The sequence below is a fragment of the Girardinichthys multiradiatus genome, chromosome 2 (assembly GCF_021462225.1).
Source record: "Girardinichthys multiradiatus isolate DD_20200921_A chromosome 2, DD_fGirMul_XY1, whole genome shotgun sequence".
Lineage (NCBI taxonomy): Eukaryota > Metazoa > Chordata > Actinopteri > Cyprinodontiformes > Goodeidae > Girardinichthys > Girardinichthys multiradiatus.
In genome coordinates, this window is record NC_061795.1 from 43,152,201 (window position 1) to 43,290,159 (window position 137,959).

The following is a 137,959-nucleotide window of genomic DNA, read 5'->3' on the forward strand; positions in this document are numbered from 1 at the left end:
TATTGCTTATTGTAGATCCTATTGATCCAACAATATAATTATTTTTGTTATATATATTTATATATATATGCACTTTGTGAAGTGCCTTGAGACGACATGTATTGTGAGTTGGCGCTATATAAATAAACTGAATATATTTTCCACAGTTTTTATTTTGATGATCACAAACATTTATTTATTTAATTTTATAATTTTGGGTATTCTGTCACTGTGAATTTGGTCGGCTATGAGCAGCACTTCCAGGATTCTGGGGAAACGTACTTTATTTGGTCCAAATATCCGTTTGAAGACATTTAAATATGTGTTACAAACATTTTTTTTAACATATTTAAATGGTAAACCCTTTTCCTGTCATCCTGGTATACCCTCCTAAAGCCAATACAACACACAATTTAACGGCCACACGTTTCTTTCTATGCTTTTTTTAGATAACAGCCTCATAAACCTGTCACAAACAGCTTATATGGAGGAGGATCAGGTATGAAGAAATTCAGATGAATGTCCTCAGGGAGGAGCAGGGCCAGGCTCTTGTTTTTAGGTCAATCTATGTTTAAACTGACAGCAGGAGTGACATTTTCTGTGTAAACCCTGTGAGGCGAGAGCTCTGAGCTGAAACTCTGCTGATTCATGGTTGGAGGAGGCGTCGAGAGGTGTTTTAGCAGCTCAGCTGGAATATTTTCCAGGTAGGGAAGAGATGATGGGACAGATTCATGTCACACTGAAGGGATTAACTCTCCTTTCTGATCTGGAAACACCTCAGGATCACACAGGAAAAACAAGACTATTGCTTTGTAGCTGATACCCTGCATATCTTTATACATTGCCATCAATCTGATACATTAACACATGAGCAGCAAACACTAGTTCAGTGTGGTTCATCTCTCAGTCACCATTCAGTCAAATTCAATGTTTTAATCCAAAAGACTACAATTCAATACCATAAATTAGGGTAAATAAAAGTAATGAGGCTTTGTGCCTTAATGAGAATATTTATTAAATTAAAAACTGCTCAAACTTGCAATGATAGTATAAAGATATATATCACATGTTGGAAGGCAGTTAGAGTCCATCCAACTGGCTAAAATATATTATCAATATGCGGAGCATAACTATAGTATGTCTTGCACACAGTGATATTAAGATGACGATCGTGCTATAACACAATTTGCAGCACTAATTCCTGTACACTTTAAACATTCCTGCTGCAAAATAAACAATGAGCCTCAGTGTGATATGAAAAATCTGCTATTAATCAAATAAATCCATGAGCTATGCAGTAACTCAACAGAACTTGATATTTTCTCAATTATAAATAGTACAAATAAGTAAACCTTTCTTTGAAAAATAAATGATAAAAACGTTAACTTACTGACAATAACATGAACCCAAAACTAGCTTTACTGTAAAATACAGTTCCTTGCAAAAGCATTCATGCCCCTTTAACTTTCTCACATTTTGTCACATGACAACCACAAACGTCAGTGTGTTTTATTGGGATTTTATGTAACAGACCAACTTTAAGATGTGCATAATCGGAAGGTGAAAGGAAAAGGACATATCATTTCCAAAGTTTTTTTCTTAAAATTGTCACTTGAAGTAGCTGTTTTTGGTATGAGCCATATGGGCTGTTGCCCAGGGCTGCATAAGATGTGCAGTTTATGGATTTGCAGTAGATAGGGATCTGGGCTCCCCTGCTTGCAGCTGAGAAAAGGTGGAGTAGTTTATGTGCTTTTTGCATGTCTGCGGTGCATTTTATTCTGCCGAAAAATTTTCTGCTTGGTTACGAGACAACAGAAGGAGGGGCATCCATGAAACCCTTTGAGTGACTGGTGTTGAAGCACCTGAAGGACATCACAGTCCCCCTGTTGAACCCCTGCAGTTACCAGGCAAACAAGTCAGCAGACGATGCAATCAACTTGGGTCTACACCACATCCTGCACCACCTCAGACATCTTCCACCAGAAGCTCACCCAGCTCACACTGCCGGCTTCCACCTGTCAGCGGATCACCATCTTCCTGACTGACCGGCAGCAGCAGGTGAAGCTGGAAGGTATCTTCTCCTGCTTAAGAACGATCAACACGCGTGCACCCCAGGGGAGTGTTCTCTTCCCACTCCTTTCTCTCTGTACACAAACAGCTGCACATCAGCTGACCTGTCTGTGGAACAGGACAGTGAAGAGTCTGCATACAGACAAGAGGTAGGTTTGCTGGTCCACTAGCGCGCACAGAAACACCTGCAGCTAAACCCGGTAAAGTCAGTGGACTTCCGGAGAACACCCCCTACATTGCCTCCCCTCACTATCCTCAACAACACTGTGTCTACTGGGGACCACTTTCGGTTCCTGGGAACCACCCTTTCTCGAGACTTGAGGTGGTCCTCACACATAGACACTGTTCAGAAGAAGGTCCAGCAGAGACTGCACTCCCTATGGCAACTCAAGAAGTATAACCTTCCACCGGAGCTGCTGGTCATCTTCTATACTGCCATCATTCAGTCTGTTTTGAGCTCATCCATCACAGTGTGGTTTGGCTCATCTAAAAAGCAGGACATGTCCAAACAATTAGATCTGCAAAGAGAAACATCAGGGCTGTCCTTCCCTCCATCCAGAATTTGTACAGGTCTAGGATCAGGAAAAGGCTGACTAACATCTATGCAGACCCCACACACCCTGCACACAAGCTATTTTGACTATTGCCTTGCGGTCGAAGCTACAGAGCGCTATTTGCACAAACCAACCGCATAAACACAACCCGCCTTCCATCTTATATATATACATTGAAAAGAAAAGGAAAAAAACACACAACACTTGTACATACTTTACTGTACTACTTATTATATTTATTTGATTTTGATTGGACTGATGTTGACATAAGATGTGAGCAACGGAAACTAAAGTCAAATTCTTTTTTGTGCACACAGACTTGGCCAGTAAAGTTGATTATGATTCTGATAGGAGACACAACAAACATGTGGATTAAGGTGCACAGCTTCAGTTAATACAGCTAGAAATCACCAGTCAGGTTCGAAACCTCTGTGTAGTGATGGACTCAGACCTGAACCTTCAGAGGCACATAAAGGTAGTAACTAGGTCGGCCTTCTATTACCTAAAGAACATCTCCAGGACCTTAAAAAACTAATTCATGCGTTCATCTTTAGTAGAATTGATTACTGCAACGGTGTCTTCACAGGTCTGCCTAAAAAGTTGATCAGACAGCTGCAGTTGATCCAGAACGCTGCTGCCCGCGTCTTCACTAGAACTAAGAAAGTGGAGCGCATCACCCCGGTTCTAAAGTCCCTACACTGGCTCCCTGTAGCTCAGAGAATAGACTTTAAAATACTTCTGTTAGTCTATAAATCATTGAATGGCTTAGCCCCAAAATACATTACAGACTTGTTGTCAGTGTATCAACCACCCAGACCTGTCAGGTCTTCTGGCTCAAATCTACTCTGCATACCCAGAACCAGAACCAAACATGGAGAAGCAGCTTTTAGTTCTTATGCTCCACTAATCTGGAATAAACTCCCAGAAAACTATAAAAGCGCTGAAACCCTAAATTGCTTTAAATCAAGATTAAAAACTTATTTGTTTAGAGTGGCCTTTGACAGTACCATCTAAGCATTATAAAATAAGTTTTCAGTCCAACTTTCCTTTCATTTTTTAATCAATATTTTTATCATCAATTTTTTATTTATTATCTTTTTTATTATTATCTTATCTTAATTTTTATTATTTGTGTTCATTAATTATTTAATTACTTTTATGCCAATGTACTTTTCCTATTATGCCTCTTTTTCTTCATTTTTTGTACAGAACTTTGAATTGAACTTTGAATTGAACTTGCCTACATGCAAAACACTGTGTGTCAGAACACTAACACTGGATGCACTCTGAACACACCATCCCCATAGTGAAACATGGTGGTGGCGGCATCATGCTGAGGGGATTCTTTTCTTCAGCAGGGACAGGGAAGCTGGTGAGAGTAAATTGGAAGATGCACGGGGCTAAATCAGGACAATCCTGGCAGGACACGTATGAGAGACTCTAAAGAAGCTGAGATGGAGGTTCACATTCCAGGAGGACGACAACCCTTACAGCCAGAACTACAGCGGGATGGTTTACATCAAACCATACTGATGCTGTAAATGTGAAAACCTTTAAGGGTTATGAATACTTTTGCAAGGTACTGTAAGCAGCTGGAACTCAGCTAATTTCTACAGTGATGTGCTTTTCTTTCAGCCTAATCAGCCTGCCCCTGCTGTCATCCGTTGACTCTCTGTCACTCTATCTGAACCACAGCTGCCTTAAATAAGAGAGCACCCCTCCCCCACAACTCACCGGTACTCTGTCCGGGTATTTGTTGCGTATTTTGGCTGACTCCACACATCGGTGCTCTGAGGGAGAGACAGCAAACAAACAGGAAGTCAGAGATTAAATGGATAAGTGAGGCCTCCTGGGATTCTTCATCTGCCGCCTTGCAGCCTGGCCCGGTTCGATACAGAACTCAACTACAAAGCACAACATAAGCAGAGAGAAAAGCTAATGCTTGTCATGCATAATGCACATAAATCAATAAGTTTAGGGACCTATATTTCTAATATGAATCTATCAGGCTTTGTCAAGTATATCTTAACATATTCAAGGTGTCATAGAGACCAGAAGCTGCTACAGAAGGCAAAGATCAAGGAGGGGAAGGTGATAAAATGTGGAGGATCCATTTAGGTGCAGGCCTTCATTAGCCTAGATAGAAGGCCTAATTTTGGATGTTTCTCTAAAAAGGGAGCCTGTAAGTTATCTGAGGAGAGTTTCCAAATAAAGCTGAGTTAAGAAACAATATTATTAATATGTGGGAGTTGTACATTTTATTGTAGATGCCAGAGTATAAGAAGGAGTTTATGCAAAACCTAAATTCCTGCAAGCCAATTTTGCATCTGGGTACAGGTAAATGTAATTTTGCTAAATAACCTTGCAGCTCAAGACCCTACAGCAGTGCAAAGAAGTTCAATCCTAACATCTGTTCTCAGTAGTTAAACCAGATAATATGAATTAAATGCACCTATGAACATGAGAGCCACGTTTCAAGGTGCAATCGGCTGACTAAGTTGTTTTCTAAGCATAGTTAAAGCCCCTATATAGCAGAAATATTATTAGAGGTTGCTACAGCCATGAAGCGTCAGCCATTATTGATTTCACAGCATTCATCTGCAGGTTGCAAAGAAAAAACAAACGTGCATTAATGCGCCTATGACGGGAGGCAGGCAAAAAAATCAATGCGGGGACTGCAAAACAGAAAGGAAAGAAGGAATGAAGATGCCTGACACGACAGGAATCATCTCCTGTTTCATAACATTCCAACCCCTTTTTTTTACCGAGGGAATGGTCCTCTTTAAACATCCATTTCATCTTTGCTGGATCCCCGCACGGATGCGTGACGGCACAAGCTTCTGGATCCGCTGGGAATGTTGGTGAAACGTCAAAAAATCCAAACAAACGCGATCAAAACAAAGCGTCAACAAGAAGCCTCTGCCTTTCAGCTGTCCGTCTAACCGAAGGTGACGTCATCGTCTGACAGGGCGCTGCTGCCTTCAGGTTCACCATCAGACAGTTGGTATATCCGCAATAAACGTTCATCTCAGAAAATTAGAACATCGTTGAAAACTGTTTATTTTAACTTTAAACTCATACATTATATAGATCCTTTACACACATAGTGACATTTTTCGGTTAATTTCAATCCTCATTGATTAAATTTAACAAACATCCAAAATCCAGTCTCTCAGAAAACCTACATAGGATAAAACAAAGAATTACATAATGTCAGAAGAATCTAAGAGGAAAAAGGACTGGACTGTTGCTCAGTGGTCCTGAACCGTTTTGTTAGATTAAAGTAAATGTTGGATATTTGGGGGGAAATTAAGCTCCCAGAGTCTGGAGGACTTGGCACCAGCCCACACTGCAAAGGTTGAATACCTACTTTAGTGACCACAGTATTTCTTTACTGCCCTGACAGTAGCTCTTGAGGACTGGAGTTGCATAACCCTTATCTATGGAGTATTATCAAGAGGAAGATGAGAGACCCCAGAGCCAACAATTTAGGTAAGCTGAAGGATGCTATTAAAGCAAACTGAGCTTCCTGAACACCTCACCACAGGCTGATCGCTTCACTGCCACCCTGCGTTAATTAAGTCAGTCATGCAAAAGGAGCCCCAACAAAGACTGGAGTACACATACTGTTCAATATATGGAGATTGTCTTAAGCAGGTCTATATAACATGACTTTCTGTTTTTTGAATGGTATTAGCAAAATATATCAGTTCTCCCAGTTTTGTAAGCAAATCTGCCCTGATAATGAAAGGCAATGAAAAACAGAAGCAGAAATATCTCAAAAAAGCTGAAATCTGTAGACTTTAAGAAAACAAGAATAAAGAACAATTAATTTTTTTTACATATTATGTCTCCAAAACGTCTGCATAGAGACAAAAACATACTACAAGTATTCCCCGATGCAAAGTTTGATCTATTTCAACTAATGACGTGCAGATGATTTTAAATTTAGCTCCAACAGGACCTGAACGCACCCTGACTGCTAACACTGGCAGCCATGGAAACCGTTGGACGCCAAACATGGCGCGGTGGATGCTAATGCGCTAGAAGAAGCTACCACAGCTAGCATCTCTAAACGCTACATCTGGTCCTAAATACACGTAAAGGCGATATTAGAGACAGATAGAAGGATATTGCTTTAACGAAGCCTGGTTTTATTTGCCTTTTATTTGTGAATTTATTTGTGAATGTTTTCTCAGTTTAGACCACTCGGTTAGCATCTGCGCTAGCTTTAGCATCCCTCTACACCGATGGCTTTCTATGAAGTGTACTCTCACCCGGTTCTGGTTCGGTACAGATCCAGCGTGTGTACCAAAGCCACCCTGTTCCTGGTGGTGGTTCTGTGCCTCACATACATCGCACCTCTGTTGGTCGCTTACAGAAGCCAAGGTAAAGTAATGTTTTACTGCAAACTACTGCAGGGATTTAAGATAAAATATGACAAAAGTACATATTATTTTGTCCCTTTTTGATATTATACTGATTAAATAGAGATCAAAGTTGACTGTTTATTAGATATTAGGTTAATTCTCTGGGTTTAGGTTGCAAGTTAAAGCTTTAACAGTCATAGTTATAAGTAAGTACACCTGGCTTTATTCCAGGGTTCTATGTATCAGGAAATGACATAGAGTCATATTCAATAAATTAGACTATTATTGAAAAGTTCATTTATTTCAGTAACTCAATGACTGCATAAAGATTTATTATACGCAGACAGTGATGTTTTCAAGCCTTTTTCTGTTAATTATGGTGATTTTTCACCTACAGCTAACTAAAATATGTCATTTAAGATTAGAAGATTACATTGGACCAATAAAATACATTTTTAATACAGACATGTGGGGTTAATGAAAAGTATGTTTAGTTTTTGGTTAAAGGTTGTTATGTTCAAAAGGTAATTTTAATCTGACAAATGAGCCTCATCAGAACATATATTCTAATTAATTAAATATGATTATTCCACACTGTCAACGTAGGGAACAAAAAGTTGCTGCTCCTGAGTTTGGGAAGAGTTATCAGGCTATTTTCAAACAATTTGAAGTTTATCACGAAAAATAATCACAAGTAGAAAACATTTAAGAAAGCTGCCCAATCACCCCAGCAGTGGACATTAAGGATGGGCAACATAGACTGTTGTTTTGTGATAATAATTGTGATTACAATAAAAGAGACAATAAAACGTATTTAAGCACATTGTGTCTGTCACTGCCTGAAGTCAGAGCACTATAAACACAAATGCCACCGCAAAAATAAAACTTACCTATTGTCAAATGTGCAACTTCAGTACTCCATTCACATTAATTAGTGTGACTGTACAGCTAAGCAACACGCAATTATTATTATTATTTTCAAATATTCTTACATCGATTGATTATCAAATGTAACAAGTGGAACAGAAAAGTTCAAACTGTAAAAGCGACGATCCCAACCATGCGGTCAGTTTTTGGTATTTGGCAGACATCATCATTACAGTTTGTTATTTTCATAATAAGTCACAACTCCAGAGATAAATAATTTAATTATAGAATCTCTAATGGACATCCCAGTAAATCCATCCCAAAATGAGACTGTGCAATGCTAAGAGAAAAAAACAACAAACCTAAAAGCTCCATCTCAGACTCTGCCTCAGTTAGCATGTTAAATGCTGATGTTTATGATAGTACTGATAGATAGACAGATAGTTACATACTTACATCATTAATACTGAAATAAAGTTAGGATTAGAGGATTATTAAAAGACTGAACATGTTCTGCTTGTTTGGAAGGGTAGCAAGCTGAAATCCCGGTGTACTCAGATGAAACCAATGTAGAGATGTTAAAAAAAACAAAAACAAGCACAGCGTAACAGCACAGGCGTCTCATATCAAGTGTCATGCACGGTGGTGGAGGGGTGATGATTTGGGCTTGTTTTGCAGCTACAGGACCTGGTCATCTTGCAGTCATTGAGTGGATCTTAACTCATTTGTATAACCAAGTATTTTAGAGTCAAATACTGAAGCTTGGTCCAAACTGGGTCGTCAGTAGAACAATAATCCCAAAGACGGGAGAAAACTACAACAAAATGGCTGAACAAGAAAACAATAACGCTGTTAAAGCGGCTCAGTCAAAGTCCAGACCTCAACCTAACTGAAGTTATGTGGTAGTCCTTAAGAGAGCTGTGTAGAAAAGAAATGTCTGCAAACTTCAATGAATTGAAGCAAAGATTAATAAGAGTGGGCCAAAATTGGCTGTGGATGTAGCTGCTGAATCATGAGATGCACTCAGGTGTTTTTCACTGTTTGTCCATTTTGGTTTAACATTTGTTAATAAATGATGACAATGTGGAATCTGTTGTGTTTTTTATGTAAGATTTAATTGTTTTTGAGTTACTGTGAAACAGCTTATGAATGCCTTTTAAATGCAGGCTGTATCTGCTGATTGAAAATTCTTAAATGTGACGGTAAACCTTGCAGAGACATAAAATAGAACTCATCTTCTGTGATCGATGTTTCCAGTAGCAATTTAAATAGAAACAATAATACCCAGAAAGCTTTGACCCAGTGTTATTGATGACTTGAGAGAAACTGTTTGCCCTCTATTTTTATTGCAATTTGCCCTCTAAAGTAGAATAAGTGTTTACTTTTATAGATTAATGACTTCTTTTAGAGTGTAAAATCTCAGGAAAGATAATGAGATGTTATCATGACCACAAGTAAATAAATGTTTAGATCATACATCTGGTCCAATGGAATGAACAAGCAGACATGCATCTTCAGTTCTAAACTGTTGTTGTTTCAGGTTTCTGGATTAAAAGAAACATTTATGAAGAACAGCCTGTGGTCAGATTCCAGTACCAAACGCTGCTGGTGGCAGCAACCAGTTTACAAGGAGACTATGTTGCCTGGAGCACGTTCCCTCATCTCAACAACATGCTTGGGTCTAACCTAAGGATTCCTGCTGTCTCTGTAAGAACAGAATAATTCACCTTTATTTCAAACTAAATTGGTCCATATCATCAAAAAACATGTAGACACACATCAACGGTCATGCAGATCAAATGGATGCAAAGCTGCTTAAAACCATAAAGTTATTTGACTATTGAAATCTAACCAACAGGAAATTGACTGGGATCCGTCCATCTTCAGATCCATTAAGAGGTTTAATAATGATAATCATTTATTAACTTTAGCAGCCTTTCATGGGGAAATGCATCAAGTATATGCAAAGCATCAACAATTAGTCTCTGCCTTTCTTTTTCTATGCTTCTGCAATTCACTCTTGCATATGTGATAAATCCCCAGTCTTGCTCCATCACTGCTTAATTGGTCACAACGTTTATTTTTTATTTTTCCACTTTCTTTTTTAGTACCCACCATAGATGGAGATCAAAGTCTGAGGAGTTCACAGGATTGAATCGAATCATTGACCGAAGTTGCTCTTGCCGAATGTTTTCTTTATTCATAATGGTGCTTGTACACTGAGTTAGTCTGCTCTCTTGGACGAGAGGCGACCTCATGCAGGAGTGGCCTTCATTATCGGCATGACAGACCTCCACACAGTTTTAGTCAGAGGAAATAACTCGATATCAGTCGTCTGCAGTCTAGTCCTGCGCAGAATATCAATCTGTGCTTTATTATCATTTTTTCAAGTGGCTTATTAACTCCCCTTTTTGAAACCAGGCCAGCGTGTAAAGTCTTCAGCTCGCTGCACGTGCAGAAATAGACATACCTGCTGCCATTTCTAAGCAATCTGCACTGGTGGTGTCGTGATTTCTTTAGTTAAATTCTCTTCAGTCTCTAAATTTCTAGCCGTGACTGTACCTTTTAATCCTGTTTCTTTTTTGGCAAGCTGCAGAAAATTTCAGCAAACAAACTTAATTTAATTTTTGTATGTACCTACATCATAGGTGAGAGAAGAGGACCAGAACCAAGATGGGAAGTTGGACCTTTTGACATTTCAGCTGCAGCTTCCTCTGAAAGCTGATGAACAAGTCTACAGTGTTCAGCTGCTGCTCACCTTCAGCTACCAGCTCTTTGTACGTATTCTGCTCTCTTCCATGAGCGGGTCCGGTCACTGTGAAAGTCTCATCCTGTTGTTGTGATTCTTCGCTCACTTCCTGTTCGGTTTGGTCTTGTAGTATGAATTTAAAAACACAGCCCCTCCTTTTCTGTTGAAACTGTGGGCTGTTTATTCACACATGGCATTTTTCATGTACTTTGTGATCAAGAAGCTGACATCCTCATCCAAAAAACGTTACGGATGCTGCAGACATTATTCCAATTAAAAAGACAGCTATCCCTTCTCTTCCCCAGCGGATGTCCACGGTGGTGATGCAAAGCCTGGCGTTTGTGCAGCACTCCTCTCCTGTGCCTGGAGCAAAGCTGTTCATCAGCGGAGACCTGAGGCTGCAGCAGAGGACACCCCTACCTCACTGGGGGCTCTACAACATTTACAACGTAAGAGAGGACACACTTCTGGACAAAAATCACTTGAAACTCAGCTGTCAGAGTGTTTTATAGACAAACTTTCAGATTATACAGGTCACACATAAACCAAACATAACAAAGCAAACACCGTTCACAGGACCTTTATGACCAGGAGGAGAGAACTAGATGAATGTCTGAGAACATAGGAAAATCTACAGTAAATATAGAAAAATAAGCTTTAACTTTTCACTGAAACTGACATCTGGGCTGAGTGAACTTAATATTTACATGTTGGATACTGGGGTAAGTAAAACTTTTGTTTTGTCTTTGTTGTTGATTTATCGCTAAACAACAAAATTTATGTGTCCTGACAAGAACAATAAAGAACCAAGTTAAGGTTAGAGAAGGCCTGATCCAGGGTGAATGTAAGTTGATACACATGCAGACCAGTGATGGGTATGTAAACAATGCATTTAAAGATTGGGTTTGAGTGATGAAACTTCAAACTGTGCTTAAAGTTCAGCAAACACAAAGAACGCCCCTCATACTCATCACCAGCTCCTATCAGACTTTGATGGGAGATGCGTTGTAGATTTGCATGATTCTGGAGGGGGGGGGGGGAATGAGATATTATTGGCTTGCATGTGTGATTTCACATCACTCTGTCTCACCTGGGTGCTTAAATGTTTTTTCACAGAATATAATAGAAGTTACATAAACATTAATATACAGTGTTATTCTGTGTGCGCTGTTGCACATCCTCACCCTGACCCTCAGAATCATCATCGAACCTGTTTATATTTACAGTGTATTAAACACATGCTGCAGAATCAGACATTCAGGTATTCCATCTCCTTCTCTGGTTTGATGCAAAGGTGTCGGTGATCGACGGCTCCAGCCCTTTTGCGAGTGCGTACGACCTGACCAACGTTATGAGAAGCTACCAGGAGAGAAACTGTAAGTAATGAAGGGACTTATTTTATTTGCTTGCCTTCTGTCTGTACTGGAACTGAAAAAATATTCTTTTCTTCTCTGCGTTCTCTAAACCATAGTAACGACGGTGTTGTCCAGCCCAACACCAGTCTGGACTGTGGGACGAGCTGCTGGCTCCCCCTTTGAGCTTCATACTGAAATCCGGTATCCCTTGGAGATCATCAGATATCCTTTTAACAAGAACAATGAAGGGGTTGAGTCTGTATGTTAATATGAGGTGGTTTCTTTAAATATTAACTATCTAGGTATAAACCTGATAGTCATTCATGGAGGTACACCAAGAAATCCGCTGTTGACAAGAATCAGCTGATTTTGAACTTATGATTGACCCTGATGGGGGATTAGCTGGTCAAAACCTTAAAAATTCTATGTTTTTCCAATCAGTGAATGCACCATACTAAAGGCGACCAGGTCCACTGACTACAGAGGGAAGAGGACTCAAAGGTGGCTCTTTTAATTATCACTGAGGTGTTGAAAATGAAGTCAGAGGAAGCACATGGATTGAAGGAGCTTTATAAAAGGACATTCCAAAGACATTCCCAGTTTATTTCCATTTAGAGCAATGAAGAAACTCCAGCTAAAATCATTTGAAATCCCATTAAATAGAACGTTGAGTATTAAATAAAAAGATAAAACACAATCAAAAAACTCTGACTTCAGATGAACATATTTCATGTATTTGTCTTTTTTGTTAATTACATTATAGAACATGTTATGATGGTTTAAACACAGAAAATAATAGAATGTTTCTGTTCTTACTAAATATCTTCTTTTTAATACTATATTTATGGGGGGCTGAAAAGCAGCAAATTTTAAACAGAAGAAATCCTTAAAAAAGTTTCCATCTAAGACCATCTTGACTGAATGTGGAAATGAAACAATCTGTCGGCTTAGACATTTGGATGTGTTCTCTCGCATATTTGTCTTAGAATGATAGGCAGTGAAATACTGAGTGTGTTTGTGTGAAATTATACTTTTTCCATTTGTGAAGATATTTCTCAGTCGACTGCATCACATGAGGAACAATCTTAAGAGTCTCCTTCTCATTTATATTCGGTAAGAAAGCTGGTAAATACGAACTGTTCTGACCATCTAGTTCAGACCAAGTGAGTCACAAACACTGAGACCACTCAGGAATGAAGAACGTATCAAAAGCTTTACAAGATTTTGAAACATTTCTGCCTTAACCGCCCCCATCCACTTATCGTCCCGGCTTCTGGGAAACCATCAAGTTGGCCTGGATCCAGTACGTCAGCATCCTCCTCGTCTTCCTTTGGGTCTTTGAACGCATCCAGAAATTTGTTTTCCAGAACCAGGTTATCAGAACTGTACCTATACCTGTGGGAAAACCTCACCTTTCCTGAAATAGGGATAATACATTTTCTATAGGATTAGACTGAAATTTGAAATCTACACGTTTTCTCATATAACTCCATATCTTTGACATTAGTTTTTTAACTTCATGTTTGTGTTACTAGCGCTATGGTAAAAGTGAAAGAGTTGACCCTTTCAGCTTGAGACATTTTATCACATTGTTACAAAAAGTCTGCACATCTTCATCAGTGATGATGAGTTTGACACCACGAATAACATCTGGTGAGACCAGAACTGCAAAGAAGAAGTAATAGAACATGTTTGTGTTTCTCAAACTGCTGTGTCCGGCCAACACTCATCCATGCATTATAAATCTGCTCTGATATTACACAAACTGATGACAGCATGCAGGTTTTATCTCAAGACACAGCTGTTATACAAGGAGGAGGTAAAAATATAAAACAATGAGTTGGTTGCATTTTCCTGCACCTGTGAGGTCAGTATAGACATCCTAAAAGGCCTTTTCTTCCTGCAGCAACTGGATTGCAAGGGCACAGCCTCAGTTTTGGGGGTTTGTCTTTTTTGTTATCACATTACAAGATTAAACTCACCAGCTGTGTCTGGTAGATAACCCTAGAAAACAAACACCTACATTTCAGTATCTAAAATGTCTGGACTTGTTGCAGTAGGTACAGTCTGTTTCTGGCTACTTTTTGCTAATTAATCAGAAGACTGATAAGACTTTTCTCTGTAACAAAAACTTGACAAGAAAAGCAAATTTATTCTCTTTCACGTTTCTATTGTTTTTCTTTGTAATAACTTAATGAACCTCCGTTGTCTTAAAAATTAATTATTCTTCTATTACTGTTGTATTATATCATTTAAAAGGCATCGATTTTGTGAATAAATGTTCTATGTTTATGCATTTCATTTGTTTATTACATGTTTTAAAACAGTTTATGATAAAATAAAAAAATGGTTTTGTACTGTATATAGATTGCTGGACCAATAGCTTTCCTTCAGTTTTTGTTCTCTGTAATTCAAACACTTTTTTTTTATTTGTATGCAGTAATCATATTTTAACAGTCAATCAGTTTTTTGTAACTCCCGGTTTGTAATTTACAGTTATTTCCTAATTTCTGCAAAACGTATTGTCAATTCAAATACAATGGCTATTTTTCCCCATAATTCTTCAAACAAGCATTTAATAACAAGTTAACATTTTGATTTTTTTTAAAATATAGTAAGTTTAAAATTTTGTGTCAGCAAGTCTTCTTAACTTCTGTATCAGTTCAGTTTACGCCTCAAACTTTCTTGCGTCCATCCATCCTTCCTCCCGTTGTCTTTTGCTTTTCTAATACCGGGTTGTAGCCCCAGGAGGAACATCCCTCTTCCCACTGACACTCACCAACTTATGCTGGGGGGTCCCAGGGCATTCCCCCTGGGTAGAAGGGAGATAAAATCATTGTCTAAATTCAGAGGATGCATCCTTGACCAAGAGGAGGACCTCTTGGTCAAGGATGCATCGAAGGCCATCGAAGGACCTGGCCTACGTAGGCCGGTCCTTCGATGGCCGCAAAACCCGTGAAGGCTGCGGTTGGCAGTGAATTTGGACGGTCTAGCCTTCACCGTCACACTGAAAGGACGCATCACCCAGCGCTCTGATAATGTGTCCTGACGATTTGAAATATAAGTGACTTATTTAAAAAATAAAGATAAGCCAGCGCAAGACCCCTAACCGCCCAAAAGCAATCTTTCAAAGTGTTCAGAGCAGTAGGTCAAGTGACTCTGAGCACAGCTACGCTATGTCAATGGATGTTGCTAGTAATAGCAAACGAGAAAGACCAGGTACCACGTCAACAAACGCTCCGGTAAATGTCAAGTAGGAAAGAAAGTCAAAGGCATGTGTGACGAGGATGTTCCTAGTGAAGCAGTGGAAACTGTATTTGGCACTATAAATGCTCTGGGAATGTGGGTGGAAAGTAAAAGGAAAGGTAAATAAACCAAGATAGACATAAAAGAAGGTGGTTCCTGCGTCTTAAAAGTAAAAGAGAAAAATTCAATGAAAACCTCAGGGCTGAAATTGGGGAGTTGCTATGCAGAATTGGCCCGGACCTGGTTGGAAAAATGAAGGAGGCCGCTGATGTTGTTCACCGAGTGGGAAGACTTGCGGAAGGCAAACATGGGCGCATAATAATGCTCTTTGCCAAAAGAAGGGTGAGAGATAAAATATGGAAGCAAACCACGTCATGTCAGATCTTTTAGGAAGAAGAAATCTGGTTTGCAGAAGACCTGACCCCGGAGGACTGGATGTCCAGACAAGCACTATGCCTCAGGATCGAGCAGGTGAGGAAGGAGGGGGAGGCAGCAGGTTTCAGGGGACCCCTCGACTTTATCGAAGGAAAACGCATCACTTTGTAGGTTTTGTGTTCTACGATGAACCGAACATGTACAGTGGAGTAGCTGTGACTATAGGACTGTTCATGGGACTCTCTTATTAAGGATGTTTTACTCCTACAAGTTCAGGAAATTTTCCATTTCTTTTAGGAAAGGAATTCTAGAAGAGGGAAAAAAAAGGGAAGAGTTAGAACTGACAAAAGTATTAATTTCATATTGCCATTAAATAAATTGGTGTGACGAAGATAAGTGCAGCATTAATGATTTACAGTCTAAACTGGATGAGCATTATCAAAATAAAGCTCGTGGAGCATTTAAACGATCTAGAGCCAGGTGGCTAGAGGAGGGTGAGACAAATACTTCATATTTCTTCAAAATTAAAAAACAAAGGAAGGAAACAGAATAGTCACATAATTAATGGAGTGGAATGTAAAGAGACAAAATGTATTTCCAAAGAAGTTCATGAATTTTATAGTAATTTATATACATATACATTTTCAAAAGCAAGACTATGAAAAAATAAAAATGCTATTCCAGTTATAGATGAAATATTTGTGAGGAGGAGTTTTGCATTGAAGAGTTTGATGTTGGCTCGGATGGTATATCTGCTCACTTTCTGGAAAGAAAGAAAAATGTAGTTGGATGCGATTATGGAACATGGCAGCAATGAAACAAGGAATAATCAGTTTAATTTTGAAGCCAGGCAAGGATAAAAGAAACTTAACTAACTTAAGACCAATAACACATCTCAATACAGATTATAAAATATTTACTTCAGTTATTGCTGCTAGATTAAAAGAAGGTTTATCAAATATTATCAGCAATACTCAATGTAGATTTCCTAAAAGTAGATCAATTCATAACATTCGCATGTTTCTGGATTTATTTGATTATCCCCACAAAATTAATCATGATGGTTTTATTTTATTTCTGGATTTTCGAAAAGCATTTAACCTGATTTTATTTTGTAAACTTTTAAATGGGCAGATGATACAACTTTATTCTAAAAATTAAAGATCAGAGTCCTCTGGCTATTCAAACAGTTGACATATTTTTCAAAGCTTCTGGTTTAAATCTAAACTTAAACCGGTTAAACCGGAGGTCCAATACTTGGGAATATGGATCACAAAATCGGCTAACAGTAGTGTCAATTGTTGAAAACAATATGGATAATATTAAATAACTTGTTACAGAGAGATCTAACCATCTTTGGAAGAACACTACTCACCACAATGGAAGCTCTATCCAGAATCATTTACTCTGTGTACTCCCTCCGCATATAAAAAAATATTAAGCAAATAAAAAAATTTACTTTAATTTTATCTGGAGAAATAAACATCATTACATAAAAAAATGTGATACAATAAAAGTTATGAAGACAGAAGCATAAAAGCAATAGATGTTGAAATAATGAATGGTGTGTTAAAAATGAATAGCTCCAAATGTTCGTGAAAATGGTCATGAGGTTTGGTTTGCTCTACCCACTCTGATATTCCAAAGTTTTTATTCAAATGTGACTTTGATATTTCTAAATCACCTGTCAAACTGTCTGCTTTTCACCAACAGGTTTTGATGAATTGGAAAATTGCTTATGAACACAATTTCAGTCCTTATAACGTTCCTTTTTGGAACAACCAAGTTGTTTTACACAGAAGGAAGTCTATGTTAATAGAAAACTGTATGGAGAAGCAAATTGGGTCAATCACACATGTCATGGATGATAATGGTAACCAGTATGAACATGAGGAATCTATTAGCAAACATCAATCAATATGCACAGTAAATTAATATCACAGAGTAAGCAATAATATCCCTGTTCCATTTATACTGTGGTGTGAGTCCAGCTTTACTCTGCTTCGTTCTGGGTTTCTAACTGAAGACTGGGCCCCCCTCAGCCAATCCTGGGCTCCCATCCCTGCCCTATGCCCAGAACAACAGACCAGTTTGTCCCCTCCTTGTCTGCGGGCCTGAGTATACCTTTCAAGACAGAGCAATTAACCAGTGTAACACTAAATCAACATGGCTTTCATCAGTTTGTTGTTGCTGCCCGTCTTAATGTCAAATAAAACTGAATGTTTTATTGCTGCCAGGAAACCAGTTAGAATAAAAAGACTTTCTGTCCCTTTTCTCCATTGTAGGAAGTTCTTGCACAAACCATGTTGCAGAAGCTTCATATTCAAATTCACCATGTTGTCAATCAGCAGCCACTTAACCTGGATTACCTCGAGTTTGTGTTCCCGGGAGTTGTTCTTTTTAGTGCTGATCAGGTCTGATCCGGTTCACATCCCTGAGGCTCTATTAAATGCCCCCACAGATGTACACATCGTAGTTGTTGAAGAAAGACAAAATAAGGTCCTTACAGTGTCTGTTCAGATTACCCATGGAGTAACTGGGTGTCCAAGATTTGATAAATCTTCCGATACCCTCTTACATCTTCTAAACAAAGGTCTGTGTCCAGCCGTACTATGTACAGGAAAATGGGAGAGTCTGCCTTCTCTGTCAGAGCACATTATAACACCTGTTCAGGCGTAGAGATGGACATAAAAAACAGACACGCCTCATGCTTGGGATCGCTTGGTTAAGGAAACCTTGCAGGCCAGAAGGTTTTGAGTTAAGTGGGAGAGGGTGCGGGCCTCCATTCACCGTGTAGATACTGTTGGCATCCTTTGTCAGATGACCCAGTTTGGATGTTTTGTGCGGAACACCTACTCAGTTCCTGGTCCAAAATCTCTGATGCACATAGACACCAACCACAAACTTGTTGGGTGTGCATAGTTTGTTACAAAGAGTTCAATTAGAGTATAGTTTTACATTCTCTGTACAAAATGACATGACTTCTGTTGTGGCACTATGTAAATGAGACTGATTTGCACTATTTTCTATCTGTGCCCTATTATACAGTGTTTTGTCTACACAGGTAGAACACTGTCTTTTTTAGTGGCACTGCTGGCTTTTTCAAGAAAGGTATGAGGAATGGAAAACAGAAATAATTTTACAGGACACTTTGAGAAATGAAACTGTACTTTCTCTTTATATTTTCTCTAGATAATGTACCTTTTTTATGCTGCAAACAGCAATTTGTCTTCTTCCAGCAGTCAGTGGACACATTTGGATTTCCTATAAGCTAACTGATACAATCATGTATCATTATCTTGATATTTGTTTTGGCACACACATCTTACATTGTTTGATGGTTTTTTCCTACAGTCACACTTTTATGTGTAATTTATTTATAGAATATTTTAAGATTGCAAAATAATAAAACTAAAATAACATAATCTACACATTTCTCCCCAAACCTAAGAAATGCACAAATAAAACACAACAAAATTGAAATTTTAGAAACTTGGGGTCACAACTTTGTGGTAACTAGATAATAAAACAAGGATTGGAGTAAATTAGTGCAATTGGAAGGGAAAAAAAATACCAAAACCATAACACTAAATATCTAAATAGCTTTAGATCATTCACAGATCAACCAATTCAACCAGCAATATCGATCTTTTCATTACTAATCAAAATAACATTAAAATTATCTTACTTTCTTTAACTTTCTTACACTTATTGTTGTGAATGCTGCAAACAAAAGATACATCCTGATCCTCTTGGTCAAGTTTTTTTCAGCGTCCTCTTCGGTTTCCTGTTTTAAAAACAGAAAACTTTTAAGTCAGGTGCATTAGCAGGTAGTGGCTCTGTGTTGCTTACCTGCTGCCATGTAAAACAGCCATCCACCAGCCAAGGTCTCCAGTTTAGGGTATTCAGCTAGAAGTACCATTATTACTTTTATTGTCACTTTTAGAGTTATCGACTGGTTTTATGAACTAATTCTGTCCCAGGACTGGAATCGGGTTTCGGTTTCTGGTGCATTTTTGATTAAAACGTGTTTGGTCTTCATTTAGTGAAGTGACTCACAGCCAGGGTCAAACTGGCATATGGGCCAACCGGGGAAATCCCCGGTGGACCGCTGGCTTAGGCATTTCTTATTTTGTGAATGTTTGGTTTTTAATAACCTTTTAATAACCGCCTTTCACAGACGCAGGGCGCTGGGCTGGTGATTCAGCTCGTGGGCTGGTGGTTCTGCCCGTGAACCACCGGCCCACCACCCTGCAAAGACGCAGGGCGAGCACGACATCAAGTACGGAAGAGGCGACAGTTTCTGGGGGGCTGATATTTTGCTGGACCATTGTGCCCTAAACTATGCCATATCAACCTGTTAAGGATAACCTTTATTTATATGACTCATAGCAGTTTTTCCCATTTATATCATAATGATATAAAGTTCTAATGTTTCCTTTTTGTTAGAATAGGACAAGAATGCTCATCGACACACATTACAAGGAACAACCTGTGGCTGGGGCACTGGGTTTGATGGTGGAACAGGCTGTAACTGGTTTGATTAGAATGCAGCACACTTAGATTAAGGATGGACACCAGCTACTACACAACCTACCAGATAGACACCACAATGGTGACACATAGTCTACTGATAAACACTGAGGGAGGGAACATCCATTGCATTGGAGTGCCAGATATAAAACTACATGTGACCTTCTATCGAGACTCTTGTCATCCTTTTACAGACGGCGATGGTCCGAGACGAGCCTTGGCGCTGATCTCTGTAATCATTCCTCTGCCTAATTTAGATTAATGGAGCTGAAAGTTAGAAACTGTTTGAGAGTCGTTCCTTCAAGAGTCAGTGTTGGAGTCTGATCGCCTCTGGGGACCAAGGATCAGAGAAACTTCGAGAGATCTGACCGCCAACAGGGTACGGTAGCTCGGACAAACCTCTCCTCTGCTCCAGTCAGGCAGATTAGCTCTGCTGTGCGTTGGCGAACAGCTGATCTGTAACACATGAACATGCGCTGCAGGACGGCCAGCTGAACTGACAATGAAGAGAGGAGATCAGAAAAAAAGCCTGGGTAACTAAAACAAACGTGGCACTCATTAAAAACTATGTATTGTCAAAATAAGGTGAGATCTTTCCATGTAATCCATGCAACATTTAGTAACTGCTCACAGTTAACTCCATAAAAGTTACAATAAATATCCTTATATCCTTATGAGTAATCCATGCAATAATTATTAAAAACACACAATTGAAGCAGAGGGGAGTGAAACAAGCATGTTCTCATATTCTGGAGCTGAGAGACTGGAGAGGCCTGTGTGGAGCCACATATTATCTGCCACATGTTATCTGTCTTATCTTTTGCAAAAATATAAACAAGTATATCCAAAGAAATGATGTATGATGATTTTATATTCTTTCACGTGTATTAAATAAAATTAGTAGTCTTTGATTAACAAGTTAAAAGATGTATGATTGAAATGTGGTTAAGAACTGAGAATTAGAGGAAAAAACATTAAGGTTTGACATTCTCAATCAGCTATATATGAAATAAATATAACGTTAATCATTTGTAAAGCATGAATAAAAAGAATGAAGTGATGGTTTTGCAATGGTGTTTTAAAGTGAATGCTGAAAGCTGAAGAATGAAATGTGTAATACTGTGTAAAGTTTAAAAGTGAGCAGATTAGGGAAAGAACTGGAGGATGACAAGGAGTGACGAGAGCCAGCTGCATGCTAACGGGAGGAAGGGCGGATGCAACTACAGACCAGCGTAGCTATTATCGGCATCTCCAAGGCTGAGAAGCAGAATCAGTGGGTCACAATGACCATGACTAAAGTATTGAGCAATAACCAAGAAGCTGAGCTGAATAGGTTGCGCAATAACTAAGAAGCCTAATAAGGGGCTGACTGGTGAAGGCATCAAGCGCTATAAAAACAATGCTAAGAGCAGAAACGGGGTTGTTTCCTCGCAGAAGACCAGCGAACAAGTTCGGACAGAGAAAATAAGCTTGGATGGAAAAGGAACAGAGACACAGCCCCACTGATCGACTGCATTAACAAAGAGGATCAACCCGTGAGCCCAGAAAGGACTGTGCCTCAAAATTAAGAATCTCATTTCATCTAAAGCCTTTTTATCCAAACAACAGAAGTGAACTTGATCGGTGAACAGCTGATTGCTCTAAGTTTCAAACTTCATTTATGTCCCCGGGTTTCCTTCAACTCTTCAGCCTCTGGAAACTACTGTCTTCGGAGACATATAGCAACAAAGATCCTGTTTAACCATCAAAGCCTGGAGCATCAGTGCCTGCCACTTAAAGGAAGAAAACTGAAGATTAAGTCGTATTCCCTTCAAGAAACCACTCGTTGTTACCAGAAGAATCTTCTCCATCAGGTGCATGGATGAGCCTTTGTCTTCAAAGCCTCTTCAAACCCACTAGTTTCAGCATCAGTGAAAGACAGTTTGAGTTGATTGATTCATTTCCATTAGTGAAATTATTTTGTGTTGCCGAATTTAAGCTGTTACTGACCTCTGCAAAAGCATTACTAATTAAAGAAAGCATATAAATTCTAGTTAAATCGTGGACATTCAATTATTTGAGTCACTGTATTGTTGGTTTTTCATTGGTGGTAAAAAGTCTTGTTGCCTGGTTCTAAGATATTTTAGGAGGTTTTTATAGGTTACACTTTGTCATCTGTAGAGAAGAAATCCCCCAAGAAGAAAAAGAGTTAGCAGTGCTTGCTAGATACTGGAGCACCTTAAAAGACCTAGCACAAGGACAACAGATTAAAGTAATCACTCAGAGCCAAGTCCACAAGTATCTCAGAAAAGGAACGGTGGAAAGCACAAAAGCAACAAATACAAGGTGGGGAAGATGGGAAGACATCCTGCTGGACCCCGACAAGAAAACACCCTTAGAGCCGTCTGTGACAGAAAGGCCGCCAGAGTGGGTCCTATACACTGATGGGTCGAAGAAAGGACTGGATCAGATGGCCTACTGGGGGTTTATTCTCAAACAGCACAGTCAAGAGAGGTGCCGCCAGAAAGGTAAAACTCCCAGTAGTGCACAGACGGGAGAAGTGACAGCAGTGCTGGAAGGAATGTTAGAGTTGATGAAGAGAAGAATCAAGACAGCAAAGATAATCACAGACAGCCACTACTGTACACAAGCTTTGAACGAATACTTATCCATCTGGGAAGAGAATGGATTTGAAAGCGCCAAAGGAAAGTTAGTGGCCCATCACGATCTGTGGAAGAAGATCGCCGAGTTGAGAATGAGCCTGGAACTTGAAGTGGAGCACCAGAAGGCTCATACCTGAGAAGGGGCTCACTGGCATGGAAACGATGAGGTGAATCGCTATGTTCAACAGAGAAAAGTTGTCTTTGTCAAGAAGTGGGACAGAACGCCCCAAGGACGGGCGGTCCCTGAAGAGTACGTGGATGAGGTGGTACAGAGCATGCACGAGACCTTAGGACATGCAGGCGTGCTGCCTACCCGTAAAGAATTGGAAGAGCAGGAGCTCTGGATCCCTACGAAACACATCCGCCGCGTACTACGGGATTGTGAAGTATGTGGTCAATACAACGCAGGACACCATGGACAGTGGCTGGAAGGTCTGACCATCAAGAGCACCATCCCCTGGGGCTCAGTGTGCATGGATGTCGCGGGCCCCATGGGAATAACAGGGAAGAAAGGTGAAAAATACCTCCTGGTGCTAGTAGACTCAATGTCAGGTTATGTAACTGTAAGAGCAGCAAGGACAGCCAACGGCAGCAGTGTCGTTGCCATGCTGGAGCAAGTCTGTAGTTACCTTGGGGTGCCTAAGGAACTGCGAACAGACAATGGGACTCATTTTAGCAACGCACAGGTTGACCACTGGTGCCAGAGACATGGAGTAATGAGAGTTTACTCTCCACCATACACTCCCCAAGCAAACGGAGTGGTGGAACGCACCATAGGTCTGGTGACTGGATAGCAAAAAATGCTTATTCTCGTGACTGAAGCACCAAAGCTGTAGAAATAGGGCAAGCACTGAATGACAGACATCGAGTCAGTAGACCCTCCCCTGCGGCAGCACTCAGCCAATGACCATTTTCTTCACAAGAAGTGGGGTGTAGCTCCAATGAGAAAACAAGGAAGCCAACGCCTAAGGTGCCATTCCGTGAGGGACGAGTGTGGGTGAGAGCACGAGATCACCCTGTGTCGACAGCAGTGAAACTCAAGTACGACACCACTGACATTGTGAAACAAGTATTAGATCGTAACACAGTGTTGTTACAGAAGAGAGGGATCCAAGGAGTTGAACAGCTCAAACCAATTCTCAGCTAAGGATAACCAGAAACCGGAGAGATGGCCAGTGAACCAAGCACCATGCCACCCTACATCAGACTGGCCACTGTATATGGGGTGGTTGCCATTCGAAGAACCACTTCAGGGTTTTGGGCAGGAAGACCCTTGAAGAAATTGGAACTTGCTAAAAAAGGATTCCTGTCAACAGAAGATGAAATGCTGTGGTGGCGAGAGGTCAAGAACTGTTGCGCAATCTGCTTGGGCCCAAGTCAGCTCAAAGTCCGCTGGGAAGGACCAGGACGAGAGAAACCACTACATCATAACAGGTGGCGATGAGTTAGACAAACTGCCATACAGGTCCATCAAGGTAACAGATGTGATGGAAATTCTTGCAGTAAGCATTCCACAGTGTATGACCTTTGGTTTACCTCACTCCAGCGAACATCTGTGTTAGAGGAGGAGGAAGCTGTAAAAGCCATTATCAGAAGTTTAATGGTTAAGGGCATTTGTTAGGGTGATGCCTCAGGGAGAGTAGATGGTTGTTCCTAGGTAACCTAGTCACCTCTGAACCCGAGAAGGGTCTGGGGTCGTAAAACACACACTCTTTGAAGTTGAGATAACACTGTCATGTTCTGGTATAAATACTGTGTGTAAATGTTGATCGGGGCTCTGTTTCACTGACTAACCTCAGTGTCAGGGTCTTCAAACGCTGAATGCCTTTGAATAAAACGTATTGAGACAAAGTCCGGATTTTCTCTTGTTATGAGTCAACTTCTACCCACTTTGATAAGAAAATTCCACAACAATTTTGGCGTCACGAACAGGATCTAACGTGCCAGAGGAACCGCAGGATGGGACACGGACGCCTGGCCAGCCTGAGAGTTGTTCTCAGTCCACTTCCATTTACGGAGGGGAGTCCTCATGTCCGCCTGCGGCTTCTGGATGATTAGATCCGAACTATTTGTCTTCAAATATATCTGGGTGAGAAGTTGCTCTGTAGGATATAATGTATATTATTATTTTTATTACACATTAACCATCATCTCCTAACTAATTAATTAGGTTCCAGAGTTGCGAGAGGGAGGACATCAGCTGAGGGCCCAGTTACCCTGCAAAAGAAATGGCAGGGAGGTTCTCATTGGTAACAATGGGATAAAGCAAAACACAGGGTTTTGCGGGTGGTTTTTAGCAATTTTCTACACCTCATAAAGGAGAAAAGCCAGTGGGCAGACGTGCCGCTGAACAGGTAAATAAAAATGGTTCCGGAACCTTGAGGCATCAGGGGTGTCTCCTTCTTCATTCTCTGATTTATAAAATAATGAAAGAAAAAAGTGGGGATGATTGTGTTAAATGTGCTTTAATTTGGAAGATAAGTTTGGTTTTTCACAGCGTGGAAGTTTGAGTGTAAATAAGTTAAATAGTTTAAAAAGTTTCAAGTAAAACAGTTGATGGAAAAATAAAAAAAAAACATAAGAAAAGATTAAAAAGCACAGAGTGCATCAATTAAGGGGTTAAAGAGTTAAAACTTTCCTGAAGGAAGTTTTGTTTGTCTTAAATATTGCGATCAGTCGGAAAAGAAGTTAAAAGTGAAAAGGGACATTAGAGATGCGAAAAGAAAGTTGTTTTAGAAAGGAGTATAATGCATGTTGTGGAAGGAAGTGACAGGCAGGCGGACAACTGACTGACTGACTGATAATATTTCTTTGTACAAAATCTGAACCTATACTAAACTTTTCTTCTGCCTCTCTCACACACAAATACACACATATATGGGATTTGAGTTCAACATCTGCGTTTTTGAGTCTGGATTTTAGAAACCTGCCCTTCTCTATGGCTACTACACCAGAGACGCTTCTCCAGCACGGCCTGAAAGAGAGAGATCTGCCTTCCTGCATGTTGAAAATCGCAGTGTGACCTTCTACAAGAAAAAAAAAAAACTCAGAAGAAGTCTGGACCCACTGAGATGGACAAAGATCCATGCTGTTTTCAAGAGCCAGAAGAGCGATACACTGGATTTATATTGAAAGCATCTTGTGCGGGCAGAAGAGAAACCGGAGCAAAGTTTCTTCTTTCTCCCTCCTGGAGAAGTTAAAGTGGACAAAGAATGAGTGAATGTCTCACCAACAGACCGGGGAAGGGCCTGGTTGTTTTTTGGACTGATAGAGGACTGTGTGCCATGACAGTCTGACTCTGGAGCGATTTAGAAACTGATGGGGGTAACGTACAAACACACACACATTTGCATAAATCTTTTCCTATTTTCTGCAATGAAGAACGCTTATTAACCGCTGCTCATGTGACGCTTGCTTGACGTTGACAGATATAGCGGGTTAAAATATTATTTTAGGGTTAGAAAAGTATCTTTAAAAGGGTGATAACTTAACTCATTTGATACTTTCCGGTTAATTCTTTCAGAGAAGCAAGTTCTCTTTCGTCGTGGAATATTCAGGGTCAATTATTATAGTTATTAAAAGTTATGAAAATGCAGAGGAAGTTACAACATCTCCAAAACTCAGCAGTAACCATGTGTTTCTATGTTATTCTCAGGACAGATCTCATGAAGGAGCATTTTTAAAACCCAGCAAATGCGTAAAATCTGATGGGTTTCTCCTTCAGGTATTATTTTCTGTTGTCAGATTTTGTATTCCATAAATCTAATGGGTAGAGACCTCATTAAAACAGGCTTAGTTCTACTGCAGATGGTCTTCATACAGTCTCTGACACAGTACTTACAGTTTGGTGCAGTTTTTGTCCGCAAGTGCTAACTGACGCTTGTGGAAAGTACAAATTCATTGTTTTTCACAGCAGCTGCTGGGAAGAGGTTATATTAGGTTTTTCTTCCCTCTTCTGATTCATGCAGCGTGTTGATTTACACTGTACCTTATATCAGGTCCTGACAAAAACTATGAAAGGTTTGGTTCTGCAGGTTCTTTTTTCTCCCTTTGGAGAAGGAAAGGACCTGATCAGTTCTGTGTTGCATAGAAATATTAAAACACTTGTTGTTTTCTAAGATATCACCAGCTAAAAACTTTTAAAACTTTTGAGAGTGATTGGTTTTGTTAAACACATTTCCCTTGGTAAAACAAACCTTTAAAATGAGTATGAAAAATTGGGTTATTTAGAAAGAATCTGATTGGACAGTGGTACCACACAAAAAATTAAACTAATCTCATGCTTCCTAAAAGACTCTGCATGAAAAGGCCTTCAGAACTGTGGAGTTATTTTCCACCACAGTAACAAGTTTTTTTAAGCATGCTTTTTCTTTATTTTAAAACAGATCTGTTTTTTTGTTTTCTTTTTTGTTTTTTAGCATAATGTTTGTCTGAAGCTTCTTATGAACTGGGTTAGAAGCAAATATGATCTGAGGTAAATTAGGAGCTGTGAACTAATAATTTTAAATCTGATTATGGTCCAAGCAGAAACAATATATTTAGCCAATCCTTCAATCTCTGCAGAAAGTTAACACCATTGTTCAATGCAGTAGTACTCAACTTGTGGTTCCTGGACTCCTGAAGCCTGTAAGCCATAGATTTTGGGTCCATAAAATTATAATACTTAATTAAAGGTAGGCTGATTACTTATTAAAATAGATCTAAGCCAATGATGAGTTCCAGTCATTTGGTGGCTTTGAAATGCAATAATACTCAAAAATTTCTACTCTGGGGAAGACAGATTGGGGTTGAAGAGTTTAGTTTTGGAACCAAGGTTAGGATTTTTGTAACAGAATCAAGACAAGTAAAATCCTTCATTTTAGGAAAAGAAAAGAAATAAAGGCCCTCTTAACAGTAAGAGGATGGTCGGCTCAAACTCAAGTCTCCTTGTTTGATTTCTTAGGGTTTAAAGATTAAAGGAATACATATGAGTACAAAGATACACAAGGTGATTTCAGATTACTAAGAGATAAAATATTAGAACATTTATCAGCATTTGGATTGTAAAAGAGGGGTTCTAGTAATAAGTTCTCCCCAACTCTCAAAATTTAAATAGCCCAGATTAAAGAAAATGAGAAAAAGTCCAGTTTGGAGACAAGCTTCTTATCTTAATTTATGATTAAGTCAAACACTGCAGTTTTGTTTAGTTTGGGTATAACATGAAAATGTCAACGCTGACTTTTCTAATTTCCCCTCGGGGATCAATAAAGTATCTTTGAATTTGAATTGAATTAAATTAAAAATACTTATTTGCATTTAACTTGAAATTCTGCAATACAGCTGCGATCAAATTGAGCCAAACAAAAAGAGAACTATAACAATAACTCTCAGGATTGTAGTTATTATTATTACAGAGTTACAGTACAAAGAATTAGCAAAAGGTTTCAGCATCAGTAAATTTGGATTCATATAAGAGAAAACTGTTGCTGTGCTTCTAAATACTTTGAGATTTTTTGGACTATGTGCACTAATTTTTTTAAAAAAAGGATCCTGACGTTTGTCATAACAAAATTTATCAATTATAGCATTAAAAGATATGGCTGAGAAAACATATTCTGAAAAGAGATTGTTAAAAATTTCTTTGAATTCTTGAAGCTTCAAATTTGGCCATTTGTCTGTCTCTGATGTTTTGTCTTTGTTTTGTTGGACTGAATGTTTGTTTATATGTTGCATGAAACAATAATCCATGTTTAGAATAATGTTTCTAAATCCCAGATTGATTAAAACTTTGAGTTTTCAGGAGAGTTAAGAAGCAGCTTGTTTCTGAGGTAGGTGCATGTTAACAGTTTTGCAGTTTAAGTTACACTAATGTGGGATGGGATGAAGAAACTGTGGTTCCGCCCATAGGCTGTCAATCAGAGGTCAGTTCTGCCTGACTCCGCCCACCTACCAGGTTGGTTCATGCCTTTGTTGTCATGGTAACGCTCAGCACCTCCCTTCCTGAGTTTTAACATTGTTTAAGAGACAATAGAATCAAAATGCTTGTAGTGATTGTTGCCTTAAAAACATGTTTTTTTGTATAATGATTAAGGATGTAGCATGACTTTTAGATTTATGTGTTTTATTACTAAAAGGTTAATGAAATAGTTTAAACTAGTTTGAAGAATTAGTTTTGCATGCAGAATCATTGGTGATTTATTAGATTGAAAGTTTCCCTGGTGCCATTAAGCTAGCTGACAGTTCAAGATATGCCAAAAGTAAGGAATATATTTTTGATAAAGAATCAGAGTTATGATTTCATACTTGGTGGGAATTATTTATGAGATTCAATTTGTAGGGTTTATGCATCTGAATTACATTAGATGTCCATTAATCTAATACTCATCTTCATACAAGACAAATCAGGATGATATGTGTCTAATTTCTAAGTGAGACATTGATGAACTGAATGACTAAAGTTTGTGTTTAGTTGTTAATGGAACTGAATTGCAGTTAAAAACATCTGGATTTTCTTTATGTTGCTTTCGTTAAATTCATAGTGACACATAGTTATGTCAGAATTCATTTCTTTGGTTCTAGGTTATGTGATCTTGGTTACTAAAACATTTTTGTACAAACTTTTTGCTGGATTGTCGCATGGGTTGGACCCTGCGTCAGAAGAGGGGAATGTCAGAATAAAGTAACATGGGGTTCCAAAAGTTTTAGCACTCATGGGAAAAAGGGTAGCTCATACCTCCAGTGAGGACTTAGTGACAATGCGAGAGAGACGTTGTACTTTGTTTATATAAATGGTGCATAGCTTCCTAAGACCACATTCTGAAAACCTCTCTGAAATTATGGTGTTGATTTTTTGTGAAATTTTATATCTCCACAGATTAGACCATTTTTTTAATTCTTTGTGGGTATTCTGAAACTATGAAATGTTGACCTGTAATCAGACCTTCCTCAAACATCATGTCACATTTTTGATATTCAGAATATTTAGCTGATGGTCATTGCTAGTATATCAGGTGAAGTCAGAAGATCAATTATTTGGATTTTGTTGGATGTTTTGATGAAGTTCATGTAGTTAAGCACTTAGGTTTGAGAATGGGACTTTGAATTGAAAATTAGCCAAGTGTTGTGAAGGCTCTACCTATTGTTCTCACTTATATGAGATTGAGACAAAGGACACAGGCAAATCTCAGTCCTTTTGAAGTGCTGTGTGGCAGGTCTCCTAATTTGGACATGCGGATATTGCCAAGATAATTTTCTTCCACATCTTTGTGTGAAGATAGGATGTTGTTTTACTGTCAAAACCTGTCCACTGTGTTTTCTCAAGTTTCACAGACGGTGAAGGCTGCATTACCAGAAACAGCCACTTCCACCCTCCAGTCCTTTATTCCTGGCGACTGGATTCTGGTCAGAGAATTTAGATGAAAACACAGGAAGTCCAGGCGCTGGAATGGCCCATATCAGATCCTACTAGACACCCAGGAAAGCTGCAGGAAAGCTCTAGCTCCTCCAGCTTCATCTGGCTTCCAGGACGCAAGTCATCTTCCAACTGGATCATCCACGGCCTGAAAGGTGTGAGGACAGCGGACCACCACAAGATAAAGAACTGTAAGCTGATCACTGGCGAGTGATTGAACAGGTGGTTGAAGAACACTGTTCTTACAAGGGCACAATAATCCCTTAGGCAGTGCAACGTTATTTCAGAATCTACTTAAGGCCATCGCATTGCCTGAAAGTTAGAAATCATAAGGTCATTTGCCTCACTGCACACACACCACAGTGAGAGATTCTTTCCTCCCACTTTGACAGCGAGACTGACTCTGAGGAGGATATCTCGGATGCTTTTATCTAACTTTTATGTTTATTGCTTGATATTTATCATTATGGTATTATTACAAATTTGAATGTGTTCATTTCCACCGTTGTTTAGTTGGACTATGGAAGCCTAACTTCCAGCAGGTTAGAGTTCCTGTTTCTAAATATATTTCTAGAGGAGCTTCCTACAACCGCCCACCTGTACCAGACTGGTAACAGGGCAGCTTGAAGCCACTCAGGAGAGTCAGCAGGATTTTTTGTTTTTTAAGTTGTGTTTATAATTTGTTTTCTTTGAAAAAAAACTGTTTGCTTTCAGTACCAGAAGAAAGGACATTCCACTTCAAGGTCACGATGCAGCTATATGGAAGATGGTCTGTTCTGATGCTAATGATTGGTATTGCAAATATTTTTTATAACTCTTGTGTTCATTTTGGCAAAGGTACAGCAAAGACAATGTGTGGTTAATCTGACTAATAATATTCATCAGCGGATTCGAAGAGAGATTCATCACTTTTCTGACTACTATGATCATACTGATAATGTTTGGTGGCAACTGATGCATCAAAACTGTGAGGAATTATACTGTAAGAAAAAGCAGAAATGTTAGTAGATTTTCTAGTGAGACTAATTTAACGTGTGCTTCTACAGGAACTCTTTATAGAATTCGGGATATTAGAAATCCGATTAAAGATCCAGATATTTGTATTACACAGGAGGAAAGTACACCTTATTTCCTTGGAAAGAAGGAGGGTTGTAAAACTATTATACCAGTTTCATGTGCCTTGACCCACATTAATACATCTAGACCTTGTCCTGTCAGGACTGATCCTTATACTATTTCAGAATCTTTGGCTCCAGATCCCTTTGTGTTAACTCTTAATCTTACAGCCTTACCGGATGGAGGTTAATTGTATGGCATGGTAGGTAAATTAACCAGGGTTCTTGTTACTTTTCGTAGTAGAGATGGGTTTTCGTGTCCTAAGAACATGGGTTGGATGTGTGGAAATAGATAATATCTGTATCTGCCTGCTACTTGGTCTGGAGTATGTTATCTAGCTCACTTACTACATACGGTCACAACTTATACTTCAATCAGCCTAAGCTATTAGAACGATGAGTTTGCAAACTAGAATGGCTTTGGATTATCTGTTAGCTGAGAGGGGTGATGGTTTTGAAGAATTTTCCTTTAGTTGTGATTATCTTGTAATCAGAAGAAAGGAGTGTGATGGAAATTCTTGCAGTAAGCATTCCACAGTGTATGACCTTTGGTTTACCTCACTCCAGTGAACATCTGTGTTAGAGGAGGAGGAAGCTGTAAAAGCCATTATCAGAAGTTTAATGGTTAAGGGCATTTGTTAGGGTGATGCCTCAGGGAGAGTAGATGGTTGTTCCTAGGTAACCTAGTCACCTCTGAACCCGAGAAGGGTCTGGGGTCATAAAACACACACTCTTTGAAGTTGAGATAACACTGTCATGTTGTGGTATAAATACTGTGTGTAAATGTTGATCGGGGCTCTGTTTCACTGACTAACCTCAGTGTCAGGGTCTTCAAACGCTGAATGCCTTTGAATAAAACTTATTGAGACAATGTCCGGATTTTCTCTTGTTATGAGTCAACTTCTACCCACTTTGATAAGAAAATTCCACAACACAGACATCTTCATTTGTGGGGCGTGCCGAATCACCACTCTCCCCAGAGTGGTTTTGTGACCCAGTGGGATCTGCGTGAAGAAAAACCAAGGGAATGTACCTGCCTGTGGGACGGTTCATTTCTTAAGTACTGTGACTCTTGTGGAGCCCAGACAAGATCAGGAAGGCTGATGCAGGTGGTTCAGGCAGAGGGGTGGCAAATAAAGCGATTTTATGACCCACTCAGATCCTTTAAACTGCATCCTGCTGAAGGAAGGCCTGCACCGTATAGACAGGCCACCCAGGACCAAGACAGTGTGGTATTAATAGCTCAACCATCAGCTCCTCCACTTTATGAAGGGTTATGTGGAACCGAAGGATGGGGTCACCTGAATGATGGCCTGGATGGGGGACCAACAGATCTGCTGACAGCATCGATCAGGGAGTCCTGGCTATATGATCCAGCCTCTGGCCAGGTAAGCCGCCCACCTTTAAACACCACACAGTATCCCCTGGTGTTCCGAGTGTATAGAGACCAGGGTCCAGAGGGTGTCGGCACTGCACTGGAACAACCTCCTGACAATGAAGAACAACAGGCGCAGCCAAGTGGATGGTTTGGGCCCTGGGAATTGACAACCTCGGGACAGTTAATATTAGAAGTTGTTGCAAATCCAGACCTCCCCTTGGAGGACTTGCCCGACACTCCCAAGGAAAGGGGTGCTCGGAATACAGGGCTATACTATTTCACCACCAGTTTAGATGCCTGGGGCAGCCAGGGAGCCAGGCCCAAAGAGAAGGTGGGAGAGTTCATAGTAACCTTTGAAAACTGGCATCATAGAGCAGCAGATCTGCAAAAACCTGACCATGCTGGAAAAGGCCAAACCTTGCCATGGGATGTAAGTAACGTTTTCCTCTCAAATCGCACAATGTCCTGGCCTGGCAAAAAAGGGCGTTACCCGCTGGACACTCAAGTTATACTCTCACCAGAAGGGCCTGAAAACCTGCCATGGATATTCAATACAGTCCACCTTGAAGTGAAAGGAGCAGTTCTGGGAATAAGATCGGGACCACATTATCAAGAACCATTACAAGGCATGTATTATGAAGTTTCAATGGCCGGAGCTGTAATTTGGGCCACATCACCTTCTATGTCAAGAGAAGTCAAGAGAAAAGAGTGCCAACCTGGTAGATATGTCTTCAACAACACCCAATTACCCATTTAGGTGAAAGAAAGCCCGGTCTACCCTAACCCTCCACATCCACACTTTACCATTCCGGCTCGGCCTAAAGATTCACAGCCACCCGCTGTACACGTCAATCTGTATCCTGTCAGAAGTAGGGTTGGCTTACGAGACCTACAGACAAAGGCGGGCCGTAGACGGATATAACCTTGCAGGACCACAAATACAACCTGACTACTGGATAGTCTACCAGTGGACATGGGTGTGGAAGGGGTTGGAACCTGGATTGCCTTACCCATCACCTATTTATCAAACCCTGCTCAAAGGACGAGTAGACAGAACTGAAGAAGCAGATCAACTGGAATTAGCAAGCTATTCCCGAGGATAACCATGCCAGAGACTTATTCGGATATGATTCCTCTCAGTTATTTGGCTACTTTTAACGCCCAAGATGAATAATAATAATAATAATTGATACTTTATTGATCCCCAAGGGGAAATTAGACCCTCTACATTTAACCCATCCCTTATAAGCAGCAGTGGGCTGCTGCTGTGCAGCACCCAGGGAGCATTCTGGGGCTAAGGGTCTTGCTCAGGGACCCAGAGTGGCAATCTGTGGAATACGAACCCGGCCCCTTGTGTCCCCTCCGGAACACAAACCTCCTGCTCTAACCACTAGGCCACCACTCCCTCCCGACAACCCTGACAACTCAAGTCCCTCTACTCGACCCAAGCTATGGAAACAGATAAAAATTACGGATAAACCGTCTTGTTTAAAGACTTTTCTTAGGCTTTTTGCTTTGCTTATAGGCATTATTCTTTTGTTAATTATACTTTACCAAGCCGGAGTGGGTCCATGGTACTTAACCCATGTCAAGGTTGCTCATGGTCCTTCAAAATATGCCAACCAAACTTGCTGGAACACAACCTCTCTGAACGTCTTTTTGGCTTGGACAGAATACCCTCCCCTAAAGAACCAGTCAGTGTTCTTTTGTGAAAGCCAAGAAACCAATTTCACCAGACTATAGAAGATTATACAGAGAAACCCAACATGGATAAACGACTCCACGACCCAAGAACTTGTCAATCGCACCTGGTCAATCTCCAACCTTGAACTCACTGATGAAGGAGTAATAATATGGGTAAGAATCCGGCACCGACTCATCCACCGTACAATTCACTGCAATTGTCACAGTTACTGGGAGCCTGAAGTTATCCACAAGGCTCCTTCAAGAGTTGTGACTTGCCCAGCCTGGTTTCCCCGTTGGGAATTTTGGGGAAAATACCAGTTAAATTGTGACGAGAATGTGTCCACTAAACCAGACGCATCCCAGCACACCAGCAACCACACCGACTGGGGCCTTGTCATCCCTGCAAGAGGATCCAACACCGCAGCTCAGAATCGCACCCGCCTTCCTGACACTCCTCGGCCTAAAAACACTTCATCAACCAGAAACCGTACAAGTTTCCCGTTGGCTTTTTGGAATCAAGAAGTCCTGCAGGAATATATTAATACCAAGCTCAGACATCTGCCCAGCTGTTTTTGGAACATATTCACTCGATGCCGCACTCAGAACTATCTGCCCTTAGCCCCTCTTTACACTCATCGAGTCTACCTCTCCTTCATAACCTCCTGGTCGAGAACTATCTGGACTGAACATGAAGAATGGCTGAATACAAGGACCTTATTATGCAGATATGTACGTCCAAAAACTACCTAAGCCAGATGAACTATTGAATGTAATGGCAGGAAAGTTTCACAAAATTGACCAGTGTGTGGCACAACAAGTTTTTGACAGTCTTAACAACTCTGTGTGGTCAAGCAATGGAGCTTCCCCCCGATGTGACCTGTGGCAAGCTGACATTTCAGTCATGTCAATATGGCGATATGACTGCTCCGTCCTAAATAAATTCAAAACAGCAAAGATGCTCCTGCAGGCCTGGGCAGAAATACGCAGCAGAGATTGGTCCCGAACCTGGTGGGAATTGCAGGAGTATGAAGTTAAAGAATGGGTTATTCCCTGTTTGTCTCAGACTGATAACTACTGGGTTCAATACTGATATTTAGCAATGATTTACTCCAAAGAGCGAGACATTTGGCCGCAACCCTTCTATTGGCCGGAAAGATTTGTTCACCCAAGACCCGGGCGTATGTAGTGTAACACTGCCCATACTCAGTGCATCATAGGCCTTGCCCACAGACCCTGCCAAGAGTTCACAGGCTTGACTGAATTATGCCAATCCCATTATGATAATGAGTACAACACCTATGCACATGAAGTTGTGTGGAAGAAAATTGGAGGAGTGTGGAGAAGACCTCTCGGTGGAGGCTCGACCTGGGACACAATCTTAGGCATAGAAAAAGCATCATGGATGTTATTGTGCCTTTCATTCCCGATTCAGTAATTGCTCTTATTATGCAGATATGTACGTCCAAAAACTACCTAAGCCAGATGAACTATTGAATGTAATGGCAGGAAAGTTTCACAAAATTGACCAGTGTGTGGCACAACAAGTTTTTGACAGTCTTAACAACTCTGTGTGGTCAAGCAATGGAGCTTCCCCCCGATGTGACCTGTGGCAAGCTGACATTTCAGTCATGTCAATATGGCGATATGACTGCTCCGTCCTAAATAAAATCAAAACAGCAAAGATGCTCCTGCAGGCCTGGGCAGAAATACGCAGCAGAGATTGGTCCCGAACCTGGTGGGAATTGCAGGAGTATGAAGTTAAAGAATGGGTTATTCCCTGTTTGTCTCAGACTGATAACTACTGGGTTCAATACCGATATTTAGCAATGATTTACTCCAAAGAGCGAGACATTTGGCCGCAACCCTTCTATTGGCCGGAAAGATTTGTTCACCCAAGACCCGGGCGTATGGAGTGTAACACTGCCCATACTCAGTGCATCATAGGCCTTGCCCACAGACCCTGCCAAGAGCTCACAGGCTTGACTGAATTATGCCAATCCCATTATGATAATGAGTACAACACCTATGCACATGAAGTTGTGTGGAAGAAAATTGGAGGAGTGTGGAGAAGACCTCTCGGTGGAGGCTCGACCTGGGACACAATCTTAGGCATAGAAAAAGCATCATGGATGTTATTGTGCCTTTCATTCCCGATTCAGTAATTGCTCTGGCCGAATTGTATGCTTTTAGACAGCATTTATGCTCTGGCAGCATAGATAAGGGTTTAGACTGGGTAGGATATAATCTTTTCTACTCCAACCTCACATGTAAGCCACCTAAAGAAACCTGGAAGAATTGTGGGGAAGGAGCGTATCAGCATGCTTGTAGTTGGTATGAGATATTAGGACACTCAGTCAGCAATGTAGTTACTACAGTTGCTCAGGAAGCCGGACACATTATAGGGGAAGGGGTTTCAGTAGTTGAAGGTTGGATCGCTAATTTGTTTATGATGCTATGGCCTTATTTGCTTGCTGCTGTAGGAGTGATTATTGTAGTCATAATATGTAAAGCAAACACTATGTTTGCTTCATTTTTTAGCACGGTGTTAAGTCAAAAGAAAGGGGATTCGTTGACGAATATAACCATCCAACATGTTAAATTTGTGGTTTTTATTAATGACAACTATATTGACTATGGTATAATAAAACATTTTCTTATTATCAAAACATTACATACATACACTGGAAGAATGAGCTAAATTTGTTTTATGAGTCCTTTTTTTTTGTGAAGTCTAAAAGTGCACGTATGTTGACCTCCTTTCGCCCAGAATATTATGTTGCATATGACATATGCCCTGGCATTTGTTATATTCCGTTTGCTTTTTGTTTTTTGTACTTTTGTACAGTTAGAGCATATAATGTATACTTTATGGTACCTGTTTTGATTCTAACATGCAGGTACTAAGAAACAAAAAAAGGCCAAAAGCTAGCTTTCATTATTTGCTCTGACATGTAATAAGTTCCTGTGCCGTAACACTGAGTGACATTAAACTGAAACAGTATGTGCTCTGCAAATGACAACGTTAGCATTTTATCTTCCACCAGAAAACTTAATATTTGGAGCAGGTTTGTGACTCTTGGCAAAAACTTGCTGCAGAGTGTGGATTTCTTTCGTATGCGAGGAGATGTTTTGTAGGCGAGAAGAGGTTGTTTTGTGCTCGAGGAGGGTTTGTAAGATGTTTTATTTGTGTGAAACATGTTTAATTTGAGTGCAACATTTTGGCAGGAAATTAACTCCATATTCTTGATTTTACCTCATTGTAACTTCTGTTGCTTTGCAACCGTGACAGCATGAAGCACAGAGCTGTGAAGCCATAAAAATGGAGCCCAAAGGTTAATCTCGCTGTCTCCAATGTAAATAACTGTGCATGGTTTTTATTTACCCCTTTACATATTGCTGATGCTTTTTTTTACCATGATCTTGTTTTATTACCCTTTCATTTAATTTTCCTTCATTTATCAGCCATCTAAAATGTAAGATCAGCATTGTTGTGATCAGCTATGCTTCAGAAGTCACTCAGTCTCCCTTTATTCCTCCCACTGCCAGTCCCTCCTTGGAGAAGATTTCCAGCATTTAACTTTTGTTTTGGCCGTGTTTGTGTCTCTGGCCCTGTGCCAATGAGTTAGCTCATTCAAACAACTCATTCCACTGGTTAAACTAATTACACAACGGTTACACCCACTGAGCTTCAGCATTTAAAAAAGCAAACACATGTTGGGTTAGATTTTTCCAAATCAAACTCAACAAGTTTTGATTCTGTGACATTTCTCTGTTGTACATCCATCTGTCTGATAGTCAGTCAGCTAAATAAACAACGAAAAAAGTTTTTGCTTTTAAAAAAATATTAAGTGGACAATGCAGCCTCTCTCGCCTCAAACTTCATAGTCATTTTGTGAGCTTTCTTGATTTAACATTTACTGAGTCAGTAAATCACACTTTCCCTGTTATGTTGAGGTTCTCAGACGTATTCAAGTCATAGAAGGAGGATAGCAGGTTATTATTTACCCATCTTGGAGGCATTTGTTGAGAGCTGGACAGTGAAGCACTGTCTGCATAACAATCGAGCATTGTTCTGCTTGACATTCATTGCTGCAAGCTTCCAGGACAACTACTTGCAGATAGTGCTGTTGTGGGTTGACTGGGAAGTTGACAATGAGGGCATGAGCAGGCACCTGATTTTAAGTAGATCCTTGTTACTTCCTGTTAGTGGTTTAACACAAGCTGACGAATCTGTGCCACTAAGAGTCCTTACCATGCGAATCTTCTCAGACTTTCCAGGTATATGAATAGTATAGAATATGGGGCTAATGCTGCAAAAGATGATGCTTCATTGGATAACTTTAAATGTATTTTTTCCTAATTTATCTTGGGAACTTGCTGTCTAAACCCTGTTCACACTTTGCAATGAAACATTTCAATGTCTTTGAATTCAGACTCTTTTTACCTGGGATATAATGAAACTGCTTAATAATTGTACCTAATTTTATATAAGACAGTATAAATGCATGTCCTCCTCACAAAAAATACAAAGCACATCATAATTATAAAGAAGCTTATAATCAACCCTTAAACCAGACAATGCTGGATAAGGTAGCACACATACTAAAGATAGCTTTTTATTAGTAGAAATCACATTCAAGTACAGTTAGAGGAATTTCTTTATAATAGTAAATCTGTAAATAGGTTTTTACAAAAGTCTTTCAAATTTCCAGATGGTTCCCTGGTTTTGGTACCACAGGTTGCACTGGGGCTGCTTTTAGTGGTACTCAGAAGAAATGTTGAGATTAATTATTTGCAGAGCAACAGGAACTACAAAAAAAGAGAGAACCGCCAAGACAAACTCAAGTTGATTCCAGAGAACAAGAAGTCATCATGTCTGTTGTTCTGTTTGCCTCTGAATTCAGAACTGGGCTCTGGAAATCCTATCCAACCCACTTTAACCATGCTCCAATTCAAGGTTTGAAACCAGTAGGAATTTCTACTTGAAGAAAGCTAATTTTCTGGATGATGTTAAGAATGCTCAGCTTTTCAGTTAAAACCTTTCCCTTATAGAAGAACATCAGGGTATCTACACAGTTTATAACTAAAAACTAACTTGTTAGACCCGAAGAGCTCCGTAACTGCTGTTTGCATGACAGAGCACTGTTTGTTTTTTGCATGTTGGCGTGACCTTTTCAAGCTGATTCCAGGCAAGTGCTTCGGGATAAACCCATTGTCCCGTCTCTATGCATACTGGCTTAGATTTGGATGCAGAGAGATGGACAGAACAGGATATGAATGTACTGTGTACAGGAACCAGATGCATCCTCTTATTCTGTCCTGCAGTACTTTTTAAATACTTTTTTAAGACTAGTCACATGACCAGTCTTACTTTCTTTGTGTTTATCTACTGAGATTCCTTCAGATGCTAAATGTTTTTCCTAAATGTTGCACATGTTGCAGAGGGGAACTAATTGGACATAAATGCTACAGATCATAGTTTCTGACTTCAGTGAGTGTGAAGTATGAAGGATGCCCATATGCTTTATAGTGCATGCACTCAGTACTTGGTCTGGGCTACTTTAACATGAACCACTGCGTTAATGCAGCATGGCATGGCTGTAATCAGCCTGTGACTCTGCTGAGGTTTGATGGAAGCCCATGATTTTACAATATTATTCTCCTCGACTATATTTTTTCCTCTGGTGTCTCTCATCTTTCTCTGGACAAAGTTGGGGAAAGCATGAAGTGTTTTAAAACCTCCTGACAGATGGCTGCTCTGACTTTGGACTTGATAAACCCAGTGGACCAACACCAGCAAATGACATGACTCATTCATCAATGAATGTAGAAACTTCACAATGGATCTCAAAGCAGCCAGGCTCCGGAGTGTTTTTTTCCCAATGAAATGCAAAATTGACTTCCATCTAAAGAGAGGACTTTGAGAAACTGAGCAACAGTCAAGTTATTTGCTTCACAATCCTGTTGAGGCTGCAGTTATCCATGCTAATTGTGCCACTTTTTCTATCATGCTTTCAGTTAATTTACAGTATATACATTACACTGCTTCATTTACCTGTGTCAAAAGTGATCTGTATAACGTGGACAATGCTGAATATGACAGTTTAATCATAATGATGTTGCTAAAGGTGTACCATGCTATACACATGCTGGCTGACAACAAAGCATCTGGGTTGGAAAACATTACAGAAGAACATTTGCTTGTGCAAAGCTTGCTCCCCTCCTCGTTCTCTGCTTCACAGGTTTTACGTGCCATGGGTTGTTTGCACAGTTGACGTTGTCTGTCCTGCTACTTCCAGACATCAAGGATAAAGCAGGTAAAGTGGGTAGTTGGAAAAACTACATTGCGACCTTTGCTAGCATTATGTCAAAGGGTTAACACAATGTCTGTCAGCATTTATCTCAGGTCTTCATCAATGATCACCCTGTTGAACTAGTCCATGAATTCAAATATCTCTGAACCTTTATTGATAGCACTATATGGCTTATATTTTTTTTAAACTAAGCACGTGCATTTTGGACACACTTTATACAAATCTTATTGAATCTTAACATGTTTACCTAGTATAGATACTTGGGAGTGAAGGACAAAAACAGACTGTCTAGAATCGTCAGCATGGCCAATAAGGTTGCTGGCACTAAGCAAAGGATGCTGGGAGATTTGTACAAAAGACAAACAAAACAAAAGGCCCAACAAATTGTGGGTGACCCAGGTTTGGGTAATTTGGGAAAAGCTCCCCTCTGGAAGGAGATTTAGAGCAGTTAGAGCAACCAAGAACATCTATAAGAAATCTTTCCTACCAACCGCAGTAATGTTAACTTGTGATCTTATGGTGCTTTGTAAATTAGTGTGATTAGTTTTCTTTTATGTTTCTTTTATGTTTTTGTGTTTTTGTTTCACTTAACCCCCATGTGAGACCAAAGAGAAATTTCCACACACGTGGACAATAAAAATTAACTTAACTTCAAATAATCTTGCAAATAATCTTGCAATTTAGAATAAATGATTTGATCAACTCTAAGAATGGGCGAATCTACAGGGGCTGCAGTTTCACTGACGGCTCTATATGATCAATATCACGGCAATGAGGCACAATTAAACCACGTTACGTCCGTTCGGTCAGATAGGGAAAAGAACACATTGGCTGCAATGAGACTAAGATTTCTAAATATAACTGCTGGTGTGACCTGTCAATGAGATCATTTCTGGTTTCATATTGTTATAGACTTGTGGTAATAAATAGGCTATTTTCTTCAAAGCTTGATGCTTGCACTTTGCTGATCACAATGAAAATGGAATTTAAAAGTGGAGACATTTGTAGTTTCTTTGGCAACAATGTGAGGGATGAGAAGGAAGAATAGGAACATTAAAAATGTCAAATTCTGGTACTAAAAGACAATAGTGATTCTGAAATATGTAATATTCCACTCAAAAAAGGTATTACTTATCTCGGTTTAAAATTTATCCAAACATTCGCCCAGTGTTCGAAGCCATTAATTCTGAGTTCAACTGTTGGTCTGCGAGAGATTTATCCATATATGGCAGAGTTCTGCTAAGCAACACAGAGGGAATATCAAGAGCAGCATATGTTTTCTCATGTTTAGATATCCCCAAATCCATTTGTTCCCAACTTGATAAAATTCTTTTCAAACTCATCTGGAAGAATAGGCCCGATAAGGTAAAAAGATCTGTTCTCTCAAACCCTTTAGCTGAAGGAGGTATGAAGGTTCTGACTTTTTCATCACTTAACCAACTTTTCATCTCACAACTGTATTCTCTGGAACATCTATGTAGTACACAAAAACAAAACACTTTTTCTACAGAAATGGTTTATAAATAATCTTAACAGTGAATATTTCCTAACAGCCTTCTCCAAGTCCACAAAGCACATGTAGACTGGTTGGGCGAACTCCCATGCACCCTCCAGGACCCTGCTGAGGGTGTAGAGCTGGTCCAGGGTTCCCAGGCCAGGATAAAAACCACACCGCTCTTCCTGAAGGGTTCAACGGACCCTCCTCTCCAGAACCCCCGAATAGACCTTACCAGGGACGCTTAAGAGTGTGACTCCCCTATAGTTGGAACACACTCTACGGTCCCCATTTTTGAATAGGGGGACCACGACCTCGGTCTGCCAATCCAGTGGAACTGTCCCCGATGTCCATGCGATGCTGCACAGTCGTATTAAGAAACACAACCCTACAACATCCAGAGCCTTAAGGAACTCCAGGCGACTCTCATCCACCCCCAGGGCCTTACAACCGAGGAGCTTTTTAATCACCTCGGTGACCTCAACACCAGAGATTGGAGAGCCCGCCCCAAGGTCCCCAGGCTCCGCTTCCTTAGTGGAAGATGTGCTGGTGGTATTGAAGAGATCTTCGAAGTACTCCGCCCACCAACCCACAACGTCCCGAGATGAGTTCAACAGCACACCCTACCCACGTTAAACAGATGACATGACAACAAAGTCGACCATCAAATTGCGGCCTAGGTTGTCCTGGTGCCAAGAGCTAATATGGACACGCTTATGCTTGAACATGGTGTTAGCTATGAATAATCCATGATGAGTACAGAAGTCGAATAACAAAACACCACTTGGGTTCGGAACGGGAGGGCCATTCCTCCCAACCACACCCCTTCAGGTCTCACTGTCATTGCCAATACATTGAAGTCCCCCAGCAGAACAAGGGCGTCCCCCGGAGGGGCGCTCTCCGACACCCCCTCCAAGGACTCCAAAAAGGGTGGGTAGTCTGAACTGCTGTTTGGTGCATAAGCACAAACAACAGTCAGAACCCGTCCCCCCACCCATAGGTGGAGGGAGGCTACCCTCTCATTTACCGGGGAGAAACCCCAACGTACAGGCGCCAAGATGGGGGCAACAAATATGCCCACCCCAGCTCGGTGCCTCTCACCAAGGGCAACTCCAAAGTGGAACAGTGTCCAACCCGTCTCAAGGAGACTAGTTCCAGAACCGTGCGTCAAGGTGAGCCCGACTAATTCTAGCCAGAACCTCTCTACCTCGCACACCAACTCAGGCTCCTTCCCCACCAGAAGGTGAGATTCCACGTCCCAAGAGCCGGCTTCTGCAGCCGAGCATCAGACCGCCAAGGTCTCCGCCTTCGGCTGCCACCCATATCACATTGCACCCGACCCCTTTGGCCCCTCCCACAGGTGGTGAGCCCATTAGAAGGGGGACCCAGGTTTCCTCTTCAGGCTGTGCCCGGCCGGGCTCCATGGGCGAAAGCCCGGCCCTACCAGGCGCTTGCCAGCATGCCCCACCTCCAGGCCTGGCTCCAGAGTGGGGCCCCAGTGACCTACGTCCGAGCGAGGGAACACTTTTTCCATTTATGGTAATCATCATAAGGGGTCTGTGGGTAGCCCTTTGTCTGATCCCTCACCTAGGATGTGATTATCTTGGGTGACCCTACCAGGGGAATAAAGCCCGTGACAACATTGCTCCTAGGATCATTGAGATACTCAAATCCCTCCACCACGGTAAGGTGGCAGCCCAGGGAGGGGGTTTTAGCAAAATATCTACACAAAATGATTTGGTAAAAAACCATACCCTCCTTTCATAAATTCAAAATGACATATTGGAACACCATTGAAAAACACCATTGAAGGAACAATAAATTAACCAAAATAATCAAATTACTTAATAATTTAAACCTAAATGTAGCAGACCTCTAGCCATAGTTTGTTATGTTGTTTTATTTATTGTCTTTGTGTATCTTGTATTACCTTTCTAGATCTGTTTTTGTTAAATTGAGTAATTGAGTTTCAATTGTGTCTGTTTGTCTAAATTGTATGTGTTTCCATAACTGTCAGTAAAGATTGTTTAAAAGTAAAAAAAAAAAAAAAAAGAGATTTGAAGAAGGAAGAACAATAGAAAGACCAGCACGGTCACAGGTGATAGAGGCCGCTAAAAGTGCAACAGGTGAAGAAATGAGTGAAGATGAGGAAAATTATGTTGGCGTAAGTGGTAAGGATGTGAAGATTTCAGAGACAGAGACACACAGCAGTGCAGAGGAAATTGATGAAGGAGAGAAAGAAGGCACAGAGTCAGGGACTCCAGTCTATCCAGCTGGACATCCTGGTATAGATTTATTCTGGGTATTAATTCCAGTGCAGAGATATTACATGTTTAAATGAACACATCTGCACAAGTCTACAGGGGGGTTATGAAGTTGAATAGTTAAGGCTTTATAAATGTAGTCAATTTATGTTTTAATTTTATGTTATAAGAAAAGCAAATCCTTTAAGAAATGCAGTGAAAACTGTATTAGATCATTCTAACTGTCATATATTTTTTTAGATCAATGAACTTCGATGAAGAGGTCCAGCATTCCCACCTCGCCTAGACCTTTTACACCTTCTTTGTCCCCTGCATGTGTAACCCTCCTTGTTCGTTCTGATCCAGAAGGTTGAATTCACAACAGACACATTCTGGTTCTCTGTATTTATTCTAACAAGAGACAAATAAACAAGTTGATGGTTAGCAGCTCTAACAGCGTCTGCCCCACAGTAACAGACAGCAACAGAAAAAGGGGGCGCTGACTGTGATCGTATAGTGGTTTTAACATAAATTTACATCGATATTCTACATTATACTTAACACAGTTAGCAATGAATACATATATTGTGGTAAAGGAAAGAAAGTACACACAAATATTTAACATTCAAAGACTATCATACAATCGGCAACTGAATTGTTACTTTGTATAAAAAAGTAAAACACACCTAACAAGAGACAAATAAACAAGTTGGTGGTTAACAGCTCCAGCAGCTTCTGCCCCTATACATTAAATAAAATACAATAAATAACTCTAAACAAACTACAGAGTAATCAAATGAACAGTTGATAAAACAGTTAGCAGTTGTAACATTAAACACAGCTGAAATACACAACATGAATTACAATAACAGTTTAAAACATTTACAAAATATGGCAAAATCGAATATGAAACAATGTATATAATTAAATTAATCTAAAATATATGTTAAAAAATCATATTTGTTAAGAAAACACAGAGCTGATCCTAATATCTACCACCTTAACAGACAGCAACAGAAAAACGGGAAGAGCTGACTGTTACTGGTTGCTATGGTGACCACCAACTGACAAGAGTAACACAAAAAAACTTATATAGCAATAAAAGTCAGGAAAAAAATTACTTGTTGATTAAATAAAATGAATTTGAAGAATAAATAAACAAATTTTGACAAACTTCACATCAATAGTAATGTTAAAATAAAACCTTGTTACACATGTAAACTTTTCTAGATCCGCCACTGACTCTAAGGAAAACCAGTTTGGCTTTAAGACTAAACATGGCACTGACCTTATTTAAAAGAAACACTGAAACACTGATAGAGCTCATCAGTTCTTATGTGTTTTATTAATTCTTCTAATCATGTGAACCACAGCAAACTGTTTTTTAAACTTAGTCATAGAGGGGTACCTCTGGACATCGTGAGACTCCTGGCTTACTGGTATGCTCGGCAGATAAAATGGGGCAATAGTGTGACATACCCAGTTGATGTTAGCCGTGGTGTTAGGCAGGGGGGAATCCTGTCACCTGTTCTTTTTCATTTGTAAATGAAAAATCTCTGTTAGAGACTGAAAACATTCGGCACTGGATGTTTATTGGAAATCTTTTAGTGAGTCACATGCATGCAGATGATCTTGTGGTTTTTAGTCCATCAAGTGCTGGTCTTCAACAGATGTGTATGGTGTAGAGGATGATATTAAATATAATGCCAGTAAGGGTGTCGTTATAATTTCTCTAACTAAAGAGGATAAATAATCAAATTTTCCAGAATTCAAACTGTCACATAATATAATTTCAATAAAAAAAGAAATATCTTGGTAATTTTAGTACAGAAAACCTGAAAGATGATGATGATATTAGCAGGCAGGGTCGTATGTTGTACACTCATGCAAACATTCTTTCACGTAAATTCAATTATTGCTCAGACGAGGTAAAAAATCTCTCTTGTTAAAGCATATTGCACACCACTCTGCGGTGCACACTTGTGGTCAGGCTATAAAAAGACAAGCTTGAAAAGACTTCAGGTTGCCTACAACGACGCTTTGAGAGTAGGCTACTTCTGAAAAGACCCGAGACTGAATGTTTGTAACAGCAGGAGTCACCACTCTGCAAGATTTAAAACTCGTGTTTTTTATATCATCTAAACGAATCTGAGAATAGAATTATCATGACCTTATAAACCAACGGTTGAGCTCTAGACAATACTATTCTCAGCTGTGTAGACACCGCTACAGTTGTCTTCTATTAAATTTTAAGGTATTGTTTTTGATGATTGTCGCTATGTTTTTTTGTGTCGTGTGGTTGTTTCCTATCCAGCTTATTTTAGTTGTCACAATACAGTCTAGTTCAGTTTATTATTAAAACTGATGAGGTACTGGTTTTCTAAGGAAACCAAGCAGATTGCATCCAGTGAGTGAATTGCAGCTTTCACTCCACCTGGATGAGCATGATCCACAAGTACTTTTCCTTCCACTTAACTTTCCAGGATCCAGCAGTCTGAACCTGTTTTGAAATTACCTTTTATGGCTTGCCCTCCTTATACTGAGATGTACCTGTTTGTATTTCCAGTTTTATTCATATTATTATAACAGTCATAAATAATTATTTAACATCTTCTTGTTATTTCGAACCATCCACCTTTTGGTCCTCTACCGTTTTTAAGCAGTCAGAGACTAAACTTATATTTTTTCCTTACCAATTCAAAACAGCGTCAGGGTTGAACGATGTTTTATGGAGGACCGATCCTTACAAAATTAAAAATAAAAGCAGAAATACATACATTTTGTTTTTCCTTTTCCTTAGACATGCGTTTTCATCAAGAAATGTAAATGTTTTCTTGTTCCTTTTCCTTACACATGCCTGTTCTTTTTACATTTCCTTGTCTCTCTTTTTCCTTTACCGTATGCATTTCTGCTTCATTATGCTAATGAGGAGGGCTGCCTTCTTCTCTCCAGCTCCTCTACTATTGGTCAATAAACCAATCACATGGAAGGAGGAGGATCCATGTGCGGGCCGAGGGTGTGTCCCAATTCAGGGGCTGGATCCTTCCAAGTCCGTACTTGCGGGCTGATTACATCACAGCGTCAGGCGGAAGGTCTCTGAAATGCAGCCGACAAATGTGTCCTTCTTTTACCCGATTTGAAGGATGCGTTGTGAGTATCCTTCGCGGTCCATCTTTTCCCATGATTCATTGCGGGTCGAAGCGGTTTGGTCAAACAGGGGCAGCCATGGTGGACCACAGTGGCAAAAGCTGTGAGTAAACTGTGAAAAATTACACTTTCGTGACACAAATGAACTTTTACAATGTTTTTAGTGCGGGAACATAACTGTGTAGACGTGAAAAATCTGCTTGATTTATCAAGACATCGCTTAATTTCAAACGTGCTCCGACGAGTTCGGAGTTTTCCGCTCCCACCGTAGTAACTGCCGGCTTACCTTGCCAGCCCTACCGGCGGCGGGGCGAGCTAGACCCGGTAGAGATCTGACCGGATTATCGGCACTGAGCTCCTGCTGCCAGTCATCACAGTGAACGTTAAACACAAGTGATTTCTAACAGTTTATGTTAGTATTATTTTAATGTACTGTGTCATTTGTTCATGTAAGTCAATTTGACATTGCAGGTGATATTAAAGTTAACCTGAATAAATGGACGATTTTATGTAATCTTACCGCATCGCTGGAGAGTGTGATTGAGAATAAATAAGCTTTTAAATATTCATTTTTGATGAAGAAATGTGCTATATGTGTTTTTAAAAGTATATTTATAATTCAGCTAGCATTATAATTCGTGATTCCAGGTACAGTTGAAGAGAAATACACTTTCAAATGCAAGCAAATCTCAGTAAAGAAGTGAAAAGTTTGAAAGAGCTTGTTTTAGGCATTTACATAGAAATATTTTAATATGTTCTGCAAATTAAGACAAATGTAAAATTAAAAAAGACTTTTTTTACACTGATATTAAGCAAAATGGTTTTTTTTGTTGTTTAGGGACAAAGGAGCAGACGGGCCAGTTTATTAACCTCAGGGGTGAGAATGACCACCTTTTTACTGGAGCTAAAAACTCCAAGCCACCGTGGCTTGGAGGTACAATAACAACATTCTTTGCAGTCAGTTTCTGTCCAGTTTCAAAAACTCCTATCTTTCTAACTTTCATAAATATGCATCCAGTGATTAACATACTTCTTTTGGTTTTCCCTCTTTCCTTTTGCTTGTTTAGGGCAATTCTGGAGAAGATGGGCCAACAGGGGAAGGTCACCCCCCTGCAGGCTCAAAAAAAAGTGGGACAATATGAAAAAGAAATATAAAGTATGTTCAGAAGTTTATTTGTGTGTGACATGAGAATTTCTGAACATGACGTAATGTGACGTAATCAGCCCACAAGTACGCACTTGGAAGGATCAAGCCCCTGATTTGGGACACACCCTCGGCCTGCACATGGATCCTCCTCCTTCCTGTATATTGACCAATAGTAGAGGAGCTGGAGAGAAGAAGGCAGCCCTCCTCATTTGCATAATGAAGCAGAAATGCATACTGTAAAGGAAAAAGAGAGACAAGGAAATGCAAAAAGAACAAAGGCATGTGTAAGGAAAAGGAAAAAGAAAACATTTACATTTCTTGATGAAAACGCATGTCTAAGGAAAAGGAAAAACAAAATATATACATTTCTTGATGAAAATGCATGTCTAAGAAAAAGGAAAAACAAAATATATACATTTCTTGATGAAAATGCATGTCTAAGGAAAAGGAAAAACAAAATATATATATTTCTGCTTTTATTTTTAATTTTGTCAGGATCGGTCCTCCATACTGTCTGGGTCCAGGTTATATGAGGTTCTAAAGCAAACCCTGGAAACCGTGTTCTGTGGTTGCTTAGCAACTCCGGTGACACAAGCAGCAGCATTCCAGGCAGATGGAGGTTATTCGTTTTCTTACCGCCCGTTTGTGTGTATATGTGTGTGTGTGTGATGGGTAGGTGTGTGGACAGTTCTCACTCTCTTCTTACCCGCCCGTTTCGTTTCTCCCACCCATCAGCCTCCGCCCAGCCCAGTGCCCAGTCAGCCCAGCACCGCTGAGCCAACGGACACGTCTCAGAAAGCTCCGTTGTACCCAGGCGGGCCGCGGGAGTCAGTTGTCCGAGCAGCTGGTGGCCTACTGCAGGGGAGAGCGGAGGGGAGCACCGCGGGGTTTCGGGACACGGAGAACCGAGCGACGACAGTCGCTGGAAGGCAGCGAGACGGCGAAAAAACAGTTAAAGGTAAGAACTATATCTGAAGACTCTTTCTAAGTGACTTCAAACTAAATTAATAACCCTTCGCCACTTCTCCCTGTCTTCAGTTCACAGTCTTCGGTCGTTTTTTTCCGTTTAATTCGTCAGCAGACAAGGAAACACACTTACTTCTAATAATTAAATTAATCTTTCGGACCGTATTTGATCTTATTTCAATTCAATTCAAAAATACTTTATTAATCCCAAAGGGAAATTAAATTTAAATTAAATTTATCTTATTATTTAGTATCTAGTATTTTATCTTATTTATTAACCATGTTTGACCGAAGAGATAAGTTCAAGGTGCTTTATAACCTTTGGAGCCCAGCTCCAAACACGGGCAATGAATCCTTCAGGTCAGATCAATTCTGAATCAAACTTAAGTTTCACCAACCATGTTAAACACCTTACAAAAATGCATTTTATCACCTGAAGAACAATGCTAGAGTGCCACGGTTCTCCCCCAGTCCAATGCAGACATGTTGGTTCTGTCTGTGTAAGGTGTACTTGTGTTTTGACTTTTTTGCCTATTTCTTTGACCTTCCCTGTTTAGTTGCTGTTCATTAACTTGTGTTTAGATTACTTGCTTGGATTCCTCTGTGTTAAGTGTTTTAGAGATTGGACGAAAAAATGGGAATAAAAATCCTGCCGTTTGAACCAGGCATTAGATTCCCTTCTGTATTTCTCTAGTTCCCCCACTCTTCTGTGGTAATTAGCCTCCCTCCATCAGTTGCCCTGCATTCTCTCTCCCACCAGCTGCTCCCAATGTCTCCTGATTAGCTCCCATTGTTCATTGGTCCATTCTCCACCCTACTTCAGTGTTTATACCCTCTGGTTTTCATTGTTCTCCACTGGTTCCTCCTGGCTCCTACCAGTTTCCAACTGGCTCCTTGTCTGTATTCCTGCCAGTGTTTCCATGTTTAGACATTCTCTGTACGTTTTCAGCTTAATCTTATTTATCAATAAAGTAACTCTGCAACTCACAATGCTGCTACCGAGCGTTGATCTACATGTTGGTCCAAACAAAACCCAACATTATATGACATGTTCAGGCTGTTATTGCTTGATTAATGTAATGATCTGCTTTTTGGTCCTCCTAAAAGAACTTTAGCTCTACTACAGCAGTTTCAGAACTCACCCACAAGAATGCTGAAGTGGACCAGAAAGCGAGGACACATCACGCTGTTTTAAGGTCTCTGCATTGGCTACTGGTCCATTTTAGAACAGATTTTAAGGTGGTCTTACTGGTATTTTGAAACTCTTATTGGTCTTAGCCCACTGTATTTATCTCCCGTATTTTGCTCCAGTCTTACAGCCTCTCCAGGCCCCAAATGGTCTGACGGTTTCCAGGGTGACAAATGGAGCAGTTCTTTTCTTATTGTGGCCCTTAGTTATGGAAAACCCTTCTTGAAAACTGGAAAATGGGAGTTTAGATATTTTTAAAAGCAAACTGTACATCTATTCAGCCTGGCTTTTAATTGAAGTTTAAACCTCCTTGTTATCTTTTATAGTCTTTTTTTTCAGTTCTAGCAAGTTTTATGTTATCTATTTACATTTTATTGCTGTTTAAGTTGTTAATAATCATGGTACTGTTATGTTTTAAGGACATACATTGTTCTTAACTATTCTAGATTTTATTGTTACGTTTACTATGTATGGTCTTAACTTTGGTGATCTTTTTACCTTTCTCCTTATACAATATAAATGTATCGCCAGCTAATGAAATTCAGTTTTATTTCCACAGTTCTTTATTCTCTATATTTAATAAAGTTTAAATAATTGATTTATTGAAAGAATTTCAGCCACAGGGCAGTGTTCATTTGCTTATTTTCAGAGGTGTCTCATTGTTATATCGGAGCAGAAGTATCTTTGCATTTAATTATGACTGTTAACTTAACTATAAAACACTTTAATGTGTATGACAACTGCTTCATTTGTCATTTGAAAAAGTTAAATAACTGAAAGCTTTACATTTAAAACTCGTATCGCATGCAAGCCAGGAAGTTTAATTTTGGTGTCCTTCGACCAGATCACCTTCTTCCTCATATTTGCTGCATCCCCTACATGGCTTTGTTATTGTGTCTGTCACAGTGGTTATTTTCCCCTCTGTGTCTCGATTATTGTCCTTCATATGCTTGATTTTTTCCCCATGCATGGATGAAAGCTGCCAGATTTTTAAATCTTTCTTTGAAAAAACACTTTTTTTCCTTGCCATTCTTCCATAAAAGCAAGATTTATGCACAAAAAATAGATGTCTATCAAAGGACAGACAAATGTAACGTTTTTGAGATGAGTCAAGTGTTCTTGTGGGTCCCCCCTGCAGAGTTTGCTTTGGGATGCTTTATGTTGTTCGTTTTTAGTCAGATTGAAATAATTAGCTATTAAGATAACTTAAATAATGCAGTCTAAAGTTGACAACAGAACAGAAAAGTTTTGACACTTTGTGAACGTTTGGACTCCTGTTGCAGCTAAGAAAATGTAACATACAATTAAGGCCAGAATTATTCATACCCCTGGATTTAAAAATTAGTTTCTATTGGGAAATACACAGGCATCTCTTAAAAGATAGCAAGACAATGTACAGATGTATCAATTCTGATTTATTCAACAAAATTGTGATGTTAAAAGTTCCCCACACCCTTCACTATAATTAATGGAAATGCCCCTTATAATTCATGATCAGCTCCAGGTCTGATCAGATACAGGTCTTTGAGGTTGGAATGCCTCCTTGCCACCACCCTAATCTTTAGCTCCCTCCACAGAGTTTCTAATTCAGGTTTCTGGCTGGGTCACTCACAAATGTTAAAATTACAATTTTAACTCTAAACCTTTTCAGGAGTCTGAATAATTTTGGGCTTAATTAATCCATGATATGCACAGGCCTTTGACACATATGTTTTACAGAGGTTTATACTTTTTAATCATGTAATAATATTAATAATAATAATGAAACCTCACACATGAAGTATGATGGATATGATAGAAAGACATTTCATAGTTATGCTTTTTACATCCAACAAATGAATCAAAGAAAATAAAAGTCACAGTCAGTGTTCAGGTGAAATATTAATAGCCACTTTTATTAAAGGTAAAGTGAGTTTTAGCTGAGAAAAAACATTGGTTTTAGAAATGATTAGCTGAAAAACAGTAACATTAAAGCTCTTGGTCTTTGTATTTTTGAGAAGTGAATACTGGACCTCATTTTTTTATGCAGAGTAACTTAGTTTACTTTTGTTGAAGGTTGACAGTTTATCAAAGACATAATATTCTTGTTCTCAAGATACATATGCATATTTATCAGGCAATCTGGCAAAGCTGGGAGTTCTTGTTTTACCTTCCATAACATGCCTGAACTAAATAACTAATATCAAACTGATGTTGAAATTTCTACTACAGACACTTTAGATATGGAGGCGTGAGAATGAAGGAACTCATCTGTGGTGAATCGACTCTTTGAACTGTTAAAAGAAAGGAATGATTCAACAGTAAATAAACTGGAGCTCAAACTTTCCCAATTAGCTGAGCACGTTAGTAGGACGAATAAATATGGGACTCTGTAGCTGAAAACATTTATTTTTCTTTAACTTGTATTCTACAAATACCAATCCTGTTCTGTTTGAGAGGGGTCTTTCATATTTATTTAAGGGAACAATATACTTTGGAGGAATCACTGGGCTCTCATTTTGATTTTTAGAGATGTAACCTGTAATAAACCCAGGAGCAGAGGACAGAGAGTTAATGATTATTCTTTAAGAGATCACTGTCAGCTACTATGAGCCAATAGCTCCTTTTTCACCGACAGCCCCAGGATTTGAGATTTAGTGCGATGTAGAATCTCATACACACCCACTGCTGTTTTGCTTTATTTTGTTTAGTTCGATATTTTACCCTTTTGTGTAGAACTTTGCATGTTTGATTAGGTGAAGATTATTGGATCAAAGAGTTGATTGTATCAGGCTGATTGGGTTAATAAATTTTCATGTAGATAAAGAGAAGGCGTTTTGTGTTTATTTTGTGCAAGAGTGATTTGTCAGTCAAAATAAGGTTCAAGTTCCCCACGTTTCGGCAGAAACGGTTGATTAAACAGTGACATTTCATAATTGTAATTATCAAAGGCCTTGAGCCATAATTACAACACCAGAGGACAACTCTGGTTTTGATTAATAAGTGAGGATTTTGTTTAAGAAATTAATTTTGTCAAATTATGATTTTTAATTATAATTCTTGATAAATATTAATTAATCAAGAATCATAATTCCAACACGGCCATCTGCCACGACCGACTGGAGGTTTGAGAGAAAGAACAGAGCAGAGACACAAAGAGAATAAAGGAGCATTGATCCAGGAGTCCTTTCTATGGGAAGGAAAAGTAAATGTTAATGGATGCAGCTTCTTTAGTCATTTCACCTAGAAAGAAAGAACAGATAAACTCTGAGCCAGTTTTCAAGGTTAGAGTCTGAAAGAGAGCACATATGATTAGTTACAGTAAAAGCTCAGTCAGTAGCCATGTCTAGGAGAGAGAAAGGGTTAAACACTGAAAGACAGGGCCATGTGGATCATCGGTAGAGGGTGAGCATTAAGTTGTTGCCAGCAGAAGCTCGGACGATGCCCCTCTCCAGAAAGGTGTCACAGGTAGACACAGACCCAGGCCAGGTGTAGCTTCTTGGAAGAGAAAAGAGAGAACAAAGTTAAAAACTGAAATAACGGAAAATAATGCAAAATTAGAGAGTAGTGTGAGAATGTAGCGAAGAGGGTGAAAGTGGTCATTATGTCCTCCAGCAGCCTAAGCCTATAGCAGCATAACTACAGAGATAGCTCAGGATAACCTAAGCCACTCTAACTATAAGCTTTATCTAAAAGGAAAGTTTTAAGCCTAGCCTTAAAAGTAGACAGGGTGTCTGCCTCATGGACTAAAACTGGGAGCTGGTTCCACAGGAGAGGAGCCTGATAACTAAAGGATCTGCCTCCCATTCTACTTCTAGAGACTCTAGGAACCACCAGTAAACCTGCAGTCTGAGAATGAAGTGCCCTGTTAGGAACATATGGTACAATCAGATCTCTGATGTATGATGGAGCTAAATCATTAAGGGCTTTATATGTGAGGATTTAACAGGGAGCCAATGAAGGGAAGCTAAAATAGAAATATGATCTCTCTTTTTAATTTTCATCAGAACTCTTGCTGCAGCATTTTGAATCAGCTGAAGGCTTTTAACTGCATTTTGTGGACATCCTGATAGTAAAGAATTACAATAGTCCAGCCTTGAAGTAACAAATGCATGAACTAGTTTTTCAGCGTCACTCCTGGATAGGATATTTCTAATTTTGGCAATGTTCCGGGGGTGAAAGAAGGAAATCCTAGAAACCTGTTTAATATGGGATTTAAAGTCATCCAAGTTTTTATGTCTTCAAGACATGCTTGTAGTCTATCTAACTGGTTGGGGTCATCAGGATTCATGGGTAAGTAAAGCTGAGTGTCATCAACGTAACTGTGAAAATGTATTCTATGCTGCCTGATAATTTTACCTATTGGAAGCATATATATAGTAAAGAGAATTGGCCCAAGTACTGAGCCCTGTGGTACTCCACAATTAACCCTGGAGTTTAAAGATGATTTATCATTTACATGAACAAACTGGAATCTGTCAGACAAATAAGATTTAAACCAGCCTAGCGCTGTTCCCCTGATCCCTACAGCATATTCCAGCCTTTCTAAAAGAATATTTTGATCGACTGTATCAAATGCAGCACTGAGATCTAACAGGACAAGAACAAACACAAGTCCATTATCTGAGGCCATAAGAATATCATTAGTGACTTTCAGCAGAGCTGTTTCAGTGCTATGATGAGCTCTGAAACCTGACTGAAACTCTTCAAACAGGTCATTGCTGTGTAAATGCTCACACATTTGATTAGCAACAATTTTCTCAAGAATTTTAGATAAGAATGGAAGATTGGATATAGGTCTGTAATTTTTCAAGTCATCTCGATCAAGCGAAGGTTTCTTAAGTAAAGGTTTAATTACAGCTAACTTAAAAGCCTGTGGTACATATCCATTTACTAAAGATAGATTAATCATATCTAAAATGGGGCTGGTAATCAGAGGGAACACTTCCTTAAATAATTTGGTTGGGATTGGGTCTAACATACAAGTTGAAGGTTTAGATGAAGCTAATATTTCTGATAACTCAGGAAGCTTCACAGGATCAAAACAGTCCAAACACAAATCAGGTTCTGCAGTTATTTCCAATGTTGTCTCACTTGCTGAGGATGAAGTAATCATCTTTGGGAGTATGTCAAAGATTTTCTTTTTAATAGAATCAATTTTATTTTGGAAGAATCCCATAAAGTCATGGCTGCTAAGAGCTAAGGGAACGGATGGCTCAACAGAGCTATGACTCTGTGTAACTTTAGCAACTGTACTAAAGAGAAACCTAGGATTATTCTTGTTCTCTTCTATTAATGATGAGAAATAAGCTGTTCTGGCTTGAAGTGTCTTTTTATACAACAGTAGGCTATTTTCCCAGATTAAGTAGGAATACTCTAGGTGTGTAGAGCACCATTTGCTCTCCAATTTTCTAACATTGTGCTTTAAAGTACGCAGCTCTGAATTAAACCAAGGAGCTAGCCTCCTATGAATGATTACCTTCTTTTTCAAGGGGGCTGCATTGTCTAATGCACCATGCAATGATGAAATAACACTATGAACAAGAGTATAAATTTGTGAAGGGGAAGAAACAAAATTATTGCCCTCCACTGTGCTTTTCTGTGATAATGAGGAAATCAAAAGTGGAACAGATTCTTTAAAGGTTGTTACAGCATTGTCTGATAATGATCTACGATAATGAAATTTTCTTTCAGGTGTGGAGTACTCGGTTAAATTAAACTCAAAGGTTATTAAAAAATGGTCAGACAGGACAGGGTTATGAGAAAATATTGTTATGTCTTTACACTCAATGCCATATGTCAGCACAAGGTCCAGAGAATGAAGACAAAGGTGGGTAGGTTTGTTAATGTTTTGAGCAAAGCCAATTGAGTCTAAGATAGCATTAAAGGCTATATTTAAGTTATCACTTTCAGTGTCAACATGAATGTTAAAATTCCCCACTATAATAACCTTATCTGTATTTAACACTAAATCAGATAAAAGGTCTGAAAACTGATCTAAAAATTGAGACTAGAGGCCAGGTGGACGGTACAAACAACTAACTTTAGTGGTTTTAGTGCTTTGCAATTTGGATGAGGAAAACTAAGGATTAAATATTCAAAAGAGTGGTAGCTATTGATTGGTCTGGGACTAATCAATAAATCAGACTGAAAGATAGTTGCTACTCCTCCTCACCCAGTATTTTGAGGAATGTGAAAATTTAAATAATTAGTAGGAGTTGACTCATTTATAGTAACATAATCCTCTTGCTGCAACCAGGTTTCTGTGAGGCAAAATAAATCAATCTGATTGTCACAAATCAGGTCACTAACTAGCAATGTCTTTGAAGAGAGATCTTATGTTCAGTTAGCCACATTTAATTGTTTTATTTTTCTTTTTAGTCTGAGTTGTGTTTATTTTTATTAGATTTTCCTAATTTCCTCGTTTTAGATTATTTTTTAATCTATTAAATTTTGGCCGTGGGCGAGATACTGTCTTAATAGGGTTATGGGTGGGTAGCAGTATAGAAGCTGCAGAGAGGAGCATTAAACTACGACCCTGTTTCCTGAACCCTGGGTTGTCAGAGGTTTGGAGAACTAATAAATTCAGCCTGAGGACCCGGCTGCCCCCGCTGGCTAAGAGGTCTCGGCTATCTGCTGGTTTTTCAACAGCGCGGAGCCGGGCCTCCAATTCCGACACCCTCACCTCCAAAGCTACAAAAATGCTACATTTATTACACGTACCATTATCACTAAAGGAGGCAGAGGAGTAACTGAACATCTGACAGAGAGAGCAGGAGAGAGGAGGAGACTCAGAGAGAGAAACAGCAGAATGGGTAGCCATGGTGGAGCTAAAGCTAACGCTGAGCTAACGACCCTTTACCACTACTAGTAAAAACCGTGTAAGAGACGGAGAGTCCCCAAACGTTAAAAGCAGCAACAGAAAGTATGTGTTTTAATGTGCTTATGTATTAGAACAAGTAAGAGACATCACAGTAGAGAGAAATCAGATCAAACGAGAGAGCCTTCACACACCAAACAATCCACCGAGTGCAACAGCAAAAACAGGAAGTGACAAATACGCCTTACCACGCCTGTCCAACCAAAGCTGCCGTCGTTCTACAATTACGCACAACTTCACACAGCTATTTATGGACATGATAGTATGGAGCTAAATTGGGGCCATAAAGTTTGTTCCAACATTTGAACCTGAAAAATAAAAGTTTGTTCAGAAAAAAACAATTTGAACCTGAAAAATAAAATTTGTTCAAAAGAAAAACTGGAAAAAAAAAAAGTTTTGCAACTGAAAAAAAACAGATTTGCAGATTTTTTTTTTTGGCTTCAAACTTTTGGCCCTGTTTTGGCGTGGGGGGCGGGGCCTCAGATCACGGGGGTGCAGAATCATGACTGACAGCTGGGCACAGCTGTTGCATTCAGGGACCGTGGGAACTGGAAATATCTGTAATACATCATTGATATCCTATGTACAGGGGTTGGACAATGAAACTGAAACACCTGTCATTTTAGTGTGGTAGGTTTCATGGCTAAATTGGACCAGCCTGGTAGCCAGTCTTTATTGATTGCACATTGCACCAGTAAGAGCAGAGTGTGAAGGTTCAATTAGCAGGGTAAGAGCACAGTTTTGCTCAAAATATTGAAATGCACACAACATTATGGGTGACATACCAGAGTTCAAAAGAAGACAAATTATTGGTGCACGTCTTGCTGGCGCATCTGTGACCAAGACAGCAAGTCTTTGTGATGTATCGAGATCCACGGTATCCAGGGTAATGTCAGCATACCACCAAGAAGGACGAACCACATCCAACAGGATTAACTGTGGACACAAGAGGAGCTGTCTGAAAGGGATGTTCGGGTGCTAACCCGGATTGTATCCAAAAAACATAAAACCACGGCTGCCCAAATCACGGCAGAATTAAATGTGCACCTCACCTCTCCTGTTTCCACCAGAACTGTCCGTCGAGAGCTCCACAGGGTCAATACACACAGCCGGGCTGCTATAGCCAAACCTTTGGTCACTCATGCCAATGCCAAACGTCGGTTTCAATGGTGCAAGGAGCGCAGATCTTGGGATGTGGACAATGTGAAACATGTCTTGTTCTCTGATGAGTCCACCTTTACTGTTTTCCCCACATCTGGGAGAGTTACGGTGTGGAGAGGCCCCAAAGAAGCGTACCACCCAGACTGTTGCATGCCCAGAGTGAAGCATGGGGGTAGATCAGTGATGGTTTGGGCTGCCATATCATGGCATTCCCTTGGCCCAATACTTGTGCTAGATGGGTGCGTCACTGCCAAGGACTGCCGAACAATCTTGAGGACCATGTGCATCCAATGGTTCAAACATTGTATCCTGAAGGCAGTGCCATGTATCAGGATGACAATGCACCAATACACACTGGTGAAAGATTGGTTTGATGAACATGAAAGTGAAGTTGAACATCTCCCATGGCCTGCACAGTCACCAGATCTAAATATTATTGAGCCACTTTGGGGTGTTTTGGAGGAGCGAGTCAGGAAACGTTTTCCTCCACCAGTATTACATAGTGACCTGGCCACTATCCTGCAAGAAGAATGGCTTAAAATCCCTCTGACCACTGTGCAGGACTTGTATATGTCATTCCCAAGAAGAATTGACGCTGTACTGTCCCTACACCATACTAATAAATTATTGTGGTCTAAAACCAGTTGTTTCAGTTTCATTGTCCAACCCCTGTGTGTGTGTATATATATATATATGTATATATATATCGATATAAAGATATACGTCGATATAGATATCTATATCTATATATACAGGTCCTTCTCAAAATATTAGCATATTGTGATAAAGTTCATTATTTTCCATAATGTCATGATGAAAATTTAACATTCATATATTTTAGATTCATTGCACACTAACTGAATTATTTCAGGTCTTTTATTGTCTTAATACGAATGATTGTGGCATACAGCTCATGAAAACCAAAAATTCCTATCTCACAAAATTAGCATATTTCATCCGACCAATAAAAGAAAAGTGTTTTTAATACAAAAAACGTCAACCTTCAAATAATCATGTACAGTTATGCACTCAATACTTGGTCGGGAATCCTTTGGCAGAAATGACTGCTTCAATGCGGCGTGGCATGGAGGCAATCAGCCTCTGGCACTGCTGAGGTCTTATGGAGCCCCAGGATGCTTCAATAGCGGCCTTTAGCTCATCCAGAGTGTTGGGTCTTGAGTCTCTCAACGTTCTCTTCACAATATCCCACAGATTCTCTATGGGGTTCAGGTCAGGAGAGTTGGCAGGCCAATTGAGCACAGTCATACCATGGTCAGTAAACCATTTACCAGTGGTTTTGGCACTGTGAGCAGGTGCCAGGTCGTGCTGAAAAATGAAATCTTCATCTCCATAAAGCTTTTCAGCAGATGGAAGCATAAAGTGCTCCAAAATCTCCTGATAGCTAGCTGCATTGACCCTGCCCTTGATAAAACACAGTGGACCAACACCAGCAGCTGACACGGCAACCAGACCATCACTGACTGTGGGTACTTGACACTGGACTTCTGGCATTTTGGCATTTCCTTCTCCCCAGTCTTCCTCCAGACTCTGGCACCTTGATTTCTGAATGACATGCAGAATTTGCTTTCATCCGTAAAAAGTACTTTGGACCACTGAGCAACAGTCCAGTGCTGCTTCTCTGTAGCCCAGGTCTGGGGAATGTGGCACCTGTAGCCCATTTCCTGCACACGCCTGTGCACGGTGGCTCTGGATGTTTCTACTCCAGACTCAGTCCACTGCTTCCGCAGGTCCCCCAAGGTCTGGAATCGGCCCTTCTCTACAATCTTCCTCAGGGTCCGGTCACCTCTTCTCGTTGTGCAGCGTTTTCTGCCACACTTTTTCCTTCCCACAGACTTCCCACTGAGGTGCCTTGATACAGCACTCTGGGAACAGCCTATTCGTTCAGAAATTTCTTTTTGTGTCTTACCCTCTTGCTTGAGGGTGTCAATAGTGGCCTTCTGGACAGCAGTCAGGTCGGCAGTCTTACCCATGATTGGGGTTTTGAGTGATGAACCAGGCTGAGAGTTTTTAAGGCCTCAGGAATCTTTTGCAGGTGTTTAGAGTTAACTCGTTGATTCAGATGATTAGGTTCATAGCTCGTTTAGAGACCCTTTTAATGATATGCTAATTTTGTGAGATAGGAATTTTGGGTTTTCATGAGCTGTATGCCAAAATCATCCGTATTAAGACAATAAAAGACCTGAAATATTTCAGTTAGTGTGCAATGAATCTAAAATATATGAATGTTAAATTTTCATCATGACATTATGGAAAATAATGAACTTTATCACAATATGCTAATATTTTGAGAAGGACCTGTATATGGGTCGGGCTCATCCGTATGTTGCTGAGATATAGAAAGTCCCCCTAAATGGTGGCTCTCATTTGCAGCAAGGGGCCGATTTCTGAATGCCATCAGAAATATAGACTATACTGATATTGCTATAAAGGCCTCATCTTAAAATCAATATGCTTAAGTGAACAGAAATTTAATTCAATATATATGCAACCTATTTGTGTTGCGCAAAGAGTTGGCCTCCTCAACTCATGATTTATTTATACTATAATAATAATAATTCGAGACGCCTTCATGAGGACCATTAAATCGAGGCACGTCACGTCGTCTGGGTCCAACCCTGGAGCCAGGCCTGGGGTCGGGACTTGTCGGAGAATGCCTGGTGGCCGGATTGCTCCTCGCGGGACTAGGCTGGGCCAAGCCTGAATGAGAGACACGAGGCCATCCCCCAGTGGGTCCACCACCTGCAGGGGGAATCATGAGGGATCGGTGCAAAGAGGATCAGGCAGCGGACAAAGGTGGCGACTTCTGCGACCCGATCTCCGGGTGCTTAGACTGGCTCTTGGGAAGTGGAATGTGTCCTGGATGCCTCCCTCGGGAGGTGTTCCAGGCACGTTTCACCAGGAGGAGGCCCAGGGCACGACCCAGGACATGCTGGAGAGACTATGTCTCTCAGCTGGTCTGGGACCGCCGGAAGACGACGAGTAAAAGTACAAGTAATAATTATAATTATTCTAATTATGATAGTGGTGTTGAGAACAAACCTCAAGCAGACTCTGCGTGCGATGGCTGGCTTCTAGATCTTTCTTTTTTTTATGTGACATCCTGAATGACTTTCAAGATTTAAAGTGTGTGTGGTGACAGTCTTCCAGATAGAAATATGGGAGACATATTCACATCATTATACTGATCCACATGGAGCTATGATTAAGCTCAATGCGGTAGCTAGACAGCGCTGTTTGGATTTGATGCAGACAGTGTAGAACAAAACGGGTTCGAGCCGACAGACTTTTTATTTTCAGTCAAGTTTGAGTCGCTGATGACATTCAAGAAGTTATTGGTTTGCTGTAATTCACAAAAATACCTCATGGTGTGTAGGTCTCTCTGTGTTTGTTACAGCACCGTTTCCATGGTTATTTGGACACGTGGTAGGTGCCTTCCGGTTACTTATACTACTTTGCATATGTATTTATGAACGCGGAACGTGGGGTTCAAGCGGCACGTGCAGCTACGTCAAATTTACCACCAATTGGGACGTATGAAGAAAAAGTATGCAGTGACATGTCTACGCACAGTTTTGTACATCTGAATTTTTTGTGCCCCGCAAGTTTCAGAATGTCTCCCTACCACAAGCTTTTAGTATGAAAGCTGCACACTCCTTACCTGTAAAAGTAAATGTATTAATTTGTGTTGAAATTTGTGTTGAAACGTGCCCTGAGCTTTGAAAAGCCTGAGGCTTCGTCCTCAAAATGATGGAGGAGCTGTACTCAAAACCAAACTTTTTTGGTGGTAGAGTTTTTAAATAAATAAAGCTAAAACGTTTGCATCAATATCTGAAAGAAATGTCAGTGAATGGGACCATCCATCCATCCAAATAAAACACTGTAAACCTGTAACACAGCTACCGCTAACTGAGTAAATAAATAAATAAAAAACTCCAACATAGACACCACTGTGTCTTTCCAGGTTGCTCAAATACATTCTATCGTTATTTTTAAAGAAGCACTATAAAATAATGATATTACAAGCACTAACACAAAACAATTCAGAGTTCCAAACCTGCATCACCATCACTGTATGTTACAGCAACTCTCCTAAAACCTGGTACTGAACTGACCAACAAATAAACTAAAGCAAAATGAAAAAAACCTTTAAAGTTGTAATAGATCCACAACATGCCCTACAAGACAAGGCTAAGGCTTTCTGTTGAAGATGGATCTTATTTCATTGTAATCCTCCTTTCAAAAGACAAAAGAGCAAAGTTGTTACAGTGTGGAGTTGACATCAAGGCCCTCGATTTTGTTTGATTTGTAGTTAAGAAAAGTCCTTTCATAGTACATGAATTGATCGGCAGTGTTATGAGAATCCTAAGCAGCGTGCTGATATTGAGAAATATTTCCGCTGGCCAGCCATCCAACAGTGACCAAACAGGTCACAGTAACAGAACACGCACACAGTTAGTTTAGAAGTCATGTTATTCAAATGACAGCAAGTCTTGCAAACATGGTATTGTTACCTCCAATTACCTCCACGCATATATGCTGTTCATTTAAATTTTATTCCGTTTTTTATTTTATGACGACTTTTAAGTTAAACCCTTAAAAAATAAAAGTTCCTTCCCTTCTCCTACTTAAGCGCTCTGTTGGTTTTTGTTCCTGGCTGCATTCTCCTGTTGACCTGGCTGGTCCATGTTCTGTTGCCTCAGCGATTTCATTCTCCGTGCCCGGTTCTGCTCCCGTGCTTTCTGCCTCATCTTATTGCTTTAGACTATTCTTTGTAAGTTTCTTTCATTTGTCTTTAATATAAGATTTTGCCACTTCAGTTCAGGCCCCGTATTCTCAAAGATTCCTCTTGGAGAGCGCCTATCTTAGCCTAAAAGTAGTCTTAGCCTTCCTGCCAAGTAGTGATGGATGGATGAAGCCTCTTGAAGTACTGAGGCTTTCCTCAACTCATGAGCGGAGGCATCAAGATGCTTCATTTGTTCTACTGCGCCATCTAGTGGATGATAAATGAAAAACAGGCAGAGTGAGTATAATGACATGAAAATCTTGTATAAATATGGAAGCAAATCGTTGCCATATTTCAAATGAAAAAGCATTTTCAGAAATGCTTTTTCATTTTAAGAATGTGGCTGCATTGTCAAAAAGAAAACAAAGCACACATTGCTTTTTCGTTTTCATGGTCTGCCCGCAAAGTACTGACCAGAACTTGAAAAGTGAAAAAGCAATGTCTGCTTTGTTTTCTTTTTGATTATGGCATAAAATGTGCAGTCGTGAAGAAGAAAATGCAAAGAGGATGATTGATTACTAATTTCATTTATGAGTCAAATAATGCAGCCACATTCTTAAAATGAAAAAGCATTTCTGAAAATGCTTTTTCATTTGAAATATGGTAACGATTTGCTTCCATAGTATAAAGCTTTAGATTGAATAAATGAATCAATGGTGAGATAGGCCACATCTACCAAATTGTATCAGCAGGTGGCAGCATTGTAGCACTAACTGCCTAAAAATGTACTAAGCGTACTAAAATTATTTTCCATCGTTCGGTCGCCTTTAACTTTAACTAAAGGAATACACCATATAAATGTTTTCTTTAGTTGTCAGACAACAAAATCAATGTAATATCGTATTTGAGGACAAAATCGGCATAAAGCAAAGCAGCTATGGGACAACTGAGGCAAGGAGTGAGTAGGTGAAAACAAATATGTTTTCAGGAGCAGTGAAGCTTGGAGTTCAGTTAGTGTAGATAAGAGTCATTGTTCCACATTGTTCTGCAAATCTTCTTCCAAATATCCAATCTGATCTTATGATAGTCTGTGAAAATAATAATTAAAAAGGTTTTGTCTCTTGTTTTTATTTTAAAAAGCACAAAAATAATAAACCAAATGTTCAAGAAACTATACAGTGTTTCAGGAACGTTTTTGTTCCAAATGCATCACTTTTTGTGTGTTTGGGATTGTTCAAACTCCTGTAGTTTTAATGGTTCAATCACTTAAGGTACTGTTTTTAATTGATTTTGGCTTTCAGCTGCTGACTTGTTTTGGACCCGTCTACTCGTATTTATTGGATCAGTATGAGACCTGTTTAAACATCCTGCTTTCCAGTTCAGCACTCAATTTTTTAGAGACAACTCTTCAGATATGTCACCTCTGTCCCACCCTGTATAACATCGTTCATTAGAGTTACTTGGATTTAGTGTTTGAGTTCTGGTCTTTTTCCAAAGGGTTTTTGTTGCTGGCCAGTCTTATCTGCTTATAGTTTTATTGCAGCTGAGCTCAGGATTTTATATTCTTTTTAAATGCATTTAAGTGAAGGTAAATCTCAACATTGTGTCTATTAATTTATTGCATTTTACAAGGAACCTTCACAAGACTTTAATAAAACCTTTTGTGCTCGTACAGGCAGCCATGGCTCCTTTCATCAAAGTACTGCCAATATTTAACTGTTAGTGTGTTACACAAAGAGGCGTGCCTGTTACTATTGTTTTTATGAAGCAAATGAGCCAGAGATCATAAATTACTTTCAGGAAGAAGTGAGAGGAATTTCTTGGAAACCTATACATTGGTAAATCGTTTCCAAATATGTAAAAATGTAGCAAGCTAGGCTTTTCTCTGTTGTTTTTCTGATAGTGATATGGGTTACCTTCTTCAGATACAGGACTGGAAGGACAGGTACTGTTAGTGCAGTGTCTCCTCATCTTAAACAAACACATTAAGCCAAAAGTGTGGTGAGAATGACCTTTGAGTTGATGATCAGAACGTCTTGTTTAAAAGCCAGAGATTAGACAGACCCACAGAGGAATGATTTATCTGGGCAGCTTCAGGTGATCAGCCAAATCTGTCTATAGGATAGTGATAACGTCTCCAGAAATTCAATCTTTATTAAAAATGTTTGTAAAGAAAAGTTGTTATATGGTGTATCGTCCTAAAACATTCAGAGACAGGAAATTGGCAGAGAGAGAAGGGGGTAAGCCATACATTAAAGGTCTGAAGGCTGGAAATTGAAGCCCATACATGGCCTCTGTGTATGGGACTTTTTCCTGTTTTTTAGTCACTGTCAAGTGCTTTATTGGAGTTGGGCAGCAGATCAAAGACAATAACTCAATCTAGTCTTACTGCAGTTTAGATCAAAGCAATATTTAACTGCAAAATACTTTGTCATTGTTGTGCAGTTGATCAAAGGGAATAAGATATTGAACTGGCCTTTTTACTGCTATTTACATCATAGCAATAATTAGCCAGCAAATATTCAGGGCAAGTGTGAGGGATTAATGACCAAATTGCTGTTGTGTAAAAGACAAATCCAACTGAAACTTGATGGTATAAAGACAGTAAGGGGTGCCATTAAAAGACTGAATTTATACAGGTTAAAGAAAGAAAATGAAATAATAGTGGACCTGGCAACAAACCTTGGGGAACCCCACAGGTTATAAAAGCTTTCAGAGAAAAGTAATCCCTAGCTTTTAAAGAGAAGCTCCTAAACATTAAACATGAAGAAATAAGCAAGCTATTGTCAAAATTCAAATGTGCAGTTGTTTTTGAAATGCTAATTACATTTTAATGGTGAGCTCCAGGTCACTGAGGCTGGAAGGCCTGTTTGCCATCACCCTAATCTTTAGCCCTCTTGACAGATTTTTTTATTGGGCCAAAGTCAGGCTTCTGGCTGGGCCACTTGGAAACATTTATATAACCTCCTGTCAGAAGAAACATGTTGGTGAAATTAAAAGATTATTTGAAATGTACCATGGGGATGATTAATTTTGAACTATACTGTAAACTAAATTAATTGTAATATATATTAAACACTCTGCAACGTGAGCAGATCATGACTTAATTGTGTAACTTGTGTATAACTGAATCTAAATGCTTCTTTGTTCACCTCATTCTCTATGTTGTAATTTATACTGTACCTTGGGTCATGTTTACAGCTTAGACTGGAAAAAAAGATGTTGTTCTTCCTTCTGGTACTGGCTGTTATGAAGGTGGTGCCATGATAGCGCTAACTGGTTTGACTGGATCCATTTATCGGTCTATCGGACTGACGTCTGTTCTTGGGCATTGTCCTGATATCACTTGTACTTGGAAGTCCCACCTGGTTATTCCAGTCTGCCATGCTCCTCTGCATAAACCTGTTCATGCTTCATGTGCTGCAAAATTAACAGGAAACCTAGACAGCATTCTCACATAGGGCTCGGGGGGTTGTTTGTTTGCAGTTGTGCAACAGGTCTGTGGACACCTCTGAAGAACAAAGGTGAATTAAAACCCACTGCTGCAATTTGGGCCATTGTCTTGGTTGTGGTTAAGGACTCAGGATCAGCTTAAATGTTTAAAAGCTATCAGCTTAAATCAGGTATTAAGGTTTACATTTAGGAATTTTATTGCCATGTTCCTACTCTAGCAGGTATTTCAGGAAGTTTAGTTATGCCAAGTTGTTCTGTGTAAATATTTCACATTGATTTTTTTAAACACGTCAGATAAAATATTTCCAGATGTGTACAATGAGAAATGTTTTCAACACTCCTCTCTTCCTTCTCATCCTCAAAGCTGATTGCAGGATTAAAACAAGCCCAAGCATTCAAGGTGTGCATTTGTAGCTAATATCAGACATTTTAACTTGAGTTGGGTTTTATGTCCTGTTCTTTTGTGTGTTTTTAGTCTGTTCCTTGTTTTCTAAGCTGATGTTTTCTACATTATTTGAGCTTTTTGTCGTAGCTTTGTTGTTGGACAGTCTACTCCTTTATTGTATATTGTTTCAGGATTTCTGTTGCTGCATTTTTTTTTTTTTCCATATTCTTTCCTCCTATCTGTGGAGCTCATTTTATTTTATGGTAAACGCAGTTTATATTTTTTCTTTGCCTACTGTGTCCTGAGCCTGATCTATTTAGAAGTCATTACCACGTCATCACACCCAGCTGCTGGGGGGCAGCTGGGGCAATTACCTGACATCATTTAATACTACTACTAACTACTATCTACTACTAACAAACAAAGCCTGCATCTGTTTCTAGCTCAAATACTGGGATTTCTTTTAAAATGTGTGAGTTGCTAAAAGTGTGGGGTGTGCTCGGTATCAGCTGTTTAGCATGGTGGAGGTAGCATTGTGCTGTGGGCTTGTTCTGCTTCTGTCTACTTTGTGCAGAGCTAGTGCACCAATTGTATGTTTTAATGAAGGAAGTCTTCCTCACCTTCACCTCAAATCAACGGGTGGATTGTTGAAACTTAGAGACAGCTGGGACACCCAGCTGCCTAAACGCCAGGAGAAAATCAAGAAACCTGCCAAATTTCAGCTTGTTGATGTGTTCAAATTTAACCAAACCTTAGTCAGGGTGTTGGGGTTTATTTAATCCTGTATTTATATTTTCGAACTTGTGTTAATTAAAGAAAATCCACAACAAACCTTCAAACCCAATTCTAATTTTAAAAAGTGATTACAGTTATTTGTTGTACAATAATTCTACCGTAATGAAGAAAGTTTCAAATAAATAATACAATTTCTAAATATATGTAACATTAATCCTAACCATGAATGTTTTTAAAAATGATGAGCACAGATGACAAACATACATAAAAACTTTGCAGCATTTATGGGAAATGTTACTTTTCAAATGTTTTACAAATTAATGAATTGAATGACCTTAAACAGAGTGTCCTGTCTCTAGTTAGTCAGTATTCCCAAACATTAAGCAAAATCCACTTTTATCTTTTGAAGTATTAAATTGGTTTATTTTAGCAGCTTAATAAAATGACTTTAGTCACAGATTCTTTCAGCAGACTTAGAAAAGTGTGCTTGCTTCAGTTGACACTATCAAGATCTACCAAACACCGGTGTGATGCAAAATGTCAACCAAATGAAAAGATTGTAGATGTTCTGTTCATGGAAACGGGTCTGAAACGAATGACAACTTTGTTGGTGTGTCAGGCATGTCCTGGATGTTGATCTTGTCATGGCATTTCAGCATAATTGATGGAGGAGCAAAGATAAACAAGGTTAATGGTGAGATCATTTCAGTTTGGATAAGGATGAAATGCTGAAGCTTTGCTTAGGATTTCACTTTGCCTTTGCTCCAGGAACCTTTACTGACAGCCAACAGAACAAAAGCTTTTGTACTCATAATGCCTGAGGATTAGCTGACACTTTCAACTTGAAAAGGTTTTGAAGTTTTTTAGGAATGTTGCTTTAAATCCAGCTACATTTTGTTTCAACAACAAAACTTTATGAAAAATCAAAAGTTAAAGGGGGCATACAGTATCATGCTTCAGACTTAAATCATTCAGTTGTGGTCTATATAAAGTGAAACTGCAATGCTTTGGTCTGAGCTCCTTGTTCTTGTAGCTCTACAGGCTCTTTTACTCTTGTTCTGAGATGCGTCTGAGACCAATTCATTTTGGTGCCATCTCTTTAAATGCTGCTGAGGCCCTTCACCCCTGTTGGACCACTTGTTTGCTGAGTATTGGATTATCTGCACGTTGTTGGACGTCACTGTGCCCCTCCAATGGCATCGGCCATTTTGTACCCAGGACAGCCCGCTCCTACATATCCCATCGAGCATTGCGACTGATATGACTGGGCGTCCCCAGTCTCACAGGGTGCTATATAGGAGGCGCCCATGTTTGAAAACTTGCCTTCTGCTGGAAACCGATCTGGTGATTGAAGCGCGTCACTTTAAGAGAAGAACTCTGTGAAGAGTTTCATTCATTCTCTCTCGTTGGACAACGAACCATTCATAACTGAAGTCTGTGGACTAAGAAGGCCAGAGATTTCACTTTGCCGATCGAAGACGTGAGTTAACACGTAACTGGAGACACGGAGCTTCGGAGAGACGAACCGCTACCGTGTTTCATTTTCAAGTCGACTTTGATGGTCAGATCATATTTTTCCTTTTTGTCAAGAAGACCAAAGGACAAAGACTGACCGCTCCCCTGAAGTTAATTGTGGACGCACATTAACTTAATCCCACTTTTCCTCGCTCGAATTCCCTCATTCGGAAGAAGACGACACAAGTAAAACCCATTTTTTATCTTTTATTTATTTATTAGAAGACCTGGGCAGGGTCAGAGGTTGTAGAAGTGATCAGAATCGCTGGTTAGGATCTCATGTGTTCTGAATAATATGTGCATGTAACCTTGCTCGTTGAAACTTTGATGTGTTATGTAATATCGGGATCCGCCGTGTTCCCCAGAGCTGTTTGTGTTTACTATCTGAACGCGGGTGCGTTGCAAGACTGGACTGTTAAAACGACCTCATGGTAAAATTCTCCATTTTACTTTTGTCTTCAATCTCACTGTGCTAGCTTGCCGCCAAAAGTTATCAATCCTTTGTGTTCAGGAGTTAGGGGGAAGTTTTATGATGAGAAGATCATAAAAGACACTCTAAGCTGCACTCCCACCCCCCACCAGTCATCACCACACCCCCCTTTCATATCCTCTCCCTTCATCTGTAGTGCCATAAACTGTTGGTTGACTCAATACATACCCACTACCGTTTGTTGATTTGGCTTATTTAGATGTGTTACCCCTGTGTGTGTAGAATTTTGCATGTTGAGTAGGTGAAAATTAATAAATATTCACATAGATAAAGAGAGAGCGTTTGGTGTTTCATTGTGTGCAAAAAGTGATGTGTCAGTCAAAATAAGGTTCAAGTTCCACACGTTTTGGCAGAAACGGTCAATTAAACAGTGACATCTCCGGCAATAGTTATTAATTATTACGGAGTGTTTAACGATTGTAATTGTCAGAGGCGTTGAGCCACAATTACAACACCAGAAACATCTCTGGTCTCGATTCGTAAATGAGGATTTATGGTTAAGAAATTGATTTTGTCAGATTATGATTTGTAATTATAATTATTGATCAAGCTTATTCAATCAATAATCATACTCCCAACATATGGCGTCCCTGGGTGGGCCTTAAAAAGACAGACATCAAATCACTGTTGCACAGAATGAACAGTTGTGATCTCCGTTAACAAGACGTTTATTGGGAGACTTGAGTTTCGCACAGAACGTTTGTGAATTAGGGGATTTTGGTTAGGTTGTGCTCAGTTCTACTGCAAAGGATAACATTAGCTTTCAGAGGTGTTTGTTTTGGATGCAAGGTGAAAGTTGGTTTAACTTGTGGAAAAGTTAAAGTTAATTTCCAGTAGCCAGCCTGCTGCTGCAGCTGTAAAAACCAGCGCTGATAAGCAGCAGACCTGCCCCCAGTGTCCACTGAGCGTAATTACAGTTGTGACCAACATTCTCCCAGTCAGTTAGAGAACAACACCTACATCTGGTGGCCATTTAATAGATTACAGATTGCAGCTGGATTTCCCAAACCGCAGACCTGCACTCAGTACCATCTGGTGGTCACTAGTGCGAATTGCATTTCCTACTTTGATATTTTTTTAAATCACTCAATCCATTACCACAGTCAGATAATTCCATCACCTATGATCAAAAGGGCATAAGTTGAAAGTTGAAGTACAGATCATTCATTACCACGTTTGGATAAAATTTAAGCATTTTTGCTGGGTTTTAGTGTGTGAAGCATGTTTTGATCTGACTCATAAAACTAACTTAGTTGTCTAACAGGAAGGTAGGTGATTCATATTAGAGAACACTAACATTTATTTGAAGTTAAGAACAGCATTGAATGTTTAGTTTCGTTTTCCCATTTTTAAAATTTTATTTTGAACTTGGTTTCTGGGTTATTTCAAAAAATAATATTTCCCTTCTTCCCCTTTTTTGCATGTTTGCTTGATTAACCCCATTAAAGCATAGACTTGGGTAAGCCACAGTTTGAACGGTCAAACCTGTGTGCCCATTTTAAGCAAACCCATACACCTGGAAGGTACAGGTATGAATCAGACAGCTAGCTGAATAGCTTAGCCTGTTTGTGTGCAGCTAATTAAGTTTAGCAATCCTTAATCACTGAACAGCTTAGCCTGTTTGTGTGCAGCTAATTAATTTAGCAATCGTTAATCACTGAATAGCTTAGCCTGTTTGTGTGCAGCTAATTAATTTAGCAATCGGTAATCACTGAATAGCTTAGCCTGTTTGTGTGCAGCTAATTAATTTAGCAATCGTTAATCACTGAATAGCTTAGCCTGTTGAATTGCTGCTGATTTCTTTAGTGGTGGTTCATAAATAAACAGTTTGTGTGCATGCAATGTGCATTTTGGGCCAAAGATGGAGGGAACATCCCAGACTGCAGCTGGAGATGTGTGTATGGTGGAGGACCCCATAGAAATGCAGGCGCAAGAGGTGATTGGGTCATTGATTCTGTTGTCCCCAGAGGAGCGTAAAGGCCTCAATGATTATGGCATCGAGCAATGTGAAGCCAGGATTCAGGAGTTGCTCCAAGTCATTAAAAACCCACCGAAGGACAGACGGATCTCAGATGTGTTAGGACAGCTCACTCTGTTGTATCAGCGAAGGTTAATGTTGGAAGTTGACCAGCATGTTAAACTGCAGTTCGAGCTGAATGATACTTTGCAGACGGGGGATGTCCTTCGAGGGGAAATAACAGAAGTGGGAAATAGATTGGAAGCAATAGAGGGTAGCCATGCCACCCCGCCCCCCCTGGAAGAATGGGGGGACGAACCGAAACCCACCCCACAGGTTGAAACCTTTGGAGGTGAGCCACGCCTGTGAAACCCTGAGAGAACCTGCAGGTCAGATCTGGAGGATGTAGAAGCTGCTCTCCAGAGATTACCTTTCCAGACTCATAGGGTTCCCCAGACATCCACCAAGGTAAGAACAGGGGTAAGTAGTCAGAATAGGTTCAGTGGTGCGGTGCCCCACCCCACTGCAATCAGCAGCCATGAACTGCTGGGGACCCAGCAGGTGTAAATAGTTCACGGTTCAGATGCGAGCAGCCGTCAAACGTGACTCGCAGTACGGTCCTCTACGATCCCTCACCTCCGCCACGGCGGCAGGAGTGCCGCCCCTGGGATTCAGGTAGCTCCTACCACCCTCAACCGCTGCCCAGGACCCGAGTCCGGGAAGCACAGGGCCCACAGTTATACCGGGAGCAGCCTCCACTGCCTCCTCCGAGGATGAGGCGTGATACACCGATACCCTCTGAGTGCAGCCGGAGTGAACTCTCCGATGATGACTCAGATCGGCCGGGACCAATCCCTGAGAGGGGATTGCGCACCCGCCAGCTTGAGTCCCTTGCTAAAGACATAGAGCGTTTCGACCCTAATAAGGCAGAATCAAACATTGATGATTACCTTAGGGAAGTGGAACGCTGTCTTCTAGATTTGTACTGCCCATCAGCACAGGAGAAACTGAAGCTCATCTGGAAGACAACGTCCAGGAGCGTCCACGTTTTCATGGAGAGCCTGACACCCGCACTCCGAGACCGTTATTCAACCCTTTGCGAAGCTTTAACGGAGGAATATTCTGTGTACACGGACCGGGCCTCAGCCACACTTGGTGCTTTCACGATCCAGCAAAAGAAAAGCGAAGCACCCAGGGAGTATTACCGGCGCTTGAGAGCTGTTTACTTCCAAGGACGCAATGCGCCAGGCATTGAGGAGGAACATGCTTTTAAATCCCTGTTCCTCCACAACCTTCATGAAAGTGTGCGATACGATGTGACTATGTATTGCAGAACCAAGGCCATGAGCATGCAAGAGATCCGCAAATATGCTCAGATGGCGTGGGAAACACGTGCTCGCCCGACCAAGGGATCGGAGAGCAAGGCTAGGGTTTTACAGGTCCAGACTGAAAGAACCAGCCATGCATTAGAAGGTCAGGAAAGGCCTTCAACCAGAACCTATGCGAAGAACAGGTTCAGGGAACAACATAGGTTTGGTCAGCTGGACTGGGGGGGTGGTACTGAATACCAACCACAGTCAAAGTTGCCGGACCACTTCCGGTCGAACAGACGACCTGACCATCACGTGAAGCCTAAAGGTAAACCTGATGGAAGAGGGTGGAACCGACACGCAGAAGGGATTATGGGGAAAGAGATGGAGGAGGCCTTGCGTAAGATGGTGACGGAAGCGGTGCGTCAGGCCACCATGCCCCCACAACCCTTGAAACAGGAAGCTGACCTAGTTAAACCAGACCCAAACTTCCCGTCAGCATGACTAGGCGTGGACCCAGTTTCCACAGCCATCAGAGTCTACCTGATCGGATGGGGAGACAAACCTGGGAAACTCCAAGAACCCCTTAGGACTTCTCCAGGAGAAACACCACAAATCATTGCTCCAAGGTTCTTAGGTAAACTGAACCATAATGAATGAGGTTACCTATACTATCTCACCAGTATAGGAGGACAGGTCAAACGGAGGTTCCATTTTAAAACAGGATCAGAGATCAGCCTGTGGTTCTCGGTCTCGTTTGAGGAGGCGAGTAGAGCCATGCTCTCCCTCAGTAAACCACTTCAGGCTGAATTTCGTGATGTAAGTATCACCAGCTGCACCCAAAACCGATCATGCATCACTAATTGGGTGGAGCTGGACATCACACCCGAAAACACGGCTCTGGTGCACCCCATCTATAGGTGCACATTAAACAAAGACCTTTGTCTTGGTGGCCAGGACCTGCTGGACAGGCTGGCCCCACTCATTGACTGCCACCAGGACCAACTCTGGGTCCAGGCGGAGGTGCAAAACCCACGGGGTGCACGCAGCGAACGATTCGTTGTGACCAATCAGGTCACCAGCTTAGAGGAGCCCGAAGGACTTCTCAGGCCCTCATCAGAGCCGGTCATGTGCACCTCCGAGACACAGCTGCACCCAGCCATCCAGGAAACTCCTGCCAGAAGCAGTCATGCATTGCTTGGCTCTTTAAAGAACCCAGGTGTGGACACTTACAACCCCAAAGTGGTGGAAGGTGTACACCTGGAAACCATGTTCATACCAGAAGTGCTACTAGCATTCTGGCTGGGACATCCATCAACCATTAGAGAGCTGTATGACCGTTTGTGCCAAAAAGATCCCTTTGTAACTGAGGCACAACACAGCCACACACTCCTTTTAGTAGACGGGCTCCGCCCTCTCCTCAAGACAGCCAGTGTGCAGATTGGCATCAAACAGCTCTCCCATGCTGTGGACATTGTTCCAACAGACCAAAGGGGGGTCACGTTATCCGACGCCCATTACTCTCCTGTAGGGTGCCATAGGAGCTACAAAGCCACACTCCACACCCTCCAGCAGATGGCGCACTGGCCTCCAAGGTCTCACGACACCCAGGTCTACATCAAAGGATGTTTAACCTGCTGCCAGTTTCAGCCATCCCAGCCAACCAGTCAACCTCCGCTTCAGCGAAGGGGGGTTACATTACCTTGGTTCCACCTTCAGACCAACTGGGTCGAACCAGCTCCAAAATTAACAGGAGGTAACAAATTCCTCCTAACTGCGACATGCAGCTTCATCAAGTGGGTTGGATGCTTGTCAGAAACATGCACACTAACATGCACTAATCACTAACAACTTTCTTCAACAGAAACAGTTAAACATATAAACAGTTAAACATACCTTCTAGAACACAGTCTTAGACTGTAAGTTGACACGATAATTTTCCATAACACTCTGCATGCACAGCAGACCTCACAAAAGTGTTTAAGAATGATGTAATGGACACACCCATGCTGCCCAAGATTTCATGCAAAATCGTGTTAAAGGAGGTTGGTTCATCTGTAGACAGTCCCACCGAGGCACAGATACCCAGTGACCTAGTTCTGCTGAACTTAGTAGATAAATCCTAAGTCCACCACGGCAGACACCTTGCAACCTCCACAAACACACCTGGCCTATAGCCTAAATACTGCAATTCGTTTATTCTTTTCTCCCTCTTTCCACATCTAGATAGTTTAGAGACAGGAGTCCTATTAAAACCCATCATCATCCGGAAGAGCCAATGGTTTAAGCCTAAACCTGTTTTAACCATTCGTTTTTAGATTACACACCTCATCCAGGCAGTTAAGCGTTTACAGGTCAGGATTGATTCCCTCACATTCATTCCCCCACGGTTCATAGCACCGCCTTTGCCAACGACACAGCCAGGGTCCAGTGCCTAATAGAAGTTGGATGAATAAGCTATTGTTGTGGAATTTTCTTATCAAAGTGGGTAGAAGTTGACTCATAACAAGAGAAAATCCGGACTTTGTCTTATAAGTTTTATTCAAAGGCATTCAGCGTTTGAAGACCCTGACACTGAGGTTAGTCAGTGAAACAGAGCCCCGATCAACATTTACACACAGTATTTATACCAGAACATGACAGTGTTATCTCAACTTCAAAGAGTGTGTGTTTTACGACCCCAGACCCTTCTCAGGTTCAGAGGTGACTAGGTTACCTAGGAACAACCATCTACTCTCCCTGAGGCATCACCCTAACAAATGCCCTTAACCATTAAACTTCTGATAATGGCTTTTACAGCTTCCTCCTCTAACACAGATGTTCACTGGAGTGAGGTAAACCAAAGGTCATACACTGTGGAATGCTTACTGCAAGAATTTCCATCACACTCCCTTCTTCTGATTACAAGATAATCACAACTAAAGGAAAATTAACAAATTATAAACACAACTTAAAAAACAAAAAAAACAAAAAATCCTGCTGACTCTCCTGAGTGGCTTCTGCGCTTCAAGCTGACCTGTTACCAGTCTGGTACAGGTGGGCGGTCGTAGGAAGCTCCTCTAGAAATATATTTAGAAACAGGAACTCTAACCTGCTGGAAGTTAGGCTTCCATAGTCCAACTAAACAACGGTGGAAATGAACACATTCAAATTTGTAATAATACCATAATGATAAATATCAAGCAATAAACATAAAAGTTAGATAAAAGCATCCGAGATATCCTCCTCAGAGTCAGTCTCGCTGTCAAAGTGGGAGGAAAGAATCTCTCACTGTGGTGTGTGTGCAGTGAGGCAAATGACCTTATGATTTCTAACTTTCAGGCAATGCGATGGCCTTAAGTAGATTCTGAAATAACGTTGCACTGCCCAAGGGATTATTGTGCCCTTGTAAGAACAGTGTTCTTCAACCACCTGTTCAATCACTCGCCAGTGATCAGCTTACAGTTCTTTGTCTTGTGGTGGTCCGCTGTCCTCACACCTTTCAGGCCGTGGATGATCCAGTTAGAAGATGACTTGCGTCCTGGAAGCCAGATGAAGCTGGAGGAGCTAGAGCTTTCCTGCAGCTTTCCTGGGTGTCTAGTAGGATCTGATATGGGCCATTCCAGCACCTGGACTTCCTGTGTTTTCTCCTAAATTCTCTGACCAGAATCCAGTCGCCAGGAATAAAGGACTGGAGGGTGGAAGTGGCTGTTTCTGGTAATGCAGCCTTCACCATCTGTGAAACTTGAGAAAACACAGTGGACAGGTTTTGACAGTAAAACAACATTTTATCTTCACACAAAGATGTGGAAGAAAATTATCTTGGCAATATCCCCATGTCCAAATTAGGAGACCTGCCACACAGCACTTCAAAAGGACTGAGATGTACCTGTGTCCTTTGTCTCAATCTCATATAAGTGAGAACAAGATAGAGCCTTCACAACACAACTGCTAATTTTCAATTCAAAGTCCCATTCTCAAACCTAAGTGCTTAACTACATGAACTTCATCAAAACATCCAACAAAATCCAAATAATTGATCTTCTGACTTCACCTGATATACTAGCAATGACCATCAGCTAAATATTCTGAATATCAAAAATGTGACATGATGTTTGAGGAAGGTCTGATTACAGGTCAACATTTCATAGTTTCAGAATACCTACAAAGAATTTCAAAAATGGTCTAATCTGTGGAGATATAAAATTTCACAAAAAATCAACACCATAATTTCAGAGAGGTTTTCGTAATGTGGTCTTAGGGAGCTATGCACCATTTATATAAACAAAGTACAACGTTTCTCTCGCATTGTCACTAAGTCCTCACTGGAGGTATGAGCTACCCTTTTTCCCATGAGTGCTAAAACTTTTGGAACCCCATGTTACTTTATTCTGACATTCCCCTCTTCTGACGCAGGGTCCAACCCATGCGACAATCCAGCAAAAAGTTTGTCCAAAAATGTTTTAGTAACCAAGATCACATAACCTAGAACCAAAGAAATGAATTCTGACATAACTATGTGTCACTATGAATTTAACGAAAGCAACATAAAGAAAATCCAGATGTTTTTAACTGCAATTCAGTTCCATTAACAACTAAACATAAACTTTAATTATTCAGTTCATCAATGTCTCACTTAGAAATTAGTCACATATCATCCTAATTTGTCTTGTACAAAGATGAGTATTAGATTAATGGACATCTAATGTAATTCAGATGCATAAACCCTACAAATTGAATCTAATAAATAATTCCCACCAAGTATAAAGGCATGACTCAGATTCTTTATCAAAAATATATTCCTTACTTTTGGCATATCTTGAATTGTCAGCTAGCCTAATGGCACCAGGGAAACTTTCAATCTAATAAATCACCAATGATTCTGTATGCAAAACTAATTCTTCAAACTAGTTTAAACTATTTCATTAACCTTTTAATAATAAAACACATAAATCTAAAAGTCATGCTACATCCTTGATCATTATACAAAAAAAAAAAAAACATGTTATTAAGGCAACAATCACTACAAGCCTTTTGATTCTATTGTCTCATAAACAGTGTTAAAACTCAGGAAGGGAGGTGCTGAGCGTTACCATGACAACAAAGGCATGAACCAACCTGGTAGGTGGGCGGAGTCAGGCAGAACTAACCTCTGATTGACAGCCTATGGGCGGAACCACAGTTTCTTCATCCCATCCCACATTAGTGTAACTTAAACTGCAAAACTGTTGACATGCACCTACCTCAGAAACAAGCTGCTTCTTAACTCTTCTGAAAACTCAAAGTTTTAATCAATCTGGGATTTAGAAACATTATTCTAAACATGGATTATTGTTTCATGCAACATATAAACAAACATTCAGTCCAACAAAACAAAGACAAAACTTCAAAGACAGACAAATGGCCAAATTTGAAGCTTCAAGAATTCAAAGAAATTTTTAACAATCTCTTTTCAGAATATGTTTTCTCAGCCATATCTTTTAATGTTATAATTGATCAATTTTGTTATGACAATCTTCAGGATCCTTTTTAAAAATGAGTGCACATAGTCCAAAGAGATCTCAAAGTATTTAGAAGCACAGCAACAGTTTTCTCTTATATGAATCCAAATTTACTGATGCTGAAACCTTTTGCTAATTCTTTGTACTGTAACTCTGTAATAATAATAACTACCATCCTGAGAGTTATTGTTATAATTCTCTTTTTGTTTGACTCAATTTGATCGCAGCTGTATTGCAGAATTTCAAGTTAAATGCAAAGAAGTATTTTTAATTTAATTCAATTCAAATTAAAAGATACTTTATTGATCCCCGAGGGGAAATTAGAAAAGTCAGCGTTGACATTTTCATGTTATACCCAAACTAAACAAAACTGCAGTGTTTGACTTAATCATAAATTAAGATAAGAAGCTTGTCTCCAAACTGGACTTTTTCTCATTTTCTTTAATTTGGGCTATTTAAATTTTGAGAGTTGGGGAGAACTTATTACTAGAACCCCTCTTTTACAATCCAAATGCTGATAAATGTTCCAATATTTTATCTCTTAGTAATCTGAAATCACCTTGTGTACCTTTGTACTCATATGTATTCTTTTAATCTTTAAACCCTAAGAAATCAAACAAGGAGACTGGAGTTTGAGCCGACCATCCTCTTACTGTTAAGAGGGCCTTTATTTCTTTTCTTTTCCTAAAATAAAGGATTTTACTTGTCTTTATTCCGTTATACAAGTCCTAACCTTGGTTCCAAAACTAAACTCTTCAACCCCAATCTGTGTTCCCCAGAGTAGAATTTTTTTTTTTTTGAGTATTATTGCATTTCAAAGCCACCAAATGACTGGAACTCATCATTGGCTTAGATCTATTTTAATAAGTAATCAGCCTACCTTTAATTAAGTATTATAATTTCATGGACCCAAAATCTATGGCTTACAGGCTTCAGGAGTCCAGGAACCACAAGTTGAGTACTACTGCATTGAACAATGGTGTTAACTTTCTGCAGAGATTGAAGGATTGGCTAAATATATTGTTTCTGCTTGGACCATAATCAGATTTAAAATTATTAGTTCACAGCTCCTAATTTACCTCAGATCATATTTGCTTCTAACCCAGTTCATAAGAAGCTTCAGACAAACATTATGTTAAAAAAAAAAACAAGAACAAAACAAAAACCAGATCTGTTTTAAAATAAAGAAAAAGCATGCTTAAAAAAACGTGTTACTGTGGTGGAAAATAACTCCACGGTTCTGAAGGCCTTTTCATGCAGAGTCTTTTAGGAAGCATGAGATTAGTTTAATTTTTGTGTGGTACCACTGTCCAATCAGATTCTTTCTAAATAACCCAATTTTTTCATACTCATTTTAAAGGTTTGTTTTACCAAGGAAAATGTGTTTAACAAAACCAATTACTCTCAAAAGTTTTAAAAGTTTTTAGCTGGTGATATCTTAGAAAACAACAAGTGTTTTAATATTTCTATGCAACACAGAACTGATCAGGTCCTTTCCTTCTCCAAAGGGAGAAAAATGAACCTGCAGAACCAAACCTTTCATAGTTTTTGTCAGGACCTGATATAAGGTACAGTGTAAATCAACATGCTGCATGAATCAGAAGAGGAAGAAAAACCTAATATAACCTCTTCCCAGCAGCTGCTGTGAAAAACAATGAATTTGTACTTTCCATAAGCGTCAGTTAACACTTGCAGACAAAACTGCACCAAACTGTAAATACTGTGTCAGAAACTGTATGAAGACCATCTGCAGGAGAACTAAGCCTGTTTTAATGAGGTCTCTACCCATTAGATTTATGGGATACAAACTCTGACAACAGAAAATAATACCTGAAGGAGAAACCCATCAGGTTTTACGCATTTGCTGGGTTTTAAAAATGCTCCTTCATGAGATCTGTCCTGAGAATAACATAGAAACACATGGTTACTGTTGAGTTTTGGAGATGTTGTAACTTCCTCTGCTTTTAATAACTTTTAATAACTAGAATAATTGACCCTGAATATTCCACGACGAAAGAGAACTTGCTTCTCTGAAAGAATTAACCGGAAAGTATCAAATGAGTTAAGTTATCACCCTTTTAAAGATGCTTTTCTAACCCTAAAATAATATTTTAACCCGCTATATCTGTCAACGTCAAGCAAGCGTCACATGAGCAGCGGTTAATAAGCGTTCTTCATTGCAGAAAATAGGAAAAGATTTATGCAAATGTGTGTGTGTTTGTACGTTACCCCCATCAGTTTCTAAATCGCTCCAGAGTCAGACTGTCAGGCACACAGTCCTCTATCAGTCCAAAAAACAACCAGGACCTTCCCAGGTCTGTTGGTGAGACATTCACTCATTCTTTGTCCACTTTAACTTCTCCAGGAGGGAGAAAGAAGAAACTTTGCTCCGGTTTATCTTCTGCCCGCATAAGATGCTTTCAATATAAATCCAGTGTATCGCTCTTCTGGCTCTTGCAAACAGCATGGATCGTTGTCCATCTCAGTGGGTCCAGATTTCTTCTGAGTTTCGTTTTTTTTTTCTTGTAGAAAGTCACACTGCGATTTTCAACATGCAGGAAGGCAGATCTCTCTCTTTCAGGCCGTGCTGGAGAAGCGTCTCTGGCGGAGTAGCCATGGAGAAGGGCAGGTTTCTAAAATCCAGACTCAAAAACGCAGATGTTGAACTCAAATCCCATATATGTGTGTGTGTGTGAGAGAGGCAGAAGAAAAAGTTTAGTATAGGTTCAGATTTTGCACAAAGAAATTTTATCAGTCAGTCAGTCAGTTGTCCCCTGCCTGTCACTTCCTTCCACAACATGAACTATACTCCTTTCTAAAACAACTTTGTTTTCGCATCTCTAATGTCCCATTTCACTTTTACCTTCTTTTCCGACTGATCGCAATATTTAAGTCAAACGAAACTTCCTGCAGGAAAGTTTTAACTCTTTAACACCTTAATTGATGCACTCTGTGCTTTTTAATCTTTTCTTATGTTTTTTTATTTATTTTTCCATCAACTGTTTTACTTGAAACTTTTTAAACTATTTAACTTATTTACACTCAAACTTCCACGCTGTGAAAAACCAAACTTATCTTCCAAATTAAAGCACATTTAACACAATCATCTCCACTTTTTCCTTTCATTATTTTATAAATCAGAGAATGAAGAAGGAGACACCCCTGATGCCTCAAGGTTCCGGAACCATTTTTATTTACCTGTTCAGCGGCACGTCTGCCATCTGGCTTTTCTCCTTTATGAGGTGTAGAAAATTGCTAAAAACCACCCGCAAAACCCTGTGTTCTGCTTTATCCCATTGTTACCAATAAGAACCTCCCTGCAATTCCTTTTGCAGGGTAACCGGGCCCTCAGCTGATGTCCTCCCTCTCGCAACTCTGGAACCTAATTAATTAGTTAGGAGATGATGGTTAATGTGTAATAAAAATAATAATATACATTATATCATACAGAGCAACTTCTCACCCAGATATATTTGAAGACAAATAGTTCGGATCTAATCAGCCAGAAGCCGCAGGCGGACATGAGGACTCCCCTCCGTAAAATGGAGGTGGACTGAGAACAACTCTCAGGCTGGCCAGGCGTCCGTGTCCCCCTCCTGCGGTCTCCTCTGGCACGTTAGATCCTGTTCGTGACGCTAAAATTGTTGTGGAATTTTCTTATCAAAGTGGGTAGAAGTTGACTCATAACAAGAGAAAATCCGGACTTTGTCTTATAAGTTTTATTCAAAGGCATTCAGCGTTTGAAGACCCTGACACTGAGGTTAGTCAGTGAAACAGAGCCCCGATCAACATTTACACACAGTATTTATACCAGAACATGACAGTGTTATCTCAACTTCAAAGAGTGTGTGTTTTACGACCCCAGACCCTTCTCGGGTTCAGAGGTGACTAGGTTACCTGGGAACAACCATCTACTCTCCCTGAGGCATCACCCTAACAAATGCCCTTAACCATTAAACTTCTGATAATGGCTTTTACAGCTTCCTCCTCTAACACAGATGTTCACTGGAGTGAGGTAAACCAAAGGTCATACACTGTGGAATGCTTACTGTAAGAATTTCCATCACACTATGAACCATGATTTTGTTTTGTTCCTTTTATTCTTATATATACATATATATGTACAATATCTGTTATTGTTCATTTTGTCTCAGGATTACCAAAGCTGATGACCAAAGAATGTAATGATGATATGAATGTATTGTCCTGTATTTTTCTCATTGAACAATGTAGAAAGGTATGAGTTTAGTCAGAGTCTAGTCCTGCCCAGGCTAACCTCTATCCTGCCCAGTCGTAGGTTTTGAGTAACACAGAGACAATTTTGTTTTTGTTCTGCTTCGCCACGGATCACTGATTGCTCAGCAAAGGACAGGTCCCAGTAGCTTCAAAGACTGCGATTCATCTCACCCTTTGAACCTAGGGGGGAATGTTGGACCACTTGTTTGCTGAGTATTGGATTATCTGCACGTTGTTGGACGTCACTGTGCCCCTCCAATGGCATCGGCCATTTTGTACCCAGGACAGCCCGCTCCTACATATCCCATCGAGCATTGCGACTGATATGACTGGGCGTCCCCAGTCTGACGTCACAGGGTGCTATATAGGAGGCGCCCATGTTTGAAAACTTGCCTTCTGCTGGAAACCGATCTGGTGATTGAAGCGCGTCACTTTAAGAGAAGAACTCTGTGAAGAGTTTCATTCATTCTCTCTCGTTGGACAACGAACCATTCATAACTGAAGTCTGTGGACTAAGAAGGCCAGAGATTTCACTTTGCCGATCGAAGACGTGAGTTAACACGTAACTGGAGACACGGAGCTTCGGAGAGACGAACCGCTACCGTGTTTCATTTTCAAGTCGACTTTGATGGTCAGATCATATTTTTCCTTTTTGTCAAGAAGACCAAAGGACAAAGACTGACCACTCCCCTGAAGTTAATTGTGGACGCACATTAACTTAATCCCACTTTTCCTCGCTCGAATTCCCTCATTCGGAAGAAGACGACACAAGTAAAACCCATTTTTTATCTTTTATTTCTTTATTACGAGGCCTGGGCAGGGTCAGAGGTTGTAGAAGCGATCAGAATCGCTGGTTAGGATCTCATGTGTTCTGAATAATATGTGCATGTAATCTTGCTCGTTGAAACTTTGATGTGTTATGTAATATCGGGATCCGCCGTGTTCCCCAGAGCTGTTTGTGTTTACTATCTGAACGCGGGTGCGTTGCAAGACTGGACTGTTAAAACGACCTCATGGTAAAATTCTCCATTTTACCTTTGTCTTCAATCTCACTGTGCTAGCTTGCCGCCAAAAGTTATCAATCCTTTGTGTTCAGGAGTTAGGGGGAAGTTTTATGATGAGAAGATCATAAAAGACACTCTAAGCTGCACTCCAACCCCCCACCAGTCATCACCACACCCCCCTTTCATATCCTCTCCCTTCATCTGTTGTGCCATAAACTGTTGGTTGACTCAATACATACCCACTACCGTTTGTTGATTTTGCTTATTTAGATGTGTTACCCCTGTGTGTGTAGAATTTTGCATGTTGAGTAGGTGAAAATTAATAAATATTCCCATAGATAAAGAGAGAGCATTTGGTGTTTCATTGTGTGCAAAAAGTGATGTGTCAGTCAAAATAAGGTTCAAGTTCCACACGTTTCGGCAGAAACGGTTGATTAAACAGTGACATCTCCGGCAATAGTTATTAATTATTACGGAGTGTTTAACGATTGTAATTGTCAGAGGCGTTGAGCCACAATTACAACACCAGAAACATCTCTGGTCTCGATTCGTAAATGAGGATTTATGGTTAAGAAATTGATTTTGTCAGATTATGATTTGTAATTATAATTATTGATCAAGCTTATTCAATCAATAATCATACTCCCAACCCCCCCCATCCAGGTCAAAGAGAGTTTACCTGTGTTTATATAGTGCTTTATCAAGTCCCCAAAGCACTTTACACTACAATCAGTCATCCACCCATTCACACACTGACAGTGGTGAGCTACAGGGGTTGGACAATGAAACTGAAACACCTGGTTTAGACCACAATAATTTCTTAGTATGGTGTAGGGCCTCCTTTTGCGGCCAATACAGCATCAATTCGTCTTGGGAATGACATATACAAGTCCTGCACAGTGGTCAGAGGGATTTTAAGCCATTCTTCTTGCAAGATAGTGGCCAGGTCACTACGTGATACTGGTGGAGGAAAACGTTTCCTGACTCGCTCCTCCAAAACACCCCAAAGTGGCTCAATAATATTTAGATCTGGTGACTGTGCAGGCCATGGAAGATGTTCAACTTCACTTTCATGTTCATCAAACCAATCTTTCACCAGTTGTGCTGTGTGTATTGGTGCACCGCCTTCAGGATACAATGTTTGAACCAGTGGATGCACATGGTCCTCAAGAATGGTTCGGTAGTCCTTGGCAGTGTAATACATCTAACACAAGTATTGGGCCAAGGGAATGCCATGATATGGCAGCCCAAACCATCACTGATCTACCCCCATGCTTCACTCTGGGCATGCAACAGTCTGGGTGGTACGCTTCTTTGGGGCTTCTCCCCACCATAACTCTCCCGGATGTGGGGAAAACAGTAAAGGTGGACTCATCAAAGAACAAGACATGTTTCACATTGTCCACATCCCAAGATCTGCGCTCCTTGCACCATTGAAACCGAAGTTTGGCATTGGCATGAGTGACCAAAGGTTTGGCTATAGCAGCCCGGCCGTGTATATTGACCCTGTGGAGCTCCCGACGGACAGTTCTGGTGGAAACAGGAGAGTTGAGGTGCACATTTAATTCTGCCATGATTTGGGCAGCCGTGGTTTTATGTTTTTTGGATACAATCCAGGTTAGCACCCGAACATCCCTTTCAGACAGCTTCTTCTTGCGTCCACAGTTAATCCTGTTGGATGTGGTTCGTCCTTCTTGGTGGTATTACTGACATTACCCTGGATACCGTGGCTCTTGATACATCACAAAGACTTGCTGTCTTGGTCACAGATGCGCCAGCAAGACGTGCACCAACAATTTGTCCTCTTTTGAACTCTGGTATGTCACCCATAATGTTGTGTGCATTTCAATATTTTGAGCAAAACTGTGCTCTTACCCTGCTAATTGAACCTTCACACTCTGCTCTTACTGGTGCAATGTGCAGTCAATGAAGACTGGCTACCAGGCTGGTCCAATTTAGCCATGAAACCTCCCACACTAAACTGACACTGTCTTTGTTTTTGTTTCCTGTGTTCCAGAGAAGAGTGACAAGCTGCTGTTCTCCTGCACCAGAAACTGAGTGATCTCCAGCCATGAGTCCCCGCTGCAGAGTAAACTTCAACACTATGATTTTCCTGGTGGTTCTGCAGGGGGCAGCAGTGGTGATGTTCTGCAACTGGTACATTCAGATAAGCCCCTGTGACTCTGCTCCCCCTAAAGCCAAAACTCACGTTTTGCTGCTGTCGTCATGGCGATCGGGTTCATCCTTCCTGGGTCAGGTTTTCAGTCAGCACCCGTCTGTTTTCTATCTTATGGAGCCTGCTTGGCACGTGTGGACCAAAGTGCAGAAACCTGGGGCACGAGTTCTCCGAATGGCTGTGAGGGATCTAATGCGGAGCGTGTACCAGTGTGACTTCTCAGTGATGGATGCCTACATGCCTGAAAACTACAATGTTTCCACCTTGTTTATGTGGTACCAGAGTCGGGCACTGTGCTCGCCTCCAGCCTGCTCCCTCACACTGCGCAGTCAAATGAGCAATGAGACTCTGTGCCAAAATAAATGTGATGCCCAAGGTTTAGAGAAGGTGGAGGAAGCCTGTCACACTTACAGTCATGTGGTTTTAAAAGAAACTCGATTTTTTGAACTGGAATCCCTTTACTCCCTTTTGCAAGACCCCAGTCTGGACTTCCGCATCGTTCATCTTGTTCGAGACCCTCGGGCCGTGATGAGGTCAAGAGAGGAATCAGCCAAAGCCTTTGACCGAGATAACGCCATTGTCCTGGAGCAGAGAAACGTTCCAGCAGCCAATGTGCAGTATGAAGTCATGCAGGAGATCTGCAGAAGCCATGTGCGGATCAATGAAAGAGCAATACTGAAACCTCCTCCGTTTCTGAAAGGCCGCTACAAAATGATTCGGTATGAAGATGTTGCACGCAACGCACTTAAAGAGATCAATGATATTTATGACTTTGTAGGTTTAGAGATGACCAGTGAGATGCAGGAATGGATCTACAGGGTGACCCATGGAAAGGGGAAAGGCAGCAGGAAAGAGGCTTTTCAGATCACTTCTAGGAATGCCGCTGATGTCTCGCAGGCTTGGCGCACCATGTTGCCCCACAACAAGGTCAAACGCATTCAGGAGTTGTGCAAAGGCGCCATGTCGCTGCTCGGCTATAGGACAGTTGACAGTGATAAAGAGCAGAAGAGACTCAACATAGATCTGCTCGTTCCACGGGAACCATATGAGTTCAGCTGGGTTCCAGCTAAAACACAGCAAACAGGAAGCAGTTAAAGCATGCAAGTCAGATTATCGCTCAACGACTTCACAGATCTGCCTCCTGTTTTAGCTCCTCAGATGCCACAATCTTAAACGATCTATAACAGTCTAATCGACCTGCAAACACTGCGGTTGTGATCAACTTTAAAGCGTGGCTTTGTGATATACAGACACCCCAGACATGCAAGATTTAAGGAGAAGGGAAAGCTATGTTTCATGACAGTACAGTAAGTATGTGTATGACAGCGGGGAAAAAGACTCATCAGTCTAGGGTTTTTGTTCACAGTTGCCTTGAAAAAGTCACAGTTGAAGACTGAAGAAACAAAGACACAAATAGAGCTTGTTTTCATTGCTTTCTATTTTTCTAAGATTTAAGGTCAGTGACGGATTCATTTCTCGGCTGTGGCTTTTTATTTCATTTAAAACAAGTGAAGTTTAATCTAATCCTAACAAAGCCTAATCTAAATCTTAATCTCTTAATCTAAAGCCTAACAAATGTAAATAAAACCCATGAAGGTTTTTTAAAATTTGGTCTCTTAACTAACTTTTATATATTTCATTGGGCTTTTTTGTGATGGAACAACGAAAATACAGCAGAGTTGTTAAGTGGAAGGAAAATGATAGAGAAAAAAAATCAAAATCTGCGAAATGCAACGTACTGAATTTATTCCGCTCTCTAATTTAATACATCTAGTCATAGGCTCTGATTCTCATATATTTTTTTTCTGGACTTTGACTAGGACATTCTAACATATAAATATGTTTTGATCTGATGATGTTTGATGTTTAGGATCTTTGGCTTGTTTGAAGGTGAATGTCTCTCCCAGTCTCAAGTCTTTTCCAGCCTCTAACAGGTTTTCTTCCAGTATTGCCCTATATTTAGCTCCATCCATCTTCCTTGTCTCTGCTAATTAAAGGTAAACTCACCACCACCATGTTTCACAGTCACCATAATGTATGGGACACATTTAACAATCTTACCACCAGAGAGAGGCCAGATTGTTGAGTGCATGACTAACAGTTGTCCTATTAACAGATTCTTCCACCTAAGCTGTGAATCACTGCAGCTCCTCTGAAGTTACCATGGGCCTCCTGCTTTTTGCAGTATTAGAGTAAAGGAGGTTGAATACAAATGCACATCCAAATTGTTCGATTTATTTTTTTTTTTTGCAAGAGCCTTCGAAAGCAATGCTTAATTTTTCCTCCACTTCAAATTGCTGCATTGGGTTTTTGTATGACAAAAAAACCATCCCAGTAAAATACAGTGAGGTTTGTGGTTGTAACGAGACAAAATGTGGAAAAAGTTAAAAGATTCATGAAACACATTCTAATGGTATATGCTAATTAGCATACAGAGTTTCCTGGAGTTTCTACTGCTAAGGTTGAGAAACTTACCCAGACTTATGGAAACTCAAAGGTCAAAGGTTAATCAGGGCTGCACTGGGTCGACACAAATCTGATTTACCTGAATTCAAATGCATTGCTTTGGTTTGTGAATATCCTGTCTCACATGTAATTTAGTGATTGTCCAGTGTTAAGCCGGAACATATTAATGAGACATTTTTGGAGACCTTACAAACCAACATCTTATCTTGGAATTTAAAAGCGCTAAGTGGCAAGCTGCAATTTGCCACATAGATGAATGACTTTCTTTTTGAAACAAAATATTTTATTCAAAAAACTATATTTATTCTGGCAGTTGGGTAGACCAGCGGTGTCTAGATCTAGTGCTTGAGGACCGTTGTACCGCTTGTTAGCACTGCTCAGGCACAGCTAATTCAGATGGCTCAGTTATCCTTATTATGTGATCTAGTTGAGCAGAGGCCTCATAATAAACTATTCATTTAATTGAAGTGTATTGAACCAATATAATAATAGACTTTATTTTTGCTGTAGTTCTAACCAGCACTGTTACTCTACCACCGGTAGGCATCAGCAATTTTTCCCAACAACTGTGTCAGCCGGATTTCCCTTTTGAAATTAGAAAGCGGTGGTGAATGGAAGCAGCTGAAAGTCTCAGTTTTATTCAGACAATCATCCTGTCTTCACTATGAGGGTTTAATTACACTACAGTAATATAACTTTCAAAATGTTATCCTGAGGGTGCCATGTGTTACGCCCCTCCAACTCTATATGTCTTTCTACAGGTGGTTTAACTCACAACAATGTTTTGTTTAAAAATAAAAGGTCACTTTAAGATAGTACCAAATATATTGTGGACAGAAGTGAAGTCAAAATGCTGTTACTCATTTGGCTCAGACATCAAGAAAAACAAGGATAGATGTGTTAACTTATTTGATCTGAACTTTAAAGTAGTTTTGTGGATGGTGAACTAAATAAAGAATCAAATAAAGGAGACCAGTGCCCACACAGCTTTTGGAGCGGTTAGAGCCATTTAACAGCTCTAACGACTTTAACTGAAATTAACTCAGTGCTACTATGGGATTAATTTATTTTCACTTTGTAATTAATACCCTAAAACAATATTGTTCAAGACTACCTCAGCTTAAGTTTCAGTTCACTTTGAACTATTCACGATACGTAAAGAACATTGCTGAACGCTGACATGTCAGACAGAATCCTCACCTGTTGGTGACAACATTGTTGGTTCTACGTTGAAGTCTGGTATGCAAAGACAGCTGTGACGCATGACAGTTTTTATTATGGTAACACTAAAAATATCTCAGACATGTATGGAACAATCAAGGTACACAAACAATGTTATGATAACATATCTCTCTTATGATGGTATCAGGTAGTTTCTGTCTTTATCCAGGGTACTATTCTGTTCTCAGTGGAAGGAAAATGAAAGAAGTTGAACAGAATTGGTTGGAGCTGCACTTAGCAGCTTAGCATTATTGAAATAGAACATTATGAAAAAGTTCATTTATTTCAGTAACTCATATGCACAGGGTGAATTATCTTAACTCTTTATTTCCATGAATTTTGATAATTATAGCTTAAGGTTCACTCATCCCAAATTCAGTTTCTCTGAATAATTTTCATGAGACCAATAATGACAAACAATTTTTTTATATATAGAAATGTCCGCCAATTGAAAAATATGTCCATGATTATATGAGTCACACCAACCTCAGGCAACCTCTAAAGGGAATGATTACATTTATTGCTTGCGCACATTTTACAAACACACTTTTTCCTTCCACTCAACTACCCATTAATATGCGTGTATGCAATACTCTGAACATCTAGCTTCTTCTTTGACTGGCTTACCCACCTTGTGGAGGGTGTCAGTGACTGCCTGGGGGCCAACTGTGATGTCAGCCGTCTTCCCATGGTTGTGTTGACCTTAACATAACTTTTCTATTAGAAATCCTTTCTTGGATAATAATCAGATTCAGGATTTCTTTGGAGTAGCTGTCAGCAATAATCATAAAAATGAAACAAAAATGAACAATTAAAATATATCATCTTGTGGGTGATGAATATGTATAATATGAGTTTCACTTGAATGACTGAATGATATTTAAGTTTTTGATCATATTTTAATTTACGGAGGAGCTTCCAGGTGAGTTTTTCCTGGAGATAAAAACTAAGGTTTTACAGCATTATTCTCATCAAGTGTCCAGAAATGTGGTTCATTTTAGGTGCTTTTTAGTTTTTTTGTTCTGAATCTTTAGTGATTTAATATCCAAACTCTACACCTGGTTTGTTTTTTAGGTGTAGGATTTTTATTTGGACTGGAAAACAGCCGAGTCTTAGTGGACCGTATTTGTATTTTCATAACTGTTTGTTCAATATTTATAAAGAATCAATGTCAGAAATTAACTCATTTTAATTTGAAAGTTCAGATGTGTTGAAGAGGTAGTTGTGATTTTAGTGTTAACTGAGTCGGACCTTTAAGGTATCAAAGCATGAAGAGCTTCAGCATTCATTTTTAATTCTCACATGCAACTAGAAATGTGTTGACTGAAGTAATATCTGCTGTACCAGTAAAACTAAAGCACCAGATTTCTGTTGTGACTGAACAAAATGTGGATGTATAATAAGAAGGCAATATTTCAGTTTTAGAAACTTAAAGTTGCACTAATAAATGTATCTAATGGAGAGGTCCACTGGGAATCATACCTGTTGTTTGAGTTTAAACCTGTTAACTCATGTTTGTTTCCATTGTCTTGTTTGCATTCCTTTGTAAATTATTGTTTTTGAAACGTTTTGAGTCACAAACTCATTTGTTTCGATTAGTTTAAAATATATATTTTTTCCAAATGTTTTATGGTCAAGCTGAGTATCTTTATGTCACCTGCTTGGTTTTGCCTCCTTTGTCAATTGTGCAGTTTTTCAAAGTAATTTTGTACCTTTTCTTTCATCTGATTTCATTTCTCAAAATAAAATGATGTCTTCTACTAGATTCTCCGACCCAGGGGGTCCTCTGCTCTCTACAGATATTAGTCCATTCATGCTCATGTTGTTTTTCAAACAATGTGGAATATATTTAAAGAATTAGTGCCTTAACGTATGTTGTTTTATGTTGATTAAAAATGAGTCAAAAAGCAGAATTGTGTCTGATCCATGCTGCAAGTTTACAGTGTTTCATTCTAGATAACACAAGGTTGTACTCCTTGGTACTTTGTGGAAAAGCATTTTTTGGTTAATGAGAACTTCAAGACATCTGTATGAAGAAATTAGTTACATTCATTGCTCAGGTGTGATTTTGATCCATTCTTCCTCACAAACTGTCTTCATATCTTGAAGGTTCTGGGAGTTCCTTCTACGCACTCTGATCTTCAGTTCTTTCCATACGTTTTCATGTGGATTCAAGTCAGGTAATTAACATGGACACTAGCAGTTTATGCCTTCTCTGAAAACAAGAGTTTCCACATCTGTGCTTGGTAATGTTGTATTGATTGGAAATCCACACTTGTGCTCTTCTCATCAAGAATGACCTGGTACATTTCTCCATTCCTCCATCCTTTAATTACATGAAATCTGCCAGTATATGCTGTAGAACATCCCACACCATCATGTTACCACCTGCAAACTTTACTTTTGGCATTGACGCTTTGGGGTGATGTGCAGAACCTCCAAACATGGCGTTTGCAATGACATTCAAAGGGGTTCAGCTAAGTCTCATCTGACTAGAATATGTTCTCCCAGTATTTCAATACTATGCAGCAAACTTCAGCATGCTTCTTCTTCAGCAGTGGAGTCTTGTACAATGAGTTTACCTAGAGACCATTGCAGTTGACCTCATTATTGTTTTTCAGATGGTAAACTTTACCTGCTATTTCCAGGTCTTTCTGAAGCTCCCTGGAGGAGCTCCTTGAATCTTTGAAAACTCTTCTGATTATACTGTAGACTTATCTGTCAGAGGTCTCACAAGGGGCACCTGGCCATGGCCAGTTTGACGAAGGCATCTTCGCTTTTGCCAATCAATCATTCCACTGGCAACGAGAAACCTTTTTCTGGGCCATCAGTTAATATTAAACCAGCTGGTATGGATTTGTACATAGCAGCAGGAGCACTTTCTAAACACTGACAGATTTCAGCTGGTTTTTGGCTTTCTGTTACATTTTGGACCTAATTTTCTTCATTTTCTGTATCAACCCATTTTTGTACCTAAATTTGCTTTGATTTTTTTGCATGTGTGGATTACTCTGGTTGTTGCTGGCATCTGGTGTGAATTCAATATTTAATATTTATTTCACACACTTTATCTGGAGTGCTCTGAAAACATATCATCCCCCTTTATTTATTTATTTTTTTTGCTAATAAATTTTAATCTCAAAGAAAACCTTAAGTAAATGTGTCCATACTTTCACTATAAATTTGGTCCTCAAATTATTAGCACAGCTGCAGCAATACCATCAAAGTACAACAGAATAATTAACTCACTGAACAAACAATGTGGGTGTAGCCACACCACCAATTCCAGGATTCTGCTGTGTAAAGCATGAAGAGACAGTAGTTAATTAACAAAGCACTGATCCACCCTGAAACTCTAACTGATCCAGTTTCCTATGTTGAAAACCATGAAGAACAAGGATTTCCTTTTCTGTTTACATCTTTAAAGAGGTTTGTTGACTAAATACTGCATGAATGTCAAACGTTTGTCATGCCTCGGTTTGATGATGGACTTTCAGTCATAATTGCATGTTTTACATCTCACAATTATAACTTTAAAAGTCAGATTTAGACTGGTATCATTTTAAATTTCAACATATTATTAGATTGATAGTAATAATTATGACTTAATCTAGGGGATATATTACCAAAAATATCAGCTTTTGAAAATGATCAAACTTTTAAAAGTAATAGGAAATTAAATGATATCTTAAGCTTTCAGTGTCATAAATGTGACTTTCAAATGTGACAGACCATGTGCCATATGTCAGGTTTTATTAAGCATTAATGGGCTTCCATACCTGAAGCATCCAGGGTTTTTGTGGCTACGAGGCAAGAGGCCATCGTAGCCTCTTGCCCCCTGCAGGTCCACCACCTGCAGGGGGAATCATGAGGGATCGGTGCAAAGAGGATCACGCCGCGGACAAAGGTGGCGACTTCTGCGACCCGATCTCCGGGTGCTTAGACTGGCTCTTGGGAAGTGGAATGTGTCCTCCTGGACTTTATGGGGTAAGAACGCTGTCAAAAACAATGTGTATGTAAAGACGGAAATGTGTGCATATTAGTCAATAGTTCTGCATAAGTAAAATCCAAAAGAGGTATTGTATATTTTCTCTATAAGAATACAAAATAAAATGTTACAACTTCAAGAAATTACAAACACAAAGTTCAAGTTTACAGCTGTGGTTTATTCTTTATGAATACAATATGCTATAACAGTTTGTGAATACGATTTATTTTCTATGAGAATACGAATTTACATCAGCGACTTGGCATCACGTGATCTCAGGCTCAGAATATAGTGGGTGGAGTTATAAATGATGTACAGTAGGTGGCGCTATGCACCTCTGAATGTGTTGCGAACCGCCAACAGAAGAAGAGAAGAAGAAGCAGCAGCACTAGCGCTAAAAAAAGGGACCAAGAGCATTTATTAACGACATTAAGACATATATAAACTTTTTAACATTACCTGACTTTGTACCGTAGTTTCTTGGTCCGCTCTTTTGGCGCTAGTGCTGCTTCTTCTTCTTCTGCTGTTCGCAACAAATTCAAATAATTATAATTATTCTAATTATGATAGTGGTGTTGAGAACAAACCTCAAGCAGACTCTGCGTGCGATGGCTGGCTTCTAGATCTTTCTTTTTTTTTATGTGACGTCCTGAATGACTGTAAAGATTTAAAGTGTGTGTGGTGACAGTCTTCCAGATAGAAATATGGGAGACATATTCACATCATTATACTGATCCACATGGAGCTATGATTAAGCTCAATGCGGTAGCTAGACAGCGCTGTTTGGATTTGATGCAGACAGTGTAGAACAAAACGGGTTCGAGCCGACAGACTTTTTATTTTCAGTCAAGTTTGAGTCGCTGATGACATTCAAGAAGTTATTGGTTTGCTGTAATTCACAAAAATACCTCATGGTGTGTAGGTCTCTCTGTGTTTGTTACAGCACCGTTTCCATGGTTATTTGGACACGTGGTAGGTGCCTTCCGGTTACTTATACTACTTTGCATATGTATTTATGAACGCGGAACGTGGGGTTCAAGCGGCATTTGCAGCTACGTCAAATTTACCACCAATTGGGACGTATGAAGAAAAAGTATGCAGTGACATGTCTACGCACAGTTTTGTACATCTGAATTTTTTGTGCCCCGCAAGTTTCAGAATGTCTCCCTACCACAAGCTTTTAGTATGAAAGCTGCACACTCCTTACCTGTAAAAGTAAATGTATTAATTTGTGTTGAAATTTGTGTTGAAACGTGCCCTGAGCTTTGAAAAGCCTGAGGCTACGTCCTCAAAATGATGGAGGAGCTGTACTCAAAACCAAACTTTTTTGGTGGTAGAGTTTTTAAATAAATAAAGCTAAAACGTTTGCATCAATATCTGAAAGAAATGTCAGTGAATGGGACCATCCATCCATCCAAATAAAACACTGTAAACCTGTAACACAGCTACCGCTAACTGAGTAAATAAATAAATAAAAAACTCCAACATAGACACCACTGTGTCTTTCCAGGTTGCTCAAATACATTCTATCGTTATTTTTAAAGAAGCACTATAAAATAATGATATTACAAGCACTAACACAAAACAATTCAGAGTTCCAAACCTGCATCACCATCACTGTATGTTACAGCAACTCTCCTAAAACCTGGTACTGAACTGACCAACAAATAAACTAAAGCAAAATGAAAAAACCTTTAAAGTTGTAATAGATCCACAACATGCCCTACAAGACAAGGCTAAGGCTTTCTGTTGAAGATGGATCTTATTTCATTGTAATCCTCCTTTCAAAAGACAAAAGAGCAAAGTTGTTACAGTGTGGAGTTGACATCAAGGCCCTCGATTTTGTTTGATTTGTAGTTAAGAAAAGTCCTTTCATAGTACATGAATTGATCGGCAGTGTTATGAGAATCCTAAGCAGCGTGCTGATATTGAGAAATATTTCCGCTGGCCAGCCATCCAGCAGTGCGCTACGCTTCATTACACCACCCTCCAGCCCAAAATGATATAGGAAAAAAGAAAACTGATCAATTTACAGTTACAGTTCATGAGTGTTTTCATCCAGCTGTGACCAACTAGGGGGGTCGACTCTGTCTCTCACAAACTGACTGCTGGAGATATGCACCACCTATCTCGTCACATATAGACATGGATGGCTGGTTTTCATCCACTCATTGAAAATGAGTGGATGAAAACAAAGATAGTTTCTGGATTTTAATTTTAAAATATGGACTTAAAAGGTTTTGCTTAATTCTTAACGCGTTCATTGATGTACTCTGTGCTTTTTGGTCCATATTTTTTTATCATGAAGTCAAGCATTTCTCCCTGTGGAGGAGGCAATTCCTTAGAGCTCTGCTTCTTTCCCATTTTAAAACTTTAATACCATCTCCTGACAAAACTGTCACAGAACTTCACTTCTATTTCCTTACGCGTCTGGGTAATGGGGGTGTTTTTTCCTGAAAAGTATCTCGGGCCTATAAAGAGCAAATGTTTCCAAATTCACAGGAGTTGTTGTCCATGATGAGAGGAATAAACCCAGTGAAGGACTTGTTGAAAAAATAATTTGTTCCCATGTTATAGAGGGGGAACTGATTATTTCAGCTGTCTGAAATATTCTGTTCCCCCCTGTAATTCTGGCAAATAAAGAGTAAATGTGTCCACATTCACAAGAATAGTTGTGTAAGATGTGAGGAATGACCAACCCAAAATGTACGGTGATTGGTTAATCCCTGTCCCATGGGGCAACAAAACATTACGAGGTGTGAGCGTCAGGCTGGAATACTGTGTTCCCCTATGATGTTCCTATAAATATTTCCCCCTCTTTTTAAAAGAGAGGAAATATGTTCTCATACATGACAGGGAATATAGGAATATGTAAAGTACATAAATAATACTAGAGCGGATTATTTTTAAACAAAACAACATCAGACAGTACCATTATCAAAGCAGTAAAATGTCTTTTATAAATCCAGTATTTTGTCATGTTTTACATTAGAACGCGATTTACCAGAAAAATAAGCTACACTCTCATCTATTCAGGAAGCCAACAGAGTGAGCATCCATTGTTTTATATCAGTAATAAAAAAGTAGAAATAAACACGACGTGTTGGTGGCTGACTGATGTCCGTCAGGTTATAGTGAACATGACACAAGTTGGAAAAGACAAACAACACGAAACTGTGCAAAAAAAAAAAAAAAACCCTCACAAGACCAGGTTCATTTTGTATTTATTTCTTTTTTCTAGGAGCTGTTGATTAAAAATTAAGTAACAACATTGACATGAATACGTTTGGTCGTTTTACCGACAAATCGATCAGAAAAGCTGTGAAGACGCTCGGATCCGCCTCTCTGGCTGCAATGCGCGCTCCCGACACAGGGGGAACAGATTATTTCAGAGGGACAGAATTTCGCACAACACCGGTTACAGCTCAGAGGAGGAGAGCTGAGCGCACGGTAGAAGCCGTTCTCATCAATTATTAAAGGTATGAATATATATATATATATATATATATATATATAATAAACAACTGAAAACTTGTAAGATTTTTGAGTTTTAACGCTACATAGACGCAGAAATAGTTTCTGTGAGGCGATATCTGATCAAATATGTGCTACTATAATTTGACTTTTTGTTGCTGCTCCACTTTGTTAATTATGCTTCATAATAATAAAAGCTTGATGTTGGAAAAATGATGAAAAAATATTACTTCGGGGAATACATTGAACTACACAGAAGCCTAATTTTTACAAAAATCCTATTTGTTTGACTGCATAAGAGAAAAAAGGAAGTATTTAATTCCGTGTTATTTCAGTTTCTTTGAGAATCACTAAGCTCAAGAAAAACGTCAATGTCTCAGTCAAATCCCACGGTGCTTCGGTCCATTGCTGGATCTGCTCGGGTGTAGAAGGCTGCCGGCGGGGCCTGTGGGCTCGTCGCTGCCGCTCCTTGGGGCTTCTTCACTGTGGCTGCTGGGTGGTTTCCCTGGGACCCTCCCCTGCTCTTCCCTGGGCGGGGTTGCGGTAGTCCCCGCGGTGGTTCTCCTGGGGTTCCTGTGCTCTGGGGGACCTTTGGATGTCTGTGGCTTGGATCTCCTCCGTATCTGTCTCGGGTCCAGGGGGGCAGATCTGTGGTTCCTCACACTCACTATCGCATATTTTTATGGAGAAACCTTGCATACACACTCATACTCAGACCCACAGGTGTTTAGATTCAGGTGTTAACAGATACACAAATGTTCTATATTGAGCGGCATTTACCACTAAATACATCTTGCATTCATAAGTACCGTGCGCTTTTCGGTTAAAAAGCTGGTAATAATGTATGAATGAAAAGCTGGTAATAATGTATGAATGTTTCTGCAGGTGTAGAAGCAATCAGGGTGTTATCTTGTATTCTCTTCATCCTTCATTCTCTCCTCCATTCTATTCTCCTTCTCTCCCCTGTTCCTTTTTGCCACCCTTTCTCTCTTTCGTGCTTTTTTTCCTTTTCATTTCTGTTTCAGTGTGTGTAACAACTGAAATAATCCCAAAACAGTTTCTAATAAAGTTTCTTTTATAAATATCAAGCAGAGCTTTAAAGCGTTAGCTGTAATGCTCCACTTGTGAAAGTTAATCTGTTGGGCTTTTTCTTGGCACTCAGACAACAATTCTGAGCGCTACTCTGCAGGACAGGACACGTTTAAAAAGAAAAATACTAATAATGTTCAAATTTATTTAGTATGACTATACATCAGTCTCAGATCTATATCTGATGGGTAAACTGTTGTCGCCATTGAGCCTTAAATGAATACTTTATAAAAATGAATGAAAGTTTATAAGATAAAAATATAAATATTCTCAGATTAAAAATATTAAGTCTTCAATTGACAATGAATGATAATAATGAATCTAGTCACTTATAGATTAAATAATTAACTTATGAGTAATCACTAATAAACCTTAGGGTTTATTAGCGTAATTAGTACTAGGGCAGACTGACAGAAGTTGGGCAGCCAAACAATCGACGCCATTGGGACCTCTGACCACCATCAGACTGATACGAATGATAAGGTCTATATTTGTACTTAGAATTGTCTTCTTCTATAGATTCTTCCTCTTCTATCAGTTGTTGAATACAAGTAGATTTGATCTGCAGTGACACCCACTGTTTAAAATGGGAACTGCAGTAAATACCGGCGCCTTAGTGGAGGGTATGTTAGTAAGAAGGAGGTTCTTCACAACTGACTTCTTTCGAGAGATCTAGCTTGCAAAAGCAAACCCGAGGCTAGAGGCTGTGGAGACTGTGCAGGGCTTTAGATCCCATTATTGTGTATGTGCTTAATGAAATGTAGATCTTAACACTAAGTGCAGCGCCCTGTGACACCATCTGGGCACCTGAAATCGCCAAGGTACCAATTAGCGTATGTTACCTGGCAAATTTGCTTAACACAATGTAATGTATTTGTCTTAAAATCCTGAAAACAGTATGAATACAAGGGATATATTGTCGGAGAGGGAATAGAGCTGGGGTGCTTGTGAAGCTTTGACAGCGGGAGTTCTCCTAATTTTTATTGATTGACGTTAACATACCACCTCAAGGCTCCACATCAGATGCAGAAAAAAAACTGGCTGAGCTGATAACCGATGTGGAGAAAAGACATCCAGACTCGCTAAAAATTGCTCTTGAGGATTTTAACAGTGCAAAACTCTCCTATGAACTTCCCAACACTTTGGAGTCTCTGGGGACTTGATAAAGTGCTATACAAGTGCAGGACATTTACCATTTAATTTATTCAGTCTGTCCTGTCTTCGTCCATCTCAGTGTGGTTTGGCTCATCCACAAACAGGATAAGTCAAGATTGCAACAAACAATCAGGTCTGCAGAGAGAATCATCAGGGCTGACCTTCTCTCTATCCAGAACTTATACAGGTCTACTGGTCAGGGAAGTGGCAGCTAAAATCTCTGCAGATCTCCCATACACCCTGCACACAAACTGTTTAGGCTTTTACCTTGAGGTGGCGCCACAGAGCGCTGTCTGCTAAAACCAGCCGCCATAGACGCAATTTCTTCCCCCAGGCCATTTCTCTGGTGAACACTTGACAGTCAGAGTTTCAGAACAACACCATGCATGCCTGGACTGATCTCACATTATCTTCTCTTGTAAAGTAGCTTGTGTGTATATGTAAAGTTTAAATGTATTTTTTATTTCCATTTATATTGACAAAAAAATTTAAAAATCTTCACTGAGAGCAAAGTCTACCAGAATCAAATTCCTTGTTTGTGGGCACAAACTTGGCAGTAAAGCTGATTCTGACATTGTTATTGAGACTTTGATCAGTCTGGTTTCAGACCTAGGGATCGGTAAAGAGCAGGGGCACTGTGCACTCTTTGTCAAACAAGTGCTATGCTTTAATATGTAATAACCATTGTGATAGTCTATAATAGTCTACAATACCAATATCTCTCTTTTCTCTCTGCCTTTTTTTCAGTTGTCTGCACTCCAGCAAGACAATAAAAGTGGCAGATCTACTCGAACCCCTGATCCACAGACATGATCTTTAGAATTACCTTCAGCATTAAGAAGTTAAATACAACATGATGCAGATTAGAAAGAGCGTTTCTCCTCAGACCAAAAAACAACGTTGAAGTTCTCCTGCACCAGAAACCAGAAACTGACTGTTATCTCCTGTCATGTATTCCCGCTTCAGAGTTGAAATCAACACTGTGATTTTCCTGGTGGTCCTGCAGGGGTTGATGTTCTGCTACTGGCAATACCAGTTCACCCCCCCTCCAGACTCTCCTTCTCCCAGTCGCAAAGTTCACGTCTTGCTCCTTTCATCGTGGCGATCGGGTTCATCCTTTCTGGGTCAGGTTTTCGGTCAGCACCCATCTGTTTTCTATCTTATGGAACCTGCATGGCATGTGTGGAGCGAAATGAGGACATTTGGGGCAAAGACTCTACGAATGGCTGTAAGGGATCTAATGCGGAGCGTATACCACTGTGACTTCTCAGTGATGGATTCCTACATGCCGGATAATCGCAAAACATCCAGCTTTTTTATGTGGTATCAGAGTCGGGCACTGTGCTCGCCTCCAGTCTGTTTCCTCACACCATTTGGTCACATAAACAACGAGACTCAGTGCCAGAAGGAATGTGAAAGTCTAGGATTTGAGAGGGTGGAGAAGGCCTGCCAGATCTACAGCCATGTGGTTTTAAAAGAAACTAGATTTTTTGAGCTGGAATCCCTTTACCCTCTTTTACAAGACCCCAACCTTGACCTCCGTATCATTCACCTTGTCCGCGATCCTCGAGCTGTGTATAGGTCTAGAGAGGAGTCAGCCTTATCCTTCAAGATGGATAATGCCATTGTCTTGGAGCACAAACCCGTACCTGCTGGCAAGGAGCAATATCAAGTCATGCAAGAAATCTGCCAAAGCCACGTCCGGATCAATGAAAGAGCCACCCAGGACCCTCCTCCGTTTCTGAAAGGTCGCTACAAGCTGGTTCGCTATGAAGATGTGACGCGCAACCCGCTTCAGGAGATCAGTGACATTTATGACTTTGTAAATTTAGAGATGACCAATGAGATGGAAGCATGGATCAAAAATATGACTCACGGAAAGGGGAAAGGCAATGTGGAAAATACTTTCCAGATTATCTCCAGAAATGCTGTTCAGGTGTCCTTGGCTTGGCGCACCTTGCTGCCCCACAACAAGGTCAAACGCATTCAGGAAGTGTGTAAAGAGGCCATGCGCATGCTCAACTACAGGACAGTTGACAGTGAAAAAGATCAGAAGACACTTGATCTAGATCTGTACATGCCACAGGAATTAAAAGAGTTCATTTGGAAACAAGCTAAAACTCAGGATGCATGAAACAGTTAAATCATATTAGGTTATTAGCAGAATACTTCAAAGATCTGCCAGCGGTTTCAGATCCCACAGGAGGCTACAAGCTTGGACAGTGTAGCACAGAGGATTTGAGTTACAATATAGACCCAGTTCCTGTTATAAAGCTCTTTTATCCTCTTTTCCTGTTTTGATTTGATCACAGCTGTATTTAAGAATTTGCTAGTTGCCCAGTTTATATGCAGACAATTACTTTATGCCGGCATTGACATTTAATGGTATACCCAAAAACTAAAAGACTAAAACTGCATTTAAAACTCAAACAAACCCAACTAGATTTTTTACAGCAAAGCACTTCAAAAGAAAAACAGACATTTTCTTTAAATCAAGACTATTAAACTTCTGGAAGTTGGGCGGGAAAGTTATTCCAAAGGCCCCCTTTATAATTCACGTGCTAATACTCTTCCATTGTTCTATTTATTAGTGATATCAAATTATCTTTTGTACTCCTATGTAATGTAGGAATATTCTTTTTTTTTTTTTACATTTTAAACCCTAAACATTAAACGTTTATTGGAGCACTTTCAAAATTATCCAAGTTATAGTTAATAACTCAGAATTATTCATTTTTAAGTAACACATTTTAAAGCCAGGACCCACTGTTGGTTTATACAGTTCATTAGTGTAGTATTCTTTATAATGTACCCTTTTTCGATTAAATGCATACCTTTATTGATTTATTGCAATCATAAAGAGAGGGAGAACTTGCTTTCCATAAACAAGTACATGTAAACTGAGAAAACGTGTTAGGTATGAACTACCATCACTTTGTAATGGAATTTTAATGTGATTTCAAACCCTTGTCACATCTGTCAAAGTCAAGCAGGTATTTTTTCATTGCGGAATGTAGAACGATCACATGATGAGCTACATTGATAAACCGTCTTTGTTCCAGTAAACAGAAAGAATTTGTGCAAATGTGTGCGTGTTTGTACGTTACCTCTTCTGCCTGCATAAGATGTGCTATCAGCACAATCCAACGTAAATTATCTTCTGGCTCTGGATTATTGCCCAAATAAGTGGGTTTTGGTATTTTGGCGTTGAGTTTCATTCTGGTGGAAACTGTCAAACTGTTGTCCGCAGCAGGCAGAACCTTTCAGGCCAGGCTTGAGAAACGTCTCTGACGGACTGAAGTCGCGGTGTGTGTGTGTGTCAAGAGGCAGAAAAAAGGTTTAGTGTAAGGTAGAGATTTTGCACAAACAGAAGTATCGTCAGGCAGTTATCAGTTTTTCCCCAGACATTGCAGGTTTCTTTTTTTTTCCTTTTAGACTGCATGACTAAATGTTTTAACCCGTTCATTGAGGCATTTGAGGTTTTTAGGCCCATATTTTCTTAACATAAAATCAAACGTTCTCTCTGGGGAGGAGGTGATTCCTTGGGAACTTTCTGGCGTCGGGGTAACGAGGCAATATTCCTTTAAAATCTGCAGATGTCTTCACCGGAGTTAAGAGATTTCCAGGTACTTCACTACCTAACTTCGGAAAACTGTATTTTTTTTTTTTTTTTTTCAAAACAGCCGAGCTCTGCAATAGTTTGTCGGTTTATATCAGGTTTCTTCCCTTAGGACTTATTGGGTAGAGTTCCGACTGCAGAACACACACACCTAGATACAGGAAGACACTTACAGGACAAACTTAGTTTAGACTGGTTTAGACTTTTAGACTTAGCGACATAAACTCAATAAGCTTTGTCACTTGGAATGCACGTGGAATTGGAATTAATTCTAAAAATATAAAATCATAGATTAATTAGAAAAACTTAAAGCAGACATATTCTTCCTTCAGGAAACCCACATATCCACATATGAGCTGAACACACTAAAAACACCAGAATTTCCTCATTTGTTTTAGCTAATTATAATCAAATTGTCCTCTGGAGCTCTTCGTTCATTTATTACCAGGTTTTATAAATTGCACTGTTTGATTTGTATCTAAGAGCTGATTTCAGAGTTGTGACAAAATTTGAAAAAGAAGAAGGACATAACCTGAGTTTTAAACTGAGTTAAAACAGTAAAATATTGCTAGAGCAAAGTAAAGGATTGTTTCAAATTTAGAAACTTAAAACACACTAAATAAATTGTGATTTCTGTCTTTTGTTTGGTTTCTAATTTTATTGCTTCCTGCTGATTCAGTATCTCTTTGAATTAGTTTTAGTCACAAATTAGGAGCCTTTTAGGTCTTCTTTGTATTGTAGAAGCTTTTTATCTTTTACATGTTTTAAATATCTTTTAAATTCACTACTGAGAATTTGTGAAATAAATATATTTGAATTACATGTTTAGATTTGTGATTTACATTTTTGTTTTGTTTGCTTTTACTTAAATGAACCAGTTATAGACAGGCAGGTGGACTCTGTAGGCTTATTTAATTTAATTAAATCTCACTTGATTTAATATGATTCTGTTTAACTAGGGCAGACACAATCTTCTTCACTAAATTTATTTTGCCTGAATATAAAATATGCCTCTGATGCTTCAGTGGATTGTTTTGTTAATTTTTTGGATCTTTGATCATTTCTGTTAATTTTGTTTATTTAGGTATTGTTGAAGCACCCTCCCAAGGGGTGTTCTGCGTGTTCGTTTATTCACCGTAAGCTGAAAGAATTCACAAGACATTATAATAAATCACACGGAGACAGCTGTATGTTATTCAAATACCTGGACCAGGGAAGCTCTCGCATGTGGTAACACAAAACACACCGAGACGACTTCGGAGCTTCTCCCTGGGGCCATTGCTTTTATTGAAAACACACATGAAAATGAACAGCCCCTGTTTACAGTTTTCTTCACACATGTAGTCACGTTACACACATTTTCCTGCCTACCATATTAGGACATGTTCCGGTCTCACAGCTGCATCTCGTATCTACTGATATAAGCAGGGAGTAACTCTGTAGTTGCATTATCACTAATTTTCCCACACATGCAGTTCTTCAGTATTTTCTGAGGGAGGTTGGTGCCAATTGTTCAGACAGGCCTTCTACTGCATCCCTTGTTAAGTTAGCTAGACGTAAAACATTGTAATGGATGTAGTTGATTCGATCTACGTTTTTATTGGGAGTAACATGGAACAAAGCTGTTATAATGGGGATGTTTTCAAAGCCTGCTGAGACTTGATCCGCTAATTTATATTCATTAGGTACGCCTTGAGGAACTCCTATTGCATCAATGTAAGTGGGTGAGTCTTTGCTTAAGTCAAAGGTGTTTGCGCTCCGTTTTATGATATGTCTACACCTTCTCCTAGTTAAAGCTGTGCTTTGGGCGTGTGTTGAAGGAAGATACTTAAGGTCTTTTCCTAACAAGAGGAGAGGTGCCTGCAACCTAATCAAGGCACACACTCCAATAGTATTATTTTGGATCCTAGTCAGAAGGAGGTGTCCTCCACAATAATAATAAAGTCCTGATCTTGCCCAAGGATCACTGAGCCTGACACAGTGGAGTTGCACCAATCGTGAGAAATTTGTCCTACATTTACCTGTGGGGTTTTGGAAGTGAAGTTAAAACAAGTGTATGTGCCATTTCTCCGTAGAGGGGTAAAAGGGCCAGCCCTGGTTTTGTTGGCAATGGGTGGAGCGCTGCGTTTTGATACTTTATTGTCTGGATGACTGGATCATGCTTGGAAAGGCAGTTCACAGAACAATCCGAAAATCAATGTAACAATGAAGAATGCTAAAACACCTATACCTACCATGACCCAACCCTTAAGGGGCCTGGGTCCTAGATTTTCACCTCCAATTCGTTTCGAAAGTACCTGCAAAGGAAGATGAGGATTAACAATATGGTGAAGACCTTTTTATTATTATGTTTTTAAAAGTTCAGAGTGTTCAGTTCAGTTCTTGGTGGGAGAGCAGCTACGACCACCAGTGAAAAAGAGGAAAACTCAATCACATCCACCTCTTCTGTGTGATGTCCTGGTCTTCACTCACAGGTGTAGACTGACCTGGAGCTAAGTGGTCTCACCAGGGGATTATTCTGCCCCTATTGGTGGGACCACTGATCTGACGGTGCACCTAAGGTGTAGACTAACCTTTAGGTGTAAATGAACGCTGGGGATTATTCTGCCCCTTGAATTGGGTGAGAAAGATCTTCTGGTGTGCTGGTGTTGTCCCTCAGGTTCTGCTGGACCTCTGGCAGCGATCTCTGTGGTGCCTCTGCTGCTGCACACTGGCTCCAAAGATACCACGTGTCTCCTTTGCCCTTGACCCTCACCGCATATGAGGTTCTCTCTGTGACCTGGAATGGACCCGTCCACCTGGGCTCTGACCACTTCCTTTTGATCACCTTCAGCAGGATCCACTCAGCTTCAGACGTGGTTGGCTGAGGTCCCTCGGTTGGTTTCTCTGGAACCTGTTTTGAGAACTCTGTAACCAAAATTAAGTTGGTGACTGAGGTGTCCTGCCAGTCCCCAGCTGCCAGAGAGCGCTTTACCACTCCTCCCAATTCCTTAGCTTGATACTCAGGATGCAAAGAAAGAGAAACATGAGGAACAGCTTCATCTGACAGTAAATACCATTCTGCTTGGTCAGGTGTTAAATCAACTGTTGCAGCCACACTCTCAAGAGCCACATAACACAATTTTTTTGTAATAAACCATGTCCTACCTTCTACTGTTTCATTAAACAAATCTGGTACCATTCAGTGTGACAACGGTCGTAGAACAAAGTGACATGGGGCGGGTCAGGCAGAGAGGTGCAGGGGCAGAGACTTTGAATCCAGGGTTTCCACAGCTGATACACCGAGAAGATGCTGCTTGGAGGTTCGGTCAACAGTCTCCAGTAGATGTCAGCATATGCCTCTGCAACTGGCTGTAAAAATATTGTCCATGCTGAAGCATTTGTCCACATGCCAAAGAGGAACCATCTGGAAAAGTTATTGTTAACCCATCAGTACCACACAACACTGATGCTCCCAGCTTCACTAATAAGTCTCTGCCCAGCAAATTAACAGGTGTGCTGAGTGAACACACAAAAGGGTGAGTTACTCTTTGAGTCCCAGTCTGAACAGGAAGAATTTATGCAGCCCCTGATAAGCCCATCACAGAAACAGTCTTGGTAGAGAGCAGTGGTTTAGGAGGTTGCTGTGTTATGGTGGAATAAGTAGCTCCAGTGTCCACTCAAAAATTCAGACAATTCTCTCCCACCTTTGCAGGCAACGTGGGATCTGCTGTGCCCACGCTGCACAGTTGTAGCACACATCTCCCAGTGCCCTGCTGGCTCCACCCCTTCCTCTGGGTGCTCCACACCATCCACCGCGACCAGCTGACCACCAACATGCCATCCGCCTCCACGACCGGTGACACTGTACCTGTAATTATTAAAATGGATAGGGTGGAGGAGGGGGTAACCACCTCCTTGCCACTGATCAGTCATAGACATAGGGTTGTGTGCTGCTGGAGGAACAGGTTGAGCTGCAGCTATCATTACATTTTCAGTTATATCACTTTTTTCTTATTTAATTTTCTCTTTGGCCTCTTGCAGCTGCAATTGAAGGAGCTGATTCTGTAGCTGCTCTTTCTCCTCTTTTCTTTTTCTCTACCTCCTGAGTTATTGTTTTCCTTAATCTTTAACTGAACCCCTAATAATTTAGAACTTAGTTCTATTAGTTTATTTACAAAATGAGTTCCATTATCTGACCTTATAATCTGTGGGATACCATATGTGGGGAAGAAATGTGTAACTAGGTTAATCTATTACCACTAGGCAATATTTCTTCCCCCGTGTTTGCAACAAATTATGCATGATCTGCAAAAATTCTTTGCATAGTCAGAAAGATTTATAGTGTAGGATTAATGCTTTACCAGATGTAACATATTCCCCCTTTGACACATGGGTCTTCCCCATGTGTCACTGTAGCCGCTGTCCTTATTACATTTAAAATAAAAAATAAAAACTCACTCACTGATGAACACAAAAAATGAAGGGCATATTATATCTTATAATCTTAGTTTATCTTACCCAGTTTTATAGATACAACATACAGTTTCAGTCAGCTTTGTATTAAGTTCAAGTAACTAAAGTTTATTTCAATTAACTCAAGTTTTCTCTATTTCAGTCCAGTCCAGTAATTCTGTTAAGGTTCATTTCATCTTATGTTAAGTTTGAGTCTAATTCAATCATTTTGAACCTGACTGGAAAAAGTCTAAACATCTGTTAAAATCTTTTTGTTTTACCATAGAGAACTGACCTAATATTATTATGGTAATGTTGAGGACTCTAATTTTTACATAACATGAAACAGACATTTATTTCACAAAAACAGAAAGTCAAACACAGACATTTGGCCACATGAAAGTTTAAATACCCCGTTTGTAAAAGAATTATGAAACATTGAAGACGGGTCTATGAACTTTCTTATGGTTATCAGTATTTTTAATACAGGTAGAACTTTTGCTATTTTTATATGATTTTTCGGAAAAGATTCTGGAAACCTTATTAAGATATAAGTTTGGCAAAGATCATCAGAACATCAGACCTTTATTAGCGCTTTTAAGGTCCCTCAAAGATGCATTACAATGAAATCAGTCATTCCCATTCACACACATTCACACACTACTTACTTATTTCTCTGTCAGAGTCATTTTATTTGCAAAAATTTTAACATAATTTGACTTCTATTATTCTTAAAATGCACATTGTTTCCTCATAACCCCTTTTGTTTCCACTAGGTCTGTTTTGAACGCTTCAATTTTTTTTTTTTTATTCACCAAGAATCAATAAGGTGTTCTTAGTGGGTCCACCTTAAAGGTGTTATCTGTTGGGTGTCATGTTATCATTGTCAGGTCAGTGAGGTTCATAAGTCAGTCAGAACCTTGGTCATTTGTTCTGTGCACATAATGTTTCATAGATCCAGCCTATGATTAGTCAGCAAAACTTCCACCTATAGGAGAAAAATTGATTGTTAATGAATGAGCTGCATTTCCTAGGAACACTGTCTTCCTCCTGGATGAGCATCACCTGTTGAAAAACTTTCATCATTGTTTGTTTCACATATTCAATCAGATCTTTATATTATATCAGTAGGTGAAGTTGTTAGTATCTCATGTAGACTGACATATACTGTTGCATTTGGAGAGGATCTCAGATTAAATAAACTTAGAGCTTCAATCCAGGTTCATTTTGTGTCTGCAGACTTTAGCCAATTTTTTTTTTTTAAACATAAAGAGCAAGATTCAAAACATTTTCAAAAGGCAGATTGTGGCAGAATGTAGACAAAACTGCTTATTGATTGACAAAATAACATTCAAGCACACAATCACCATATTAAAAGGCTCTACTTCTAGAGAATCACTAAACGTCTGGGGACCGGTTTTGGCCCGCGGACCTTGAGTTTGACACATGCAGAGGTAGAGTTACAATTGTTTTTTCAGACCTTTCAGCAGAGACAGGCTTCTACTGTTTGCAGAAGTTTTATCTTTGTTTTCAGGCAGCTGCATCTCTTTGTCAAGGTCGTTTCACAGAGCTGAAAACTAACTTCTCTCAAAGAGGAAAAATCAAGAATGCACACAATCTGAGCCAAATAAGGAATTATTTCCCTGCAAAATGAATCTTTTGCATTTTATCATGATATTGTTGGTAGTATAACATTTACCACTCAAAAAAGTATTGGCATGTCTGGAATTGTCAATTAGCCTAATGGCACCAGGGAAAACTTTCAATCTAATAAATCACCAATGATTCTGTATGCAAAACTAATTCTTCAAACTAGTTTAAACTATTTCATTAACCTTTTAATAGTAAAACACATAAATCTAAATGTCATGCTACATCCTTAATTATTATACAAAAAAAACATGTTATTAAGGCAACAATCACTACAAGCATTTTGATTCTATTGTCTCTTAAACAGTTTTAAAACTCAGGAAGGGAGGTGCTGACCGTTACCATGACAACAGAGGCATGAACCAACCTGGTAGGTGGGCGGAGTCAGGCAGAACTAACCTCTGATTGACAGCCTATGGGCGGACCCACAGTTTCTTCATTCCAACCCATCTTAATGAACCTTAAACTGCAAAACTGTTAACATGCACCTACCTCAGAAACAAGCTGCTTCTTAATTCTCCTGAAAACTCAAAGTTTAATCAATCTAGGATTTAGAAACATTATTCTAAACATAGATTATTGTTTCATGCAACATATAAACAAACATTCATTCCAACAAAACAAAGACAAAACATCAAAGACAAACAAATGGCCAAATTTGAAGCTTCAAGAATTCAAAGACATTTTTAACAATCTCTTTTCAGAATATGTTTTCTCAGCCATATCTTTTAATGCTATAATTGATCAATTTTGTTATGACAATCATCAGGATCCTTTTTAAGATGAGTGCACAAACTATTTAGAAGCACAGCAACAGTTTTCTCTTAAATTAATCCAAATTCACTGATGCTGAAACCCTTTTGTCAATTATTTTACTGTAACTCTGTAATAATAATAACTACAATCCTGAAAGTTATTGTTATAATTCTCTTTTTGTTTTTGATCAATTTTGATCGCAGCTGCATTGCAGAATTTCAGGTTAAATGCAAAGAAGTATTTTAAGCCGGCGTTGACATTTTATGGTAAACCCAAACAAAAACAAAAACTACAGTGTTTGACTTAATCAGAAATTAAGATAAGAAACTTGACTCCAAACTGGACTTTTTTCCACATAATGTTTTAAAAGGAAGACACATCATTTTCTTTAATTTGGACTATTTAAATTTTGAGAGTTGGGGAGAAAAGTATTACTATAACCCTTCTTTAATAATCCAAATGCTGATAAATGTTCCAATATTCTATAATTTAGTAATCTGAAATTACCTTGTGTATCTTTGTACTCCTATGTATTCTTTTAATCTTTAAACCTTAAGAAATCAAACAAGGAGACTGGAGTTTGAGCCGACCATCCTCTTTATTGTTGAGAGAGCCTTTATTTCTTTTATTTTCCTAAAATGAGCAATGATGTTAACTTTCTGCAGATTGAAGAGAGGATTGGCTAAATATCCCCAGACCTGTTACTGTATTATTTCTGCTTGCACAATAATCAGATTTAAAAATCACTAGTTCACAGCTCCTAATTTACCTCAGATCATATTTGCTCCTAATCCAGTTCATAAGAAGCTTCAGACAAACATTATGCTAAAAAGCCAAAAACAAAAAACACAGATCTGTTTTAAAATAAAGAAAAAACATGCTTAAAAAACTTGGTACTGTGGTGGAAAATAACTCTGCGGTTCTGAGAGCCTTTTCTATGCAGTCTTTTAGGAAACATGAGATTAGTTTAATTTTTGTGTGGTACCACTGTCCAATCAGAATCTTTCTTACCTTCAAAAATAACCCAATTTTTTCATTCTCATTTTAAAGGTTTGTTTTACCAAGGAAAATGTGTTTAACAAAACCAATTACTCTCAAAAGTTTTAAAAGTTGTTTAAATCCGTATTTTATTTTATTTTTTCATCGTTTACATATTTCTTCGGCCCCCTTCACAACATTTTCCATAAATGTTCAATGACCTCTGCACAATATGCGCACAAAATCCGCTTATCACTGTATTGTCTTTGTTAACAACACAGTGCATTTATTCATCCGCAATGGTGGGCCTGGCAGCCACCCACACATACAGGTACTTCTCAAAATATTAGCATATTGTGATAAAGTTCATTATTTTCCATAATGTCATGATGAAAATTTAACATTCATATATTTTAGATTCATTGCACACTAACTGAAATATTTCAGGTCTTTTATTGTCTTAATACGGAGGATTTTGGCATACAGCTCATGAAAACCCAAAATTCCTATCTCACAAAATTAGCATATCATTAAAAGGGTCTCTAAACGAGCTATGAACCTAATCATCTGAATCAACGAGTTAACTCTAAACACCTGCAAAAGATTCCTGAGGCCTTTAAAACTCCCAGCCTGGTTCATCACTCAAAACCCCAATCATGGGTAAGACTGCCGACCTGACTGCTGTCCAGAAGGCCACTATTGACACCCTCAAGCAAGAGGGTAAGACACAGAAAGAAATTTCTCAACGAATAGGCTGTTCCCAGAGTGTTGTATCAAGGCACCTCAGTGGGAAGTCTGTGGGAAGGAAAAAGTGTGGCAGAAAACGCTGCACAACGAGAAGAGGTGACCGGACCCTGAGGAAGATTGTGGAGAAGGGCCGATTCCAGACCTTGGGGGACCTGCGGAAGCAGTGGACTGAGTCTAGAGTAGAAACATCCAGAGCCACCGTGCACAGGCGTGTGCAGGAAATGGGCTACAGGTGCCACATTCCCCAGGTCAAGCCACTTTTGAACCAGAAACAGCGGCAGAAGCGCCTGACCTGGGCTACAGAGAAGCAGCACTGGACTGTTGCTCAGTGGTCCAAAGTACTTTTTTACGGATGAAAGCAAATTCTGCATGTCATTCGGAAATCAAGGTGCCAGAGTCTGGAGGAAGACTGGGGAGAAGGAAATGCCAAAATGCCAGAAGTCCAGTGTCAAGTACCCACAGTCAGTGATGGTCTGGGGTGCCGTGTCAGCTGCTGGTGTTGGTCCACTGTGTTTTATCAAGGGCAGGGTCAATGCAGCTAGCTATAAGGAGATTTTGGAGCACTTCATGCTTCCATCTGCTGAAAAGCTTTATGGAGATGAAGATTTCATTTTTCAGCACGACCTGGCACCTGCTCACAGTGCCAAAACCACTGGTAAATGGTTTACTGACCATGGTATCACTGTGCTCAATTGGCCTGCCAACTCTCCTGACCTGAACCCCATAGAGAATCTGTGGGATATTGTGAAGAGAACGTTGAGAGACTCAAGACCCAACCCTCTGGATGAGCTAAAGGCCGCTATCGAAGCATCCTGGGCCTCCATAAGACCTCAGCAGTGCCACAGGCTGGTTGCCTCCATGCCACGCCACATTGAAGCAGTCATTTCTGCAAAAGGATTCCCAACCAAGTATTGAGTGCATAACTGTACATGATTATTTGAAGGTTGACGTTGTTTGTATTAAAAACACTTTTCTTTTATTGGTCGGATTAAATATGCTAATTTTATGAGATAGGAATTTTGGGTTTTCATGAGCTGTATGCCAAAATCATCCGTATTAGGACAATAAAAGACCTGAAATATTTCAGTTAGTGTGCAATGAATCTAAAATATATGAATGTTAAATTTTCATCATGACATTATGGAAAATAATGAACTTTATCACAATATGCAAATTGTTTGAGAAGGACCTGTACACACAATCAGTCAGTCAGCGCTTGTCACAGTCAGTGTCGTTTAATATCAGCAAAAACACTTAATATTCACATTTATAATGATGCACACACATAATATATCTCCACAGTATCTTTTATCTAATTTATTTAAATTAGTTTGTTTATTCAGCCATTCTGTATCTTTTTCTTTTATCCTTTTAAATTTTTTAAATATCTTTTAAATTCACTACTGAGAATTTGTGAAATAAATATATTTGAATTACATGTTTAGATTTGTGATTTACTTTTTTGTTTTGTTTGCTTTTACTTAAATGAACCAGTTATAGACAGGCAGGTGGACTCTGTAGGCTTATTTAATTTAATTCAATCTCACTTGATTTAATATGATTCTGTTTAACTAGGGCAGACACAATCTTCTTCACTAAATTTATTTTGCCTGAATATAAAATATGCCTCTGATGCTTCAGTTGATTGTTTTGTTAATTTTTTGGATCTTTGATCATTTCTGTTAATTTTGTTTATTTAGGTATCTTTTATCTAATTTATTTAAATCAGTTTTTTTTATTCAGCCATTCTGTATCTTTTTCTTTTATCCTTTTAAATTTCTTAAATTAAATGGCAACATTTTCAGAATGTGGTGAAAATATGGAGTCAATCAAAACTTGCAGATTTTCATGTTTGCGGAAAAAGCTATATTTTCCATTTTGTGCCTGAATGTATTTTATTGTGTGATTAAAACGCAACCAAAATCCAAAGCTTGGTGCAATGCATTTGTTACTCTGTATCCCTATTTTCTCCTCCGGAGCTGTAAGTTATAACTAGTGTTGGAAACATTTAAAATACTTAATAGGGTCTGAATTGCTATGCTCAAGTTATCAGAATCAGAATCAGAATCAGAAAAGCTTTATTGCCAAGTACGTTTGTGGACATACAAGGAATTTGTTTTGGCGTAGTCAGTGCAATACAATACGAATTAAACAGTATAAATGTTTAATAATGTGTGAAATAAAATGTATTGTGTAACTTAGTGGCCTGGCTAACAGGCCTTCTGTGTGTGTTTGACTTAGATATAATTTGCCCGGCAACAGTGAAGATATATCAGACAGTTCAACTGACATCTGATAAAAGTGTATGTTTTTTCTTTGCATGTACATGCCTTACTTTTGAATAAAACCTGCTGAAGCTGGGGAGGAAAGCAGAAGCGTTCGTGGTGATGCAGCAACGGAGCTGAAGCATTTCTCCTGGCTGGCCAGAAAAACTTGACTGCGCAGTCTTTGTGTTTTTACTTGTACTATAAAGTATAGGATAGCTTTTCCAAAACAAACCAACACGCAGGAGTTCTAGGTAACAAACTCCAACAATTTTGGTGACCCCGACGTGATTTTGGAAAAAGCAGAGAAATTCGGACAAAACAGAGATCCACCAACAGATATCTGACACCGGGTACCCATCACTGCATAATAAGGTAAGCGGAGACCTGTTTTAATCGAACTTCTGCGTTTGACATTTTCGATAGGACTAAATTAAATGGTGTCTGATGTCCAAGTAAGTGGAAAACTCTGCTAAATTTAGTACTTAATGATGTCTAAAGAAAGGATGAAGAGTAACTGATATAGTGTTAAGGGATAAAGAAATGAATTTTGTCTGAGTTTGGCAACTCCACATGTTTTTTGACGAAAAAGCGTGATTTTTGCTGGGTTAAAGTCCCGGAGTTTGGGCAGCTCCGAATCCTGAAAGCGGGTTTAAATAGGGTTTGAGTCCCTTTAAATAGGGTTTGAGTCCCTTTAAGCAGGGTTTGAGTCCCTGAGAGTTGTATGTTTAAAGGAGTCAGAAGCTAAGACCGAGCAAGACATAAAGGTTTGAATGCTGTGTTTTATTCGAATTCTGTCTCGATAAAACCAGATTACAGATGTGATAATTCATAAAACACATAGTCTAAAGTCCCGTGAAGCTATAAGTTGTTGTGAACATTGGTGAACCTGTAAAACCAACAACAGAAAGGGGTGAGTGTGAGTTATAAATAACATTTGTAGCAAGACCAGTTCACCGAAAGGTTATGAGCTGAAATAGGATAATTCAGCAAGAATAGTCAGACTTGGAGGACATCTAATGGACTCCAGAGAAAAGTACATAATACACAAACACATAAATCGTATGAGCTGTGCACAGAAGACATAATCTGTGAGACAGACGTTGTTAGGCGGAGTGAGTGAGAGGGCGAACGGAGAGAAAAACGCTGCAGTCGGCAGAACTCTCATAAGCGGTTGAGTGAATGCAATTATTCTGTCTGGGAAACCTGGCGGTGTTAACAAAGGAAGATAATTGATTGCTGTTTACTGAATGTTTCATATAGTAAATTACATTGTGGTGTCTTGAGAATTGATTAGAACATTCTCAAAGGGGCTAGAAACTCCGGCTGGCCACAATACATAAAAGTGTAAAACATGGACGGACAGTTTGATAGGGAGACGGTTGACTCAGGATGGGGTGCAGAGGCACCGGTTTGGAAGACGTTTAAGGAAAAGGTGCATGTTGTAAGACAGCTGGTGCAGCAGACTCAGGAGGAAAAACAGGCTGAAAAGTTGATTAAGAAAATGTACCAGAAAATACAAGAGGGACTGGAGAGAGATGGAACAGATGAAAAGAGTGTAAAGAGTGTTGGAAGATGGTTTTGGCTGAATATGAAGAAAGCTAAAAAGGAAAAGGAATTGGCAGAGGAGAAATGCAAAGACAGTGGATGGTTTAAAGGCAAGTTTAAAAAGACAAGGGACAAGGCTGCAAAAAATGAGACATTCTGGTCTCAGATGGTTTTAATATGGCAGGCAGGAAAATATGCAATGTTTGATAAACCTGACACCACACATACAGAACCACACACTGACAGGAATAAAGAAGTAGTTGAAAAGCCCCCACCTCCTCCCATCGGTCCTGCCCCGTCTCCTCCCCCTCCCACATTTCCTCCCACAGGGCTGTACCCTGTACTTGACTTCAAAGAAGGGCATGTAACTGTTCGTGGCTTGCCCAGCCCACAGGCTGCTCTCACCTACTGTCCCGCCCCTACAGCTCCACAAGAAAAACAAAAGGACTTACTTTCTTTTTTATCTGAATCACAAGACTCTCTGTCTGTAACTGACCCAGCTTGCTCTGAAGAACTCTCTGTTGGCTCTTATGCTCAAGTAAGCCCAGATGAGTTTAAGCTAAGAAGATTGCGAGAAATCTTGGACGATGTAACAATTCCCATTCCACCTTTAACTCCATCTCAGCACCATCCCTCACCCTGCACAGATTATTCACCCCAAAGCATGACCATGGCAACACCTGCTCCATCTAAGCAAGTAGGCTCAGTGATTGTTGCTGTGTATGGTGACTGGCGGCCTGATGCCACACTTCCACCACAGACATCTACTCCTTGGGCTTCACCCACTCCTAGTGTAGAATGCGAGGCCCAGGAAAATGATGAAGCCGTCTCAAACCTACATGAACCACCAGAAGACACACCTGAGCGCAGTGCCCCCCAACCAGAAACTCAAACCATGCAACCACGCGTCCTCTGTCAGGTGGCATCAAGAGGGGAGCCTGGGTTCTATAAAAAACAGATGCCCCTGCTCCATCAGCCTGGAACTGGGGGTCAGCACAAATATAAGCCTTTTTCCCTGGGGGATCTGACTACACTCTGTGACAAGCTTCCTCCCATAACCGAGGGGGCTTCTATTTGGTTACAAACATTAGATTCTCTTACTGCAGGCACCACACTAGTGCTAGGTGATTACCGTGCAATTGCCTCGCGTTGCATGAAACCACACACCTGTAGAGAGGTTGAAACTACAGCTTACACCAACCTAGCCCCAGATTCAGACCCTTTCACTCGGTATTCCCAGTGGATAGGGGACGCGCTAAGGGACCTATACCCTGTAAACAGGGGGCGCACTATCCCTAAATTTGAATGGAATCCAAACACCAATCCAAGAGAATATTTGGATCAATGCAAATCCATATGGCAAACGCAAACAGGAACTAATCCAGCCAATGAGGGCTCACAGAGGGATTGGTTCAGAGACGCTGTGCTAAGAGGCTTACCCACAGAGGTTAAAACCAACATGGAAGACAATCCTGATTTGCCAGGGGCTGATACTGGAATATCGGACCGCCATTTAATTCACCATTTATCTAAAATAAGAGAGGAAAATAAGAAAGATGAGGAAGAACTTAAAACATTACAAACACAATTGCTAAAAATGCAGTTAGCTGAAGCAAAACAAAAAGCAGGGGACAAGAAAAAAGCCTCCCTACAAAAATGACCAAGGTGGATATGGATGGCATGGTCCAGCCCGCCCCCACAGAGGGAGAGGTGGTCCACCCCGTGGAGGCCAACAGCAGCAGCCTTCACTCCAACTGCCAGCCTGGGATGAGCCCAGTCTCTGGTCGGACCACCACTGAGGGTCCCCACAGAACCCCCCGGACAGAGGGACTGAGGACCCCTTACTGTCCGTGACGGTGTATGGGCAAAGTCTTCCTTTTCTAGTGGACACTGGGGCTACATGCTCAACCATCAAACAAGCCCCTCCCAACACTCTCTCCACAAGGACTACCACTGTCATGGGATTTTCTGGGGCTAAACAGGTCCTGCCATACACCAAGCCCCTAAGAACTGAAATAGGAGGGCAAACTTTGAACCACAGTTACCTAGTGTCCACAGACACACCAGTAACTTTACTGAAACATGAATGTGAAAGTTGTAAAAATGTAATTAATATAAATGTTCTGTAGGTTACTTTTCTGTTTTCCTCTTATTTTCTCAACCGTTGCCAGGATTGGGTCCTTTCTGCTCCATTACTTGAGTCTCTCAACGTTCTCTTCACAATATCCCACAGATTCTCTATGGGGTTCAGGTCAGGAGAGTTGGCAGGCCAATTGAGCACAGTGATACCATGGTCAGTAAACCATTTACCAGTGGTTTTGGCACTGTGAGCAGGTGCCAGGTCGTGCTGAAAAATGAAATCTTCATCTCCATAAAGCTTTTCAGCAGATGGAAGCATGAAGTGCTCCAAAATCTCCTGATAGCTAGCTGCATTGACCCTGCCCTTGATAAAACACAGTGGACCAACACCAGCAGCTGACACGGCACCCCAGACCATCACTGACTGTGGGTACTTGACACTGGACTTCTGGCATTTTGGCATTTCCTTCTCCCCAGTCTTCCTCCAGACTCTGGCACCTTGATTTCCGAATGACATGCAGAATTTGCTTTCATCCGAAAAAAGTACTTTGGACCACTGAGCAACAGTCCAGTGCTGCTTCTCTGTAGCCCAGGTCAGGCGCTTCTGCCGCTGTTTCTGGTTCAAAAGTGGCTTGACCTGGGGAATGCGGCACCTGTAGCCCATTTCCTGCACACGCCTGTGCACAGTGGCTCTGGATGTTTCTACTCCAGAGTCAGTCCACTGCTTCCGCAGGTCCCCCAAGGTCTGGAATCGGCCCTTCTCCACAATCTTCCTCAGGGTCCGGTCACCTCTTCTCGTTGTGCAGCGTTTTCTGCCACACTTTTTCCTTTCCACAGACTTCCCACTGAGGTGCCTTGATACAGCACTCTGGGAACAGCCTATTCGTTCAGAAATTTCTTTCTGTGTCTTACCCTCTTGCTTGAGGGTGTCAATAGTGGCCTTCTGGACAGCAGTCAGGTCGGCAGTCTTACCCATGATTGGGGTTTTGAGTGATGAACCAGGCTGGGAGTTTTAAAGGCCTCAGGAATCTTTTGCAGGTGTTTAGAGTTAACTCGTTGATTCAGATGATTAGGTTCATAGCTCGTTTAGAGACCCTTTTAATGATATGCTACTTTTGTGAGATAGGAATTTTGGGTTTTCATGAGCTGTATGCCAAAATCATCCGTATTAAGACAATAAAAGACCTGAAATATTTCAGTTAGTGTGCAATGAATCTAAAATATATGAATGTTAAATTTTCATTATGACATTATGGAAAATAATGAACTTTATCACAATATGCTAATTTTTTGAGAAGGACCTGTATGTAGCAACAATCAAGGCAAATCATCTAAGCATCCGACGTCTTCTGCTTATCTAATATCGGTTTGGGTCACAAGTCAAGAAGGAAATGTAAGGTATGAGCAAGTTCTGAAAATAATGTAAAGTTCTGTAAATAATCCCTGCATTAAGTTCTGGGTCTGCCCCAGGATCTCCTTGTAATGGGAAAACCTCTAAAGGGAGGCTTTCAGGATGCATCCTGATCAGTTGCCAAACCCCCTCATCTGAGTCGTTTTAATGCAGAGGAGCAGTGGTTTTACTCTGAGAAAGATCCCTAACCTAAAGGGAGCAGGCCACCTTTTTCAGAACCATGTTGTTATACACAAGAGCTTGACATACCTCTCTGTGTTCAAACCTGTGGACAAACATGAGCTCATATCCATACTGTTTTCAGCTTATGTCTGGTTCACACGGCAAGATTTTAAAATTGTCTGCTGATTTTCAAAAGTTCCAAATTATAGTTCTCTTCACTGCTTTTCGCCTTCTTTGAATGTTATTTTGTAGTCAAAAAAAATAAATACCTTACCCATAATGCACCCAAGATCTGCAACTCCCTTATTGCCACACAACTCAATGTTTAAACATAGCTTATTTACAAACTTTTCATTATTTTTAATTCGCTTATTATTACTTTACTCGCTATGCTGATCGTTTTCATACTGCACCTATTTCATATTAATTAATTTCATGTTAATATTAAAATTCACCATTTTACTGTGATCTCCTTCTTGTATAAAGAAGTTTAGTTTGGTTAAATGACCAGAAAAAAGGTCAGAATATCTCTTTCTTCTCTCCGTCTTTCCAAGCCTAAGGTGCTTCGTGAATCACTTCTATCTTACCAAGGGAAAATTCTAAGAAAAATCTTAAAATTCGAGGAGTTCTGAAATTGTTCTTAAATGCGGGGGATGAAAACACCAGAAAACACCTGTAGCTGCAGCTACCAAATACCTCATCAGCAAACCCAGAGGAGAGGAGCTGCTGCTCTGCAGGTATGTTCACCTGGCTGCCAAATTCTCTATATAACTGCCTCAAGATTACATCTGAGAACATTTTCCATTTGTTTGGTTTGTTTTCTATGTTCATGTACAGCTTTTAATATTATGACAATGTGTATCCAGAACTTCCTGTGATTAAGCTATGCATGCGAGATATTTAGTTATTTTTTAAATAAGGTCATTCAGTTTTTATAGTCGCTGAATCATTTACATGCAAGCCCGTCATTCATATTCAGGCCTGAATGCCACTCTTACCGCTTGCTAAAATGTTATATAGAAGGAGTTCAGTAGATTTCCTCTGACATGATAAACTGGTAGTTAAAATGAATCTAAATGGTCCAGCAGAAAACGTGCTCAACAGGTAGCGTGGGTCACGCAGGTAACTGATTTGTACAGGAGGAGCAGGAAACCTCCCCGTCCCTTATGACGTAAAGAGGAAGTGACCTCGAACATCAAAGATTACTTTGTTTTTGGTTCTCTAAATGCATGTGCTGAACACCCGCATTAACCGTTGCTCATTTCCAATTTAAATGTCAGCGAGGTAAAACAAAAGAAGACTTATCAGAGGCAGCAGGAACCCTGTGAGGTCTGGAAGCAAAATAATCTTTTAGTTTTAGGATTCTTTGTGAATACCGACCCTGACTCTTTAGGATCTCCGATTTTCTACCAGAGACCTTGCAAAGTTGAACTGCGCTAGAAATAACTCTTTGCCCCGTTCCTGTCGGGGATCCCAGCTCACCTGTGCTGTGTACCCACTCAACCTCCTATGCGTTAACGCACCCATCGCCGAGGACGAATCTTTAAAAGTAATTTTTAATGCAAGCAGCTATTAACACCAGCGTCATTCACCAGCTTTGACCTGAATGTGTTTGGGCTGCTCTCTTGGTGGTGGTTTGTGAATACTTTGCTGACGTTTTGGCTGATTACATTTCCAAATATGATCTTGTTCTTATCCTTGGAGAACTTATTGTTCGTGTGTTGTCCTGACATGCCTATGGCAAAGGGCTTTTTATTCTTCTGCAATATGTAACAGGCCTCACACTTAACTATGGACACACACTTGATCTTGTTTTATCTCATGGTCTAGCTGTTTTTAACGTTGGACCGTATGCCTGTAATATTTGAAGTTACCCTTGCTTATAATACTGTTAAACCTCACGCTGCTGCTCAATGCTGTCTTGTTTTCAGCTCCTCCACTGATGAGCAGTGAATGAACAGTTTTTAACCAGGACTGTAAACCGACAGACTTTACATGCATTCAGACTGAGGAGCTCCGTTCATGGTTTTACTCTACCTGCCAGAGTGCTTCGGACACTGTGGCTCTATTACCAACCAGGCAGCCTAAAACAAGAACTGACCCCTGGCTGAACGACTCAACCCGAGCTGTCCGATAGGAGTCCCGATGAGCTGAGCGCAAGTGGAGAAAAGACAAACTGCAAGTCCTCCCAGGTACTGAAGGACTACTGGTATCATACCCAACAAACTGAAAAGGATGCCAAAAGAAAGCACTTCCAGTTTAGACTATTCATACATATTACTGGATTGGACTTCACCTATTAGCCCCTATAGAGAGTGACGTGCACATGCAGGCGCCATTGCTATGCATTGAGTCATGTCAACAAAACCATGCAGTTCTAATGCGGGATGAGCCTGCATCTGTCACAAAAACGGTTGCAGCACCCACATTTCTTATCCAATTTTCATAAAATATGGCTCAAATTAAAGCTGAGAAAATTGCTGATGTTATGATACATAGAAATATGTACCCTCCCTAAACATTAATCTAAAAGCAGTGTGGAAACCGTGCATTATAGTGTTCAATTCAATGCTATTCAGTTTTATTTATATAGCGGCAATTCACAACACGTCGTCTCAAGGCACTTCACAAAGGGTTTGGAATGGTATAGGGCTGTTGGTGAGGTTAGAATAAACTACTGAGTGTTAGAGTTTGGCCATTTCAGAATGGGCTATGTGTAGGGGTACTAAGTAAAATAATGAACTGATAAAGTTTGTCCATGTAGAGCCCACTGGTGGCCATTGTTCTACTAAAAACCACAAGGATTGGGAAACCTCTCTCTGTCAGACTGATTATAACCATTGGAAAAGAGAAGCGGTTGCACAGATAGCAGAAATTGAGGGTGTGTTTGAACCTCAACCATAACAGAGCCTGTTTAGGCTAAACCTGACGCAGCCTTACTCCATCCAACAGGGAGTGTCATAAAATGGTTTGCGGGCAGACCAAAGTGCAGACAAGAGCTGGGCAGCAACATGTTGTAAAAGGTTTTAGCTTTACAGGTCCTTCTCAAAATATTAGCATATTGTGATAAAGTTCATTATTTTCCATAATGTCATGATGAAAATTTAACATTCATTTATTTTAGATTCATTGCACACTAACTGAAATATTTCAGGTCTTTTATTGTCTTAATACGGATGATTTTGGCATACAGCTCATGAAAACCCAAAATTCCTATCTCACAAAATTAGCATATTTCATCCGACCAATAAAAGAAAAGTGTTTTTAATACAAAAAACGTCAACCTTCAAATAATCATGTACAGTTATGCACTCAATACTTGGTTGGGAATCCTTTTGCAGAAATGACTTCTTCAATGCGGCGTGGCATGGAGGCAATCAGCCTGTGGCACTGCTGAGGTCTTATGGAGGCCCAGGATGCTTCAATAGCGGCCTTTAGCTCATCCAGAGTGTTGGGTCTTGAGTCTCTCAACGTTCTCTTCACAATATCCCACAGATTCTCTATGGGGTTCAGGTCAGGAGAGTTGGCAGGCCAATTGAGCACAGTGATACCATGGTCAGTAAACCATTTACCATTTTTGGTTTTGGCACTGTGAGCAGGTGCCAGGTCGTGCTGAAAAATGAAATCTTCATCTCCATAAAGCTTTTCAGCAGATGGAAGCATGAAGTGCTCCAAAATCTCCTGATAGCTAGCTGCATTGACCCTGCCCTTGATAAAACACAGTGGACCAACACCAGCAGCTGACACGGCACCCCAGACCATCACTGACTGTGGGTACTTGACACTGGACTTCTGGCATTTTGGCATTTCCTTCTCCCCAGTCTTCCTCCAGACTCTGGCACCTTGATTTCCGAATGACATGCAGAATTTGCTTTCATCCGAAAAAAGTACTTTGGACCACTGAGCAACAGTCCAGTGCTGCTTCTCTGTAGCCCAGGTCAGGCGCTTCTGCCGCTGTTTCTGGTTCAAAAGTAGCTTGACCTGGGGAATGCGACACCTGTAGCCCATTTCCTGCACACGCCTGTGCACGGTGGCTCTGGATGTTTCTACTCCAGACTCAGTCCACTGCTTCCGCAGGTCCCCCAAGGTCTGGAATCGGCCCTTCTCCACAATCTTCCTCAGGGTCCGGTCACCTCTTCTCGTTGTGCAGCGTTTTCTGCCACACTTTTTCCTTCCCACAGACTTCCCACTGAGGTGCCTTGATACAGCACTCTGGGAACAGCCTATTCGTTCAGAAATTTCTTTCTGTGTCTTACCCTCTTGCTTGAGGGTGTCAATAGTGGCCTTCTGGACAGCAGTCAGGTCGGCAGTCTTACCCATGATTGGGGTTTTGAGTAATGAACCAGGCTGGGAGTTTTAAAGGCCTCAGGAATCTTTTGCAGGTGTTTAGAGTTAACTCGTTGATTCAGATGATTAGGTTCATAGCTCGTTTAGAGACCCTTTTAATGATATGCTAATTTTGTGAGATAAGAATTTTGGGTTTTCTTGAGCTGTATGCCAAAATCATCCGTATTAAGACAATAAAAGACCTGAAATATTTCAGTTAGTGTGCAATGAATCTAAAATATATGAATGTTAAATTTTCATCATGACATTATGGAAAATAATGAACTTTATCACAATATGCTAATATTTTGAGAAGGACCTGTATTTCCAGAGATTTTCAAAAGAAAACAAACAAGGCACTGCAAATACAAACAAAGTCCTGATCCAAAAACTTACAAGAGGTTCTGCAGGCACATGGAAAAAACTCAGCACGGCTACGTGTACGGGTTGAGAACGGGGTATGACAAAACAAGGAACCAGCAATGACACAAAACCAACTAATATACTGAGGGATAACAAAGGGCAGGTAATCAGAGAAAACAGGGAACAGGTGTGACAAGGAGGCAGGGAGGCAGAAGGAACAGGTGAAAACAAATACAAAGACTGAGGATGGGCAAAGTAACTAATAAACAGAAACACAGACCAAGCAAACCTATAGACAAAGATAAATAATCAAATGGGGAATAAGAAAACTAGAATAATCGTGACTAAAGTAAACAGAGAAACTAGAGGGAACAGAGGAACAACAATAACAACCTAAGAACAAACAAAGAACCCGTAAAGAAAACCTGAATACAAAGTAAACAAATCTAACCACACTGACTGAATTAACTGGAAAGGAAACAGAAAATAAACTAGTAAACAAGAAGAGTGCAAAGGAACAAATAATAAAACACAATTAAACACAAATATATTAAAGAGAAATAAAACTAGAGAATCCAGGGAAGACCAAGAACTATAATAATTACAATAATAATAATAATGATAAACCATACAAAGTAATAAGAAAACAACCATAAAAGAACTTAAGAAGAAAACACTAGGAGGCGGAAGAGGGAGAAAAGAAAACATGGTACAAAAATCAAAAAAGAAACATCTAAGCAAAAGGTAAACAAACACAAAGCCACAAACAAAGTCCAAAAATGTCACTCTGTGACAGGGAGGGAGGAAGGCAAAGCTAAAAATAATTGGCGAGTGTTGTTTCCTGTTGCATTGTGTGAAAGGTTGGTAACTTTAAAATGGGCTCAGTCAATTCAGTCGAATCATTCAGATTTCAAGTCAGGTTCATACATTCCAATTAATCCTAACCATTGAAACATGCAGTCAGATTCAGTTGTTTATTCAAATTGGTTAAAAAGTTTTTCTATCTAAGGAAACCCAGCAGATTGCATCCAGTCAGTGACTTGCAGCATTCACTCCTCCTGGATGATCATGTAGAGACAGTGGACAGTCACTGGCGTTGACTTTGCAGCAATCCCTCATACTGAGCATGCATGTAGCGACAGTGGAGAGGAAAAACTCCCTTTTAACAGGAAGAAACCTCCAGCAGAACCAGGCTCAGTATGAGCGGCCATCTGCCACGACCGACTGGGGGTTTGAGAGAACAGAGCAGAGAAGGAAAAGAACACAGGCATTGGCAGGCATACCTTCTGTGCTACAAAGATTGCCCTCATGTCGATTGATTTTTAACAGCTGTAGCTCCATAGTTTTGATTAATGTATCACGGTTTGTTGGTTTCTGGCCTTGAAGCTGTGATTTCTAGACTGATACATTAAAAGAGGGATCATGTGACTCCTGTTACCTAGGCCCAGGAGCAGACATTTCCTGGAGGCCAAGCCATCATATTATTTTATTTAATCTTTATTTGACCAGCTTCCAGCTTTCCTTCACCTGGAAGGAGATCCTCCAGCGAAGAGCCACCAGCAGGGGGCGCTGTCAGCCAGTCATTATATTGACAGACCTCAGGGGATAACAGATGATTGTTTTTTTCTTTAAATATTAAAAAAACGAACAGATTATTTGGACAGTAACTACCTTCTAGTGACACCTCTAATGAAGACAGAAGTAATGTCAGGCATGTCCCTAGAGATAAAAAAAAGTGCTGTGTCTAATAACAAAAGATCCTGAAGACCGTGCCGATTATATGTTTGCTGTGGGTGTAATGCAAGGTGTTTTATTGTGATTTCTTTTTTATATTACTGTGGGTTGAGTTCAGGACAGACGGGAACAGTCTGTCCCTTGTTTTTCCTTCTGTTGTAGTTAAATAAAGATTAAAGATTTTTTCTAGAATGTAAAAACTACATCCTTGAAAGCCTTACTAAGTCAATAAATATATGCTGTCTAAGTTAATAATTTTTGGTTATTCATAATAAACTCAATAAAAGGATTGTGCTGTGGGTTTTTTTTTTTGTCACTTTCTCTACATAAAAGACTCATAAATGACTTGCACACACAAATAACTAACTATCCCTTGTGATACACAAAAGTTCTGGAAAGAGCAGGAAATGTGTGTTTGTCATCTTTAATGTTAGAATATCAAACTGATTTATTCATCACTGTATTATTGTTGTCCGTTTATGGTTAAATAAAATGTCAAAGAGAAAAAACAGCTTTCAGAATCAGCTTTGACGTGCTTTGTCATCCATATTACTAAAGCTGCACAACCTTTATACAGGCTATGACTGCCAATTACAACCAGGGAGATCTACATAATAAGTTTCTTAATGCATTAAACAAAGTAAAAAGATCTGAAACATCTGTGAAATTTCATCTTTTAATTCGTGATGTTTGATAAACATTAATTAACAGCAAATACATTTACAGAACTTCCTTTTTTATTTTACAAACATTGTAAATGAAAGCACTTCTGTGTGGTAGGACACAGTGAGTCAGAATGAGAATCTACTCCAACTCTTTAACAGACCAACTCCATCTCTGCATCGACTCCTTGTCACAGCAGCTGGATCCTGCAGTTGCTATGATTTAAAGCAAACAGATTTACAAACTCATTCATGTCAATGGAAGCAGTCCTTTGGGATTCAATACAGAACACCCAGGATGCTCAGTTTTTCATTTCTGACCAACTTTATGCAGTTCCTATGCTCTTATGCACAATCTAAAGACCTCATTAAACATCTCACAATGGGGCACAATTAATTTTGGTACAGCTACAATGGTTAGAAGGTTTTTCTAGGACTGCTAGGCTTCTCTCTACAATTCTTTTGAACATCTCTGTGTTCAAAGCACGCGCCTCCTTCAGAGCTCCTTCCAGCTCGACCTGACTCTCTTCATACTTCTGCTTCCACTCTGCAAGAACCTTGTCAAAGTTCCTCTGCTTGGTCTTCTCCAGAGAGGCACATTTCACATTCACGGCCTTGATGGACTCTTCCGCATCCTGAAAATGCTGGGCAAGCTTTTTCTTGGCCTCCTCGAGCTCCTCAGTGCGCTGAATGGCATCAGTTTCATACATGGTTCTCCACTGAGCCACCTTGCTGTTAGCCTTGGACATAGCACGCTGCAGCTCAGCTTTGGCCTCCTGCTCCTCCTCATACTGCTCTCTGAGCAGATCACAGTCATGACGAGCCGAATGAATAGCATGAGCCAGAGCGTTCTTGGCCTTAATCTTATTAAATACTTCCTTTAGATCATGGTGTTCTTGAGGTACCTTGGATAAATCTGGGTATGTCTCCTTGACCTCATTCTCCACGCTGACCTCTGTAGCAGCAGACAAAAGGCAGTCAGCAGAACATGACTCAGACCAACCCAGAACTTCTTTTCTCTTCCAGTCAATGTGAGGGTTGTGTTTCTGCAACCAGGAGGCCCCTAGGACAACAGGAACTTCAGGTGAATTTATGATCATGAAGGTTACATTCTCTTGATGATTACCTCCAGCTGTTAAGGTAATCTCCTCCGTCCTGAGGTGTGAATTGTTCATGCTGTGACCATCCAATGCTAGCACTTTACGTGTGTCAGCTGACGGAATGAGCTTTTGTTGTTCTTAATGGCGAATGCTTCATCCATGAATTCAGTGTCTGCTCCTGAATCAATAAACACAACCCCCTGGAGAAACATGGAAGAGGTTCGAAAATGAGCAGGAAACAAGAAGGAGGAGGCAGATAGCTGACTTCGGCTCAGTAGAAAACTCCCTTCCTCTGCTGAGCCTGTCCTTTTTAATGGACACCTAAGTGCGAAATGTCCCTTCTCTCCACAATAAAAACAGAGCTTGAATCTTCTCCGACGATCCTTCTCTTCAGGGGTAATCTTGGTTCTGCCCAACTGCATGGGCTCACAATCCTCATTTTCCTCAGTGAGAGGTGACCGACTCCTTCTATCATGCCAGAGTGCAGGACCCTGAGTTAATGTCGCTTCCCCCTCCCTCTCTTTGCCAGCCGAATGTCAATGCGAGCAGCCAGGTCCTCAAGTTGTTCCAGGGAAGAGGGGTAGTCACGGGTTGCTAACTCATCCTTGATGTCTGCGTTTAGTCCTTGCATAAATGCATCCATCTGTGCTGCCTCATTCCAACGGCTATCTGCGGCCAACAAATGAAAGTCAATTATATAGGACGAGACAGACTGATCACCCTGTTTGAGGGACAGTAAGCCTCTTGCGGCTTCATGACTTGGAAGAACAGGGTTAAAAACTCGAATGAGTTCCTTGGAAAATGTTTCATAGAAGGTACAAGATGCAGACCTGTTCTGCCATTCAGCAGAAATATAGCAGAGATATAACAAAAGCCACCTTAGAACGTTCAGTGGGAAAGGATGACGGCTGAAGCTCCAAATGAATTTCACACTGAGTTAGAAAAGCTCGACATTGGTCTGGGTCTCCCCTGAACATCTCAGGCGGAGATAGGCGTGGCTCCTTTTGTGACGGTGGCGGCCCGGAGACAAGATTGCCAGAACGTAATCTGGAAATAATTTCCTCCAAGCCGGAACTCAACCAGGAAAGGGTCTCATCAACGTGGGTGCGCCAATGTTGTGCTGACGATGGGTCCATTTTTGGCCAGACTTTTCTGCTACAAATCAGAAAAAGGCAGACCCAAGATTCAGCCAGACACGGTACTGAAAGTTTAAAAGGTTTATTCAGCCACAGGAAAACGTCACACAGGTAACACTCCTCACAGCTTCCAGGAATCACTGCTTTTGTCTTGAGTGGAACTTGAAACCCAGAGGGGAAACCTCAGTGGGCGGCAGGCAGTGATCTCCACAGCACAGGTAAGAAGTGACTCCAGGCTGAATAATCCGAGGGCTAGGCTGGCTCAATAATCCAAGGACAGAAACAGAGTCAACGATCGGAACAAGAGGCGTCAGGCAAGGGGCAGGCAGAGGCATAAACCAGATGCAGGAAACAAGGTCGACAACCAAAATCCAAATAGTCCGACAGGGAGCAGGCAGAGGCAAAAATCCAAAAGGCAAGGCAAGGTCAAGAACAATGATCAGACAGGAAGGAACGCTGGATATCTACTCACACAATGGCTTTCAAAAATCTGGCACCGTCTGCTTGTCAGAGTTAGTATATATCAGGGAAGACACAGGTGCTTGGCATTCCACAAATTGCACTACTCTGCAGAAGCCACCAGGTGCATCTAATCTGCTGATTGCAGCCAGGGAGACAGGGTAGAGCAGACGTGCCAGAATCATAACAGTACCGCTGCAGACTGCAAGTGCTGCAGGGCTTAGTCCTCACACCACCAGAGGTGGGTAACTAGTTACATTTACTCAAGAAAAGTTTTGATAAAAAATATATTTCTAGAAGTAGTTTTCCTGCACTTTACTTTTTACTTCTACGTGAGTAATACTATTTTGAAGTAACACTACTCTTACTTGAGTACAAGTTCTGAATACTTCACTCACCTCGAGTTACTTCCCTGAATGAAGAACAAGTCTGTTTCACACAATATTACAATTACAGTAAAACTTCTTGCTTGTACACAAACATCATTCTTCTAAATGATGTGAATACAAAGTAAATGATGTATGTTGTCACTGGAAGTACTTTTCACTGTTGTAACATAATTTTTCTTCTTTCTTAATTTGCTATATGGTAATGATGTTACAAATGTTTTACTTAATTCTTCAAAATACCAGAATTACATAACTTTATATTTTTGTCTGTCTAATTGCATAATTTCAAACAGATCAAACAGTTACTGAGTACTTCAGTAGCCTTTTTTCTTTTTTCGACCAAATACTACTTTTTACTTCTTCTTGAGTACAAATTTATTGAACTAATGCTACCCTTACTTGAGTGCAGATTTGTGGCTACTTTATCCACCTCTGGCCACAATTTGTTGTTGAAAGGTATAAGTTAAGAAACTAAAATTTAAAAAGTGAAATAAAGATAAATTGAATCAATCACCAGTCTAAAAGGAGAGGAAATAACAGTTTCAAAACTGGCTTCTGAGCAACAGATCATCTGCCTCGGATAAGGTTTTTGTTTATGTTTATCCTGTTTACTTAATTCTTCCTTTATTTAGCAGCTCATGTGTGTGCAGGTGATGATGGGACGGTGTTTTCACATCCTGCTTGCTGCTCCTTCCTCAATCACCAGCCTCTCCCAGGTAACCCAGCACTGTGACCGAGGACACCCAGGCAGAGAGTGGGTCAGCAAGGTATGGGAAGGCACCACCACCAATAAGAGGTTAGAGGTAGGAATTTATTGTCATTATAACATTTTTATTTTTACTAAATGAAGGGATTTGATTTTATTAAGCTGCTGAATTTTTAATCGTTGCTGACTAAAAAGAGACCATGGTTGCAGTTGGTGGGAGAAATTTCATTATAACAAGAATAAAATATCGAAACTGAAGATTTTTGATTCAATTTAGACAAACAGGAGATCCAGTTTTTATCAAATGTTTCCAATTACAGCTCTTAAAATTTTAGGTATTGTTTAACTTTTTAAAGCAGCCAACACAACACTACTTTCTCGTTTGCTTAATTTAAAAATTGAGCATATCGGTTACTATTGTTTTAACATGACTTGTATAATGCAGTTATGCTCACAATTATTCGGACACCTGAAAATAATCTAGATTTAAAATTATTTTCATTTAATTAGAAAGTTTATTTCTGATTGGCAATGAGGCATTTTCTGAAAAATAAAACAATTTAAAAGTAGCATAGATTTGGAAAAGGATAATTCATCTCTTTTTATTAACAATTAGCATGTTAAAAAGTATTCATACCCAATGATCAGTGGAAACATCTTTGGTATTATAGCAGTCAAACCCGTCTTATAATTGCTAACCAGCTTGTTGCAGGTTTCTGCTTGTCATGACAGGTTTCTGCTTGTCACGATTAATGAAAAACAGAACTGCTGACTTACAGGGAAAATTCAGGAGGAACAGGACAGGAGCATGGGCAGAGACTCAGACAAACCGGACTTAGAAAGGGAGGTAAACAGAAGAATCACTTAGGAACAATGGCAAACAGAGAGTTCATATGGGAAATGGAATAGGTGCCAACTTTGGAGACATTGAGGTGGGGCAGGTGAACTGAATCAACTAACGTCATGATGGAAGGCAGAGTAGAAGAACTATGACTGGAGCTAAACAGAGATATAAAGGAACACTAAATGTAGAGTTCCCAAAGGGAACAAATTAGATTACACATGGAAAAAACTAAGAAACAAAGCACAAAAAATAACCAAGACAGCAACATCTACCTAATGATAAAGAACACTGAATATTAGGGGTGCACTGATCGATCGGCCCTGATTTCCTTTATTTTGGGTGATCAGTGATCAGCTGATACCTCCACAAAGGTCTGAAAATCAACCACTGTCCCCTTTCGTTCTGCCATGAGAGAGGACTGACCAACAGACCCGCCCACCAGGTCACTTCCACACGTGCTCAGTTCAGAATAGTCTCCCCACTGTTGACAACATAAGACTGGAACACTGAAGGCGTGTTGTGACCTTATGGAATTGGCAGGTCAGGCTTTTTAAAAAATCAAGAAAAACACAAATAAGAACCAAGATTTGTCACCCCAAGATCATGACAGAGGGAATATGAGAGAAAAGTAAAACTGGGCTGACAGGATTTAGATGTTATGTCCTCAGCCTGGGTTTGTAATATGATCTGAATAAGTTAAATCATAAGGCTGTACAGGTAGAGCTTAAAAAATAGAATATTGTAAAAAGTTCAAACTTTTTTGTCACTCATTTCAGAAAGTAAAACATATATAGACTCGTTACTCATAGAGTAATATGGCTCACAGAGAATGAAAACCCCAAATTCAGTGTATCAGAAAATGTTAATATTACATAAGTGTCACGGTTTACTTGATATTGGACCCCAGAATGCAGACGAGCAGGCAGCGTGATGGTAAGTGAAAAAAAGGTTTAATTACGAAAACTCACACTCAGTAGGAGGCAGGAACAAAACAAACGGGCAGGCAAGACAGGCATGGCATGATCAAAAAGACAAGACTTGGTTAGAGAACTAGACATGAGCATGAGAGCAAGACATGAGAATGAGAGATGTTTCCGCGACGACTAACAGAACAGGTGTGAATATATGGAGTGAAAACCAGGCGGAGCAAGGAGACAGATTAACTTGAAGCAGGTGAACTGAATAAACTTAATTAACAGAACAAAACGTGACTGGAGCAGAACAGAGACTCTTGAACACAAACTAGAAAAACATGAAGCAAAAGCATAACCAGATCTGACAACCAAACTTGACAAAACATGAACAAGACGACAAAACAAAAGCATGACCAGGAAAATAAACAGAAACATGATTCAAAACTTGAACAGTGAAAAACAAAAGGAAAAAACCCGAAACCAGATTCTGAACTATATGTGCACAAATACAATCCAGATCTCCTATAATTTGTTAAATAACTTGGCACCAGTAGGAAGCTCATTGTTGAATCCACGCCAGAGCTAAGTATGAAAGCAGTACCTAATAAAGTGGCCGTGAGTGCGTTGACTGTTCAGTGCTTTCCTTTAAAGCACAAACAGCTACTTTAACAGACCAAAACTATCTCTTTAAATCTATGCTTTGCAAGCAGGAGAAATCTGAATGTTGATTTAACTTTTGAAAACTGAACTGAAGGTGTGTATTCTGTATATTTGCACTAGCTTCGTTCGTTTGTTTACAATGAAGGACTGTAACTCATACCTCCTCCCTCACATCCTGAATCTATCTGAACTTGTGTTTTTGCTTTCTTACTGATTGTATTTAGGCATCTAAACGTGAAACTCTTTACTATTTACTAGCTGAACGAATGTCCCTAATGAAGGGTCCAGTGAGCGTACAACACACTCCTCCACATTTATTGCCATCTCTGGAACAGCCCTAAAATAGATTCATTTTTTAGCATAATCTCAAACTGAGGGTGTTAAAAAAATCCAATCTTTAATTTGAGAACATTTATTTAGTTAATAAGACAGCAATTTTTAAGATTTCAGAGCATTAGAGCATACCCAGAGAGGGATCTTTCCCAATTTTTCTTTAACCAATCTCTCCAGGCTGGGTACTGGGTCCAGTATGTGAGTACTGGGTTCAGTCTCACTCTCTCTTTAAAGGATTTAGCTATAGGACCTAAAAGCCATGGAAGATGGCTGATTTTCTGTGTTGGTCTTATGTTTTGGATCATTATCCGGCTAAAAGACCCAATTATGACCTATTTTCAGTTTTACCTAAGTCCCTAAGATCTAACACGTCACTTTAACAGGGCTCCCAGACCCTGTAGAGGCCTGTGCTGACTGGTCATTTGTGAAGAATATTTTGGAATAGGGAAAACATGGATGATGGTCTGAATCACAAATTTCTAACCCCTCTTTTTTGCATGTCTTTCTTTTTTGCAGAAGACACGCTTCTCTGCACCAGAAAGGACAGAAAGAGGCTGATATAGACTCCAGAAATTGAAGCTTAAATTATTTCACAGCCATGACACACCATTTCAGAGTTAACTTTAAAACCACGATTCTCCTGGTTATCCTGCAGGGGGCAGTAGTGGTGCTGTTCTACAGCTGGTATGCCAGTGTTAGCCCCCATCACTCTGCTCCCCCTGAAGGCAAAGTTCACATTTTGCTGCTGTCATCATGGCGATCAGGTTCATCCTTCATGGGTCAGGTTTTCAGTCAGCACCCGTCTGTTTTCTATCTCATGGAGCCTGCTTGGCACGTGTGGATTAAAAATCACAAATCTGGTGCATCGGTTCTCCGAGTGTCTGTGAGGGATCTGCTGTGGAGTTTATACAAGTGTGACTTCTCAGTGATGAATGCTTATCTACCAGAAAACCCTCATCTGTCCTCCTTGTTCATGTGGGCTCGGAGTCAGGCACTGTGCTCCCCACCGGCCTGTACCGTCAAATCAGCCAATGAGACTCAGTGCCACCAAGAGTGTCACACTCAAAGTCTGAAGAAAGCAGAGGAGGCCTGCCACACATACACTCATGTGGTTTTAAAAGAAACACGTTTTTTTGAGCTGGAGTCCCTTTACCCCCTCCTGCAAGACCCAAACCTAAACCTCCGTGTAGTTCATCTTGTCCGAGACCCTCGGGCGGTGATGCAGTCTAGGGAGCAGTCGGCCTATCTCCTCCACAGTGACAGTGCTATAGTGTTGGAGCAGAGAAACGTGCCTGATGCTGAGAAGCAGTATAAAGTTATACAAGAAATCTGCCGCAGTCACCTCCACATTTATGGGAGAGCGATCTTCGACCCACCTCCGTTTCTGGAAGGTTGCTACAAACTGGTCCGCTTTGAGGATGTGGCACGAAACCCACTAACAGAATTAAATAATATTTATGAGTTTGCAGGTTTAAAGATGACCTCCGAGGTGGAGGAATGGATCCACAACATGACCCACGGAAAGGGGAAAGGTTCCTGGAATGAAGCTTTTAAAATTACCTCCAGAAATGCAGCTGAAGTGTCCCAGGCTTGGCGGACCGTGCTGCCGCACAGCAAGGTCAGACGCATTCAGGAAGTGTGTAAAGGGGCCATGTTGCTGCTCGGCTACAGAACAGTTGACAGTGAAGAAGAACAGAAAAGACTCGATATAGATCTGTCGGTCCCTGGGGAACCATAAAGAGTTGAACTGAAACCCTTAACCCAGGTTATGTTATAATCCTCGGGTGTTTGTGCTTTGGTTTTCATTTGTGTTTGTGTTTTCATCAGTTCCTATTGTTTATGATCATATAAGTCTTGCAATATTCAGTTGTTATATTGTCATTGTTGTTTTGCCATATTAGTTCATTCTTTTGAGTTTATTCTTATGTTCTGTTCTTTGTAATTTGGATTTATTTCTCTTAGATCTGTGTTAGTCTTTTCCCCCTTGGTTACGTAGTTTCTTTATGTATTACTTTGTCCCAATTTGTGTTAATTAGTCTTCCTAAACATTACATAAACATATACCAGATCTATTATTAACCTACAGAAAGTGAGGGAAACAGAGTATTAGCCAATGTCTATAATATATTGCATAAAATATCGAGTCATAATATCATTAGTGGCGATATTGCAATCTAAAAGACCTACTTAGATGCAACATTTGTAGGGATATTATATCTCACGAGCCATGCATGCAAATTCTGCATGCCAATAACATTTGTGGCATCTGGAACCAATATTTCCTGTTCTACACGCTCTCACTGGATGCAAATTTGTAGTGGCTGAGATGCTAAAACTCACGAAGAGTGATGAGGACATTGTGATAAAGAAAATAAAATCAACAGCCTTTGCAATCAACAGAAAGACTACAAACAAGCTGTAAAAATGCCTGACTCATCACTGCAGAACTTTAACTTAGCATACATATTTGTCTTGGGAAAATATGAAGACATGAATATTTAATAGTGTATACGATTCTGAATGGGCTGGCCCCTTTTCCACTGAATAATGTAGGAAAAGGTCTTTGGGCTTAGCAATAACTGAGGAACATGCCATCCTATAGGCGGGCCTTTGAATCCACAAAAAAAGAGTTTGATAACTAACCCAACCTATTGGTGAAAGTTGCATGTCAACCTAAGGATAACAATTTGGCTCTATGGCTAAATCTGGCATATTTACATGATGTGTGTTAATGTGCACGGTCCATTTTAAATAAAAAATACCAGAGTCAGGAAGATGTGGGTTAATTTTAATCTATATCATCATTGCAACATTTAACATTAATATCCGAAATACATAGAAGAATTATATTTTCTATCAAAAACTGAGTGATTGATCTGGTTAGTGATGTTGGGCTGCTATTATTTTGAACACAACTTCATCAAAGAGACTAAAAACCTACATGCAGTTTTGTTTTTTTATCCTGCTGCTAACTATGATACATAATGGCAGTGTGTAAATAAATTGCATTCTGGTGCCACCTTTTGGTGGAGTTTTTAACAAAAGATTTTATATTTAAATACATATTCGTATAATATCTATAAAAGTACTGATTATGATTAACCAGATGCATAATAATCACAAGTAGCAGCCATTGTAATAGCAGCTACCTGTGAGTAAAGAATGGCCAAAAATGACTAAGATGACAATCAGATTTGAAAAACCTCAAACAAAATGAGGCACCATTTAGGTTTTATGTTTCTCAGCTCACAATTAAACTCCCGGAAAACCTGAGATGTTGGTTCCTTAAATCAGGACTGAAAACATTATTATTTGCAGCAGCTTTTAGATCAAATAATCTGATTACTGATTATCTGTTTGCCTGTTTAAAGCCTGAGACTGACGACTAGACAAGATATAAACTTGAATCTAAAGTTAAATTTGCCTTCAATATCTGTATTTTAACATCTGCTTCTTTTATGCAATGCTTTTACGCTTATGCTTTGTTTTTTTGTTTTTTGACCTTTCCTTTAAAGTGTCCTGTAAAGCCCTTTGGATTGTCTTGTGCATGGATGTTGTACAAACAAACTTGCTTTGCCTGGCCTAGTCAAAGTCTAGACTTGAATCTATCTGAGATAATGTGGTATGACTTTAATGTTGGAAAACCATGCAATGGGTTATAATTGAACAACAAGAATGGAAGAAAATTTCTTCACAGTGATGGAACAGACTTATTGGCAGTTATTGGATGCAGCTTTAATGGTTGACGCTACAACAGACACACAGCCTTGTTCCTTGAAGGCATTTTATTAACAGATGATCAGTTTTGGCAGAAACACTTTAATCTGTGAATGATGCTTTTAGTTGTACAAAAAAACTCTGAGGATGTTGTAGGAGTTGCATTATTTCAACATGACTTACAATGACAGATTTCTGTTTTTGCATTTTTGTCAAACTTAAATGTTTCAAATCATCAAACACATTTCAATATCAGACAAAGGTAGCCTATGGAAACACAAAAAGCAGGTTTTAAATGACAGTTTCATTAAGGAAGAAAAAAAAATCTATCCAAACCAACCTGGTCTTATGTGGAAAATAAACACTTGCCCCTAAACCTAACAACTATTTGGCTAACAATTTCAACAAGCACCCTCATGCAACCCACGCCCTCTACTGTGCTGCAGCCCCCTCCTTCAACAGTTGGTTGAAGGAAAAGGTAGGTGTGTTAACTGACGTATGGACAACTCAGCTTCAGTTGTTAAACCAACAACTCACCACATCTAGAGCATATGTTGAATCCACTATTATTACAATTTGATTTTGTCTGGATTTCTTTTTTTCCCTGATCCTGAAATTAGTCTATTTGAAGATATTTTTAATGTACTGTAAAATGTACTGTGTAAATAAGGAAACATTTTGGAGACATTTTAATGACATTGCACAAAAATTCTGCTTTTTTGTTTTAAAAAAAAAGAAACTTTAACCACCAAAACTGGCATGGTAATGGGAGGACCCAGCAGAGAATAAAGACAGAAAGAGAGCCTTTATGCTGAGGGAGATGTGGAGAATTACATTGGATGCTGGCTTTAATCAGGAGACAATAGTTCAGGCAACAGTTGAGCCAGGAGGTAAGCAAGGAAGCTTAGGGAGAGGGCCTAATTAACACAATATATATATATATATATATATATATATATATATATATATATGCAGTACAGACCGAAAGTTTGGACACACCTTCTCATTCAAAGAGTTGTCTTTATTTTCATGACTATGAATATTGTAGCTTCACACTGAAGGCATCAAAACTATGATCAAAGTAGCCACCTTTTGCTTTGATTACTGCTCCGCACACTCTTGGCAATCTGTTGATGAGCTTCAACTTTTTTGTTCAGTATATAATTCTACATGTGTTAATTCATAGTTTTGATGCCTTCAGTGTGAAGCTACAATATTCATAGTCATGAAAATAAAGAAAACTCTTTGAATGAGAAGGTG

At 40.0% G+C, this 137,959-nt stretch overlaps 5 protein-coding genes across 6 annotated transcripts in view; 4 read left to right on the forward strand and 1 right to left on the reverse strand.

The window, feature by feature from the left end:
• The window catches only part of gabarapl2 (GABA(A) receptor-associated protein like 2), a 17,488-nt gene extending 11,919 nt beyond the window's left edge, over positions 1–5,569 (reverse strand). Inside the window, exons 1-2 of the mRNA XM_047391656.1 lie at positions 5,369–5,569; positions 4,338–4,393 (exon numbers count right to left, since the gene is read on the reverse strand). Of these exons, the coding sequence (XP_047247612.1) occupies positions 4,338–4,393; positions 5,369–5,402 (90 nt within the window). The 5' untranslated portion in view covers positions 5,403–5,569. The remainder of the gene's footprint in view (positions 1–4,337; positions 4,394–5,368) is intronic.
• Positions 5,570–6,592: 1,023 nt separating this feature from the next.
• Positions 6,593–14,306, forward strand: tmem231 (transmembrane protein 231). Its single transcript, XM_047347162.1, has 7 exons — positions 6,593–6,992; positions 9,381–9,547; positions 10,489–10,617; positions 10,895–11,038; positions 11,884–11,965; positions 12,061–12,166; positions 13,203–14,306. Exons 1-7 carry the CDS (start codon positions 6,854–6,856, stop codon positions 13,363–13,365), a joined length of 930 nt encoding a protein of 309 aa, XP_047203118.1. The 5' UTR covers positions 6,593–6,853; the 3' UTR covers positions 13,366–14,306.
• Positions 14,307–49,242: 34,936 nt separating this feature from the next.
• LOC124860896 (carbohydrate sulfotransferase 6-like) lies at positions 49,243–91,912 on the forward strand. Of its 2 annotated transcripts, none has more exons than XM_047354499.1 (3): positions 49,243–49,274; positions 49,391–49,613; positions 86,157–91,912. In XM_047354499.1, the coding sequence occupies exon 3, from the start codon at positions 86,211–86,213 to the stop codon at positions 87,408–87,410; it is 1,200 nt and encodes a 399-aa protein (XP_047210455.1). In that variant the 5' UTR covers positions 49,243–49,274; positions 49,391–49,613; positions 86,157–86,210; the 3' UTR covers positions 87,411–91,912. The 2 variants fall into 2 exon arrangements, with proteins under 2 accessions (XP_047210455.1, XP_047210460.1); XM_047354504.1 differs by having other exon boundaries at positions 49,264–49,300.
• Positions 91,913–93,828: 1,916 nt separating this feature from the next.
• On the forward strand, positions 93,829–104,149 carry LOC124858402 (carbohydrate sulfotransferase 6-like). Its single transcript, XM_047350427.1, has 2 exons — positions 93,829–93,989; positions 100,456–104,149. Exon 2 carries the CDS (start codon positions 100,658–100,660, stop codon positions 101,840–101,842), a length of 1,185 nt encoding a protein of 394 aa, XP_047206383.1. The 5' UTR covers positions 93,829–93,989; positions 100,456–100,657; the 3' UTR covers positions 101,843–104,149.
• A 26,088-nt stretch (positions 104,150–130,237) lies between these two features.
• Positions 130,238–134,844, forward strand: LOC124858974 (carbohydrate sulfotransferase 6-like). Its single transcript, XM_047351333.1, has 2 exons — positions 130,238–130,328; positions 133,499–134,844. The coding sequence occupies exon 2, from the start codon at positions 133,581–133,583 to the stop codon at positions 134,718–134,720; it is 1,140 nt and encodes a 379-aa protein (XP_047207289.1). The 5' UTR covers positions 130,238–130,328; positions 133,499–133,580; the 3' UTR covers positions 134,721–134,844.
• Positions 134,845–137,959: the final 3,115 nt, after the last annotated feature.

Coding starts and splice junctions, on each gene's coding strand:
- tmem231 (XM_047347162.1), top strand. CDS start 6,854: ATGGCTTTCTATGAAGTGTACTCTCACCCGGTTCTGGTTCGGTACAGA. Junction 6,993..9,380: donor GGTCGCTTACAGAAGCCAAG/GTAAAGTAATGT, acceptor TTGTTGTTTCAG/GTTTCTGGATTAAAAGAAAC. Junction 9,548..10,488: donor TAAGGATTCCTGCTGTCTCT/GTAAGAACAGAA, acceptor CCTACATCATAG/GTGAGAGAAGAGGACCAGAA.
- LOC124860896 (XM_047354499.1), top strand. CDS start 86,211: ATGAGTCCCCGCTGCAGAGTAAACTTCAACACTATGATTTTCCTGGTG.
- LOC124858402 (XM_047350427.1), top strand. CDS start 100,658: ATGTATTCCCGCTTCAGAGTTGAAATCAACACTGTGATTTTCCTGGTG.
- LOC124858974 (XM_047351333.1), top strand. CDS start 133,581: ATGACACACCATTTCAGAGTTAACTTTAAAACCACGATTCTCCTGGTT.